Source organism: Perca flavescens, chromosome 4, assembly GCF_004354835.1.
Source record: "Perca flavescens isolate YP-PL-M2 chromosome 4, PFLA_1.0, whole genome shotgun sequence".
Taxonomy (NCBI): domain Eukaryota; kingdom Metazoa; phylum Chordata; class Actinopteri; order Perciformes; family Percidae; genus Perca; species Perca flavescens.
In genome coordinates, this window is record NC_041334.1 from 27742453 (window position 1) to 27881497 (window position 139045).

The 139045-nt window shown below is 40.0% G+C and overlaps 14 protein-coding genes across 35 annotated transcripts in view; 9 read left to right on the top strand and 5 right to left on the bottom strand.

The window, feature by feature from the left end:
• LOC114553812 (histone-lysine N-methyltransferase 2D-like) overlaps positions 1-411 on the top strand; it is a 2205-nt gene extending 1794 nt beyond the window's left edge. The window contains exon 2 of the mRNA XM_028575191.1: positions 1-411. This exon is cut by the window's left edge and continues 758 nt beyond it. Within this exon, the coding sequence (XP_028430992.1) occupies positions 1-258 (258 nt within the window). The 3' untranslated portion in view covers positions 259-411.
• Positions 412-11487: 11076 nt separating this feature from the next.
• Positions 11488-19928, top strand: LOC114553788 (natural resistance-associated macrophage protein 2-like). Its single transcript, XM_028575142.1, has 15 exons — positions 11488-11581; positions 12699-12835; positions 13113-13232; positions 13787-13906; positions 14012-14118; positions 14239-14309; positions 14396-14463; positions 14583-14738; positions 15107-15265; positions 15410-15496; positions 16154-16273; positions 16369-16518; positions 16651-16724; positions 17175-17328; positions 18361-19928. Exons 1-15 carry the CDS (start codon positions 11548-11550, stop codon positions 18466-18468), a joined length of 1665 nt encoding a protein of 554 aa, XP_028430943.1. The 5' UTR covers positions 11488-11547; the 3' UTR covers positions 18469-19928.
• Positions 19929-21946: 2018 nt separating this feature from the next.
• cnpy2 (canopy FGF signaling regulator 2) lies at positions 21947-26284 on the top strand. The gene is made up of 6 exons (XM_028575189.1): positions 21947-22740; positions 22935-23041; positions 23139-23254; positions 23767-23964; positions 24153-24249; positions 24383-26284. The coding sequence occupies exons 2-6, from the start codon at positions 22942-22944 to the stop codon at positions 24424-24426; spliced, it is 555 nt and encodes a 184-aa protein (XP_028430990.1). The 5' UTR covers positions 21947-22740; positions 22935-22941; the 3' UTR covers positions 24427-26284.
• Positions 26285-34458: 8174 nt separating this feature from the next.
• Positions 34459-37017, bottom strand: LOC114553808 (EEF1A lysine methyltransferase 3). Its single transcript, XM_028575183.1, has 3 exons — positions 36397-37017; positions 36183-36294; positions 34459-35651 (listed from the first exon to the last, which is right to left on the bottom strand). The coding sequence occupies exons 1-3, from the start codon at positions 36556-36558 to the stop codon at positions 35254-35256; spliced, it is 672 nt and encodes a 223-aa protein (XP_028430984.1). The 5' UTR covers positions 36559-37017; the 3' UTR covers positions 34459-35253.
• Positions 37018-38395: 1378 nt separating this feature from the next.
• stx16 (syntaxin 16) lies at positions 38396-47147 on the bottom strand. Of its 4 annotated transcripts, none has more exons than XM_028575175.1 (9): positions 46672-47147; positions 44098-44109; positions 43897-44004; positions 43544-43684; positions 42926-43088; positions 42679-42767; positions 41766-41909; positions 41319-41399; positions 38396-39927 (listed from the first exon to the last, which is right to left on the bottom strand). In XM_028575175.1, the coding sequence occupies exons 1-9, from the start codon at positions 46750-46752 to the stop codon at positions 39826-39828; spliced, it is 921 nt and encodes a 306-aa protein (XP_028430976.1). In that variant the 5' UTR covers positions 46753-47147; the 3' UTR covers positions 38396-39825. The 4 variants fall into 4 exon arrangements, with proteins under 4 accessions (XP_028430976.1, XP_028430974.1, XP_028430977.1 ...); XM_028575173.1 differs by having other exon boundaries at positions 46627-47147; XM_028575176.1 differs by lacking the exon at positions 44098-44109.
• Positions 47148-48173: 1026 nt separating this feature from the next.
• Positions 48174-67481, top strand: dgkab (diacylglycerol kinase, alpha b). 2 transcript variants are annotated; one of them, XM_028575126.1, is made up of 25 exons: positions 48174-48401; positions 52378-52459; positions 54293-54369; positions 55008-55149; positions 55605-55679; positions 55842-55891; positions 56930-57004; positions 57231-57347; positions 58629-58746; positions 58973-59061; positions 60031-60105; positions 60460-60570; positions 60661-60759; positions 60865-60915; positions 61586-61659; positions 61826-61900; positions 62154-62239; positions 62322-62411; positions 62520-62680; positions 62840-62904; positions 63015-63105; positions 63221-63401; positions 63562-63682; positions 63928-63988; positions 65787-67481. In XM_028575126.1, exons 2-25 carry the CDS (start codon positions 52387-52389, stop codon positions 65865-65867), a joined length of 2238 nt encoding a protein of 745 aa, XP_028430927.1. In that variant the 5' UTR covers positions 48174-48401; positions 52378-52386; the 3' UTR covers positions 65868-67481. The 2 variants fall into 2 exon arrangements, with proteins under 2 accessions (XP_028430927.1, XP_028430928.1); XM_028575127.1 differs by lacking the exon at positions 60031-60105.
• A 2468-nt stretch (positions 67482-69949) lies between these two features.
• On the top strand, positions 69950-76085 carry LOC114553786 (probable nuclear hormone receptor HR38). Its single transcript, XM_028575140.1, has 7 exons — positions 69950-70103; positions 71704-72536; positions 73059-73188; positions 73414-73577; positions 73746-73948; positions 74063-74241; positions 74346-76085. The coding sequence occupies exons 2-7, from the start codon at positions 71706-71708 to the stop codon at positions 74606-74608; spliced, it is 1770 nt and encodes a 589-aa protein (XP_028430941.1). The 5' UTR covers positions 69950-70103; positions 71704-71705; the 3' UTR covers positions 74609-76085.
• A 12275-nt stretch (positions 76086-88360) lies between these two features.
• On the top strand, positions 88361-91793 carry zgc:113184 (uncharacterized). Of its 5 annotated transcripts, none has more exons than XM_028575185.1 (5): positions 88361-88557; positions 90186-90287; positions 90617-90751; positions 90842-91212; positions 91316-91793. In XM_028575185.1, the coding sequence occupies exons 3-5, from the start codon at positions 90640-90642 to the stop codon at positions 91481-91483; spliced, it is 651 nt and encodes a 216-aa protein (XP_028430986.1). In that variant the 5' UTR covers positions 88361-88557; positions 90186-90287; positions 90617-90639; the 3' UTR covers positions 91484-91793. The 5 variants fall into 5 exon arrangements, with proteins under 5 accessions (XP_028430986.1, XP_028430988.1, XP_028430985.1 ...); XM_028575187.1 differs by having other exon boundaries at positions 90623-90751; XM_028575184.1 differs by having other exon boundaries at positions 90186-90279.
• Positions 91794-94026: 2233 nt separating this feature from the next.
• nab2 (NGFI-A binding protein 2 (EGR1 binding protein 2)) lies at positions 94027-104328 on the bottom strand. 5 transcript variants are annotated; one of them, XM_028575154.1, is made up of 8 exons: positions 104011-104328; positions 101832-101934; positions 100618-101522; positions 100291-100424; positions 98785-98836; positions 98497-98611; positions 98176-98361; positions 94027-95732 (listed from the first exon to the last, which is right to left on the bottom strand). In XM_028575154.1, exons 3-8 carry the CDS (start codon positions 101509-101511, stop codon positions 95635-95637), a joined length of 1479 nt encoding a protein of 492 aa, XP_028430955.1. In that variant the 5' UTR covers positions 101512-101522; positions 101832-101934; positions 104011-104328; the 3' UTR covers positions 94027-95634. The 5 variants fall into 5 exon arrangements, with proteins under 5 accessions (XP_028430955.1, XP_028430953.1, XP_028430952.1 ...); XM_028575152.1 differs by lacking the exon at positions 104011-104328 and adding an exon at positions 102161-102531; XM_028575151.1 differs by lacking the exon at positions 104011-104328 and adding an exon at positions 102149-102531.
• On the top strand, positions 103778-112645 carry dnajc14 (DnaJ (Hsp40) homolog, subfamily C, member 14). Of its 2 annotated transcripts, XM_028575135.1 has the most exons (8): positions 103778-103960; positions 104816-104828; positions 105589-106989; positions 107117-107223; positions 107726-107845; positions 107985-108145; positions 108351-108453; positions 109438-112645. In XM_028575135.1, exons 3-8 carry the CDS (start codon positions 105805-105807, stop codon positions 109661-109663), a joined length of 1902 nt encoding a protein of 633 aa, XP_028430936.1. In that variant the 5' UTR covers positions 103778-103960; positions 104816-104828; positions 105589-105804; the 3' UTR covers positions 109664-112645. The 2 variants fall into 2 exon arrangements, with proteins under 2 accessions (XP_028430936.1, XP_028430935.1); XM_028575134.1 differs by lacking the exon at positions 104816-104828.
• Positions 111337-117883, bottom strand: inpp1 (inositol polyphosphate-1-phosphatase). Its single transcript, XM_028575170.1, has 6 exons — positions 117475-117883; positions 116560-116765; positions 116420-116480; positions 115299-115499; positions 115021-115195; positions 111337-114324 (listed from the first exon to the last, which is right to left on the bottom strand). The coding sequence occupies exons 2-6, from the start codon at positions 116761-116763 to the stop codon at positions 113832-113834; spliced, it is 1134 nt and encodes a 377-aa protein (XP_028430971.1). The 5' UTR covers positions 116764-116765; positions 117475-117883; the 3' UTR covers positions 111337-113831.
• An 821-nt stretch (positions 117884-118704) lies between these two features.
• LOC114553815 (protein S100-B) lies at positions 118705-126412 on the top strand. 3 transcript variants are annotated; one of them, XM_028575196.1, is made up of 4 exons: positions 118705-118738; positions 124918-125010; positions 125170-125313; positions 126218-126412. In XM_028575196.1, the coding sequence occupies exons 2-4, from the start codon at positions 125005-125007 to the stop codon at positions 126368-126370; spliced, it is 303 nt and encodes a 100-aa protein (XP_028430997.1). In that variant the 5' UTR covers positions 118705-118738; positions 124918-125004; the 3' UTR covers positions 126371-126412. The 3 variants fall into 3 exon arrangements, with proteins under 3 accessions (XP_028430997.1, XP_028430999.1, XP_028430998.1); XM_028575198.1 differs by lacking the exon at positions 118705-118738 and adding an exon at positions 121498-121677; XM_028575197.1 differs by lacking the exon at positions 118705-118738 and adding an exon at positions 122334-122365.
• Positions 126413-126684: 272 nt separating this feature from the next.
• On the bottom strand, positions 126685-132650 carry LOC114553794 (acyl-coenzyme A thioesterase 4). 6 transcript variants are annotated; one of them, XM_028575157.1, is made up of 12 exons: positions 132493-132650; positions 132249-132324; positions 129971-130180; positions 129691-129790; positions 128936-129126; positions 128663-128838; positions 128448-128564; positions 128223-128308; positions 127814-127907; positions 127584-127664; positions 127191-127326; positions 126685-127029 (listed from the first exon to the last, which is right to left on the bottom strand). In XM_028575157.1, the coding sequence occupies exons 2-12, from the start codon at positions 132304-132306 to the stop codon at positions 126929-126931; spliced, it is 1350 nt and encodes a 449-aa protein (XP_028430958.1). In that variant the 5' UTR covers positions 132307-132324; positions 132493-132650; the 3' UTR covers positions 126685-126928. The 6 variants fall into 6 exon arrangements, with proteins under 6 accessions (XP_028430958.1, XP_028430960.1, XP_028430961.1 ...); XM_028575159.1 differs by lacking the exon at positions 132249-132324; XM_028575160.1 differs by lacking the exon at positions 129971-130180.
• A 501-nt stretch (positions 132651-133151) lies between these two features.
• Positions 133152-136753, top strand: sys1 (SYS1 golgi trafficking protein). Of its 2 annotated transcripts, none has more exons than XM_028575193.1 (4): positions 133152-133326; positions 134354-134616; positions 134709-134776; positions 135050-136753. In XM_028575193.1, the coding sequence occupies exons 2-4, from the start codon at positions 134455-134457 to the stop codon at positions 135288-135290; spliced, it is 471 nt and encodes a 156-aa protein (XP_028430994.1). In that variant the 5' UTR covers positions 133152-133326; positions 134354-134454; the 3' UTR covers positions 135291-136753. The 2 variants fall into 2 exon arrangements, with proteins under 2 accessions (XP_028430994.1, XP_028430993.1); XM_028575192.1 differs by lacking the exon at positions 133152-133326 and adding an exon at positions 133333-133520.
• The last annotated feature ends 2292 nt before the right edge of the window (positions 136754-139045 follow it).

Here is a 139045-nt window from a genome sequence, read left to right on the forward strand (position 1 = left end):
CCTGAGAGTTCTCGACGTCCTGTTCGCCCGCCAGAAGGGTTTCACCTTCATCGCTGGCCGCCAGAAGGGTCCCGCCTTCGCTGCCGGCCACCAGAGAGTCTTCGCGGCCCTGTCTGCCCTCCAGAATGTCTTCGACGCCCGGCTAAGCTGCCAGCAGGTTTTCGTCCACCGGACCACGTGCCTAGCTGGGACGTCGGTTCTCAAGCCCTCTGTCCTCAGTTCCCTGGGTCCCACTTCCTGGCCCCGTATGACTCTTGAGCCTGCCCTCGCCCTCCGGGGTTGCTTTATTTTGTTCCTCCGTTCAGAAAGGGGAAGGGAGGAAAGAGGGGGAGAAGAGGCGGGAATTGTCAGAGTGATGCTTATGTTAGGAGAGGAAGCTAACTAGCTAGTTACAGCCACCAGCCTTTTTGTTGTTTTGGGCACTCTTCCAACACTGTTAATAGCCTGTGTTCTAGGGTAATAAAACCCAGTCTATCTGGTTAAACTTCAGCCACCGTCTCCTCGTCATTCAGCTAGCTAGCTAGCCGTGCGGCGGAAGCCGCGAGCGCTACAGTATTGTTGGAAAAAACAAGAAGTTACCTTATTTTGATAGTCTTAGTAAAAAAATGCCGCTTATGTGGTTCTTATACAAGAAACTGTTCATATTTTGCTGGTAATCGATAGTATTACTTTAATTCTAATTAAAATTCTGTGAAATTTTTTGTTGCTACTAAGCAAAGTACCACCAAGGACCTTGTGTTAAGTTGTAAACCAGAGGAAGTGGCACTCTGATGGAAACTTTGACTGTTGGGAAAGCTGCTCCAGTCTGCTGCCTCAGTTCGTCAAATACATCACATGGTCCCATAGTCATGTGCTTTTAGAGGAGCTACACTCTCTCACAGAATGTAGTGTTATAAAATGCAGTTCTCTGGCTGGACTGAGGTGTTGTAGGCTATTTCATTTTGTGGGTGGTGTGGTTAGTTTAGTGAATCTGTGTGTGAGAGGAAGGATTCATGAGTTGGAAGTGCCACTCAGGCGCCAGTGGTCAACTCAGCTGGGAAAGAATAACAGTGTTGCACAGTCATGTCTTATGTTCAAGTTGTTTGTTCCTCATGTGAAATGACCTGAAGTTTCTTTGACAATCCAACAAAGGAATACAAAACCAGTCATTTAAGCTTGTTAGTTTAGAGAGCAAAGCGTCACTTACGTGATAATTACTGTTTTACCCTCATTTCTTTCATGCACCTTCAGCAGAGGTGTCAAGTAACGAAGTACAAATACTTTGTTACCTTACTTAAGTATAAATTTTGGGTATCTATACTTTACTGAAGTAATTCTTTTACAGCAGACTTTTTTTACTTACATTTTCACGCAATTATCTGTACTTTCTACTCCTTACATTTTAAAAATAGCATTGTTACTCCTATTTCAGTTCGGCTTGTTTTCATTCCGGCTCGTCATCGTTCAAAAACACACACAAAAAAAACCTATCCAGATAAATCGCTCCATCCGGAGAGAGGGAATTTGATTGTGGTTGGATGAGAAGTATAAACATAGTCATTCCGACACCCTATTGGTTTGTACGCGATCCATATCGCACCTGCACAGGTGCTAATACGGCACCGGTGCCTTAACGACTGTTATCTACCGGACCGAATAGCAACGCTGATTTCGGTGCCTTATTTAGGTGCCACTTAAATGCCTGGCTTCTCTCTGATGCTCCGAAAACGGACGTTAGAGGGAAGTGAAATATCGCTGCACAGGACGCTAGTTAACACTACAGGTGGCAGCAGCTAACGTTAGCCTACTGTTAGCTAGAAGCTGGAGTAAACGCGGTTAAAATACTGCTAAACTGTGTAAAAGTGTGTCTGTATTTCACTGGAGAGGATTGTAACACCAGACTGTAGCTGCGGTTGTCTGAAAAACACAGAAGAGATGTGTCACCTTTTCAGCCCTTCTGAGTTTGCACGTATAATTTTAATATAACATTATAGTCGTCATGGCCTTTAGAAAAATGATTTTTTTGTGGAGGTGGGGTAGTGCACTATAGGCCCTTGTGGGGTGGGCTAAGCTTTTATCCTTAATGGCATTTTTTCCCCCTTACATTACTTTTACTTTTATACTATACCAGAACTTTTACACTTTTACTTGAGTAAAAAGCTTGAGTTGATACTTCAACTTCTACAAAAGTATTTTCAAACCCTAGCTAGTATCTATACTTCTACTTGAGTAATGAATGTGAATACTTTTGACACCTCTGATCTTCAGATTATGTAACTGTTGTTGACTTATTCCAGGGAGGTTGATATTCATCCCTCAAGTTCCCAGGGATCCCTCAGCCTGCCCTGATGAAGGCCGAGCAAGACGGAGACCTCCTCGAAGGTACAGTGGGGCAAAAAAGTATTTAGTCAGCAACCAATTGTGCAAGTACTCCCACTTAAAATGATGAGAGAAGCCTGTAATTTTCCTCATAGGTACACTTCAACTATGAGAGACAAAATGAGAAAAGAAAATCACATTGTAGGATTTTTAATGAATTTATTTGCAAATTATGGTGGAAAATAAGTATTTGGTCAATAACAAAAGTTCATCTCAATACTTTGTTATATACCCTTTGTTGGCAATGACAGAGGTCAAATGTTTTCTGTAAGTCTTCACAAGGTTTTCACACACTGTTGCTGGTATTTTGGCCCATTCCTCCATGCAGATATCCTCTAGAGCAGTGATGTTTTGGGGCTGTCGCTGGGCAACAACTCCCTCCAAAGATTTTCTATGGGGTTGAGATCTGGAGACTGGCTAGGCCACTCTAGGACCTTGAAATGCTTCTTACGAAGCCACTCCTTTGTTGCCCGGGCGGTGTGTTTGGGATCATTGTCATGCTGAAAGACCCAGCCACGTTTCATCTTCAATGCCCTTGCTGATGGAAGGAGGTTTTCACTCAAAATCTCACGATACATGGCCCCATTCATTCTTTCCTTTACACGGATCACATGATGTTTCCACCCCCATGCTTCACAGTAGGTATGGTGTTCTTTGGATGCAAAGCTCAGCATTCTTTCTCCTCCAAACACAACGAGTTGAGTTTTTACCAAAAAGTTCTATTTTGGTTTCATCTGACCATATGATATTCTCCCAATCCTCTTCTGGATCGTCCAAATGCTCTCTAGCAAACTTCAGACGGGCCTGGACATGTACTGGCTTAAGCAGGGGGACATCTCTCACAGGGTGAGATCTTGCGTGGAGCCCCAGATCGAGGGAGATTATCAGTGGTCTTGTATGTCTTCCATTTTCTAATAATTGCTCCCACAGTTGATTTCTTCACACCAAGGTGCTTACCTATTGCAGATTCAGTCTTCCCAGCCTGGTGCAGGTCTACAATTTTGTTTCTGGTGTCCTTTGACAGCTCTTTGGTCTTGGCCCTAGTGGAGTTTGGAGTGTGACTGTTTGAGGTTGTGGACAGGTGTCTTTTATACTGATAACAAGTTCAAACAGGTGCCGTTAATACAGGTAACGAGTGGAGGACAGAGGAGCCTCTTAAAGAAGAAGTTACAGGTCTGTGAGAGCCAGAAATCTTGCTTGTTTGTACAGTACAGGCCAAAAGTTTGGACACACCATCTCATTCAATGTGTTTCCTTTATTTTTGTGACTATTTACATTGTAGATTCTCACTGAAGGCATCAAAACTATGAATGAACACATGGAATTATGTACTTAACAAAAAAGTGTGAAATAACTGAAAACATGTCTTATATTCTAGTTTCTTCAAAGTAGCCACCCTTTGCTCGGATTACTACTTTGCACACTCTTGGCATTCTCTTGATGAGCTTCAAGAGGTAGTCACCTGAAATGGTTTTCCAGCAGTCTTGAAGGAGTTCCCAGAGATGCTTAGCACTTGTTGGCCCTTTTGCCTTCACTCTGCGGTCCAGCTCACCCCAAACCATCTCGATTGCGTTCAGGTCCGGTGACTGTGGAGGCCAGTTCATCTGGCGGAGCACTCCATCACTCTCCTTCTTGGTCAAATAGCCACAGCCTGGAGGTGTGTTTGGGGTCATTGGGCCTCATTCACCAAAAGTTTTCTCTTAAATATGTTCTTAAGAAGGTTCCTAAGAAAAGTCTACGTCGGATTCATGACGTGTTCTTAAACAGCAGATTTGTTCGCGCGCGTGTTCTTGGGATTGATGAATCCTAAGAGTTTTTGTAACTGAAAGCGCGTGCCAGTTGTTCCTAATTAGCATAAGAAAACGCCCCGCAAATTCCCATATAAGGACATGACACTTCCTGTGCACCTCCTGGGAGACAGGTTTTCGGAGATTGTTGGAGCCGCGGTGGAGGAAGTACTGAATCTCAGTACTTAAATAAAAGTACAAATAACAAGAGACATATTTACTTTAGTAAAAGTAGAAGGTGTCCACAACCACAAACAAGGCCTGGCTTTTTTTTTAAAGTTCCTATCCTAACCATGAAACGGAAATATGTTGTTAGAATCAGAATGCGGTTGGTTTTATTCATGGATGTATTTTAAGATGGTTTTATTTTCTTTAACCATGCAAGTAAGCAAATAAAGTGTGTGAAGCAGCGCAAATGGGGAGATGTGAAGAGGTCCAGCCAAATAAATAAGATATGAACACGTCTTACGCAGCCTGGCGGAGGAGTAAACGACGCTGGGGAGAGAAATAGATGTAGCAACTTTGATTTAAAAACGGGAATAATAAAAACAAACGTTTTCATTTTCACTTTTACCGGAGGTTGTATTACCGAGGGTCAGCGGCGCTGCGCCCGGGCTCTGCAGCACCGGAGCCGGCTAGGATCAGCGGTGCCCCATACAGTATCTATGGCAACCCATATATACAGTATCTACGGCAACCAAACTTTACTGGTGAGACAAACGTGTGACGGTCAGGAAGACGTTTTGGCAGGGGGGAAACTGATCAGAAAATGTAACGGAACATTGTAGAAATGTAGTGGAGTAGAAAGTATAGATAATTGCTGCAAAATGTAACAAAGTAAAAGTAGGCTATGCACTATTGAGTCTACTTAAGTAAAGTACAGATACGTGAAAAATGTAGGCCTGCTTAAGTACAGTTAGGATGAATTTGTACTTTGTTACATTCTACCACTGCATTTTGGCCCAATAAATAGCGATCAATCACCAAATAACGCAGGATTTAATCAGTTTAATTGCTGATGTCAATTGCAGTGTTAGTTTTTTTTTTTTGCATAATATGATTTCTTTTTCAACAAATGTTCAGAAATACATTACAGTACAATACTATAATTGTAAACTACTGTAGAATTAAATAAAATGCAGTAAGCAATAATTTGAGCAAATTGTCATCACTCAAATGTTCGTAAGAGTGCTTTTCAGTGTTCGTAGATTTTGTTCTTAGCTAAGAACAAATCCAAGTTAAGAAAACATTAGTGAATGCCAGAATCTTTGTAAAAAGTTCGTAAGAAGGGTTTAAGAACACATTTCTTCGTAAGAACGGTTGGTGAATGAGGCCTGTAAGAGCCAATTAGTGCTCTTGGTATAAATAGGAACCAATCTTTGGTTCCTCAGGTGTAACCGGGAAGCACATACAGTTTTTGACCACGCATACACACACCCACCAACGCCACACAAGCATACACAAGCAGTAATTTGTCTGGAAAACCAACGAATATCTCATGGAAATAAATTGAACCAATGGCGTTAACTGCAAATATGACTTGGACTTTCATTGATCAAAAAGGTAAAAAGTGCGTCAATTACTCTACCCGTAGACGAGCACCTCAGGGGCTTAAAGCTTGGGTTTAGCCTCAACATTCAAGTCAAAAACTTTTTGTTTGGAGACGTGTTGGAGGACGTGGTTTGGAAACGTGTTGGAGGACGTGGTTTGGAAACGTGTTTCCGCACGTTTGGTAAAGGCGACGAGACAGGAGCAGACAGCGGTGTAAGGTGTGGAGTGCTTCGCCACTGCTGTGGCTCATCTGTTAATCGGCTGATCAATACGGAGGAAAGGGGACGGCTGGGCTACAGACACCGCTCATTAGCTGCACTGGGCGCCAGAGATGATCAACGCTATGAGCTTGCGTTGTCCTGTTGAAAAATAAATGATGGTCCAACTAAATGCAAACCGGATGGGATGGCATGTCGCTGCAGGATGCTGTAGTAGCCATGCTGGTTCAGTATGCCTTCAATTTTGAATAAATCCCCAACAGTGTCACCAGCAAAGCACCTCCACACAATCACACCTCCTCCTCCTTGCTTCACGGTGGGAATCAGGCATGTAGAATCCATCCATTCACCTTTTCTGCATCGCACAAAGACACGGCGGTTGGAACCAAAGATCTCAAATTTGGACTCCTCAGACCAAAGCACAGATTTCCACTGGTCTAATGTCCATTACTTGTTTCTTGGCCCAAAAAAATCTCTTTTGCTTGTTGCCTCTCCTTAGCAGTGGTTTCCTAGCAGCTACTTGACCATGAAGGCCTGATTCGCGCAGTCTCCTCTTAATAGTTGTTCTAGCGATGTCTGCTGCTAGAACTCTGTGTGGCATTCATCTGGTCTCTAATCTGAGCTGCTGTTAACTTGGGATTTCTGAGGCTGGTGACTCGGATGAACTTATCCTCAGCAGCAGAGGTGACTCTTGGTCTTCCTTTCCTGGGGAGGTCCTCATGTGAGCCAGTTTCGTTGTAGCACTTGATGATTTTTGCGACTGCACTTGGGGACACATTCAAAGTTTTCTCAATTTTCCGGACTGACTGACCTTTATTTGTTAAAGTAATGATGGCCACTCATTTCTCTTTGCTTAGCTGATTGGTTCTTGCCATAATATGAATTCTAACAGTTGTCCAATAGGGCTGTCGGCTGTGTATCAACCTGACTTCTGCACAACACAACTGATGGTCCCAACCCCATTAATAAGGGAAAAAATTCCACTAATTAACCCTGACAAGGCACACCTGTGAAGTGAAAACTATTTCAGGTGACTACCTCATGAAGCTCATTGAGAGAACACCAAGGGTTTGCAGCGCTATCAAAAAAGCGAAGGGTGGCTACTTTGAAGAATCTAAAATATAAGACATGTTTTCAGTTATTTCACATTTTATTGTTAAGTACATAATTCCATGTGTTCATTCATAGTTTTGATGCCTTCAGTGAGAATCTACAATGTAAATAGTTATGAAAATACAGGAAACGCATTGAATGAGATGGTGTGTCCAAACTTGTGGCCTGTACTGTAGGTGAAAAAATACTTATTTTACCGAGGAATTTACCAATTCATTCATTACAAATCCTACAATGTGATTTTCTGGATTTTTTTTGTGTAAAAAGTGTACCTACTGTATGATGAAAATTACAGGCCTCTCTAATCTTTTTAAGTGGGAGAACTTGCACAATTGGTGGCTGACTAAATACTTTTTTGCCCCACTGTAACTGCTTAAGATAACAGAAACATGACCATCACATTACAGACATACCTGCCATGTTCTCCAATGTTAAACACTCTGGGCATTCGGTTCAGGCTGCAATACACATTCTGTGTCAGTATGCATGTTGAATAGGGGTGGGAATCGATTGGCACCTCACGATTCGATTCCGATTCAGAGGCCAACAATTCGATTCTAAACCGATTATCGATGCATCTCGATGCAACAATCAAAAAATGCTGTAAACTAACAATGCTTTCAAAAATGGAAGTGTTAATAGTTTATTTTCATCAATTATTAAAATGCAGTGAATGAACAGAAGAGAAATCTAAATCAAATCATTTGGTGTGACCACCCTTTGCCTTCAAGACAGCATCAATTCTTCTAGGTACACTTGCACAAAGTTTTTGAAGGAACTCGGCGGGTAGGTTATTCCAAACATCTTGGAGAACTAATCACAGATCTTCTGTGGATGTAGGCTTCCTCAAATCCTTCGGTCTCTTCATGTTATCCCAGACAGACTCGATGATGCGGAGATCAGGGCTCCGTGGGGGCCATGCCATCACTTCCAGGACTTCTTGTTCTTCTTTACTCTAAAAATAGTTCTTACAGTTTTTCTCAGTCACTTTGGCACATTTCTCAGATCAGAATTGAAATTTGCAAATCTACCTGTTCAATCTTCACTTCATTGTGTCACTTGTGCACATCAAAAAAGCAGTTTCTCATTTCTTTGAACATGTTGCAAATACTTTGGTACATCCATGCAAATGATTATGTACAATTCTCTGCTGTTTCCTACATTATCAATTACTTATGTCACATTGATCAAAATGTATTATAATAGGTCTCTGTTGAATAGTCGCACCCCCCACAACATTTAGTCATTAGTTCATAGCATAAGTCTTTACATGCAAAATGGTTGAACAAGTTGTTGACATTTTTTTCTAAATCTGTCCTGAATTGGTAAATTGCTCCCAGGTGAATCTTGACTTTCTCTAACGAAGGTGCATCTCATGAACCATCAAATGGAAAGTATATACGTATATAGCCGGAGTGCAACATAATGTTACAATGAACGTCAGGCGGTGTAGGAAGACTGCACTGTAATTCCTACAGCACTGCATGTACAGTTTTCCCTAAGAAGATGTCCTATGTTCACATTTCAGTTTTTTGTTTTTGTGCTGTGCAGTGTTGTCTTTTTCTTTCTCTATCGCAATGACATGGTCTGTCAACAAATTACAGTAAAAGCGGAAATATGAATCTTTTCCAGTCTCTTGCAATCAAACTCCCACATACACTAAGGTGCAGTGTTGGGAAAGTTCACTTTCTACATGAACTAGTTCAAAGTTCAGTTCACAAATTTTAAAATGAACTAGTTCAGTTCATAGTTCATACTTCAACATTTTGAACTAAGTTCACAGTTCTTTTTTTTCCATATGTTGCAGCAAGGTATTATTTTTCAAAATTATTGCCACAGCCCATATAGAACCACAGACAGCATTATTTTATCAGTTTTAACACTGAAACTACGCGTCCGATTTAATGTTCATATCCAATCAGTTCAATGTGCCGTTTCAGGTTTACTGTGCATGTGACTGAAGTGTGGATTTTCTTTTTGAAAGCCGGAGGGCAAAGTTTGCACAGAAATGTAAGATTTTTCGCATCCTCACCGACCTTTTTTCCCGTTTAAATTATCATACGAAGCCTCCTTGCTGCTTCGTTGCCTCCATGCTGCTTTTTGTTTTGATGACGCATGCGGCTGTGCGACCCTGGTGGCTGGTGTTTCCAGATTGGCTGTTTTTTCCGCTACATATTAATGCCCGTTTACGCTGTTTTTTTAGCCAGGTTTTTGCCTGGAAGGCTCTATAGAAATCTGGCACCCTATAGACCTTTTTCACGGCAGACATGTTGACATGTCATAGTAGGAAAAGCACAGGTGTATTCAAAACCATTAATGATGTCTGCATTCCACTTAGGAGAGACCCTGGTATTGTGCATGACTCACTGAAACAGCTTACTGGGACACTTGATGGAATTGAGCCATTGTTAAGGTTATCAGTTTCAGCGGTGCTTTTCCTACTATGACAAGTCAAAATGTCTGCTGTGAAAAAGGTCCATAGAACGAAGTTAAACTGAGAGAGCGTGCCGTTCACAGACACCAGAATGAACAAGTTCACAGTAACGTTCATCAGGCAGTAATAGGCTCCAATACGTTCAGTTCACATTCGCCCAAAATACGAACAAGTTCATGAACTATCAATGAATGCGTTCAGGCACAACACCGCTAAGGTGTAACCTACAATTTACAATAATAGTCATCAAAACTTTAGTTATAGTTTACATCAGAACATCCCTCCAGAGTACACGGTTATATTGACAATGACTAAGCAATTTGATTGTCTTATCCGTACACAATGATACAAGGACTTGTCATTCTGATGGCACTGATATTTTCATTGACACATATATTTACTTTTGAGAGATGAACTAAGGATTTTGAGCAAGAGACTGGCTTTTGCATGTAATCCATGGTGTTTTGCTATTTCTACGAATTGTTTTGAGAAATGCACTTACTGTTTTGCAAATTTCGAGAATGATTCAAGAAATGTACCAAAGTGCTTCACTGTTGCCTGCAGACACTCATTATTGTACCGCTCTACAGCCCTTTGGCAAACAACCGGCCTTCTGCTACAGCCAAATATTTCAAGTTTTGACTCATCAGTCCAGAGCACCTGCTGCCATTTTTCTGCACCCCAGTTCCTATGTTTTCGTGCATAGTTGAGTCGCTTGGCCTTGTATCTATGTCGGAGGTATGGCTTTTTGGCTCCAACTCTTCAATGAAGACCACTTCTGGCCCGACTTCTCCGGACACAGACAGTAGATGGGTGTACCTGGGTCCCACCGGTTTCTGCCAGTTCTGAGCTGATGGCACTGCTGGACATCTTCCAGTTTTGAAGGGAAATAAGATTGATGTGTTTTTCATCTGCTGCACTAAGTTTCCTTGGCCAACCACTGCGTATACGATCCTCAACGTTGCCTGTTTCTTTGTGCTTTTCAATAGAGCTTAAACAGCACATCTTGAAACACCAGTCTGCTTTAAAATATTTGTCTGGGAGAGACCTTGCTGATGCAGTATAACTACCTATATACTATAATTGGTTGATCATACACCTGACTACAATCCTACAAAATCCCAGACTTTTTGCAAGTACCTGTAAGAATTGATGCTGGTTTGAAGGCAAAGGCTTGTAACACCAAATATTGATGTGATTTAGATTTTTCTTTTGTTCACACACTTGCATTTATATTTTTGAAAGCATTCTGAGTCTACAGCATTTTTTCACACCAGCCTAAGACTTAAGCACAGTACTGTACATTTCCATGCGTGATTTTTAAAAATATACAGTTTGCTACTCAGTTTGCTAATCACTTCCTAGACAAAGCAGCTAGACAAAGCTTAGATTTTGACATATACAGTATTTGTCACACACAGTACAGTTTTAATGAAATATTTTGTCTACTGAGGTTTTTATTTTGTAGTCATTCTATGCTTAAGCCTTAAACATGCTTGTGAAAGTCACCTTTTCTCACAGTGATCTTCCATGTCAGAGGCTCAGTTATGTTTAAAGGTGGATAATTGGCTTCTTAGAACATGAATCATGAGGTGATCAGATGTAATGTGATAAAGTAGATGAACAGCCTATATGTGTTTTGCCTAATTATTTTATGTATGTCTTATTAGATCATGTGTATGTATACAACATTTTATTTAGTTTTCCTTTTGGCCCTTTTTGTGTTTTGTTTTTTTTCTGCACTCTTGCCTAAACTCTAAGTTGTTGTCCATTATCCCATCCTCATTTAAAAAATATACATATTTAACTCAACATATTTACATAAAGGAAGATTTCTTTTCTTCATTCCTTCAAAAATCAAAATGCTTTTAATTTCCCTTGCTTCTTTTGTGAACTTTATCACTGCTTGTGTGTTGCTGTGTGATTCGTTGAAGTGTAAAGGGCAAGTCCCTCTCTTTGCGGGTCATTTATAGAAATGTGATGTTGTGACATCTAATGACAAAAAAGTGATGATTAAGGCAGTGTCGTATAAAAGCTGAGTCACTGTTGGGGAACAGTGGACTTTGCGATCAGCACTGAGTTGGAGATGAAGAGAGGAAAGAATGAAAAGTCCAAACTCAGTGAGTAGTACACATTGTTTACTGGTAGATTTTTAAGTGTGTGAATATTGAATAGTCTTTTGTTTGTAATCCTTTTTCTTTAATTGTGTTCTCATAACAGATGTTGATGAAGTCATTGGTTTTAAGATTTGAATGATGTGGCCCAAATCACAGGTTATTACTGACTGAGCAAATGCATGTAAATTGAACTAAATCACTTATGTAGCAGTTTTGAAAGCGAGGTTAAATTGCTTTTTGCTTATCAGCAGTGAGGTTTTCGTGATGTTTGCTTCTGGTCATTAAACTGGCTCAAATGGCTTAATCTTTAAGTGTATGCAGTAAAGCTCCTTCACACACGTCTCCAATACTCTGACTAAAGATTTAATAGAGCTGTGCTTTGTGCTCTTTCAAGTTATTTAAGAAAGCTAGAAATGTCTGGTTTGGTTTATTTTTATTTGCAGAGCTGTTGCTGTTCTGCATGTATCTGCTGTATCTCTGTTCAAATTTAAAATCTCACTGGTCTCTCTTTAGAAGGCAGCCTAATTTATAAAAGAAAATCCAGTTTAGCGAGATCCCACTTTCTTTCTTTTTATAACGTAAATAAAAATTTTTTGTTTAGCTCAGAAGAAAGTTGTTTTTTTGTGTCTTTTTTTTAAGTGGAGAGTTTGGTTATGGATTTGTTGAAAATAAGCAAAGGTTGCACTTGCAAAAGTGTTAGTCGTGTAGCACAGCAGAGCTCTAGAAATTATTCTTCATTTCAATGAGAAAAATAGTTTTATGGGGCAAATTACAGGTTCTCTTATTAAGTTGTCAATATATTGCAGGTGCCATAATATACAATAAGGTCACTCAAATAATGTTGCAGGGCCAACAGCACATTGTTGCAGTAATTGTGTCACATCCATGAAAATTTCAGCATTGAATGGGTCCATGAAAAGTTATCGTAACTGATCAGAATGTTATCCAGGTAGAAAAAAAAATAGATTTTCCGTAATGGCACCTGCCTTGAGATACAGAAAGTGTGGAATTAATGGAAGACTTATTAGTGTTCCAGCAGTGGATAACTTTTTCTCTGTTTATGTTACTCTTACTCTTCTCTCATCACTAATTTTAGTTTTCTCCTCTTTGGTTTTGTTAGAAGACTCCCCTCAGTGGGATGGAGTCCAGACTAACCAGTACAGCTCCATCTCTCCTCCGGTCTCACCAGTGGCCCAGGATGAACCCTTCTCCACATATTTTGAAGACAAGGTGGCCATTCCCGAGAATGTCAGCCAGGTACTGTCTCACAGCCGCTGTTTCGTGTTAAATAAGCAGCAAAACTGAAGTTTTAAATTTTTGGGAAAGAGACTTCAGATACAGTATTAGGAGACCACTAAGGTCTATAGAAAAGCATTTAAAGAGCACCATGCCATGGGACCTTTAACCCTTGTTGGACAGTTTATTAGAATTTGATAGAATCAAAACACATTTTCTTTTGGAATTGAAACAATACTATATAAATCAAATTACAACATAGGTAATAATGATGAAATTCTGCTGTCCCTCTATTCAGGTGTTCAGTTTCCGTAAGCTCTGGGCCTTCACCGGACCAGGGTTTCTGATGAGCATTGCTTACTTGGATCCAGGGAACATTGAGTCTGACCTGCAGTCTGGAGCTACAGCTGGCTTTAAGGTGATATACAGTATAAAAAACATGTTAATCTAGACATCCAAACAAAACATGGCTGTTCTGCAAGTTTACTTTGCTGGGTAATGGATGTGGGTTTAGGACAAAATGTGAACCATAATACAGTGTCCTTTTGATTGGTATCTATTTTAGCTTTTTTATTTTTTAACTCCATATTTGAGGAAGTGGTTCCACAGGTTTTTGTTGTTCTCTTCACAACGATAAATATCTTCTCCCCTTTTCCCTAAAAGTGTCATTATTTTAATTTGAAGGCAAAATGGCCGTACTACTTTGTCTGTCTTTGAGCACAATGCGCCTTGTTCTCTTAGTGTTTGTGTATAAGAGGAGTGACATATAATGAGCTTGATCAAAATATTTCTCTAAGGAAAGGCATCTCAAAAATGCCAGTTTTGAATGCTAACATGAGCAAGAATTTACACATGAGCTATTATTTAAATTTGGCAGTCTGCCAAAGTAAAACTTCCCATTTAGGAATTATTACATAGTAGGATAGTATTACAAAAGTAGGAAATGCTGATTGTATCCTTCCTTTTTTTTAGATCCTATGGGTGCTCCTTGGAGCCACTGTCATTGGGCTGCTGTTGCAGAGGTTAGCTGCACGCCTCGGGGTCGTCACTGGGATGCACTTGGCTGAAGTCTGCAACCGCCAATATCCCACGGTGAGCATTCCCTACTCTCATTACACATGAACTTCTCTTTTCTTGTTGTACATTAACGTTTTATGCGTGGGACTGTACTTGTGTAAAATCTCTTTTCTTTTTCAGGTTCCTCGGATCATCCTGTGGCTGATGGTGGAGCTGGCAATTATTGGCTCAGACATCCAGGAAGTCATTGGCTGTGCCATAGCTTTCAACCTTCTCTCTGTGGGCAGGTACCTTCTTCACTGCTTGTCCATGAAAAGTGACTGCAAACATTTTTAGTGATTTACAAAGACTCTGTTTCTGATGATGGTGAGGACGGAGTTACTGTAGTTCTTCTCTTTCTCCTCCAGGATTCCACTGTGGGCAGGAGTCCTCATCACCATCACAGACACATTTGTGTTCCTCTTTCTAGACAAATACGGTACGGATACACCATCACTTACTCATCAATCAATGTCTAAAGAAGCTGTGCATCTCCGCGTTGATACAGTTTGTATCTCCTTGTAGGCCTGAGGAAACTTGAAGCTTTCTTTGGCTTCCTCATCACCGTAATGGCTCTGAGCTTTGGTTACGAGGTAATAGGACTTTGCAGTTTCCAATATAATTAAAGTGTTTGTTAACAGCTGACAGAGTTTTTGCCAAGACGTTTATGACACCATGAAATGTTTGACTCTCTTTTTTTGCCTGTCTGTAGTACGTGCTGGTAAGTCCAGACCAAGGGGAGCTGCTGAAGGGGATGTTCTTGCCGTACTGTGCCGGCTGTGGGCTTCCGCAGTTGGAGCAGGCAGTGGGAATCGTAGGCGCCGTCATCATGCCCCACAACATCTACCTGCACTCAGCGCTGGTCAAGGTTAAAAGGCATAATAGAACTTGTCACTGACTCTAGGAGAAGCTGAAGAACTTTTTGACAAACACAGAAACCAGTGAAGACTTTTTTTTCAAGTTTCTAGAGTATTTCTAAATACATGTTTATGTCAAATTGACTCTTGTCAATAATTTTTGATAAACTGATTAGCCGTTCCATCCATATTTTTTATACAATTTACAAAAGTTACAGCATATTTGTCATTGTTTGACACAAAGTATACATTTTGACACACAGTATGAATTATACCCATAAACTCAGCAGTATGAATGCAGTTTTAAAACATTCCTAAAGCAGACTTTGGGTGTTTGATGAAATTTGAGAGTTTTTCTGTTTACTTCCTTATGTGCCAGTCTCGGGACATCGATCGCAGAAATAAGAAAGAAGTAAAGGAAGCCAACAAGTACTACTTCATCGAGTCAACTGTCGCTCTCTTCGTCTCCTTCCTCATCAACGTCTTTGTCGTAGCAGTCTTTGCCCAGGCCTTCTACGGGAAAACCAATATTGAAATGGTGGGTGTACAATATTAAGAATCCACTCCTCTTTACTGCTGCTTTAAACAGTGGAATAATTGTTTTCTGATAAGTGCTGCTGACACGCAGTGTCCAGAGCTTTAAGTTGTGGCTCATAATGTGCGTGTGTGTCCCTGGTTGCAGAATAAGGAGTGCAATGCAACCGGCAGCCCTCACTCAGGTCTCTTCCCTCTCAACAACGGCACACTGGAGGTGGACATCTACAAAGGGGTATGTTTGGTCATCACCACAACAACAATAAATCACAGTTGTATTGACGTTGGAGGACATATTTTAGTAATTCTATACTATATTCATACAACTAGTTATGTCGTATGGAAAAGAGACAAACCTTTTCATGGCAGACATTTGAGCTGTGTCCCAATTCCATGCTACATACTAATTGTATGTAGTATATGTTATATACTAATCTGTATTGTGCTGTTTTTTGCAGTTAGTATACAATAAATCAACATACTTAACCATTTATACTAACAGGAAATTATGCAATATGTGCATGATTGACTGAGGTACTCTGGAAAATTAAGATAACTACCAAAGATGTTTTTACATTCACAGATTTTTTCAAATTAAATAAATGCTATTCAAGTGCATTTCATGTGTGGCACAATAATGTAGAGCCGGATGCCCTTGAGCCTTACTACCATTCGAGCTACATAAAGAATATGTCGATGACATGAGACTTATGTTCTCCTACTATTCTCTGCTGCTCTCATTCTCTCTGTAAAAGACAAATGACGGACAATGAAAAAATAATGAATATTTCATACTGACTTTTACTTCTTGAACAGCTTTCCCCTTCCTTCCTGCATTTCAACCACTGTCGATAGATAATTCATTTCTCTGTGGGTATGTCTGTTTGTTCAGGGAGTGGTCCTGGGCTGTGTCTTTGGGCCTGCAGCCCTCTACATCTGGGCAATAGGGATCCTGGCAGCTGGACAGAGTTCCACCATGACAGGCACTTACTCTGGGCAGTTTGTCATGGAGGTAAATGTGCCTATTGGTTAAATACCTGGAAACGGGTAAACACTAAAACAAAGAAAAGTGTGTGTGCTCATGTTTTTACTTTTGTGTTTGCAAAGGGTTTCCTGAACCTACGATGGTCCCGTTTTGCTCGTGTGTTGCTGACCCGCTCCGTTGCCATCATACCTACACTGCTGGTAGCCATTTTTCAGGATGTTCAGCATCTGACCGGGATGAACGACTTCCTCAACGTGCTTCAAAGCATACTGGTCGGGAAGAATCATTTCTATAACATTATTTCTATAATAAATCTATAACATTAACCTTCTCTTACTCTGTCCTGTTGTGTTTTACACAATACTGTGAAAATATTCACTTTGACTTGACTTTCCATTCAACAGCTACCATTTGCATTGATCCCAATTCTGACCTTTACCAGTCTGACATCCATAATGAACGACTTTGCAAACGGAATGTGAGTGAAAGATATACGTTTCTTTATCATTCATTCCTCAGGATGTGTTTTACGATCAAAGTCCATTCAAGTTGAAACTAAGAAAGTGAAAGACGTGATCTCTTTTGGTTCGACAGCCAGTTGGTGAATTTCTTTGTGTTTAGTTATTCATCGACAAATCAAATGCAACTTGTTTGCTCAATGTGACCTGATTGACTCTGTTCCAGACAAGTTTATTATGAACTACGATGTTTATTGAGCGTTTCACCTTCTTCAGACATGTAGACTGATAATTTAATTTGAAGCTGTTTATGAAAAAACACATCCAAAGTTGTTTTTAGACAGGCCAAGATTGAGTTACACAAACTAGGAATTTCCTCAGTGTTACTGTCAGAAGGACACCAGGAGACTGTTAGTTTGAGAAAAAAACATTATTTCTCAATGGTCTAAATAAACTGCCTGTTTCTTTAGGGTGTGGAAGATTTCCGGAGGTATCGTCATCCTGTTGGTTTGTGCAATCAACATGTACTTTGTGGTGGTTTACGTGATGGCGCTGAACAGTGTGCTGCTCTATGTTTTCGCTGCTCTGCTCTCCATAGCCTATCTGTGCTTTGTAGTCTACCTGGTGAGTAGGATTACTGCAGCACTACATTCATTTCTCAGACACTTTTAGTACATTTTGTAACCTTCTTTTAATGCAGACAATGATTCTCTGACAAAGTATAGTAGTATAAACTTGTTACTAAGTTTAAATTAATCTTATTTACTTCAGTCTGTCTTGCTCTTTAAGATTTTTTTTTACACAAAGATGTGTTTATAGAACATTGCCTACTGACGGGCTTTTAAATATCAATTTTCAAACTAACTTGAATGTTATTTCAATGAATACATGTCTAATCTTTATACTTGAATTTGTTTCAATTGGGAGAACACACACACATACACAAGCACAAACAAAAGCATTTTAAGTAAATCAAAATCAAACTTCATACTTAAGCAACATTGCCTAACATTCTGCTATTTGGTGCCCCTTTAGTTGCAGAGGGCAATTTATACACCGATGTGGTAAATTTGGACAGCTGTACATGTGCATTTGTTACAATTACATTACTTAGGATCAAAAACTAGAGAGTCCACAACTTTGCTAACATAACCAAACATTAAGCAAGTGCAACAACACAAGACGTAGTTAAAACTACTCGCTGGTCCAACAGCAAGATGGCCGGCTCGGCGTCTGTCTTGCAGCCTTTTATTTTCGCAAAGCTTTACCATTCTCCCTGTTACAAGTCAGAGTAGCATCAAAATGATTTTGAAGCTGATGTAAAGGTAAAATAGTGTAATTAGGATATAGTAATCCAGTATTAAAGGCGCTGTTAATCATATTTTTAAACTCAACCTGACCATAACATAATTACAAAAAGATAAATATAAAAACAGTTTTATTAATTGTGATGTATTGGACAGTTTTCTAATGCTTTAAATAGTATTTGTTTGCAGGATGATGATGATGGAGTAAACTTAGATTATATTTTGAAAATGGACTGCGTTTGGTGTATTGAGGTCTTCTGTCTCACTGTTGTTTTAGTTAAAAAAAAAAATATTAAAAACATATTTCATGCATAAGTGTGACTTCTGTCTCCTGTGTTGTTGTCTGCAGGCATGGCACTGTTTGGTTGCCTTGGGGGTTTCCTGCCTGGACTTTGGCAGCAGGGTAAGCAATCGACCTGCTGTGCTCATAGAGGAGCAGTCTGAGTACGACTCCTAGAGCCAAACAGGACAGTAACCACCAGCATTCCTCTTTCCTCTTGGACACACTGAGCCATGTACACAACCAAGACTTTTCTAGATCATGTAGGATCTTGAAAGCACATTTACTGCTAATGGCACATGTTTATTTTGTGTCGGGCTGGGTATCAGAATTTGGTGCTATTTAGGTACCCAAAGAACCAAATTGATAGTAAACCAGCACAGAAAATTCAAGGCCAGTGTTTGATGATTACGAAAACTTCTAGGAAATGTATATACATAATTTGGCAAATCAATTAGTGTTACAATCCTCACAGGCAATATCTATATTCATCTCTGCTTGTAAAGCAGCATACTGTGACATGAGTGGTTTATACAACATGTAACTCTATTGATTAATAACCCAATGATCTATATCTTTAAACCAGATTTTCCATTTTTATAAAATGCTATCTACACTTTAAAAAAGGAAATAGCAGCTTAGCTTGTATTTTCACCACATCTTTGTGAAAGACATTCCCGACAACTGGGTAATACATCACAGTAATAAGATGTAAAACTGGGGTAATAAGGTGATAAGAAGGTAACAGATGTAATAACTAGGAAAGGGTTCGATGATACCATATGTATATCTGGGTAATGGTAATATAGTTATATTAATATTGTAATAACATGATAATAATGGGGTAATATATGTTGTTTTCACAGTATTATAAGCTACTATCAGCGTAATACCTTCCAAATTAGATAAAACTTCTTGAATCTTGAAAATTGGTAATTACCATATTATAATTCATCCACCCTTTATGTTCCATGTATTTCCCTTTTTTTTCAAGGTAATACTTTACAAATGATATGTTTTATCTTGTGACTTCTTACCTGGAAATGCTTCTGGTAGTTTTGTGTGTAGCAACCATGAATCAGCAGTGCAAAATGCAAAACTGCCTGTTTCTATTTTATTACATGGTAATATTAGAATAACAGAGGTGCAGAGATTTCCTGGAAATGCTTCTGGTAGTTTCCAGGTAATCTCTGCACCTCTGTTATTCTAATATTACCATGAAATGTGTCTTGTCCTGTATTCACGTAACCCTGGGCAATCTGACCAGCCGCTAAACACCTTCCACCATCAAGCACTGGAGACTGGGATCGTCATAACTCAGTTTATTTGACTTAGAAAGGGTGAAACTGGGAAATGAAATACAATGACCAATTACTTACATATTGATGAGTCACAAACATTATACAATGACAATTGTAAAAACAATATAACTACACTTCAATGTAATGCGGTAGTATACACAGTAGCAAACATGTAAGATGAAATAAAGATAATACATATATGATGAAGGAAGATAAGTTTGTATCACTGTGCAGTTGATGCAGATGTTGTTTAATCTCTTCTTGACTGAGAGATTAGGTGTTGGATAAATATTTGTTTTTTTTGCTTTCTTCCATGATAAACCTCTACTCCACATATTTTATTTAGTATTGTTTGTCTGTGGGTAAAAGCTTCATAGAAATGCATTGTAATATGTCATATTGCGATACATATGGTTATAGTTTGAAAACTTTGAGACTTATTTATACTGCTATGCAGAGAAGGAAAGTAATTTACGTGATGTGGTAGCTTCAAAATAATGCTGTAGTCATAATTGTTATTTTCATGACAAAGCTGTTTAAAGGAGAACTAAAAACAAAAGTCATAACAAGTAAAGAGGAAGTCAAGATTACTTATGTAGCTCAAAATCACAAGTTTGTCTCAGAGGGATTTACAGTCTGTAATCTATCGTTAAACCCTCGAAAGCAGCAATTCTGTGAATTGTATTTCAAAAATGCTACAGCTCCGAATAAAATAAGGTCAGAACAGATTAATTGAAATATAGAAAATGTTTACGCTAATTCTGGTGCATCTGTTAATTAGGCTACAGTGTGCCTAGCGCTCTGCACTGATTCATTTAAGACTAACTTCAGAAATGTTTTTGTTTTCCTGTCTCAGTGTATGTCTGTTTCTTTCCACTAAGAATAAACTACTATTACTATTAACTGTAGATTTTAAAAGTCCACAGGAAGCTTAAAGGACAATTCCGGCGCAAAACGAACCTAGGGGTTAATAACAGATGTGTACCCACTCTGTCGTTCTCTGGGACATGTTTTCATGCTAATCGAATGTGTTTGGAGCTTGAAAGAAGCTGGCGCGGACCGCTGATTAGCTTACAACGCTTTTATTCGGGGACAGGGAAGTAAAAACAAATCACTATTTATACCACTAAAAGGGCTCAAAATATCACCAAACTTCAACGTTAGCATAATGAGGGTCCCTAAATGTTAACCGAAGCATTGAGAACTTCGTAAGTGTACAGACAGTTTATTAAAAAGATAGATTAGAAAGACAGTAGTTCTCGTATACAGGCGGCCGCCGTCTTTTTATAATAAAATAGTTTTACATTATGGAGGAACACAGCATTAGGTTAATACTTGAAAGTTAGCAAATGATGTTAGGAGGACTCAACATTCAATCAACAGATCTCCGTGCCGGAGAAGTGCATTTGGTCGGAGTATGTTGGTCACACGTGACGCGTAAATGACCTGGCTGTTATAATCTAGCTTCTAGTGAAATCTATTGAAAACATGGCACTGCCCCCAGTTAAACCATATTTCTTATTGATAACTGTGTCATTTGTTGCATGGGAATTACTGTAATTGTTTCATTCATTAGATTCAATTGTACAGTATGATACAGTATTGAGACCGTACTGAAAGTGTTTTTTCCTGATTATTTTTATGACAACATCTGTTGTTTTAAATAATCTGCCATATCTGTTATGTGAATGTTGGTTTTTTTCTTGTTGATTTAAAAAAAGGAAAAATACTTTTAAAATCTTTATTGTTTCCAAATCTATCTATTATTTCTTCTTTTAGTAAAAAAAAATGAGACAAGAATTCATTACTGTATATTGGATCTTATTCATAAAGATCTTAAAGAAAAACACTGCAGAATGAATTACACTCAGCTGCTCCTTATTCTGTATCCCCACTAACAGAATCTATGTTGCTATTTCTTTCTTACTAGAAATTAGTTTAGATACTGCTCATTTTCCCAAATGTGACTAAGTTGACCTAGGTATATAGGTTGTTATTGGCGACCCCTTAAAATCCGGCCTGCTGAATATAAAAAATATAGGTTCTGAAGCCCAAACACCATGTTGCTCTTTTAAGACAGCATATTTGCTTTTCCTACTATGACAGCTGGGGATTTCACCTACATCAGTGTCTGATTTAACAGCACCAATGTTATTGCTGAGGAGCAGTAGGCCTATAGCTACATCGTACATTTTAGACCCCGTATCACAAAATAAGCATGATAGCCTGCAGGTAAGGGGTTTGATAGGGCTCCCAGCGATTAACGTTGGGGCCTACTCATAGACTGTAACGGTCTATGGGCCTACTTCATGAGTAGTGACTGACTTGCACCTATGAGCAGTTTGCTCCTTTTTTGTTAAATCACTTTATAGGTAGTTTTTTCAAGGTTTCACACAAATAGGCTATGCTATCCTTGTTTGTAGTAGGCCTAACGTTAGTAGGCCTAATAGTTTATAGAGGCTGCTTCTAAAGTAGGCCTTAGAAGTTAACTGAACCAAGCATTTTACGAGAGCTAAAGGAAAAATAGCCTACTTTCACCCGCCGCCATAAACGTCATGATGAGAATGGGTAGCCTAAAATTCAGAACGAGACTGGAGGGGGGTGTGGGTGTAACATTAATTATTGTTATTCAGAAACTCAACTGTCTGTCTTGTAAACCCGAAAATACAAATACAAAATCATTAAAATCATCAAGTGATGACGGCAGCTGGCTGCAGCAATTAAAACCCACCGTGAACAGTTTTCAATGTTCCATCAGACTGTGACTACTCCAGGGTCTGCTCTTGAGACTTTGCTCTAATTTTCGGGGCAATTAGGTCAGGATTCGGGATTCCAGGACTGTCCCGAATTTTTTTCTGGTCTGGTCACCCTAATCATGTAGCCTACAATAAACCGGTAAGGTCAACTGAGCCGAGCATGGAGCTGACTCCGAGAGGTTGCCTCAGTAACGTTAAACGGAAGGAACGAAGCCGTTGGCATCTTCCCGGCCACCCGAGGGCGCCGTCTTTCTTTTATAGTCGCGCCTGGAGCGCGCGGCTCCATCCTGTCCAGCAGCTCCGTTGCCTACGTCACCACATTCCACCGAATGCGATGGAACAGCGTGGTGTGAAAGCGTAAGGGTGGTCTCAGAAAACACTGCCAGAAACTTGTAAGTTGAATGAAACTGTAACAAGATGTGTGTTTCTGTGACTGAATTGTTCTCTGGTTGCTGGATGGTGGTCGGACATAAACATTGTTGTAGCTAGCAGTGGCTAAAGAGGTTACCAGGGGCTATAGAGTCACTTGAATGTTTCTTTTGCCGCTTGATGTGTCAGCTTTTGTTGTGGTGAAATCTGTGTTTAGATGCAAGATGAGGGAAGCGGCCGTTCTGCTCACAACACGTGTGGTTCTGTGTCTCCTTCTGAGCTTCAGCCAGGCAGCCAGACAAGGACAAGACATCAGATGTGGAGGTATGTACGTCTGTACTGTAGGTTGCTGCCTCGCTCACTCTCTGTTCAGGACAGAAAATGTCCTAATGCGTGGGTGCTCTCCTTCTGCTCACCGCAGCTTGCAGGGCTCTGGTAGATGAGATGGAGTGGGCCATCTCCCAAATAGATCCAAAGAAAATGATCCAGACGGGATCCTTCAGGATCAACCCGGACGGCAGCCAGTCCATCAGAGAGGTGAGGCTGCTGCACAGCCACGTAGTAATGTGTCAGATCCACTCTGTAGGCTGCACCACTTTACTACTGTAGTGCTGCACATGTTTGTTTGAGCAGCGTTTGGCTTATCAACTGTTTCTCACTGGGATGAGATGCTACTAACCTAACTAAATAGACTTAGGCAACGATTGATTTGATTAATCGTTTAAGTGATTTTCTCTGGTTTCAGCTTCTCAAATTTCTTTGTCTTATATGATGATGAACTGCATACGTTTGGATTTGGGACTATTGGTCGGACAACACAAGACACCTGATGGCATCCCCCTGTACTCTGGGATATTGTCATAAGTGTTAGTGAGAGTAGAGAAACAAAAAATCAGGCGATTAAACACATTGTCACCTTACTGTTTAATGAGCAACAAAACTGGACTGCAAAATAAAGTGTTGTTACCTAATGTATTATTACTACATTTTGTAGCGTAACCTCACATCTTCTTAAATTCAGAGTTTTTCATGACCTTTGATGCCAACAGGTTCCTCTGGCTCGCTCCGAGGGAAACCTCCTTGAGCTGATGGAGAATGTGTGTGAGAGGATGGAGGACTACGGCGAGCACACAGATTCTTCGACAAACAGGAAGTCCTATATTAGGATAAAATCTCGGAGCGGCGAGGCCATGGACCTCTCAGAGGCCACCCTGGATTCAAGAGTTACAGGCAGTTTAAAATTTGCAGTGAGTACAAAGTTCCATTAAATGCACCATCATTTGTTTTAATGGTCTTTCATTTCTATGCTTTTATTGTTAATGATGATAATATATAAGAATATATTTCTTGCAACCCACACCTCAAAATCATGTGACTTATGCTTATGCTGACTTATACTTATGCATCTTGTTTTTTTTTTTTACTTTTTCTCCAGTGTGAAACAATTGTTGAGCAGCATGAAGATGAAGTCATTGAATTCTTCGCTCACGAGACAGATAATGTCAAAGACAAACTCTGTAGCAAGAGGACAGGTGTGTTTTTGACTTGATTTTTTATTTTTATCCTTAGTTTTACGCCCTAGTACACATTTCTGTTATGTTGTTTCACTGCAGCGCCAGCAGCTGTATTTGAATTCATTGTTTTCCTGTCCTGTGTGCTCTGCAGACCTCTGTGACCACGCTCTGAAATTGCAGCACGACGAACTTTGATATCATCCCGCCATGGCTGCCGTCTCTCCTCAGCTGAAATGGAGACGTTGGGTGATGTTTTCAGTTGTCTCTTATCACCGGTTTACGCCATGGCAGTGGTGGAAGATGTACACACATTTATATGTAAGATAATAGAAAATCGACCTGAAAATAAAAGTGTTATTTCTGTGATCTGTGACAATTTAAGGACCAGTTTGCCATTTTTTAGCCGTATCTCTTTGGACCATCTTGTCACTTCTTTATATACTGTAAGTTATTATACTTTTCAATAATCTGTGTTTTATATGGAGGCTCTTGTCTTGCCTTCAAATGCTCTTCATCAGATAAAACTGAAACTGTGAAACTGCAAAAATTAAGTTATACTTCCCAGTATGTATTGAATTATTTACAGGATTAATTGTGTATATAGGTTAAGCATTGTAATTTAAGGCACAAGTACACAGAGATGAGGTTGAAATTTGGTCAAGTGGTCAATATTAATTTAATATTAATTTACATTGATAAAGTCCTTACTAAAGTCAGGAAAAAGTGCATTAGTGTTTTTTATTCACCCATACTTCCCGCTCATCAATGAACACACGTGTCATTTGATGCCAAATTATATTTTCAGTTCTAGCTTTAGTTTTTAATGCTTACCAGTTTTTATGGAACTGTCCAAGATCACAGCATCACAGGAATAACTTTTTTTGGTTAAATATTCTAAGTTCTAGACACATTATGTAAGGTGATACATTAAGATGATTTGAGTGGCTAGCTATGTAATGTTAACCTGACTCCGCCAGATGGATTGCTGGAGCTCGCGAGATCAGGACGGTCTCACGAGGCTAATGTAATGTCACACTCTTAAAAGATTGATCACCATTAGCCCCTTAAGAATTGTTACTGTTGATGTGAAATGTATTACACTTAAGAAAACATGTAAAATGTTGCTGTTTTAGGTGGGTGGGTTGATGTTGGAAATGTCCTCATGAACCGATCAAACATTTTTCACCAAAGAAACTGGCAATTGAAAATCAGATGCAAGTTGCAGCAAACTCAACAAAAGAAAAATTAGGGAAGGAAGTAAAATTCTGCTTTGTGTGTAATTAGGACTTTATGCTTCTTTGTAGCCAATACATTTTAAAACACACCCAAGGATGAAATGTAATGTAATAGTTTATAGCTTCAGGAGCAGGCAAAGGACACCCCTTCTTTCCATTAATCACTACAGAAATCAGATGCAATCGCCTTGAATTATGATAGTTAAAGCATTTTGTTATTACTTTGAAGCATCAAGACTAAAGTTCTGTTTTCTCCAGCCTAGTAAAACTGAACTCCAGTGTAAGCCCACCAGAGTGTGCTGTAGTCCACAAGCTGATTGTTGAGTTAAAGAATCATACTCCGTTAGAAAGTCTTCATGCTGTACTGTCAATGTAGATGAAAAGTATTTTGGTATATATATATATTTTTTAAATTAACTTGCTGTCTCATTTGAACATTCTGATATTTCCTTTTTATATATGCATTTTGTAAGTTCTCTGCATCTGTTTTGTCTTTAATCAATGGAAATATATTTGAGACAAGTTTACCTTCTAAATTCTAAACTATCATAAATCGGTTAATTCACTAAAATATTTATCTTGCTCCATAGATTGATTTAAATAGATATCATCCAAATTATTATAAAAAGCAAAAGTTCTGGTAACAGTCTGATAATAAACATTTAAAATGTTTACATACTGTAGGCAGTTTGTTGCATGTTTACATAACTTTTTCAATGTATTGTTAGACAAATTTCTTTGAGAATGATTTGTATCACTGTTTTAATGCATAAATGGAATTACATTTCACTGAAATTGTCTTTTTATATGATTTCACGTGACAAATCGATAAATAAATTGATTGAGATGAGAGGACACATATAGCCAATACTTTACTACGTAATATTTGTATTTAAAATAATGGACTGCTGAAAAACATGAAAATACTGAAATGTAGGACTTTTCTCAACATATCATCACTAGAAAAAATAAGTTTTTTAGACTCCTTCTGGTTGACAAGGTACATTTAGTAGCTTTTCTGGAGCTTGTATCACACAATCTTCCTCAGCAGATGGAGTTTGTTTATTTTTAAATTTCCTTTTTTCTTAAGGACTTAATGTCATTTTATCTACTTATAATAAAGAACAATGGCTTGATCTTAGCCAGAAATATCACCACACCATGAATCACTCCAAATAATCAAATATTTTATTATATCAACTTTCATAATTTCACAGCCACATATCTACCTTAAATACTCTCTAGAAAAAGCAGATACATAGATTTAAAGAAAGTATGTAAGATCTGCTTTACAAGAATACATTTGTCAAACAGATTTTTTGGATATTTTAGATTTCCCTAATGTCAAATTCCTACATTTCTATAACAACAGTAAATACATCATCACTTACCCATCAAAAATAAAAGCCTAAGATTACACTAAAACTAAAACATACATTCAAAATCTGCCACCAAATGTTATTGAGGAAATTACTTTCATTCCTTATCAGGCACAATACAACTGTAGATGGTACATAGTTGTTAGATGTTCAACTCAACATCAGACTAGCGTTCCTTGTTTATCCAATTATTTTAAAGACATACTTTCAATCATCCCTTCGTCGGAGACTTCGGTGGGCACGGAAACCACCCCTTCCTTTTCTCCTTGCTCTGTTTCTGTCGTTTCCACTGCCTGCATTGTTATATTCGCCACCTCAACCAGGCACTCCTCCCTCTGACTAGACTTATTTGTGACGCTCTCGTCTCCATTGTTATCTCCCTCTTCCTTCGCTGCAGTCTCATCTTTTACTTTAGCAGAGAAGCATCGCTCCCCCTCAGCCTTGCTCTCCGTCCCGGCATCAGGTGGAGATTCCTCAACCTCGTCCTCATCTGCTACAATAACGGTGTCCCCAGAGCCTTGGCTGCAGGTGCTGCTGCATGACAGTGTGTCTTCTTCAGCATGTAAAGGCTCTTCATGGCACGGATCCGCCTGGATTTGTCCCACTTCTACATCCTCAACACTTCCTTCTGCTGAAACATTCTGTTGCCCTGCTCCATCAAAGACTATCCTCTCAGTATGTATGCCCACTATCACATCCAAGTCCTCTACTACACTCTCTGGATCCCACAGCTCACTCACTTCCTCCTCTTCATTCTCAGAGTCAGGCGCTGTATGTTTCCTAATGCGATTAACTGCATCCCACAGGGACTTGGGATACTGGGGGTCTTCTTTGAGGGTTGAGTCAGGGTCAACACTTCCACTTCCCTCTTGCAGAGGAGGAGTTGAAGAGCTGGAAGGCAGCTCTGTGGGTGAATCCGTACAAGAGGAATATGAGAAATGAAGGGATTCTTCACAAGAGTCCAGATGAAGAGGAGGAAGGACAGTTTCTGGGATGCCAGCAGCCGGAGCAGCATCAGGATTTAGAGCTGGGGGAAAGACTGAGTCCATTTCCAAAAGAGTGATGAACTCTGCATCTGACTCGTTTGATGTGTGTCGCCGAGAAGAAAGTTTGGAGGGTGAGAGCACGTCTGGTGATTGAGACACCTCGCATTCTGAATCTGAAGTTGAGGGAGGACAAGAGTTAGAGGGTTCAGTCGGTGGTTCAATGTCCTGCAAAATGTTGATCTCTATTTGAGTTTGAGAGTCTGTAGCGTTTTCTGGGGATAGTGTCTGTTCCATAAGACCTGTAGGCTCCTCATCAGCTTCTATTTGTGATTGCTCCTCATTATCAAATTGTTGCTGCAAAATGTTGACCTCTGTTTGAGTTTGAGAGTCTGTAGCGTTTTCTGGGGATAGTGTCTCTTCCATAAGACCTGTAGGCTCCTCATCAGCTTCTTTTTGTGATTGCTCCTCAGTCATATAACTCTCTTTTAGAAAAGCAACCTCTTCTTGGCCATTATCAAATTGTTGCTGCAAAATGTTGACCTCTGTTTGAGTTTGACTGTCAGTCACGTATTGTTGGGATATTGTCTGTTCCAAAAGACCTGTAGGATCATCATCGGTCATATGACTCTCTTTAACACTAGTAACATCCTCTGCTAGGGCACATTCAAGTTGTTGCTGCATAATATCAACCTCCATGGTATTTTCTTTGGATATTTTAAGAATCTGTTCCATAGTGTGGCCTGTAGGATCTTTATCGGCTTCTTCTGTTTGTTGCTCATCTGTGACATTGCTGTCATTCACACAAGCATCATCATCTGGTTGGCCACTTTCAAATTGTTGCTGTAATAACAGCTCCTCTGTCATATCTTTGGCAGGGTCCTCAAAGGGGTCACTGATCTCTTCGTTTATTAGCTGTGATGTGTCATCCTCTTTTACCTGGTCCTCAACACTGAACACAGCTTCTGCAGTTTGATCTATTAAATCAAGAGGACGTGGGCTTGGGGAATGGTCTGTATGGGGAATGGAGCTCGGGGAAAAGTCATTAGATCCTGGAGGAAGAGGTGATGGGGTGTAAGGCAGAGAGGAGGTTTCAGGGTGAAGAGCTAGGTTTTCTGCGGAATTGAGGGCAGTCAACTCAGGATCAGGACCTTCCTCTATGTTTGATTCTGAAATATGCATGAGAGGGGTAAGCTCAGAGGATGAGATCATGAGAGAAAGAGCAGGGTTCGGCGCTTCACAGTCTGGGGAGGGTGAAAGCGAAGAAGTATAAGAGAGTTTGCTGGGTGGACTGAGACCCTTAGAGGGATGGTGAGAGGAGGTATCATTTTCAATAGGCTGATTTTCTTCCTGCTCAGTTGTACCCTCTTCACTAGCGGGTTTAAGCAGAGGATCCTCAGTCATTTCAATTTCAGGTGAAGGTTTGATGTCAATTTCAAGTTGGGAGTCATTCTCTTCAGACAGATTAGACACCTGAAGTCCTGCAAAATCCTCAGCACCTTCATTTGCCGCCTGATCTTTGGCATCATCGTTCTCTTGCGAACACACAGCCTCCTCAGTTTGGCCAACCTCTAACTGGTTCTGTGACTGTTCCTCTTCTTTTGTGTCCTCTGGGATTTGTTCAACTGCATCATCAACGTTGTTGTCTTTAACTGGAGATGGTTCAACCTCCTGGTCTTCCACACACAAGTCAAGAAGCAACGTTGCATCTTCAGGTTGCTGCATAGTAATGCAGTCATCTAGAGGGATTCCTAAGATCCTTTCAGCACGCTCCTCCAACGTTTCCCTTTCAGAAACTGAAGATGAGGATGTGCAGAAGGAAGAGATTTGACTTTCTCCCTCAGGTGCCTTTTTCTCTATGAGATCTGAGTTTAGTTTGGTTTCAGGCCTTCCATTAATTTGGAAGGGGTTGCTTTCTGAGTTTTGGTCAGTTGTCGCATCCCGATTCAGCTGACTGTTTGATTGGACACATTCAGGAGAGCCGGTCGATTGAATGTCAATTGGACTGTGTTCGGTGTGTAAATAGTGAACATGCTCTTTCTTGGGTGATGGAATCAGCTCCATTTTAACAACAACACAGGTTGTGTCGATAACCAGTAGAACCTTACTGTCTTCAGATTCTGTGTCTGTCTCGGTGTCCAGTCTCCTTACTTCAACATCAATTGGATTAACTTTACTCGAGTCCTCTTGCTTGTGCACACCATCTAATTCTCTTTCCTCACCGTTTGCTTTCAAACATTTGGATGAACTCTTAGTTTCAGCCCTGCTTGTGATACTAGGCTCCCTCCACAAAGGGTATTTAACTGACACCGGTTGCACTGACTCCGCAACTTGTCTCCCACATGTAGAATCAGCATCATTTGTATTTAATTTTTCTGTGACGACACCATCTGTCTCTGCTTTGTTCAATATATTATCCTCAAGCATCTCACTTTCTACGCAGGTTGGTGTCTCCTTCTGTTTGGCTTTGACATTTCTCGCATCAGAAGTATTTGACTGCTCTGTGGATGTTGGCTCTCTGCCATCTACCTCATCTGCAAGTTTGTGTGTTTGATTACTGCCACTACTGTCCCTTAGACCTTTAGAAACGTCTCCTAATTCTGTGTTTTGAATGTTTGTTTGCAAGGTACAAAGTGGCAAAGATGGGGTTTCTGTGGTGCCTGCTATTCGAGACACCAAGCAGAATATGGTCATCCCACCTGTCTTTTTGTTTAACCTAAACTTCCTTCCTTCAATGACTTTTGAGGATGGTTCCTCATTTGTCTTTTTATTCTCAACTGCTTGTAACACTTGTGGTTGTTGAAGAGACACCATACCCTCATACTGTAGGTGTGTTTCCTGGATACTAAAAGGACTGCTTGCATGTAAAGCATCTGATTCCTGTCGTCTGTGCTCTGGGAAGCTTCTTTGATTCCCATCTGATTTTGTAAGCTCCTCCTTTTCTCCTTTTCTGTGATCCTGCAGCTCTACGGAGACATCGTGCTTTCTGGGTGCGGGCTGAGACCAGTAGGCTTGTCTCTTACCTTCTTGCTCCCAACTGGTGTCACAGTGATGCAATACAGGTGAACCTTTATGTGAGTTGTCATAGGGAGGAGGAGCAATATATCCAGGAGGTTGGCTGAACATCCTCCGTTGGTAGCCGGTCTTTTCTTTGATGTCCAACATGTGGCTTGGGTCTGTGGCAGGAGTTTGTGATGAATAATAGGTTGGCGCTTGCTGTCTGCCCCCTCTATCCCACAGTCCTGATTCTCTGATGTTTGCAGATTGTCTGACTTGTTGCAGTGCTACCACTCGAGGATCTGTCCCACTCCTGCTGTCCCTCTCTGGAGCCCTGCTGCTCTCCAACAGCCCCTTAGAAGCTCCCCTCAACTCTGCCTCTATACGTCTCCTCCTTGGAAGTGAATGGCTGTATCGAGCTGCCCAAGCCTCCAGCTCTCGGTAGCTGCTGTCGCTCCTCTTGGCAGAAACATCCCTGTTGTAGCGAACGGGACCACAGGGCTCCCACCTCCTCTGCCACGCCTCCCTCAGAAATCCTCTCTCATATTCCCTCGCTGCTCGCTGAGCTGCTATCCACTCCCTGTCTCTGGCTTCATGCGGCTGATAGTCTCCCAGGTCCTGGTGCTGCTGAACGGGACGGTCTAGAATAAAAGGGAAGTGAGAAGAAGTAGGGGTAGTCAGCTCTTGGTCCATCCAGTTGGTGTACTCCTGTGGTGCCCCTCCTGTTCTTGAGCCTGGTACAGTCCAGTAACTGGACTCCCTGCCTTGATCCTGCTGCTCACCATAGTACAGTGGATAATGGGGTACCTGATGTCTGTCATGGTAGCTGTGGGTGAAATGGTGGAAAATGTGTATGTAAGTAAATAATTTCAGCAATAATAACGTGTTGCTAAAAACCGTGCAGTTTCTCATGATTATAACAGCAGTGTGGAACAGCAATCTATAGAACCTAGGACTACTGTGCAGTAACTGTTTAAGTTTGTCAAGTAGAGAACAAATCAAGTTTAAGTTGGTCAAACAAGCGTAGAAAAAAACAAACTATCATCCAACGATCATACACAAAAGTAATCACAGCACTGAACTCACTTATGTGTACAATTTCGCCCAGGAACAGTACCAAATTTGGAGTATAGAGGGGACTGCCCCTGATTCTCGGGCCAGAACTCCATCTGTTGCTTTCATACACAGATCTGAAACATGGAAAAAAAGGAACATATATTGAACTGTTTCAGTATGTTATATATTTATATTGTTATATATCTTGGAGTGCCTAAAATCTAAAGATTTAATAACAGACAATATTTATGTTTTAATGTTGAATATAACATGTACTAAATAAAAAAGCTAAAATAAAAGTATAAAAGTCTTACCTTCAATTTAGATATTGTTACATAAATGGAGAGATAAGGCACACACATACAACACATACCTTTTTAATTGCTGTTTTCAGATTATTGTCCTTGCTGCTCATGAGGTGATATGAGATCTAATGAAGTCCAACAGGGCAACTTGTTTTGAAAGGACAGTGGTTTTCAGTCCCCCTCCCACTCCACACACACACACACACACACACACACACACACACACACACACACACACACACACACACACACTCACACACACTCACTCCCCTGTCACTGTAGCCCATCCTCCTCTCATCCAGTGAACGTGCCCAGTTTCAAATACCACTGAGGAATTTTTTTAATCACGTTTTGACATCTTTAGCTGCATTATTCCTCATTAAAGTCATACAAAACTAATGTGAAGGAGTCAGATTTGGTTTCTTGCAACATCTATAAAACTAACAGATTTAGTTCAGAAAGAGACGGTCAACTATAACATTTCCCATTGGCTCAAATGGCGCACTGGTCAACATCACCACTTCTTCAATGCACAATTTTCATAACATTTTTACAAAGAATCATGAATGACAACGAAATCCTAGATCGGCACTTTGCATCACACTCGTGTGGGAGGTGCTCGGCGCGATGGCAAGCAGACTCTGCATGGAGATAGGGATCTGTTGTTTTGTTGGCTGAATTGAAGCAGAGGGAGAGACAGGCAGCGGACGTGTTGTCTCCCTTTCTTTGAAACTCTCCAGCGTAACAAACAGGCTTTCCTTCTCTGAACAGAAAGTCTGTACATCAGCAGAGAGCAGGAGAGAGGGGATGAAGTACGTACAGACAGCAGGCTGCAGGGAGGGCAATCTGTTGATGTTGACAGAATAGTTAGGCATGGGATGAACTTTGTTTGGGGTTTTATTTATAGCAATACAAAAAAATATTAAAGACTGCCCCTCCCCCATCATACACATATATATTTATTATTATCACTGTTTTTAATGCATAAATTGAAGAAACTGACAGATTACATTTAAATCTTTTTTTTTCGAGGAATAAACCTCTGTATATGGGTGCCCGCTCTACCAACTGAGCTATCCGGGCACCCAACTGACAGATTACATTTAACCGAAATTGTATTTTTATATGTCACGTGACAAATAAATAAATTGGTTGATTGATAGATAATGAAGATGTTTAATGAGACTCCATCAACTTGTGTGGAGGGAGGACTGGTGTTAATTAAATTTAAAGCCCCTGAAAAGTATTTTAATTTAATAATAGCTTGAAATGTTTTAGTGCCTTTCAAGGGACCCAAGGACGCTTTGCATGAAGGCAAAACAAGTAACAAACAGAATGAACCAAACAAAATAAATGAATGGATTTAGTGGTGGCAAAGTTTGCCGGGAATAACAGCCTGATTGGTGCGTGCATGATGTCACCTTTTTTCAAGAAAATGCGGTATTCAGGACCAAGTCACTCATAGTAAGCAGCTAATTGAGAAACTTGGTTTTCAGGGCCTTTTAAACCCTTTTCAAACCATGCACTGATAACACTGTCAAGCTTGTGTCTGAAACTACATTGTGCCCGATAATGACAACATGGAGTCAACATGAAGATATAGACAAGTGATAAAAGGCAGAACCTGAAATCTCCAGTCAGGTGATCATGAGTAGACCTGCACCGCAGCCTGAAGCTGTAACGGCAGAGCTAATCCCCATCTCAGTGAAAACAAGTCGAGACATGAGAGGCTGAGAACTGACACAAACACAAGTTGAGTATAAAAGTTGTTAACATAAAATCACAATTAGAACTTGTATTTATTTGTGCCATGGTTACTGGTCCCAAGCTGTAATGTGCTCACATCAAGTGCTTTGATGCAAGTGAGAAATAACAAAAAAATATGTACCATTTCTAATCAGTTCCATTAGAATTCTAGTTTTGAGTATTTTTCCCTTGGTAATGAACTACCTACGGTGGCAGCCACCCACTTAACTAGTAGGTAAGGGGACAGATTGTGGGCAAAAAAAAACACACAAAAAGAAGAAAATGTGATTATTTTAGATAGGCAAATCTCTCAACTAAAATCTATTTAAAAAAAAAAAAAAAAAAAAAAAAAAAAATCACACTTTAGACACATTTTGAAGAAAATTGTGAAATCATTAGAATACTTAATTGAGGATATATCACACATTTAATTTTTTTCCACATGTAATATTAAAACATGTATTGTGAAAAGATTAACAGTATTACAGATTTCTCAAGTAACTGTATATAAATAATAGCGATAAATTAAAGTAGCACTTTATGTTGGAGCTATTTAATAGTTAAATATTCACTAATTTATTTTGTTGCGGTTTAGTTTTTATTATACGGTTGAATGTGTTTGATTAGACATCAGTATCATTATTGCGGTTACTTTGAATACCAGTTAGTGCTTTTGTTATTATACCAGGTAGACACCAGGGAGTGATGCCATTGTTCTTTGTTTGTTTGCTTGCCAAAAATTGTGAAATGTACCTCACAAATACTCCATGCTTGCCTGGACAACGTTTTTACTCCCTGTGTAAAATGTATTCCTTCGGTGCCTCAGTGGAATGTTTTTGTCCAAACCAATTGTCAACTAAGTAGACAACAAGTAGTTATTCAACAACATTCCAGTATTTGGTGCATCTCAAACGTCCATATAAACTCAACTCTGACATGACTTCTGAGATTAAACCTAGCACAATTTTTTTTTTTTTTTAAATCTTTAGACTTATAGAATTTATTGACTAAAACATCGGTCAATACAGGGGAAACCCAATGATAGCAAGCTCTCTTCAGTGTTGACAAGGGTACAAATAATTGTAACACGTTGCATTATAAAACACAAAATTGCAGCTTAAAGTTAAAAATGATCTGAAACTCAAATTACTGTCACTTGATAGAAGGCTGACCTCAACATTGGATTATCCATGATTTGTAAAACCCAGCTTTCACAGTTTTTTTTTATTTTTTTTTTTTTTTTTTTAAAAGGCACCAATAAAACAGTCAGAACTGGTCTTAGTGCAGTAACTAAACCAAGTCCCATGCCTGTAGCAGGTTGTCACTGCTCTTTCCTCAAAGATGCCCTGTAGATGTTAATGTTTTGATTGCCATCATAGTGAACAAGCTCCACATTAAATCTGCTTGGCAGACATTCCTCAAAGAAACCTGGAGTCTTATGCTCTTTTCGCATTTTGGATGAGAGATATACCACGGCTCCGTTCTTGCACAAATGGGCTAGTGTCTCCACTAGCAGTGGATAAGTCTCTGGGAGGTAAATTATATCTGCACAGAGCACCAGATCCCAGTCAGAAGAGAAGTTCATGTGGTCCTCACCCCAGGACAGAGGGAGAACGGTGGGAAGGCTGGTAGGCCAACCACTGGATGGCATGTTAGCAGAGATGTTAGCCTGAAGTTGGGGAAGAGCCAAAGGAAGGTCTGTGAGGGTCACGACTCCACCTGTAAAGATACAAAAATGTTATTTCAATATGTTGTTGATGAAACTCTAAACTCGAGAGGCTTTAAACGATGCAATTATATCTTATTTACAGATGGATGCACCATATATAACAGGTAGTGTAACAATATAAAAAATGTTTTTGACAAGCAGCGCCTCTTGTGATGCATATCTGTGGACTGTAAGTGTGGTTAACTGACTGAGCTAAATGACAGTAGCCGAGATGGAAAAGTGGCTGTCTGGTGGTACGGCTGCATAAGCCCATGCATCCGCCGCTATAATGCATCCACGCGCTGTACTATAGTGGCATATACCATCAGCCACATTGTCCATTACGGCGTCACTCCCAAATAAAGGGAGCAAAGAGCCCGGCATAATAAAATAACCTTCCACGTACGTACACAATCAGTCAGGAAAGTTTCATATAAATGCAACCCAAACATTAACGTGAATGTATTCCTCCGCAATACAGAAACCAAGTGAAGGCAGCAACAACAACAACAACAACAACAACAACAACAACAACAACATACCGAGGCGTGCTGCCAAGATACCAACCACACCAGTCCCTGCTCCCAGCTCTATGATGCGCTTTCCTCTCAACTCCACCGACTGCTCCTCGAAGTAACGACACAAGTGTAGCGCCTGTGCACACACAGAAATGCACACCTTTATCGTCAATCAAAGCTCACGCTGATTTAGCTGATATGTTTTCACAACATCAACATAAACCAAGTTGGCTCTTACAGCTTCCCAGACCGCGGCAGCTACGCCGAGGTTGGCACCGAACACCTGTCTTATCTTTAGCTCTTGGCCGACTAAAGTGTATACGGTGTCTTGAGAAAATGTTTCCGCAAACAGACCGTCACCAACAGGGAACGGATCGTCTTCATCGCCTGCACAAGTCATGTTTGGTAAGTTATACAGTCGGTTCACTCGATATAAAAGCAGCTACGTTAACGAGCATGAGCACCAGCCACAGACAGACTTGTTGGTCCCCTTTCAAGTCAAGTAACATTAGCTAGCTAGCTAGCTAACTGTAGCTTAGGGGAATGCAAAAAAGCTTATGCGAGGTCGTCGCGAATTTAGTAGAACTGACTAGTTAATTAGCCATAGTTTTTATTAGGCGGTTCGCTTTAAGCTATCTATGTGACGCTGTCTTTAAGCTAGCTAGCTACCGTTAGCTAACAAGTGTAGGTTACAGTATAGGACAAGTGTTGACAGCTGAATTAGATGGTGTTGTGTTTCGGCTTTTTAATTTTAGCCTGCACTTCCGCAGAGAGGGTTCTGTGAATTATCCTGGTCATGCATTTTATCTGAATGTATTATTTTTCTATTAACTGAAACTTTAATTACAGCTTTCTCAGTGTTGTCAATGTAAGGTTATACGAGGCTTTTGCTTTGAAATGTGACACAAACACACTTAGTTTCCGGGTTAGAGGACCTATCAAAGAAAAGTAAATGGTTTTATCCTTCTTATTAAGTCTATGTTTGCACCACACATCTTAACAGTAGTGTTGAATTTGTTTGAATATATTACCTTAAAAAAATATTTGTAAAGGAGTGATATGATGTTCTGATGACATTTAATACTTGAACTTTGTATATCCCATATTGCTGATGTTATTTGAGGGAGAAAACTACTACTATGACTTCATGTAACGTTAGGGCTGTGCAATTAAAGTAATTGTTAATCGTGATTACGGTTTCGGCTCTTAATGATCACAAAAACAAAACAAAATAATTGTTTAGCACATTACAGTTTGCAAGTAAACTCTTATTTTGTCATGTAGCCTATTCTGAATGTAAAAAATGTAAAAAGGGAAAGCATTAATCACCGTTCAAGGTGTTTGGTCCACTGTTTTTTAAGTTCAATAATTGCAACATCTTTCCAAAAGTCAATGAGTAATGGACCTTTTTCACAGCAGACATTTTGACTTGTCATAGGAAAAGCACAGCTGAAATTGATAACTTAACGATGGCTCAATTCCATCAAGTGTCCCAGTGAGCTGTTTCAGTGAGTCAGCATGAACAATACCAGGGTCTCTCCTAAGTGGAATGCAGCCATCATTAATGGTTTTGAATACACCTGTATACTTTTCCTACGTCTGCCGTGAAAAAGGTCTATTGTGTTAAATAATCATGATTTCAATATTGACCAAAATAATGTGATAAAGTGATAATTCTTTTTTCCATAATCGAGCAGCCCTAACTTCAGGTGCCTCCTTACATTCAAATCAGTGACAATCAGAGTAAGAGTAACATCCCTCAATGTTTGCATCGCAAAACAAATGCATTCTCTTTATTTTCATAGCCAGCATTATTTAGCAACTCAACCCTGTCTGCTCTCAAAACAATACATTGATGTCATGTTGACTCACTTATGAGTTAGGCCTGCAAATAACAATCATTTTCATGGTCAATCTGCAAATTTTTACTTGATTAATCGTTTGGTGTATAAAACGTTGAAAATAGTAAAAATGGGAATCACAGTAGTCTAATGGAATGTCCTCAAATTGCTTATTTTGTCCAAACCAAGTCAAAAACTGAACATTATTTAATTCACGATGTTATAGACGAGCAGCAAATCCTCACATTTGGGAAGCAGAAACCATAACATTTTTGCCAGTTTTGCTTGAAAAGTGATTTGCATGACTAATCAACTAGCAAAATAGTATAGTCAATTACTCAATCTTTTTGGCTATATCTATGCACAAATGGTGCAATTCAAACACACAAAACACCACCATGTTCCAGGTTTATTTAAAAAAACAAGTTGCCGTCTCCTCACCCGTTTTGCTTGGAAATCAAAACTTAGGTAGAGTACCACTAAGACATAACCATTTTTCACACACAACTTCACATCAAGACAAAGATGATTTAATAGGTGTATAAAGTGTAGAGTCCAGTACAGATATGTTAAATAAAGCTCTTCATCATTCCCACTAATCAGTCTTTATAGAACACAAAGACATGTAAAGAAATTCCAACAGAGCCAAGCCGACTAAAATGAAATGCGTCCAATCTGAAAAGAAAATTATAATGCTGTCTTCATGTCTGCTTGTGTTGGACTACACTGCAGTTTTCTCAGTGGAGTGGACAATAACTGTTGGGTTTAGACTACAGATACACTTTACTCAATATACAATAATTCTGCCTGACAAAGAACAACTCTGAGTCTCTTGATTATTTAAAGTTATTAAAAATAAATAATTATTTTCATCGTACAGATGACAGTAGTATTACATCCATAACACAACCACCCTACCCCTTAGGCCTCAATATGTGCAAACTGCAAGTGTTTAAAAAAGGTAGCACTTTAAGCAAGGACCATTTAAAAACATTAACGATTAAGTGTTTTAAAATAAGCACTTCATGACAAGTGCAGCAGGTGTGAATTACAGGATAAATTGGAGGAAGCTCATGGCTGTCAACATCTTCCTCAGGCCAACAATGATCTCGGTATGATTTTTAAATTGCGGAGTAAAAGGATAAAAAACAGGTGGTCCTTAAACCAAAGGAATATTTTTGGTACCGCATTACTATTCTAATCATATCTGGTACTGTCAAAACATTTTCCTTTAGTCTTCCAACGTAAAATACTGAGCATAAATGTAATGTCGAAATGAAAACTAATTTGCAGTGAAATTATATCTACTGCATATTTCTCTTTCACAAGCATTCATTCTTGTCAAATCTTCCTTACAGAAACAACATTTTTGCAATGACTCTGGCAAGAAATGATGCATTGTCGCAAAACAAACGTCAATTCATGCTTTGAGTTCAAGCAGAAAACACTCTGCTTTAGCATTTAAACATTGGTAGTCCATTTTTATACAACACAAATAGTTTTTCTTTTTTTAAGACACATGTCAACATAGTCGGGTTCGACAAACCTCTTCTCACAGAGTCTTGGTGATTTGGGTGCGAGTCACTTGATAAAATAGCCACGGCTCAGACAGACTGTTGATTGTTTCATTCATTAAAATCAACCACAAATATCTCCACACAGCCCAATGTGCACCTGTAAAGGGATGAGGAATTCTTCTTGACGTTTTTGGTGGGAATGAAAGGCAGTCAGCTTTGTTTTCAGTAGAACCGAGACCAACAAGTCCAAGTCCACACAGATGCACCACAAACACCCACACAGAAAACAAAAGCCAGAGGAATGCATAATTAAAACTTTGTTCCAAAAAGAATAATAATTAGAACGATGACTATGATGAAGAGGATCAAAATGACCAGCATCTTTCTGTTCTTCTTCTGATACTGTTCCGCCTGCAAAGAAAATTAAAATCAGTGTCTTATCATCATCATCATGCAACAAATTGAGTTTATACAGATTTAATAACTGTGTAATACTGTAAATAGTTAATATCATAATTGTGTCATTAGCCTGCTGTAAGTTTCCTTTTTTAAGTTCTCTTGTACATTTATTATTAGCTTTCAAACTAAATTGTTATGTATCTAAAAAAAAAAAAAAAAAAAAAAAAATGTTGTTCAGCGGCTTATGCCGAGCCCTGAAGTGGTATGTTCCTCGTTCCTCCTGCATGTACCGCTCAGTCCCTAACGGCAGGGGCCGCTTGAAAGTGGTAGGCCACTGTCCGTCTGTCACACACAGTACCTTGCCCTGATGCATATGCAAAAAGACCTATTTCTTTTACAAATACTGCCATAAAATGTATATTTATATATGTAAATCAGTCCCTCCAGGATTTCGATGTCGCGATCGCGCCAATTCACGCGAATTCAACCAACTAGGCTACTAGTTGGTTGGCTAGAGGCTACTGCTCCGTTCCCTCCGCGACTGACGCTTGCACACACACAAACACAAACAACACACGGTGGATGCAGGAGAAAAAGGAGATGAGACGACACAATGACCTAAATTGAAGACCGCTACGCTCGTTATTGTAAGTGCAATGATAAGTCAAAGTCAGTACTTTATCAAACTGTATGAATGTGAGTCCCAGGCCAGGTTAGGAAATTAACTAACAATGTAAAGATCAACAAGCCAGTGACAGATATGTTCAAATTTGATTCATTCAATAAATTTTTTTGTCTTAAATCCACCAGCCATTTTCATATTATATCAACATTTGCAGCATCCTGAGGTTTTTTTGGTAAGGTTACTAGGAAAACTCAGCCCAGGATAGTTTTATTCTCCCCAAAACATGTTTTATTTTTATTTTTAAAGAACAATACAAAAAAAAAAAAAATCACAACTTATTTGCCACTTTCACTGTCTCCCGCAACTTCATCGCAACAAACATACATTGCAACTTTTATCGCAATTTTTTACAAAAGCTCCCGCGAAATCAGGCATTTTGGACCGCAACAATCTCAAAAAGGCTGCGAAATCCTGGAGGGACTGTTAAATGTATTTACTGGCAACATAGCGCAACACATCTGAATTGGAGGTTTATTGTCAACTTCCCTTACTTATAGCACCATAAATAAAGGAATGTAAAAATAAATTCTCGTCCGTTCTGTTGTTGGGATATGTGTGATGCTTTTAAAATGACAGTGAAGTAATTTCATATCTCCATGCCGATTGTACCCTGAAGCTGAGCTAGCCTAAGCTAACATTGCTAATAGCGGTCTGACTAATCGATAACCGAAATGTAGAGCCAACTGAGTGTATTATTTGTTGGCATGTTTAATAGTACCTTTTGTAACTGTTTCATTCCTTCTTCCGTTTTCACACAAGACTGCTCCACATTGAAGTCAATTCTGTCAAGAACGGTACCCTAGAGGGAGAAGAGGGGATTTTGTTATCAGAGGAAAATAATTTTAGTTGTAAATTCTTTATTTTAAACAAAGGTAATGTTGTAGGTTAACAGTGTTAACAGTTAAATGTTGTTAACAGTTTGGTGTAGCACTGCCACTGACTTCTCATTCAAGCAGTTGATACAAATTCAAATTGTCAATATGTCAGGATGCTTTACATTTTGGAAGTCCTTAGTGCAACTCACTGACAACCCGAGGCTTGTACGTGGAGGGCAGTAACATTTTTCTTTGGTACCCCAGGGACTGGACTCATGCCATAGTTACTAATTCTGTCTATTAAGTCATAGTCATTCTATGTGTAAGCGGGTCAGGACTGTTTCAAATACCTGTTCCACCACCATTCCAGCCAAGTCCCGGAAAATCTCATTCAGATCTGAGATGGACTGCACTATTTGTCGGATTTCCCGCTCTCGTTCTTCCACCATAACGGTGTTCTGTTCAACCAGCATCAACTGGTCGTCTGTGAACCCCTGAAACAAAAGAGAGAATAAAAGTCGGTGATTTTATAGTAACACAATTATCACTCCAAATGCAACAACACATGTAGCCACAGCCTTAGCAGACACTACTCGGGCCAAATTGTAGATCAATTTTCCTTTGTCAAAATTCAAAAGAAAAGAAAAAAACAGATCCACTATGCCACTCAGTAGATTTTAGCATACACCCCTATGGCAAAGGCAAAAAGACATCGATCTGCACGCCAATGTTGCACTTAAAAAGTTGGGCATGGGTTTAAACCATCTTAGCATAATGTTTAGGATTGATTTCTACAATAACTATTAATGATAACACTGTGCCAATGTGTTTAAAAAAAATCAGCTCAGGAGTCTCTTGAATAAGTCTGTTTTTAATAGCATTCAAAATATATTTTAAAATGGCTTAGTAATATTTGGAAAAATTGGTAATTTCTTTTTTTTTGAATTTCACTTCACAGACAGCCGAGATCTTTTCTTTTTATTTTACGGTTTTATTCCACCAGACATATACTTTGTCATTTCCTGTCTTCTAGTGGGGATTAATAAAAAGAGACAAAACGGATACGTACATATGCTAAATTTGTATTTGCATAACACAGTGAAACCTGCATCAATACGTGAGTGTGCACCCAGACTTTTATAATGGATGTTTTTCTTAGTTTTTTTTCTTATCTCATGCTTATATTTTAAAGTGTCTCTGCTTTTATTGTACTGTATACAGGATGCCGGAGCCAAAGAAAATGGTGGTGGAACTAAAAAGCACCTTGTCATATACAGCTAAATCTTCATCCTCTTCCATTAGGGGTCCAGAGTCAAAAAAGTGCTTTGATCTCTCCTCACGATTCTTCATACCTGAAATATAAACCAATGACGTGATGCTTAGGTGGGATGAAAAACAAACAACTTGAGAAAAAAAGAGATATAACATAGGATAAAACCTTGGTAATAGTTACAAATATGTGAGAAATTAGAACACAGGAAACCAATCCCAGCTTTACTGCAGTCCTTACGTTTTAGATAGCCGGACTGTGTGTGCCTGAAATTGGTGGACAGATCCTGCAGGCTCTGTGCTATGGACGAGACCACGTTTCGCAGTAGCTTCTCCTCCTGTTCGGTACAGTGGCCACAACGAGAATGCAGACCTGTCACAGCTCGCTGGCATCGGTGAAACATCTGCAATAAACACAAAATTAGTGAGCAAGGAGAAACAAACTCCAGGTTTCATTTCAAACTCTTCAACATGAAATATTGTCAAATGTGTTCATGTCCACTCCCTCAAACAATCAAGAGGACACACAGTCAATACTATATCATGTTCTTATGACTTTGTGCTCAAGTATAAATATCGCCAAATTAAAAAGGTGTGTATGTTTGTTTTGTTTTTTAGATGGATTTTTTTGGGGCTTTTCCCCCTTTTAATTGATAGGACAGCTAGGGGAGAGAGAGAGGGAAGACATGCAGGAAATTGTCTCAGGTCGGACTCGAACCCTGGACCTCTGCGTCAAGGCATAAGCCTCTCAGTATATCTGCGCCTGCCGTACCCACTGAGCCCTCCCGGCCACGGTGTGTACGGTTTTTATCTAAAAATTGAGCATTAACTCTATTACTACACTAATAATTTACTGTACCTGTGTGATCTCCTGAGTAGTGATTTCTATGGCATGCTCTTCCTCACTACTGTCATCAAGTGTGGGTCGATTCATATGCTTGTCATGAAGTAAGGCCAGATCTTTCATTTTCTGCCGAACCCGTGTGATTTCGTACTGGATCTGGAAGGAAATGCTTAAAGGTTAAAAGCCATGTGACTTTACTTTGTACACAACTTATTGGGGGTCATACGGAAAATGTCAACAATTTAAGATTACAGGATTCCAAATGCGTGCATGTGTGAGCTTTCAGTCTTATACTTAGGGCTACTGTATTTGTATGAGTCAGCTTTATACAGATAGGTTTCTATATTCCTGTTACAAGTTTGTTTCACCTCATTAACCCACTCTACCCATTTGGGGGGCAGTTTCTTGGTGACTCCAATGGCTGCTTCAGGATCCAGACTAAGGCCTGACACCAGGGCCATTCGATCATCAGCCAACTTAAAAACAAAAACAACAAATTATTCTATAAAAACATTGTCAACATTTCATGTCTCTTAAGTAAATCTACCACTAAGGAAAAACAACAGTACCTCATCAAGCTCCTAATGTGATTGGCAGATAGCAGATTGGTCCCATCCAATAGGGAACAAGGAAAAGGAGAGAAAGACAGAAGCAACAGAAAGTGAGCCCCAGAAAAATCAGTGAATACCAAAAAAGCTAAACAATTAATTAATTTGAAATGAGTGATAATTACTGAACTGTACAGCAGATGTACATAAGGTCTAGCTGTTGAAATGAAATCTAATCATTTGTTTGTCCTGAGTTTTTTGTTTGTATGTGCATTGCAACAGTGTCAAAACTGGAGTTTGGATGCAAAAATAAATCATACTTATCTAGAAACAACTTGCAGAATAATTCCACTTTAGACAAATCATATGTAAGAAACAGTGAGAATAAAGAGAAAGAAAAAAAGGTTGAGCCTCAAGATCACCTGAGCTGGCTGAGGCAAAAAGAACTTAATTTTAATTTAAAATCTGAAGGTGCATCTTCCCATGTCAAAAAAAGTAGTTTTTGTTGCTATAGAGCATAATTGCACTACTGTAAAATGAAAAACTGATATTAATGGAGAGTGCAGAGACATTTAAATCAATACATTTTTACAACATATACAATTAAAGTATGATACAGGAACAATAGGAACAAACATACACTGAACAGTCACTGAACACTGAACAGTCTGTGCATCACAAGATATACGTATTACTATAATCAGAATTTTTCATTTAACATTTTACATCTCCATTTGAGCTACATGATACACAATGCGGTCAGACAATAACTGTCCAAAAAGGAGTCAAAGGAGGTCTAGTTAAAGAGTAGATCTTGGTAAGAAGATCTTGAGACTACAGTCTGCAAATACAGATGCTCTTAAAAATACAGCTCTATTCGGGGATCCATAGAGATCTTCACCACACTTTTTAAAATGTACTTTTTAGAAGGTTATTAACAGCTAAGGACCTACTAAGCAACATTATGGAGACCTGTTGGGCAAAAACTACTAAAGCTAATTTCTATTTAATATGTGGAAAGATGATGTACAGAGAGCTGAAGATCCCAAAGGTTCAGAAGCATCAATGAGCCAGGAAAGGCCATCTATCCATAACCAAATTGCTGGACTGGTTCCATTTTAACTGCATCACCTGCTGATGGGGCTCTAGTAGAAATGTAGGTGAATGACTTGAGTAATGAATCAGTAATGTTTTTTGCTCTCTATAGTAGAAATTACAGATAGTGAATAAGCAGTGAATCTGACAAACACAGCAGCTGCACTGTCGGCGGGCTGAATCACTTTGGAGTAACCAGGCCACAGCATCACTATTGGTTTATGCTACTCTGAGCCTGGTCCTGAGGTAAAGCCCAGCACACCGCTCCACACGGTCATACACAGATGCACTAACCGATAGTGTCCGTCCAGGAGAAGTCAGTGTTCACCCTGTTCAGTAGCTAAAATTCAGCAGAATATTTTGGGAAATGCATCCTCAACTGATGGGATATCGCTCAGTGCCTCTGGGTGTACAGGCTAATAAATCCACCTCTATGTGCGGTTAACTGGTTAAAATGTTCACAACTGAGTGTGAATGGTCGCACACACCCTGCACCGGCTTGCTGTTCTTTGTATCCTGCAACTGGCCTCCTCTACTGGAGACGTTAGGTCAACTCCAGCACAAACACAGGAGAGCTGTACACTGTTCATACTCAAGCTTAAAATTTTTTTTAAAAAGTGTTCAGGAACGTGAGGAAACTTTGTGGACTACCTTGTGCTTTAAAAAGTGCAAAGGAATGGACAGTGCACAGGTAGACAATGACAGGATTTGTATATAGGGGTCATTCCTTGAAAAATGACTACATTTCTGCACCGATCCCATAAGCTGGATCCATACCCTGACACTGTGCCTTATCATGTGGATTAGGTATTTGGTCAAATGTATATAATGGCTTCACTAGAGATGCACTCAACTCAAGGATTATTAATATTTCTTAACGATTCACAGTAGTTTTCAGGATACAGCAATATCCCTTGCCTAGGTTTATGACACACGTGTTTAGAAGTACAGGAGAACAACAGCATTCTACTGGAACAAGTTAGTACAGGTTACAGGCAGAATCTAATCTAGACTACATTAAATTACTCTCTACTACTTGCCACAGCACACTTTTTACTAGAGTAGGACCACTATGTGGAAATGCTTTAACTTTCACAAAAACACAATCAATCTAATCTCAATTTTATTTTTCAAACGTAGCTACCATTTTATCTTAGACATGAGGGAATACTTACTAATATTTAGCTACTTTTATTTCCATGGTTTATTGTAGACATTTAGCTATTACGAGCTGAAAAAATAAAATATGCCTGCACATCCCTCTTCAGCCTCCTCCATCATCCCACTGAGCCACATAAATCAATCAATCAGTCTTGAGGTGAATGCGTAGAAATCTTCCTGAGTAATGATTAGCAGCTACTAACACACTGTTGTATCTAGCTAACACAGCTCAGTGACTGGCTGGCTATATGCAAACACACACGGTAAAATGTCAAAACGATGCAGACCACTCACCGCAGCATTGCTACGTGTACTCAGACGGGGGTCGTATGTACTCACTTGCTCAGCCAATATCTGCCGGTTTTGGATTGCATTGTTCCGCATTAACAAGAAGGCATCGGTCAGACGCCTAGTGGCCATGACTGCCTTGTTTGATATCTAAATTAACACTGGACAAAATGCGGATCAGGCGATGATTATTATATTATGTCCACTGCCGCTGACCCACTAGTGCTAACACACCGCTAGCTTTAGCTTTAGCTTTGCCTGCGATGAACGATGAAGTAAACTCGCGGTACAGCGCCTACAGTGGACAGCAAACGACCTTAATTGTATTTATCTTTCAGGCATTTCTAATGCTTAAGTTAAAATGAGGAACATGACCGACTGTTACTTTTCAAAATTATGGATTACGTTAGATTAGTAACGTTATTCCGTTTTAGGCAGCTACGGAAGTAGGAAAACGTAAACACCTGCGCTAATGCTTCTTCTTCTACTACTGATTTTCTGCGGCTCCCAATTGCAACTGGAGTCCGTTTTCGCCGCCTAGCGCCGCGGCGAGGCGACAGCAGTATATTATATATGTTATTATATATTATATGTTCTTACACATTCACCCCTTAATACATCCATGATTCACCCACACATCGCGATTGGACTTTTCAGTGAAGTAGTAGGAAACGTCTTGTATCCAGTAGTTATACTTTCAAAATTACAAATAGTTGGATATTTATAGATTTTTCAATAAGATTTTTCAATAAGAAATAGAAATAGGCTATGTAATTTTTTTTTTAAGCAAAGAATAATATAAGAGTATCAGTTAATGCCAAGCAGACTATTTCCTATACCATCACTAGAACATGTCTGGAGAATATCTTTAAGCATCAAAGTTCATTTTTTTCAAGTTTCATTTTTTAATTTCTATTTTCCTGCCATAACAGCTAGGCCTACAGTGTAGGCCTATACATATATATAGGCCTACATATATTCTATTGCTCTTTTAGTTGGGCACAGGTATTTGGAGCAATGAGCATGGTAGCCTACAGTGTCACTGCCTCAGAAAACCTTTGACCTGCCAACCGGGCCTCCAATTTCAGTTTGTGGGATTTTAACTTCAGTGCTTTCATTTACACTCACTGCATCAGCACATCTTATCTATGATTCATGGACCTCAGCCTCCCTTAAACAAAATGAGCTCACAATTTGATTTTATGGCCCTCTGTATAGGCCTGCTCGTGTAGCCTATCTAGTGTCAGTGAATGTGTCGGCGAAATTTCAGTTTATTTTGAATTGTAAGGAACAGTCTGTGAGCTTTTCTGCAAAGACCCGTGACAACATTATGCGTGTGTGTTTTTTCAGAGCCAATTTATGAGTTCACATTTTCTATTTCATTAATCTACATCTGCTCTTTCATTCACTTTGTTAACGCTGGGAACTAGAGAGCCTAAACCTCACTCTGAGTATGAGGCTTAAAGCCGCAGTATTTAGAAAATGTGTTGACTTGTTGGCAGGGTACAATAAATCAAACAGGTGCGCGTGCCTGTGCGTGGCTACTGCGTTTGTGTATGCGTTCACGCGCGAGGCGGTGCCACTCACTGTAATTATGTCGCTGAGAGCTCCTCCTCCGCCCATTTCTTAATCCCTTATATCCGCTAATACCGTGTCAAACATTTCCCCACTAAAGCCCCAGCTGCCGTCAACCAACATAGGCTATCAAAGTCCCTTTTGTGAATCTCCGAGTTTGGGACAGCTTTTTATTTACCTCCGCTGACGTCTGAGGAGAGAGAAAGGTAAGGAGCCTTTAGAGTTCAGTTTCGGTCTGAACAACACCTATGCAGCACTAGAGAGCATAGTAAAGTAAAAAGTCGTGCCTGTCACTCAGTCAGGTACCCTGGTTTTAAATTATAATCCTGCCTGATAGACACCCCTTTTAAAAATTGGTCTTAATTGAATTTGTGATTTGCTTCGCCAGTTGTAGCTACAGTACGTTGCTGATTAAGCTTGTGCGGTATTACAAAACGTTTATTGTGGCCCACAGTTTCCTATCCCACAACTTGTGCAGAGAATATAGGTTGATACATGTAGCAGCACAGTCAATCTCTACAGGCATGGTGTTTAATTAATGATGACACTTAATTATCCATCGTCGGAGCCAAGGCTGAAACTCTGCAACAAAAAGCCTCTTATCAGTTGCGGATCTAGAAAATTTTACACAGGGTGGCAAAGAGGTCTTTGGCAGGGTAGCATGGGAAGACCGTAGAATCCCCATATGAGTGGCAAATAGAATGATCTAATAATTCATTAAAAGTTTCTCTATCATAGCATTTGTTTTACCTTTATGTGATTATAATCACTGATTAAAAAGACACACTTGAAAATCTTTACATATATAATCCTATACAGCAGAAAATAGCCAATAACTGAAAAAAACTAGTGCTGTCAAATGATTAAAATATTTAATCGCGATTAATCACATTAATGTCATAGTTAACTCTCAATAAATCGCAATTAATCGCACATTTTTTATCTATTCTAAATGTCCCTTGATTTCTTTTTGTCCCATTTCTTTTTTCCTCATTTTAATGCTCTTATCAACATGGAAAAGTGGATCGGCTTGCTTTGTACTTTTGTCGCCTGGCTTTGACGAGGGGGCGGAGAATTCGCATCAGCTGTGTGCTTGGCCATCAAGTGGTATTTCAGACTGGACGTGCTGCGATGATAGCTCAGTTCACAACGAAAAAACACACAGATCACTTTGCTCTTGTCAGTGGAACCATATGGCAACTTTTTAAAAGTCAACTTTCCATTCAGAATCTTATTGGCATCCATTTTAGCGTCTCGCGCTCGCCATCCACTCAAAACGTAACGTTAGCCTGCTACTCTTTGGCCGGCTCGCAAGCCCAAACAAGTGTGTGCGGCGTGCCTGTTGTTTTGTTTCCGGTCTAGCTAGATTCAGTGTGGTGTTGTAGTTTTCTAATGTTACTAGTTACTAGTATGTGAAAAACACTACAAATGGGTTTGCGTTAATGTCGTTAATAACTCATTTAACTGACAGCACTAGAAAAAACATGTAATTTTACTATGGCCACATGACATGTTATGCTACTGTACTGCAGTGTATATGGAAGGAGAATAAAAACATACCAAGTCAACCTGTTCTCACTCCGAACTCGTAAAATATGGACGTTTGGACAGTGGCTGTCAGCGTCTGAAGCGACATTCTTCTTTTTCCTCTTCTCTTTCACTTATTTCTAATATCTCCTTCTGTAGCCTTCTCCTGCTCTGACCCTCATGGTCTCTCCTGTTAACTGCCTTCTTCTTTATTTCCCTCCTTCTCTTCCTCCTGTGCACTTCTCCGAATTTTCTTTGACTTCAGCTAATCTCTCCAACTACTCTGGCCTGCAAGAGTCAAGATGTGAAAGGCTCTGGTTATCCTTGTATTACATTATAGGCCTACTGTAGGGTCATGTAGCTAATAAGTATAACAAATATAAAACAGTTACTGTATGTTTAGACTACTTAATCCTATTGTACTTGTTATGTTCCTAGTTTGACAGTAAAGGATGTAACATGGTTTAATTTGTGCAGCCTCCTTGCCATGATATGTGAGAGTAAGGGGATTTTATAGTAATGTTACTGCTTAGCTAATCAAGTAAAAATGATTCCTAGTGATCTCCTCACTGTGTAGTGTGTTGTAACGTAACGCCACCGAAATGGCCATCCTCTGTAAACGTTATGGATTCAAACGTGCCATTTTTTAAGCTGTTCTTATCTTTACTAAAATCAAAACTAATCAGAAGGCAAAAGGCGCTTACAAATCATAAGGGAGCAGTTTCACTTTTGGCTAACATTAATTAATGGACGCGCTGTTATTGCTGATGCTGAATCACCTTTAGCATACATTACATTTATTACATATTAAACTTTAAGTTATATTGGTGTGTTTAAACTTTATCAGGGGAATCTGAATTCACCTTCAGATGCTCTGGGACATCTTAAGGTGCTGACACACCAACCCGATTATCGGACAGTCTGGCGAGGTCGGTGACCCGAGTCTGTTTGGTGTGTTCCGTGCCGTCGGAGGAGCCGTCGGCGTTCATTTGGGCTGATTTGACTTGTTGAATCGGCCAGCGGGCAGTCGGACTCAATGACCAATTACCGGAAATGACAAGCGGGATGAGCGTGACGAACGGCTCTCAAAATCTGACGAAAATCTTTTAAACTGACCTTTGTCGATTTGAAATGAAGACAGATTCAGCAACTGCACGGCCTATTTCTCGCTTAAAATGTTTTCAGAAACACTTTTTGCTGAACTATTTTCGTAAAATACAAGATCGTATTCCGAGCGAGCCGCCATTATGGTCTGGTTTTGAAATTTGGGAGAAGCCAGACCTACGTGACGCGTTCGTCCAATCAGCTGCCGGTTTACATTTTTTTGGGGCGACAATACAGATTAGCGCCGCCTGCTGTTATGGAGACGTATTACGTCTTGCACACGTGCAGAACGTACGCTCAAGTCGGCGTTGCTTCGGTATGTTCAGAGGCACTTTTTTGACCAACTCGGGGAGACTGATCAGTCCGACTGCCTTTTCTGCCTTTTCGCTCCAGTCTTTGCTGGGATGCAGGGCCACCGCAGCAGACTCGCTGTGTGTGAGCCAGAGTGTGTAAACGCCGCTCTGCACGTTTCACTTTTGGTCAAGTTTATTGTTTAACTAAATGCTTTGAAAAGCTTGTGGACATAGTGGCGGTTTGTTTTTACAGTTTTAGAACACCAAAGCCCCTGCTCCTACGTTATTACTTATAACTCCCTGTTGGCAAATCCTCCTCTTATCAGAGCTTGTCACAAACCTTTGACTCATTTCCATGTTTCCAAAGGTGTCAACTACAATCTGCATAATTACATTTCTTAACTCATCAAGTGTGTGGTACAGTAGCTCTAATTGTCATCTGTGATTCCTCGGATTCCTCAGCTAGAAGGGAAGCCCCAGACTGTCTAAATATCTGGAACCAGAAACTGTGGTTGATCAGTGGGTCCTAAAGAGGGGAGTGTTTGTTGTATTTAAAGAATGAAGGAAAACCAGTTTATGTACATGCACACAGTGGATGACCTAATGCCTATTATATGAAAGACTACACCCCCATGGTTCGGCAGCTTTTCTTGCAGTTTTTTTTAGTTTAGTTTATTTTGAACATGTTAAAAAAATAAAAATTAAGGGTGCCTGGGTAGCTCACCTGGTAGAGCGTGCACTCATATACGCTTAGTCCCTGACGCAGTGGCCACGGATTCAACTCCGACTTGTGGCCCTTTGCTGCATGTCATTTCCCCGCTCTCTCTCCCCTTCCAAGTCTAAGCTGCTCTGTCAGAAAGAAAGGCCTAAAATGCCAAAAAAATAAATAATTCAAATTTAAAAAATAAAAGATAAATAATGTACATTTCAGCACAGGCAAGAAAAACAACAAAAACAAGGTCCACAGCAAACATATCTTCCAAAATTATTGGAAATGATTCAAATAAGGATTCCCCTTTTGTTGTCCTACCCCCTTTTCCTATTTTTGTTCTTTCGTTAAATACAAAACAATTTGATGCTTTACTTATTTATATATGTATACATACACATACATGTACAGTACATCTTCCCACCTACTCGCACATATAGACATGCCTACACATAGACACACATGCATACATACTGTACATGCATATACACATAACATACAGTTAACACTTCATCCTGTTGTTGTTCCCCTCTCTGTCATCGTCTTCAGCTGATCGGCATGGCCTCCTCTGACGATACAGAGGGGTCCTTGACTCCTGTGGATTTTATCCAGCTGCAGCATTACATGGAATGTAAGTTTTAAATTTTCACTTAACTTTTTTTCAACAATTATTATTATTATATCCACTTATGACTGAATATGTGTATATAAAGAATAATAATAATTTGCAGAGGTGGAATGCAACTAAGTATGTGAACTCAAGTATGCCGTACTTTTCCATTTTATATTACTTTACACTTCTACTCAACTACATTTCTGAGGGAAATATTGTACTTTTGACTGCACATTTATCTGACAGACAAAAGTTGCTTTGCAGATTAAGATTTTAAATACAACACATGTTATCAGCTCATAAAGTCACAAACACATTGTTACAGATTACACCTCCCATATTTACATAATTTAATTGAAATAAGTTCCAGCTAGACCAACTAAAACAGTAGAACACTACTTCACGTTACTGCATCAGTAACAATTGTCAAATCATTTACCGAAATGTATAACAATCACAGCTTTTTTTACTTTACGTCTGTAATTTTTTAATGCAAGACTTTTACATGTAATAGTATTTTTTGCAGTGGTGGAATGTAACAAAGTACATTGACTCAAGTACTGTACTTGATACAAACTTGATGTACTTTAGTCTTTTTTATTTCATACCATTTTCTACTTGTACTCTACTACAATTATTCAAAATTTTAGTTTCTAGTTACTTTAAAAATTAAGATTTTTGCATTTTTTTGTTTGTTTTTGAAACATATTAAGAGCTTATAAAATATGATATTTTGGTACAAATGAAACTCCACAGTATATACAAGTACGGCTGGTGTGCTATTGGCTGACTGCTGTTTTTACAGTGTGATGTTAGTACGTTTACTTAAGAGAAAAGATCAGAATACTTTCACCACTGTAGAGGGAAAAACAAAGTCAAGAAGAGAGTGTAACTTTGAAGACAAGCTCACACACTTAAATCAATCAGAATACTTATTCTTCAGTTCATGTCCAGCACAGGAGAGTATGGGAGGAAAATGCTGAAACATCTATGCATGTAACTCCTGTGTGCTAAATATATAGAAACTGAGAGACTGGATTTAAAAGCACATTCTGATTGATGTGGGTGTGCAGACTTTTCTTATACCCTTATGGATCACTGACTTACTTTAATGTGTTTCCAGCTACTCTCAAACTTGAGAATCTCTCCTTTGCTCCCCCAGTTTTCACAGAAAGTGAAAGCACCAGTAATCAATAAGCGTCGGACATCTAATAAATGTCTGAGGAAGTTATTCAATACAAAATTGCTCCACATAGACCCTCTGAGGGTCATTCAGCATCAACACAAAAACACAAACAACAACTCCAGGCTGTAAGTGCATGCTTTTCGAGCTAATGCAGAACTGCATAGACCTGTTGACAGGAAACAAAAAGTGGTACGGGGCTAAAAACATTCTGCTATACACTCCGAAGCTTTGAAAGAAATGAAATGAGTGTGTACTTTAGGCTTTTAGTGTCAAGGTCGGGGGGGGGGATAATGGATGAAAGGATAATTACACCCTCTGGACCTCAGAAAGAACATCTGTTTTACCTCTGACAGCATGTCCCAGATTTAATGTAGGATACACACACCGTACGTCCATGTCCACAATTAGTGATGATCTCACATTTTTTTCCAGTTTTAGCATTTAGGAGCCATGTAATTATTATGCTCTCAATTTTAACAACTTTTAATTAATCAACTTTAGATTTTCTTATTATTCATGTACGGAACAGACAGATAGCACAGATTCATATCAGAAAAATGTTAATGGCATTAAATATAATTATTTTTCTCCTGTCCTTTTTGATTTGTTAAATTTTGTAAATAAAAGTTACTCACTTTTTGACCTTTCTGATGTTCTCTTTGCAGACAGCAGTTTGAGGGTGAAAGATGTGATCAAGGAGTTTCACCCTGGGGGTCGGCTGGCCCAGCACAGCAATGGAGAGGTATGTCATGATTTTTATCCTTAACGTGCTCATATTATGTTTGTCTCTGTAGTAAAGGCTGGACTACAATAGAGCTGTTTGGAGCAGTTTGTGAACAGTGTTTTCTGTTGGAGATGGTAAGTCCCTTTGGGGTGGACTTTGGGCTTTTTCACTCTGTAAACCTATAACATGCACAAAAAAATATATAACACAATAAAGGAAAGGGAAAAAGCCAAAAAGCATAATATGAGCACTTAAATACATTTTGTATGACGTTTCCCAAAAATAACAATTTAATTTGTTATCAACTATAGGGAAAACAGGAATTTCTTCAAAAGAAAATCTTCAATTAAAATCGATTTTATATTGTATTCTACATACAGTATATGTCGATTTATCTGCTTGACTGTAGATAAATTCACATTTTTTGTGCTCTTGGTTGTGCTAGCCGTTATATGACATTTATTAATTTGAAGTGAATCAATTGAACATTGTCTTTTTTCCTGTTGTTATTATTAAATAGTCTTCTCTCAGAAATTGTTAGAAAATTGTCTACAAATTACATTTGTGGTAAAATAAAGCATTACAATAAATGTAAATGTTAACACATTATTGTTCTGACCTTGAGTCTCAACAATGAGATACATTTCTCTCCACAGTGCGTCGATGCAGTGGGTTTCTGTCTCTTTCTCAAGACCTACCTAGAAGTGGATGACTTCCCTGCAGATTTCTGCCAACGCCTTTTTCGGTATTTTCAACATGTGGAGCATGGGTCCACAAAGAGCCCTCTGCCCAAAGGAGGTAAATCATTTTGAAAGCCCGACCTTTTTTTATAGGACAGCATGGAGCCGGTGCTAAGAGGAAAAGCTTTACAGTCATGCTCAGCTCTGAGTGTGGTTGTGAATGCACCACATAACATGCTGAAAATAATCAAAGAAAGAAAGAATGATACGAAGAGTATTTCCTTTTGGACACTTTGTCCAATGCCCACTTCTTTTATTGTCTTCTTTTTTTTTTTTTTTTTTTATTGTCTTGTAGTGCTGCGTCATTTGAATGAAGCTGTAGGTGTGGAGTAGCTTTGGAGATTAGTGCACCTGTTCCATTAACAGACCTTTAATAAAATATTTGCATAATAGTTTTATTCCTGCAGTTGTACATTTTCATCGGGAACTGAAAAAACCCTGTTGTTTTAGACCTCAGGAATGTAATAAATGTTTCCAGTTTGGTCCAAAGGTTCAGTATTTCTTTATCTTCAGGTGGGGTCTTTCTTCGTGATGTGTCCTGTTACTTCTCAGTGCTGGAGGAAGGACAGCCACGGGAGAAGCTTGAATGTTGGTTTCATCTTTCTTTTGAACTTGTGACATATTTATTATAGTGCAAATGCATTTAATGTAATTTTTTACCACTGATGAATGATTAAGATTCATGATTTGGAAGATGAAAGGTGAAAAAAACAATGGTTGGATCACTGACTGACTTTGTTTTGTTTCCAGTTACTTTCAAACTTTATGATAAAGACTGCAACCAACTCCTGGACAGCTCAGTAAGTTACTCAGAATCACTGACAAGTTGTTCTAACTGCTCTGTGTTTATGATGCGTGTCTAAATTAACAAAATATTTGGGATGCTTTTTTATTCACTTACAAGATTTGACATGTGTACATTTCTTGTTTGCAATTAGTTCGGCAAAATCTAACGTTGGTCTTGGACCCCATAACTAACACCTACCCCCCCCTAAACAGTAAAGTTATTGGGGGTTCTCAATAAGTAAGCTGATTATTCTCTCTATATATGTAAGTTGAAGGAGCAGCACAGCAAATGCCTCGGACAGTGAACATCCAGCTTATGTGTATCTTGCTGGTGCGACAGCCAGCAACATGGATACAATATGAGCCCACAAATTAGTCCAAACAGTAAATAAAGGCTTATTAATACATTCAACCTCTACAGTGCTGCTCCGCCGCTGCATATTTGAAAAGCGTCCAATAAACAGTCCAATAATCCTAAACCAGTCCATTTGCAGAATCAATATCCTTATTTATACAAAGGCCAAAAAAATGTAAACACTGTAGCCACCTTCAAAAAAACAAACCAAATTGTGGCTAATTCGGGAACATTCTTGCTCTCATATTTAGTTTTTAGACTGTGCTCTCTCTCTCTCTCTCTACTTTCTTTCCTTTTTCATTTCATTCCATTTTATTTCATCTTTGTCTTATTTTTAATAATGTTAATCTGTATTTTTACTTTTCACGAAAAGCCCTACTAGGGACAAGTGTTGTGAATTAGCTAAAAAATCTGTCCCTATCTAAATAAACCTATAATAATAATAATAATAATTTTATTATTATTATATCATCACTAAACAAACAAGTAATAATCAAATAATAAGACCCAACTGCAATTTGACTACATTTAATTTACAAGAATTTGAATTTTGTGTAGTTGTATACTTACTTAGATTGAGTGGCTGGTTTTGGATGTACAGCACATGGCAAAGGTGTCAGGCGTTAGAGAGTATTTTGCACGTTGATTAAGATGAATATGGTTACTGTGAATATAAACCCTGTTGTCTCTCCATCAGGAGGTGGATCGTATAATCACCCAGATGATGCGAGCTGCTGATTACCTGGGCTGGGACGTGACTGAACTCAGACCAGTATGAGTCTCATTTTGATGTCATTTTCATTTTAAAGCTGATTTTAATTCTGTAATTGAATTATTTCTGAATTTTGAGAAAAAAGTCTACATAAGGGATGGTAGTAGGATGATTTGTTTTACATCAAAATAACAGCTTAATTACAGCAGATGATAGATGTAAAAGGAAGTTTACTAAGCAGGAGTTAGACGAAAAATAACAAGCAGCTGTTTTTGTATGTGGACAGGTGCTCAAAGACATGATGACAGCGATCGATGTGGATGGCAGTGGGACTGTCACTCTGGAGGAATGGGTGAAGGGAGGCATGACCAACGTGCCTTTACTTGTTCTGCTTGGACTGAAGGTGACAGAACAAAAACATTTGACGACGCCACATACAATACTTACATTTTCCCACAACATTCCCTGTTTTGTTAATGTTGCTAGGAATAAGCCAACTCCAAATGGTAACTTTTTTTGGTCAATTTTAGTGTAGAATCGCATTGCCAGACCTTCCTCCACAGCGCTGCGGAGGAGGGTCTGGCTAGTCCCATAGACAATATAAAAGAATGGACCAACCAATCCCATTGCTCTGGACGGAGACCAGTGAAGGATATTAGAAGCACTTTTCCGGTGAGCGCTGAGCGTTACTGAGCAGCCTCCAACTGACAGAGACAACGTAAATGTGACGTGAGCAACGTGTCTGAAAGTTGTAAGTCTTCTGGTAGCTGTGACAAGAGAAATCTCAATCATTCCCAATCTTACAGAGACGGAGAGCGTAGGTATATGTAAGGAGATAACATAAGCACAGGCTAATTATTGCTAACTAACATGCTAGTTAACATTAGTAATTAAACCTAAACAGCTCATGTAAGTCAAAACTGCCTGCGAGCTTCTCCTGTACTATACGGTAATTCCTCTACTGTGCGACAGTAAGTCTCGTGGTTATGACCCAACCGTTAGCCTATTTTTATAAAAGCGTCTGCTACGGAGCCATAACGTGAGGTACAAGGTAATGGAGCCTTTTATACATTGTTGTGTTTCTTAAGAAATAAACAATGGACAAATAGAGTCTTTAAACGCTTCAGATGTAAAGTTATTCACTATCAAGTGACGTCAAAATGAATGCTAGTCAGTGGAATGCTAACAAGAGGTGATCGCTTCGTAGCATCAAAATGGCACCATATGAGGTTTGAGTTCTGAAGCGAAGCTTACCCCCATGGCTAGTCCACGGTAGTCTGGTTTATTGACATTTCTTTAAACCAATCACAATCTCCATGGGCGAACAGCCTCGGGACGGAAGTTGTTTTGGTGGAACATGTACTTTCAAAGGTTGTTTTAGTTGTGCAACAGAAAACTTAGATTGGACAGATGGTCTAGCTAGCTGTCTGGATTTACCCTGCAGAGATCTGAGGAGCAGTTAACCGTAGTCCTCATAAATCCACCGTAGTTTAAAATTACAACATAAAGAAAGTGGAAGGTAACGGACGTCCGGCGGAAAAAAAGAAGGACATATGGCTGAATGTTCGACGGCACCGGAGCAATTCTGGAAGTGGAACGTCGTGGATATAGACTAATTTTAGTTTGATCAACTATGGTTCCTGTTCTCTTTTATTTAGTCCCTTTGTCTTCCCCTCACCCGCAGATGACAGAAAGGGATGGACAGCATATTTGGAGGATGAAGCACTTTAACAGGCCGACCTACTGCAATGTGTGTCAGAGCATGCTGCTCGGCCTCGGGAAGCAGGGACTCTGCTGCACCTGTAAGCGCTCACAGCCACCATCAGGGGGCAGCCACGCACCTCACACACTCACACAGTACAAATGAAGTGGAGGAGTCACACCTTTTCTAGTTCACTTGTACTGTATTATTTGTCTATATATATATATATATATATATATATATTGCTATAGAATCCTATAAGTTTTAGCGGCGGAAGCTTTATATTGACCTCAGTCACCTCTGTAATATTTGTTCTTCTTCCTCAGGTTGCAAGTACACCGTCCACAGTCAGTGTGCCAACAAGAATCCCGAACCCTGCGCTCGTACTTTTGTTAAATCTAAATCGACGATTGGTGTAAGGACACACACAACTACCCCACTCACTTTGGAATTATTTTTGTTTTTCAAACTTACAGTTACATTTACACGAGCATTTGAGTTGTAAGTGAAAGGATAAGTCCGGTGATAATCTATATTTTTGTTATTGTCTACAAATCGTATGAAAACCAATCAAAAAACAAAACCAACAATGCATTAGATCGTCTCTCAATATTTTTTCCAACTTCCCTACTCTGTCTGTGGCATCTGGCCCCGATCCAATTTGTTTCTACTGTTAAACAAGTCACAAATATATAGTTAAAAAAAACGGCAAACAGTTTGCAAATGTCACACAAAAAGGAGTAAATAGTGCATTTGTTGGGGACTATTTTCAGCTGCAGATTGATATACATTTGGTGTATGTGGGATTGACTCAAAATAAACTACAGTGTGCATGTAAATCGTAATGAAGGAACATGTCAACCAGTGCAACAGTGTGTTTTGGGACAACAATGAAGCTTTACTTCTATGGAAATGAAATCAGGCTGTGGATAAACAGACAATACTTGCTGATTAATTCATGTTGGTTTTGGTCATTTCATGAGATTTGCTGACAATGACAAAATATCTCTTAGTCTTTTGTCTCTTTTTATTTTTTAAACCAAATCTGTAAAAAAGAAAAACTAGTAAATGGACCTTGAGTTTTTGTTGTTATTGTTGTTGTCAATCTACTGTTGTCAAGGTCAATAATGAACTGAAGGCTCACATTTGTCATGTGAATATATCCCTGTCAGTTCTCTTTTTACTGACCAAAAACCAAACGGCAGCAACAGTAAACACATTACCGACAGGGAACACCAAAGTGCATTAGTCGGTAGTAAGTGCAGCCCATCCATGTTTTTAAGTGCAGATTACAGCCGGCACAGTCTGCTCTGCCCATCTGCTAAATGTCCTGATTTTGCTCAAATATGGACAATGATGTGTTCACTGTCTTGTTCCGGTGTAGTGTCGCAACCACAACTCACAATCTGTGATGGATCGCAACAGTGAACTGGCCAAGTTTCGTCAGCTGCTTCCGGAGGTTTGATGTGCATGTGTGCTTTATATTTGATCTGTTGTCAATGGTTATCCAATCATTCATAAATCTAAATTTAACTTCCACCGCTGCTTTAAGAAGGGTGTGATCTGTTCGGATTATTTTAAATTGAACTATAACACAATTTTTCCTGCAGCCATTCAGAGCTTGGGTTGGGTTTGGCACCACTGTAGTGAACATGAACGTTGGTCCTGGAGCAGAAGTTGGATCTAAGTAGTTAGAAATGGACAAGGAACTAACAGTCATGGTTCTGCTTCCATTGATCAAACTGTCCATCTTATTAAAAAGTGAATTACACCTTTTCCTCAACCTCTCCTTTTCTACTCCTCTGTGTCTCAGGTAGCAGCTCACGACTGGATCAGAGCTGACTGTAACTCCTCCAAGTGTCAGGTCTGCCACAAGAAGATCAAAACTGTAGCGGGGAAGCGTTGTGTGTGGTGCCAGGAGATGGTGAGGAGTGTGTGCGTGGTTGGACATTAATGAATGAATTAGGGAGGATCTCTTTTTTTCTATGTTCACTGAGTCTTGTCTCCTTTTAAGCGTCATGATGAGTGTCTTTTGTCTGGCTTGTCGTCCTGTGATTGTGGGCCACTTAGAGATCATATACTGCCTCCGTGGGCCATATACGCTGTCTCAAAGGTAACATGAACAGCACCATATATTTGGCTTTAGCAGATTTAGATTTTTAGGATTATTGTCAGTTAATTGTCTGTGTGTTGTTTCATTGTCCTATGTTTCCTGCAGGAGGAGGACACTAGCTTGTTAAACGTCACACCTGATGGCCACATCCTGCAGGTCTGCTGTTGTCACATATTCCTACATACTCTCATTCCTTTTCCAACTGTACACTCATGTGTTTTTTCTGTGAGGCCTATTTCAAGTTGTCTGCTCAAACTACCATCTTCATATCATTGCTTTTGGAAGAGGTAATTTTAGTGATTTGTCATGCTATTTTCACAAGATTTTCATGTTAAAAAAGAATGTGCCAGTGTCTTTGTAATCTGATTGGTTCTGTTCAGTGTGTTGGATGAAGTCCTGGACAAATACGCCTGTCGTGGTTATGTCCGCTTCAGCTGAGACAAGCCCACCGATCCAAAATATATCTAAATACACTGCTTCACTGTGTCAGTTATTCCTAAAATCTAAAAATATCTACCATGGCAATTACTATATATCATCATAATGTTTGAATATTAAAGAAATCAAACTTTTTTAGTGCGAGACAAGACACTAAGAAGTTATGGTTACCAAGACTATTTTCCTTAAAAACCCAAAATCTTCATTATTCGACAGCAGCAGAAGTTTGAATGACACTGCTTCAAAAGTTATTATATACAATCTGTACAGTAACCTGACTCACAGCATGTGTCCATGTATCCTTACATATCATGTACTACTGTATGCGTTTTTCAGGTGAGACACATATAATCCATCGGATCTTAATCTGTCATGTATTCTTCTTCAGATTGTCCCGATTCCAGACACCCACCCTCTGCTGGTGTTTGTGAACCCAAAAAGTGGAGGAAAGCAGGGTCAACGGTAAGCAGCTTAAAGTCTTGATATGTTTGTGTAACTTTATTTCACTCCTAGTGTAAAATAAATCTAAAGTGTATTCATTTTTAGGTCACTTAGAATATCAATGTGGTCCCTGTCACTTCCTGGATGTGTCAATTTGTGTGTGTGTGCGTCTCAATGTGTTTCACAGAGTGCTCAGGAAGTTTCAGTACCTGCTGAACCCACGTCAAGTGTACAACCTTTCCAACGGAGGTCCTGCACCAGGGTACAGTAAACTTTCACTGCTATACCTGCACACAATAGGCGATTTCTAACACCCCCTCTTCTAACTATATAGTTTAGAGAATATTATAGATCCGAGACGAAAGTGACAGAAGGGCGGGAATCAGAGAAAAAAAGTTGCGATTACAAATAGCACCCACAGACAGCATAGTAAGGCTACTGATATTTCAGATATTTCCCCTACTGACTGTACACATTTGACTTTCTCCACATTAATGTTGTCTTTGTTTCCTCAGACTACACTTCTTCCGCAACCTGCGTGAGTACAGGATCTTGGTGTGTGGAGGAGACGGCACCGTTGGGTGGCTACTGGATGCTATAGGTACTGTGGCTCCTTTCGTGGGTTTCTGAGAGGTAATTAAGATAACCATCCCTAAGGCTAAATAATATACCTGTGATTTCAGACAAAGAAAACCTGCAGGTGCGTCCTCCAGTAGCTGTCCTGCCTCTGGGCACCGGGAATGACCTAGCTCGCTGTCTTCGCTGGGGAGGAGGTAAAACCATCAGCACGTTAACTCTACATTACACCATCACTGAGGTATTTGCACCGACTTTGGAGCGATGGGTTGACTTCTTCTGCTTCTTCTGTAATCCTGCGAAAGGCTACGATGGGTCAGACTTGAGAGAGATCCTGAAGGAGATCGAAGCTAGCCAGTTGGTTCTCATGGACCGCTGGAGCATCCAGGTGATACCAGACGACCCCCAAGAGGCAGGAGACCCTGTGCCCTTCCAGATCATTAACAACTACTTCTCTATTGGAGTGGTGAGTCACTGCCTCAGCTGGAAAGAATGATAACATCACACTTGATTATAGATGGATTTCTTTAACCAAAAAAACTAAGTGCAAAAAAAACATTTCTTACAATTTCTTATTGACGTACACAGAAACATGAATACATTATTCAAAATATGACTTTGACAGGATGCCTCTATCGCTCATCGCTTCCACTCCATGAGAGAGAAACACCCCCAGAGATTCAACAGCAGGTGAGGATTCACACTAACTGTAAACAAAGGGTGTTTTCTGATGAAAAGTGTAACAGAGCTCTTTTTTTAAATCAATAAAGGTGAAGTTGTTATTTTCTATTGTTTTTAAGAATGAAGAACAAACTTTGGTATTTTGAGTTTGCGACTACTGAGACCATATCTGCGTCTTGCAAGAAGCTGAAGGAGTGTCTAACGATTGAGGTTAGAATATCTGATATAGTCATGTAGCTGTTGTGCCCAAAGTAATTATTTGTAATTCACATAATTGCTTTTTTTTCAGTTGCGTAAACAAGTTGTTGTTTTTTGCCTTCACCAGTGCTGTGGGAGGACACTGGACCTGAGCAGCATGTCTCTGGAGGGCATAGCTGTCCTCAACATACCCAGCATGCACGGAGGCTCCAACCTTTGGGGCGAGTCCAAGAAGCCTGATTGTGTGCCAGAGGTGAAGCACAGTGAGGTTATCACTGACCCTGACCTTTTAAAAACAATCTCTCAAGGTCTGTACTTTCATAAATTACCACATTTGTATGTGTCCGAATATTGTCAGTTAGCCCTCCTTGCGTGTGGATCCCGTCAAGCTGGTTGTTTTTAAAGGTGATTTAATCTTTTAGACACTTTGTTTTTTTCTGTGTGTGTGTGTGGTTCGTTACTCCGCAGATATGAGTGATGAGCGTTTGGAAGTGGTGGGGCTGGAAGGAGCCATAGAGATGGGACAGATCTACAGTGGACTGAAGAGAGCCGGGCACAGACTGGCACAGACTTACCAAATTACCATCAGGTTGTTTACTTTTACCTACAGGTGGATCATGACAATAATAAGACGACAACAACAACAACAACAACAAGAAGGATGTACCTTATGTGGTTATTGTTTTGGATTGCATTTTATTGTCAGGTGTTCCTGGTATTTTATTTCTCTCTATGCAGTCTGATGCAAACAGACACACATTTGACACAATGTTCAGGTACAGTATAAATAGTACAGTATATTTAAATCTCACTTTCTCTCCTCCCTGTGTGCAGGACAATCAAAGCCCTACCCATGCAAATTGATGGGGAGCCCTGGATGCAGCCTCCATGTACTGTAAGTGTTATTAACCAATTTAATTCAGTGCCAAAAGTCAAGACGAAATAACAAAGTTATTTCTATGGTCAAGACTTATATTAGATTTGATAAAGCCAGTGGTTACAGCATCGTAGTGTACAACATAGTTCAATTCATCCATAGATTTATTTGGTTACTGTGGCAGAGACACGTTGCCACTACAGCACAAACACAGTTAGTATTCACCTTGATTATGTTTATCTGTATGAGCTGGTTGAAGCTAAATTTCATCTGTGAGGGATCAGGGATGTCATACTGTAAAATCTGCAAGTGTTTGAGAGTTATCTTTTTGTACATTATATTACATTCATTTTATCCAAAGTGACTTACAGTTATTGTACCAATACATTGTGTGCAATTTGCTCATGTGGACATGGGAAGCTTAAGGCTTGATCCACTAACCTTGTGATTCATAGCAAATTACCAACTGAGTCTCCATCACTCTGTTATTCACAGTTCATAGCGTCTTGATATTAACAACAATGTCATTGCAATACAATTCGATAGCACCACAAACTGCACATTGACCCCCCTCTACTATCTCTGCTATCTACTTTTCAAGGGAATTGTTGTGACAGGACGGTTGTGATTAGTTTAAAGAATTACAAACAAGAACAAGCCAAGGCGTTTTTTTCACCTATCCCAAAATATATACAGTAAGTGGTGTAGCCAGACCATATACTGATATCTGGGAAATATCTGGAAATGAGATGGAGACTGAACAAATGCTGAGTACAGTGAGTTCAGACTAATGCAGCTTTATTCACACAACAAACATACTTTCATGAAAGAGAGAACAGTTGACATGCATCAAATGTATATGCCAAGGTTTCTCTCCTAGAAAGGAAGATAACCATGTGTACACCCTCCTAAGAGCATGTACCCATAGTGTCTCTACGAACATCCGAATAACTCCTCCTTTATACTTTTTTGTCTCACACGCTTCAAGCTATCTATTTCAGCGCAACAGTTTACTCTTAAACTACACCTTTTATGCCTTTTAAACTCTTTTTGTGCTTACACAGCATGAGATATCTATTTCAGTTGGAACAGTTTACTCTTAAACTACACCTTTTATGGCACGTGCTCCTTATAGATTCCCACATTCCTGGCTCCAATTCCTCTGTGTGAAAGTTGTACCCAAACTCATAATAGATTCTACACATTCCTGTGGGTGAAGGTTGTCCCCAGACTAACCTTCTTGTGTAGTACCCTACATACAAGATATAAAATACACTTGAAACATGTAGGCTGAAATATCCAACCTATCATATACCAGCGCTGGTACAGCCCTGTGAGGATAGGTCTAGCGATGCCAGACTATAACCTTCATGAAGAAGGGAGGATTTATTGCAGGACTGTTATATTAGACTGCATTATAAACTGGCAACTGAGTGTTTGGAGCCCTTTCACCCCGTTATACTCACTGATCATGCAGGTGACTTCATTTACAGTGAGGAAGAATTCAGTTCTCAGGGCTGAGGGTGGATATTGGAACTTGGCCAAAAAGAGCTAAAATAACACAGGAAGTGATGTATCTTCAAAGTAAAAGTACATTTTGTAAATGTTTGGATAAATGGAACAATTTTAATTTAATTTGATTACAGACAGAATATTTGTTTCACTAGACAATTTGGAAGGTTTGTTTTCTTCTATTTTATCAAGGTTTCTTAAGGCATCTTATACATTTCACTGAGCTGATCAGATATTATGCATCACTTAAAAGGAATTTGAATACAAATAATGAAACCAAAATTGTTTTATTTATTTATTATAGATCCACATAACTCACAAGAACCAAGCTAAAATGCTGATGGCTGCACCAACAAAACCAACTGGCTTCTTTAACCTCAAGTAAATTAACGCGTCCACTACATCCTCCAATCTGCTGAGTCACAACAGAACATCTATATTATCTTGAATGACGCAGGATGAGTATTTGAAAGAGAGCGTCCATCGCTGAGTGTGTAACTGTGTGTTTCTATTATTAAGTATTATTGTGTATGTCTTTTGCACTTTAATCCCTGATATAATTCTAAATAATTTCAAAGTACAGACAGTTTGCACTCAGGCAGAGACCACACTGACAGGCCAAATCAAAAGTGCAAATTGCACTACTCAGTCTGATCACTGCTATTGTGTGCCAACTTAAATGCAATGCATCCCTTTGTTTTCTGTAAATAAAATAGCAGAGCATCTTCTACGGTAGACTGATACAGAATATATTTGCTTATTGTGTATGTTGTGAGAGCTTTTTTGTGCTTTATCAAATTTACAGTAGTGTTTCATCTGAGTTTCATCTGTACTTCCTAATGCAGCTGGTGATAAACTTGCTTTTGCCTTCAGAAGCTCACAGCAGCTCACCCTTGTTCAACAACACTATCCTACCTGTCTGTTCTTGTGTCTTTTACTGTCAGTTTTCATCCAACTAAAAGAAAAATGTATAATGTAATAACGTCAGTGTTTTTTTTTACTGTCTCTTAGATAGGTGGAGAATTATTTGAGAAACACTTGACTGAATATAAATGTGGCGACATAAAGATTTGATCCACAGTTATAACTGAGTCCTGAAAGCGCTGGGCAGGGGGGTTTGATAGAGATTTCCCAAATTTTCCAAGTTCAGTGTAAAAAAACGCATTCCATTGAATTTAATACATTAAGGTGCACTGGACAAGAGTTGCGTTAGTTTTCTAGATGTTGTTGTCCTGTAACTTTGCTGACAATTTATGTATTTGCATCATCTTTGTAACAAGATTCTCCCATTGCTTATGCTTCTTAAAACAGTCAAACAATATAGAGAAACCTTCAGAAATCTAATGAAGTCAGATATTTCCCACCTAATAATCTATTTTGTGACTGGAGAAATGTTGGGTGAAAATGCTGATGTTAAGATTGTGTTTCAGTGATGTGCATTATGTGTCTTCAACCTTCTGGAGTCAGTCTTATGTTGGATTTTCAGTGTATGAATATACATGTAACATGCTTTTATTATTATTATTGTATTATCTTGTCTTAATTTTAAATTTTGTAGTTGTCCTGCATGTGTTTCGACAATATTGCATATTCAGTTTCAGTGAGGCTCATATGGCATTGAATTGTTCTCAGAAAGAATTACAATATGTTGCCCCCATTACAAGTCACTTTGTTATATACTTTCTGACCTATTTATATTTGTGGAAATATCACTGTTAGTTGCAGCTGAATAATACGCTCTCAATGGTTTGGTTACACTGGAATTATGGAGACTACCATAAGGTGCTAGTGTTTATTATGAGGATACAGAAAATGTTCAACGAAATCTTAAACTTTTAAAGGACAAAAGGCAGCATATTCAAATGTTAACATGGCCACATGACTTGCATACTGCTTATAATGTAAAGTAGAACAATACAAAAATGTGCCTGTAAAAACATCTTTAACACATGTAGGGCACTCCTAATGCTTATCTGCCATAAAGAAAGTTTATCAACAAGTACTGACTTGTGTATTTATTTGAAGTATTGTGTGTATGCAGTGTTACTCTGCATGCAGACCACTTATTGAAATCGAAAGTTGCTTAAATCTCCCTAATGCCAAAGCATGGCAACATACAGTTTGGAGTATTCATTTTAAAAGTAAAAAAAAAATCTAAATAAATCTAATTTATAAAAGAAAGTCCTGCATTTAGTTGACACTTTTCAGGAGGAAACATGAGTGATTGCAGTAATAAAAGTTCATATTGAGTCAAAAGTCTCTCTCTGCTGTTTTTGAGCTTTCAATTATACTAGTGCAGCGCCCGTTGAAAATGTGCCTGTTTGGAACGGGCCGATTGTTTGGCTTGTGGTAATGCTGCTTGTAGATTTCATCAAAACCAAATTGTACCCCAAAATTACTTACAGAAGGACCACAAACCACTTCATATGCAACTCCCCTGTATAGCCTACTACTAACTTACTGATTTACCTGCCAGGGAACGTTGCACATTCAGAATGTATTCACAAAATATCACAATGAAAATGTGGAGTAACCAGACATTAGCCTCATGGACTCATGGCAGTGCGCTACCCACTCGGCCCGTTATGAGAGCTAATCGGCACATATCTGTATTAATCAACCGTGTGTGTGTGTGTGTGCAAAGAGAGAGCGAGAGAGAGAGAGAGAGACGGTGTTGTCTCTTGTAGGATCTTTAACAATTAGTGGCTTGACAGCTCTGAGATTTTCTCGCATTGCACAGCGCCGTGAAGGAATAATCTCCGAGATTAGCCTACTTTATATATTCTGCCTCTGGTTAGAAGTGATGAATGTAGGCTACAGCTCACAGCAACTTAATGCTATATAGTGTCTGGCTTTTGTTTGATATTCAGTGTTGGCAAATGGCTTTTTGTTGAGTTTCCTCTTAGCGAAAGAATAGACACGGAAAAGTGTAGCATCTTTTTTTCGCCAACCTTATTCCACACAACGGTTGCGATGTTCCTTTCAGCTATCCGCCCGTGCTCCAGGAAAGTGAAGAGAAGTAAGTTTGGTGTATCCAGCAATCATGTAGCTAACATTGGAAGCAGGAAAAGAGTCAAAGGCAGTAACACCCCCCTCCCCCCACTGTTGTAAAGCGTTCTGCATGTGGCGTCTGCGTGTGGCGTGCAGGTTACCTTCCCACCAAATGTGCCCCCAAACATGGACAACAATGTGACTCAAAAACAGTGTCTGGTAGCCTGCCTATAAGTGGCATTACGCTTGGTCTGCCACTTGTTGTCTGTAGCTGGTTGTGCTTTGCATGTGCGGGATTCTGCATTTCTAATCAAAACGTCAAACTTGGCACCGCACTTACTCGTGCCCGTAGCAAGACACCTGTCAAGTTTGAAATCCATCGGACTAACGGTTCGAGAGATATGCGCATAACACACACACACACACACACACACACACACACACACACACACACACACACACACACACACACAGACAGACAGACAGACAGACAGACAGACAGACAGACAGACAGACAGACGTTCATTCATATAGATAGATGCTGTAGATGTTAACATTTACATTCATTTGATTTGATTAATGAGTCCATATTTTTTGATCATGTGGTATGAGGGAAAGCTCCACAGGAGTTACTAAATACAGCATTTAGGACTACATGTACGAGAAGTCCTTGGACATTTGTCCACAATCCCATGCCAATTAGACAAACTCCATTTGCTGATGAAGATGATATGATTTAAGAACAGCTAATGGACCTCGAGGACTCAAATGTAAATAAGCTTACTATGGAGATCCAAAGTGTTAAATAGCAAACAAATAAAACATTATGGAATGAATAATCATATGAACTAAAAGAAGAAGAAAAACATATAGGTCATATGACGTAACAGATTTTAATGCAGGTAAGTTATAGCCTATATAATTCCAGCAGTTTTTATTTCAGAATGTCCTTTTAAATAGAAACTGCTTGGGTCTCCATACATTTTAAAAAGTATAAAATCATCAGTTAAGTGTTTTGCTGAATATATTGTGTGCTCGTTGTACCTTTTCCTCCAAGAGTTTAGTTGATAGATGGGAGAGGGTAGGGAATTTCCTTTTTTATGAAAAAACCCTACAGGTGCTTCCTGGTCTGTCGGATTCACACACACCTCCTTGTTGTAAACGTGTATAACATCTACATTTCCACTCATAAAACGTCTGCACCTCCAAACTACGCCTATTTTTAGCATTTTTCATCCAGTAATAGCCCCACGTGAGCGACGCTGTCTGTTTATTTTTAGAACCATAGACAGTAGAACGCACACTCCCCCGGCTCTTGCGTCAATGGAATCCCGTGTGTGCGTCACACGGAAGAACGTCTGTGTCAAACTCGACCCGGATTGGCTCACGACCCGGAAAGTTCCGCCGCCCTGTTCACCATGTTTGGGCATTGACCCGCCTTTTTTTGTCGACGCAGCCAAAATAAAACGAGTGTATGGAGCCTCCTGCGTTGGTCTGACCCAGTATGTGTGTGTGTGAGAGTGTGTTTGAATGAGTGTGTGTGCTGACAGCAGCTGACAAAGGTGACATTCAGTTTCACTCGTTTGGAATAAATGAAAAGCTTTAAAATCCGGATATTTACATGAACCAGGTAAGTGAAAGTGAACTGTTTGTTTGCATGTATTAAGGCTATTTATTCAGGGGGCCACATTCATGCTGATATTAAATGCCTACCTGTATGCTTAATTATAACTACTTCCATAATAATATAAGCTTATAGAACAAGGCTGACTGGACTACCCTTATACTCAAATAATGTTTAAAGATGCCATATGTGCCTCAGCCTCCCTCTTTGGTAGCAATCACAGCTAAACACTCAGTTGCAAGTTTGTTAGGTAGGCTACACCTAGCTAAACCTAATGCAGTCTAATACAACATCACTGCAACAAATCTTTCCTTCATAGTTATAATGTTAAGTTTTGTTAGAAGCATTTTAGAGATGTGTTGATTCAACTATACTACCTTTTGGGTGGATTACAAACAACACCGTACCAGCAGAACAAACCACAACCTCCAAAATGACCATGAAGATGAAACAACAATTTCAACCAAAACTGAGCATTAGTTTTATCTAGGTGCTCCTAATACAGCTGAGCATCTGAGTGTAATCTTATTATTATGGAAAGAGCAATTCTTGTTACATGATAAAATGTTGTTAAAATAGAGTATATTTTTTCATTAGTGATTCCTGCTAGTAGTACTACTACTGCTGCTACTGTACTGTTCAGTAGTTTCCGAAGAGTTTTATCAGCTGTCTCATCTACATTCTCAAATTAATAGGTCAGAGCGTATGTCAGTATCTTGATGAATTAACATGATTTTACATGTAAGTTTTATGTGTGGGTCTATTACTGTTGCTATATGAGAAGAAGTAACGAGTAGGGTATATTTATAGGGTATCAAATACATGTTGGACACTTGAGCAGCATGTTCTCCCCATAAGTCAAGCTTAAGTTTACAAATATAATTTAACAATCAGGTTTAAGTTTGAAAACTTTACAGAGTGAGGAAGTACGCATTTGTTGGTACACACCCATCCCCCCCCCACGCCTACCTTTCCCATTTAAGCTGGCATGCTGGCATTCAGCCCACCCTGAAATACAATCTGCAACACTCCCTAGTACAGTCCTTGTGAAAGAGGGTTGCCCTGCCACTGAAGGAGATTTTCAAAGCAATAACAGCCAGTAACATTATATCTGAATGCCCAACTGGACCACCCTCTGCATTTTATAAAGAGGACAGATTGGCCCTGAAGCTATAAAAATGGCATGCAGGGGAAATGAAACCGTGTGCGTTCAAGGTGTAAATGTAGGCTACTGTTTGGATGGTTGCAGAGTGGGGACTAAAAAATGCTGACCTAGATGATTTATGCATGATCTAATTTACTGGGATGCCTGAACTCCATTGCATGTATAACAACATGTTCAGACAGACACCTCCTTATCAGCCCTCATTATCCCCACTGATTTAACTTCTTTGGAAAAAAGTAAGCATAAAAAGTCACACTTTTAAGTACAACTTTGGAATTTGAATGTGTGACAATCGCCTTCAACACTTTTTCATACATAGAAACTTTTTTTGAATTACAAAAAAAACTTTCTTTGATGTAATGACACATACATGTAAACAATATTTTATGGACAAACATTGGAGTTTTCATCAGTAGTAATTTTTGCTGTGCTCTGTCCTAGCGATGCCCTGTGTACAAACCCTGTATGCATCCCTGCCGCATGAGACCTACTTCAGCTCTGAGTTCTTGAATCCTGACCTCAGTGCCAAACTGGTGATGGACATCAGTGGCCAAAAGGACCAGCTGTCTACATCTTCATTGCCCAGCATCAACACTTTAGTGGGAAATGGCTATGTGGGAGAGTTTGACGCTTATTCCTGCAAGATATCCACCGCTCCTTCCGCCGCTACAGTTTCATTTAGCCACGCCGCGGTAGCTGAAAGCTCCTGCTCTCAGATGCAGAACCAAGCCTTCAAACTGGATGATCTTCAGGTGTATGGCTGTTACCCAGGTTCCTTTGCACTGAGCTGCCTTGATGAAAAATCATGTGGCTCTGACTACTACGGCAGCCCAATTTATGCCGCTGCTTCTCCTCCATCATCTGGCTTTCAGGCCCAGTCTGCACCTGTCTGGGATTCCCCTTTCAGCCCCTACCCCTCAGCCCCCCCCTCCTCTGTGGCTGATAAGGCCTCTATGGCCCAGCAGCTCTCCTTTTTCACCTTTAGCACCACACCAGAGCAGCACTCTCCCCTGGGGCAGCATCAGGATGCTCAGCCGGGCCACGACGACCCTTTCTTCATGCCTCCTCAGCAGCATGTCTCTCCACTTCATTGTCCACCCATTTCCCTGGAGCACGTACCCCTGGAAAGCCCCAGGATAGTGGAGGGGGCCATGACGTCTCCAAAAACCCAGAATCCAGGATCCAGTGAGGGCCGCTGTGCAGTTTGTGGTGACAATGCATCCTGTCAGCACTATGGAGTCCGCACCTGTGAGGGTTGTAAAGGTTTCTTCAAGGTAAATAGCTGGACAGTATTTTGCAGGTTTATTCTACGGAGTCTGATAATTTGGCTGGGACGACATATCGGCTGATTATAGCTTTTTGCATATATCAGCGTATATGTCGAGCGATAAGCAACTATAAGATGCATTACAGAAGTGCCAAAGATTTGGGTAGTTTAGAAACAGTGACACCATACAAAATTTGTCACCCAGAGAGCATTGACAAGTTTATTTTTTCAACTGTACAATGTAGCATAGCAAGGAAGTACATATCTTGGTCACAAGACATATTTAAGGCATCATTATTAAAAGTCTGTCCTTATGTTATCATGCGTTTGTGTAAAAAAGCAATTATTGGATTTTTTTGAACTCTCAAATATTGATATCGGTATCAGCCTCAAAAATCCAGTATTGGTCGGACTATATTACTGAGTTACAAAAGATAGTATGCAGATTTCTTTTGGCGTTTGTCATTTACATTGTAATGTGTGCAGCATTACAAACCCATATTAATGTAATTTTCTCTCTGTTTGACAGCGAACTGTACAGAAAAATGCAAAGTATGTGTGCCTTGCCAATAAAGACTGTCCTGTGGACAAGAGGAGGAGAAACCGCTGCCAGTTCTGCCGTTTCCAGAAATGTCTTGCAGTGGGAATGGTCAAAGAAGGTAATGCAATGTCAGACTCCCTTTCAGTGACTCATGTATGACAACCAGAAACCGTTGTTTGTAATGACAGACATATGAAACCAGAGCCTTGTAGTGCCATCTGCAGAAAAAGAGAGACTGAAACTGATACAGCGGTTGTTTTTCAAATTGCGGGGTGCAGTGACGACCATGTAAGAGTCACAAACATGTGCTTCAAGTGTTCCTCTTTCTTTGTCCCTCTCTTAGTTGTTCGCACAGACAGCCTTAAAGGTCGCCGGGGTCGTCTTCCCTCCAAACCCAAGACTGTGGCCGAGTCTTCATCCACAACCCACAGTGTCAACACCATAGCCTCTCTTGTCAGGGCTCATTTAGACTCAAACCCAACCATTGGAAAGCTCGACTACTCCAAGGTAAATCTCAAGAATTGCAGCGTGTTCAGAGCATTTTGGTACCAATCAGATTGCTTACAATTACCTCAACACAGGATATAGAATGAAAGCGTAGACAGTGAACAGCTCAGTGATGGTATCTGCAGTTCTTTTCAGTAGCATTAACCCTTCCCTTCTCTTCCTCCTCAGTACGAGGAGACAGTGGACAACCTGAAAGAAAAGGAGGATGCTGGTGATATTCAGCAGTTTTATGATTTGCTGACTGGTGCTTTGGATGTAATAAGGAGCTGGGCTGAAACCATCCCAGGATTCACAGAATTCTGCACAGAGGACCAGGAGCTGCTCCTTGAATCAGGCTTTGTTGAACTCTTCATTCTGCGACTCGCATACAGGTCAGCTTCTTTTATAGTAAAAAAAAGAAAAAAAGCCACGTTAACTAATATTTTACTAGACTAATGTGCACCTTTTCAATATGCTGACTCTACTATTGGTTTGAAACTGTGCAGGTCAAATCCTGAGAAGAACAAGCTGATCTTCTGTAACGGTTTGGTCCTCCACCGACTGCAGTGCATTCGCAGTTTTGGTGACTGGATTGACTCCATCATGGATTTCTCCCAGAGCCTTCACCGCATGAACTTAGATGTCTCCTTGTTTGCCTGCCTTGCAGCGTTAGTTATCATCACCGGTGAGAGCTTCTGTTTGCCTTTCATTACAGTGAATCTCACTGCATTTGAATTTCATGTTTATATTCAGGACTGTATTTCTCATGAGACCATCTTCTGCATCTAGATCGCCATGGCCTCAAAGAGCCCAAACGGGTCGAGGACTTTCAGACTCATCTCATCACTTGTTTAAGGGAACACATGAGCGGAAACGGATCGGAACCAAGTCGCTCCCAGTCCAGCTATCTTTCTCGTCTTCTGGGCAAACTCCCCGAATTGAGGACTCTGTGCACACAGGGCCTACAGCGCATCTTCTACCTGAAACTGGAGGACCTGGTTCCCCCTCCACCAATAGTGGAGAAAATCTTTATGGATACTCTGCTGTTCTGAAAAAAACACAAACATAAATGATAGACACAAAGCCCCTAATGAGAGGTTTTATGATTGAACTCTACTGGTGAACATCCTTCTATCACATTGACTTGTGTGCTGAAAATGTCTGGCATTGTTCAAGAGACCATTATTTTTCTAACATTAAGTTTAAAAACTGAATATGTTACCTGTGTGAATACCGCATAAAGATGTCACAGACAGAGTGGAAATACTATTAACAGTTCAGGACACAGTTTATATATATATATATATGTTTGTGTGCATTTGTAAAATGACTTTATTGCTGTGCTGGATGTGTGAATGTTGTCCTGCTATGCAGCTATTAAGACATGGATATTTGGCTAGACGCAATCCCATGGTTACATACTCAGCTTTTCTTATAAACAAAAGAAACACACTAATCTCTTAAAAAGCGTGATTTGCTTTTTAATCCAAGCTGAGATAGTCCTACTTTTCAAAAGGGAAATTTTAATATTTTCTTTGTATCACAAAAGATAGTTTTAGTCGCAATCATGCTCCTGTGGAAGGTCTTGGACCAAAGTTTACTCTTATTTTGATACTGCCACTTACAAACCTTATTGCCTTATGCTAATCAAAATGTTCTGCTATAACTCCTCCCTGCCATTTTGCAACACCTTGTAAAGGCTGATGCTGGCAGGGTTCCTGTTGAACCGCATGTTCCTGTAACAACATAAGTTGTACTTTTAAGAACAAAAATGGACTTGCTGAATGGAAATACAAAGTGCCTTTTATAAAGCCTCACTCCTTGAATCATAATAAGTAACACTAAGCGAGTTTTCATTCCAAATATCACATAGCCGTATTTATTACAGATGTGAAATAATCTTTTACACCATCAAATTTATTTTTGTATTTGATATGAAGTGCCTGAGGCATGCGATTGTCAATACCCTTTGACAAAAACATTTCAGGGTCTGCTTCTATCCACAATTACAACAATTACAACAATACAGTATACCCTGATTTGTTTTTACCCAAAACTACTTGAAAATACACATGCACAAGCAGACATTTCATGTTTGGCATCAACTGGTTACTTGTCTTTGGCAGCAAATCTGTTACCCTACATGTGTTCGTAAAATCTTCCACATTATTTCTTTGAGTTGTGCAGTTTATTTTGTATTTTCATCTCAAAATGAGCTAAATAAATATCTTAAGGAATCACAGTGAAATGTGATGAAAAGATGAGCAGCTATGAGCACTTCAAACAGTATTCAAACAATATGAAGAACACTTCTTTCTCCTACTGTATGTGTTTTGGTTGCAACATGTGTGGACTTTGAAAATACTGCCAGGGCTTTCGTAAAATAGTGCAGAAGTGTTAAAAGACACCACTGGTTGCCTTTATTTAAATGTTAGGGAATGGAGTGATATATTTCCTGTATGCCTTGTTGCCTTTGCCATATTGTAGTTTCTATGCTCTCTGAATATATCTTTATTTTCTTCTGGTTTCTATTGGGGAAGATGAGTATTTACTATAAGTGCCAATTTCTCTATATGTTTGTTTCAATTAATTATGGTATAAAACTCACAGGTTGTATATATAAAATGGTTAAAGAATAAGGCAGGCGATATTCTAGATTTTGTTGTCAACAAATTAGTTTCGCTTTGCCAGACCCGCCTCCAAAGCGTGCTGGAGGAGGGTCTGGCTACTCCACATAGCATTCGGCGATAGGAGGAAAACGTGCTCTGGTTTATTGGCATTTCTTTAAACCAATCACAATCATTTTGGGCAGTGCTAAGCACTGGAGAAAAGCTGTGGCGCCGCTGCAAAATAGGCTCGGAAGGAACTTGTTTTGGTGGAACGTGTATGTTTAAAAGTTGTTTTAGTCATGCAACAGAAAACTCAAATTGGACAGCTAGTCTAGCTAGCTGTCTGGATTTACCCTGCAGAGATCTGAGGAGCAGTTAACCATAGTCCTCATAAATCTACCGGAGTTTAAAATGCCAACACAAAGGAAGCCCAAAGCAACGGATGTCCGGCCTAAAGGAGTGAAATCCGACTGATTTTCCGGCGGCAACGGAGCAACCCCCGGAAGTGGAACGTCAACGATATACAGTAGACTATCAACAAATTGACCAAAAAAAACAAAATCAACAATGTGTTATGTGTCCATCTCTCAATACTTTCCAACTTCCCTACTCTGTCTCTGGCTCTCAGCCCCAAGCCCACTGGTTCTTGCTGAAGAAGATGTACATCTTTTTTAAAAACAGGTCACTAATATAGACTTTCCTTTTTTTTTTAAAAGCTAAATAATTTCCTCAAACAGCGGGGCACTGTAGCTTTTGGCAAATGTTACTCCAACAAGTAAATTATTTTCAGCTGTGGATTTGTGCTAGTGAGTATTTGCAGCAGCAGAACTGTGTTTGTGGGACTGCAGTGCCCAGATTCATCGTAATGAATGAACATGTCACTCAGTGTAACAATGTGGCTCATTGATTTTGTACAAACATTCATTCCTCCCATAAGATTAATCCTCACGACTTTGGCGACCCCCTGCCTTTTCTTTTAGCGCCACTAGGAGGTTGACACTCTGACTGAAATGTCTTAACATCTAATGGGTGTATTGCCATGCAATCTGGTACAGCATTCATGCTCGCCCCCTTCAGGATGAATTGAAATAACGTTGGTAATCCCCTGACTTTTCATCTAGCGCCATCACCAGTTCAAAATTTGTATTTGTCCAATACTTTGCTAAATACCCAAAGAACTAAAGACGTTCCCATCAGCATGTGTTTAATGCTAACTAACAAATGTTTGCATGCTAACACGCTGAATTAAGATGGTGAACATTGGAAACATCAGAATGTTAGCATAAGCATTGTCATCATGCTAACATGCTGACACTGTGCACAGGCTACGTTCTCTTAATACATCCATGGGCAAAACGTGAGTTATATAAATTCATCGATGTTTTTGGTTTTTATATGATTTGTTGACAGAAAAAAAGAAAAAGAAATCACCAGACCTATTCTTTAAGAAGAATTTTTCAGTCAGATGGTGCAGTGCGGGCATTATTTAACACAGCACTCACTATGCTGCAGCTTGTTACATATTAATGTTGTGATGAAAAGTGACCAAAAGTAGTCCTTCATCTCATTTTGACTAAGTCTGTTGTTTTGTCACACATGGTGTTGATGTTGGCAACATCCCTGACCAAAGGGAAGACGACACCGTGCCACTCTCAGCCAGAGCAGAGTGCAACAGCACAGCATTCAGCCTCTCAACACCCGATCCTACTGTACACCACGTTCCGGTCATCTGGATTTTGGTGTTGGCAGACAGAGCGGAAAAAAGGGACAAGAGTAGAAAAAAGGAGTAGGCAATATGAAAGCTAGCTTGCATTGAGGTGTTCATTATGTTACAAAATGGCAAGCATGCTGCCCAAGTCAGATGTAATGGGAACAGCAGACGAGTACAGTTTCATAAGAAGGATTTAGATGAATACGGCAGCTTTTTTTAAATCAGAACTATCTACTGTGTTAATCCCTTTTGACTTTTCATACTTTATGGTCACGTATCCATGACAAGTCAGACATGTTGCCTCTTCACAAACTCAAAATACATCCCACTGTCTATATTTGTCATGTTTAAACTCACAGTGTTTCTTCACACCAAGTCATAGTACCTTTCCAAAAGTGGAAAGGTACTATCTGAAGCTGCCATTTGACCCTTAACTTTTGACCTGTGCCCTGACATGCAACACTCTGCATGGCTCACTTGTCATGGTGATTTGTTGCAAGAACATGCTGAACCCCACTTGCTTCTGCACCACCTCCTACTGTACAGGTTTGATAATGTGTCATTTGTGAAATATTTGCTGTTTTTTATTTAGGGCAGATGTATTTTTTTGGCAGAATTTTCTTGACAATTTTAGCTTTCTAACCAGGATGTAACTAAGTACATTTACTCAAGTACTGTACTGCTGTGGTATGTGAAGGCGATGTTGGGAGAGCATAATGTTCAAAGTAAGCCTTAATACATGGAACGAGTTGGCTTATTCTCTTCACACATTTTCGGTTTTCTTAGTGGGGCTGTAGCTCAATCAAGCCCTGTCGCCGCCCATGCATGTAGGGCAGCCTATATTGCACTGCACCGTGTTTTCTCCACTGGAAATCACTTTGTCCCATTTTCTTGCACGTTGAGCCAACGTGGATGGCACTTGATCATGTTTTTTTTTTACCATAGGTGCATCCAAGAGGGTCCTTTTGCTGCATTTTTTCCAAACATGGGGGCACTAGGAGGTGCCAATACATTCAGTAGAAATATTTCACAGAAAAGGTGAAAACTTTGACCTGGTGGGGCTAGAGGAAAAGTCAGGGGATCATTAACTTATTCCTCTGAGGATGATGAATGTGTGTACAAAATTTAATGTCAATATATACAATAGTTGTTCAGATATTTTGGTATAAACTAAAGTGGTGGACCAACCAACTAACTGTTGTATAGTAAAACAATATGAATACAGATTCAGCAACTGCAATGTTTATTTCTCTCATAAAATGTTTTCAAAAACACATTTCAGTGAACTATTTCTGTAAATTTTGAGACAGTTTCCCAACGAGCCGCCATGTTGGTCCATTTTGAAATATGGGAGCAGACATCACGAGTAAAGTGTTCATACAATCAGGTGTGGCCATTGCGGTTGTGGGAGGATGTAGCCTGTTTCCTTTGCTTGTCAGTGGTCATTGAAGAGAAATTGATAACTGGTACGTGTCCACTGTGGTGTTTTTTTGACAGCAGTGATTGCCCCGCTTCCTAGCATTGGTGGGCTTGGTGGGCTTGCCACTAGCAGTTGTCAATTTCGCTTTAATGACACTGGCTACAGCCTCGCAAAACTGCAATGGCTGTATCTAATTGGACAAACACTTCTCTTGTGGGTTGTCTGCTCCCGTATTTCAAAACAGAGAACCGCGGGGACCCCTGGTTAGCTCACCTGGTAGAGCAGGCGCCCATATGTAGAGGTTTATTACTCGACGCAGAGGTCACAGGTTCGTGCATCCTGCATCCCTTTGCTGCATGTTGTTCTCCCCTTTCATGTCTTAGCTGTCCTATCCAAATAAAGGCTTAAAAATGCCCAAAAAATAATCTTAAAAAAAAACAGACTAACATTGTGGCTCATTTGGAAAACTTTCTCTTAGTTTACAAAAATAGTTCACCGAAATAATTTATGGGAGAAATAGGCTATGTAGTTGGGGAATCAGTCTTCATTTTAGATCGACAATGATCAATTTTAAAGATTTTTGTGTGTTTTCGAGAGGCGGTGAGTCGAGCTGGACACCCCTGATTTGCATAAAGTAGTCCGGACCTCAACTTTATGCAAATGAGGAGCAGGAACTCGACGCCCCACTTCTTGAAAATCGCCACGCTACCAGAATGCATTGCCCAGCTGCTCACATAGACAATGAATGAGTAGCGTGGAAATTACACTTGCCAGTGGACCCAAAGGCTACCATAAGTGGTAAGCCCATCAAGCTTACAAATGCTGAAAAGCAGAGTGATCCCTCCCGTCAAACAATGCCACTGTGGACTCGTACCATTAAGCACATAATACAGTCCGTGACGTAAATGTCGTCATCAGAGGGTATATACGTAAGCTCTGTGCGGATGTCTGCATGCAGCTAATTTTTTGTGACGCGTAGACACTTCACTACATTTGCAGAACGAGTCCTCCAAGCTGATAGTATAAACAGACTTAGTTTGAACCTGTAGGATCCGCAGCTGTCCATATACACGTCTGTTCGGGAGTATAATCAAGCCTTTAATGTTGTGTACAGCACCTTTAAGTCATCAAAATTGTAGATATTGGCCTGTCACAAAGATGTGTGTGTTTGTGTGTCTGTGTGTGTGTGTCTGTGTGTGTGTGTGTGTGCATGAACAGTTGATTGCTGGAGAGGATATTGTTCCAGCGGGAGGAAAGCTAATAGGTTTGTTTGTGAGGATGCTGCACCTGTCGTTTGTTGATGGATTGAGCTGTAAATAGCTTTGTGATGCTGTTTAGCGCTCATTGGGTGCTTCTGTATTTCCCTCTGTTTTCTTCTTTACTGTTCTTCCTCTTCTGTACGCTTTTATGCACAGGTGCACATAACATTCTGCAGATTTTTATCCTATTTATTTTCCTGAACATATCCCTCACTATGCTTCAGAAAAAGACAACACTGAAGGTGTCTTAAGAGAAGTTGGCATGATGATTTTATTCCAGTGATGACCACAGAATCTCACATGTTCATACAAACAAACATTCATTTGTACACATGTGTACACACTGTACATACATGCAACAGTACTTTTATGTATGTGGGTGTGCTGTTGAGTTTGGAAAACCCTCTGTGAGTCTATTTATAGCAGGCTATTGTTGAGCCCCTAGAAACCTCTGTAATTGGATCTTGTCTCTGCAAGGGAGTCCGGTGATAAATTAGTTGGCAGACGTCATTGCTCATGCCATCACTGTGATAACTGTACGCCCCACATCACTGTCTTAAACTCTTAGTCTCCTCAGGATTAAATTCATAAGTGAATGGCGAGCTGGCTGAATTATCATTCTGAAGTGTAAGAAAGGAAAGGACGGTGGAAACCTAGTAACTCAGTCTGTCTTACTGTCTTTGTTGTGTCCTTGGGTATTAACTGGTCTTTCAGTACTGCACTTCAAAGACGTATAAAATGCTTCAAAGCTAGTAACCCTAAAATTATAATTTTGCTGTTATTATGATAGATTTAAGATTACACCAGTAAACAGTTTGGCTTTTTGCCTAAAAGTATTATACTAAATATTTTATTATGTTTTGTATACAATGTGTTCAAAGAGTTTAAGTCTCTTTTATTCTGTTTGCCTTGAGTTTTTCCTTTCATTATTACTGTATAAAACGAGAAAAAAGGTGTTTGGAGCAACACAGGTAAAAGAAAAAGACTGAAACATTGACTGCAAACAGATCACAGACAGTTTTATTTTACAAACAATAAACTTTATAACTCTACACCTTTAAAACCTTAACTAACCTTAACTATAAAGATGTGAATATACTACTGAAGAAGCACAGTTAGCAATACAAGTGTGTGTGTGTGTGTGTGTGTGTGTGTGTGTGTGTGGTGTGTGTGTGTGTGTGTGAGTGTGTGCGTGCGTGAGTGTGTGAGTGTGTGTGTGTGTGTGTGTGTGTGTGTGTGTGTGTGTGTGTGTGTGTGTGTGTGTGTGTGTGTGTGTGTGTGTGTGCGTGTGTGCGCGTGCATATGTCAGCCGCAGAATATGAGAATGTTACAATTATAAAACAAGATTGACAGGACAGATAGTGTTGCACTGGCAGATGACAGTTCCTGGCTGCGTGCTTGAGAAGTTATTCACAGACACCCACACCCACACACACACACACACACACACACACACACACACACACACACACACACAGCCCCAACACAGGGATCAGGTGCAAGGGGATGGCAAAGAAGGGGGCTGGTGGACAGGGTGAAGTGTATGTGTGTGTGTGTGTGTGTGTGTGTGTGTGTCTGTGCATGCATGCGTGCGTGCGTGTGTGCGTGTGTGTGTGTGCATGTGTGTGTTGAGGGATGGGTTCAAGGTCAGAGGAAACACATGGTGCAAACCAGAAACTAGCATAGGCTGTTGGTATAAGGTACAACATATATATTTAAATAACTGCCTCAATCAACAAGTCACACTCTGACTGCTAAAAATGTTTTTACATAAAGCCTCTTTAACTGTAATTTATAACCATTACGAGAAATAACATTTCTTGAACAGTTTTGGATACTTCTCCTTGAGAGCTTTGGAAAGGATAAAGCATCACACATGAGGAAACATGAGGAGCTGTTAAAAATAGGAATTAACATATAGGCTTTCACACATTGTAAAGAAGGAGTATGAGGGTTATTTACTTTTGTACGATACATTTGTGGCAGCATATTACTGTACGAGAGTGCAAGTTTTAACATGTCAAGTTGTTTGTTTGCATGCATAACTGTATGATCACATATACTCTTTAGTATGTATGTCATGTTGTGGGGGTGTGACAAAGAATTAAACTGATGGGCAGCAATGTACTTATAGTGGACTTAACGGTAAAACGCAATGAAGTACAGTAAAAAAAAAATTTTTACCCTTTACTTATGGCAGTTAGAAGGTTACCCCAACAGAAAATCTGTTGTCCATCTGACAAAAACTGCTTTAGAGATATACATACTACAAACACCTGGTATTACTGCCTTGTTAATGCTGTTTAATTAAAGAGCAAAAAGGAGAGAACCATGAACACTTTATATCACAGACCGCATAATTTGTTCTTACTGTGTAATTACAAGAATGGTAAATAATTGGTTTGGATTGGCTATGTTTAATCCATCTACATTCATCTAAAATACCTAGTTGTTATTGTGTTGTTGTCCATAGTGTTTTTTTCTTTTACAGTAAATGTAAGTACCTGTAAGCAGGAGCGATTCTAGGATCCAACCTTTAGGGGGGCTTAGCCCCTAATGAGAATGTGACATGGATACAGTGCCTTGCAAAAGTGTTAACCCTCCCTGCTAAATCAATAATTTAATTATCTGATCATCTCTGAGCTAGCTACTGAACAACAATGTCAGCTAACGTTTTTTGACACTATTAAAGAGACACGCCGACTTATTGGGACTTTAGCTTATTCACCGTATCCCCCAGAGTTAGATAAGTCCATACATACCCTTCTCATCTCCGTGCATGTCGTAACTCTGTCTGGCGCACCCACCGCTAGCCTAGCTTAGCCCAGATCCTGGAGGTAACCGGCTCCATCTAGCCTACTGCTCCCAATAAGTGACAAAATAACGCCAACATTTTCCTAATTACGCGTTGTGATTTGTATAGTCACAGCAGGTACAAATAACAAGGTCACATGAGACACAGCCATCTTCTAACCGTATACATACGCACAACCGGCGCAACGTCATAGAATGTCTCTGAACAGATTCACGCCCACTTTTAGGGGAAAACAATCCCGCGTTCCCCATAGACGACAACAGCATCACGACAGAGGAAATGTAAATCACTCCAAACTTTTACTTTAAACAAACCGTTTTGAATTAATAACTATGCTGAAAGGTTGCTGAGTAGTTTGTTGCACCAGCAATACATCCAAAAACCCCTGTCTTCGATTTGTCCTCTTGCCATGACCTAAAATAGATCCTGATAGATGAGCTTTGGCTCCAGGCTATAGACCGCGCTGTCACATCAGGAGAGAAACAGATGTTGTGTAGCGGGTTAATCAAGACTTTCACACCTATATATGAGGCTCATAAGAAACGTGAATATTGTCAGTCAGTGTGGTAAATGATGCTGGTGACAGTTACTACTGATGGATAGCTGACGTTAGCTTTAGTGGGAAGGGAACAGTTTAGCAGCATCAGACTGTCATCTCCAACTAGATCTCAGCTTACAGATCGAACAGTTGGTTATTATTAACAGGTTGATTAATTACAGACGACACTCAGCCTAACCTTTAGCCTTTTAGCGAAGTACCCGTATGTGCCGGTTGTGCGCATACTGGGAACTATATTCTCAGAAGGCGAAGCACTGCTACTTCTGCTACTTGGCCGGAGTGATTTGCTTGCAGCACCTGAGAAGCCCCGTGGTGAGGAGCAGAGGGTAACAACGGTGCTTTTTAATTCTGACTTTATAAGTCACAATAACAACCAATTTGACACAATATTCTAACATTCAGCAATTTTAGTTGCTTACATTTCAATTTGGGTTCTAATCTGCGCCAGGAAATAACAAACTTCTTCTCTGGGGACCACCAATGATAAACTTCACAAGCGCACTCCTGCTCTCCCTCTGTCAAACCTGTCTCAAGCCCTTTGAACCTGTAATTGTTTGTCACTAACAGACCAGTCCGCAACTCTAACTTGAAGCACCAAAATTGATTGAAAAAAAAAGTTTTTTAGAATTTTTAGGGGGGCTAAGATGAAATTTAGGGGGGGGCTAAAATCGCCCATGCCTGTAAGAACCTGTAAGTATTTCATTGGTATTTGATTTATACAACAAAATGCAAAACGCAAGCTGGATTATAAAGTGTTACCCCTAATCAATGCAGCTCTGACTTAGCGTTACACTGTACCAGGTCAGCAAGCAGATGCTATGCTATACACAAGAAACTAACAATAAGAAAGCAAATACTGCATATTAGCAGCTGTTTCTTCAGCCAAAAATTAGGCAATGGCACAAATGGATCCTTTTGAGCAGAAGAGACTTGACAAAGACACAACTCAGTATCAGAGAGATGAAGGCTGCCCATCACTCTCACAGAGTTACATAACCAGCCTGAAGCAAAGGGAGCTAGCACCCCTCTGATCACAAGGTGGCTCTGAGCTTAGCTTTCAGGGGTTGACATTGAGGGCTAAAACTGCTGCTCCTTCTAAGTGTTTGGATGGCCTTCAAGGCAGTCTGCCACCCACAGGACTCTGTTGACTTAATGCTGGTCTATTTTTAAATCAATATCGGCTACAGTCAACACATGACTGAACATCTAAAATGTCACACATGCACATACATTGAATGGGACAGGACTCAACATGACTGAACATTTTTCGTGGAGAGCTCTTGTCACAGTAGCTGCTGATTTAATTATCTCCTACTTCATGGACTGACATGAAATTTGGTACTCACATTGGTTACCACATCCCCAGAATTAATAACTTTGGTGATCCCTTAACTTTTCTAGTGCCATCATCAGGCCAACATTTTAATTTGTCCTGCAAAACTAATGACTGTACCAACCATTGTGAAGATCGTCAGTTGCGGATCTAAACCATTTCAAATAGAGGGGCCAGGCTGGGGCCACATGCAAATGTGTCATGAGTCTTAATATTACAGGCGCACTAGTGGCTACCCTTGTCCCACCCACTGGAAATGAGTTGATGCAAAGCTAATTAATTATCACAACACAAAACAAAACTTTCTGTATTTCTTTATTTTCTTTTTTAAATATCTATTTCTTTCGCTATGTTTACAAAATGGTGTCATCCAGCAACATTCACTTGTGAGTGATGCGTTTTACGTCACAGCTGAGAAATGAAACAACAGCGTTTAGCTTTGGAGATGAAGAGGACTGCTTCAGTTTATAATAATGTTGTAGGTCAGGGTACTAAGTTCCAGAGGTGTCAATTCCAGGTCCAGAAAGTAAAAGTCCTGCCATGTGTTTATTCCACCAATGAACTCAGCCAGCTGATTTTACTAATTAGCAGCTGATTTCACTAATTAGTAGTGAAATCAGCTGGCTGAGTTCATTGGTGGAATAAACACATGGCAGGACTTTTACTTTCTGGACCTGGAATTGACACCTCTGCTAAGTTCTAAACATACTATTTCGCATTTATATTGCATTAAAATTACAAGAAAATGACCTCTTCTGAAGAGTCCATGTTTTTTTTAATCCTTCATGTCCTCCTTGATTTTAAAGCTACATTGTGTAAGAATTTCTCCCATCTAGCAGTGAAATTGTATGTGACCATATGACAACCAACTGAATATTACTTTCTAGCCCCTCCCATTCCGAGCGCGTTGTAACTCCTACGGTGGCCGTATTATTCCAAGAAGTATGACTTCGTCCATGAGTGTTCCTTCCAGTGTAATAATAGTTTTACGTTATTTTGGTACCATTTCATTGCTAACATCAGCTATCAGGTTCTAAACATATGCAATCTAATGTTAGAAAAGTATCAGTGCTATTGTTATTCTGTATATTGTACAAGATTAATAGTGTAAGGCAATGTTTACAGCTTAGGAGAGAAGCAACGGAGGTTTGTGTTTTTAATATATTTCTCTGGGCAGTATGAACAATGTCAATGAAACCGAAATTAGCTCTTAGTATCTCCATTGTTTACACAAGTCTGTGTTACAACTGCACATTACGTGAGTTGTCTGCCAGGGAAATCACGACACATACGATTACGTTTATGTTACAAGGTAGACAATCCTTTTTCATCATTGACGCGAGGAAAAGTATCCTAGACGTCGTTCTAACGTTATGCACAACCATAGTTGTGCATAACGTTAGCCAAGCAACTATAAAACTTTGAATTTACACAAATAGGCTAAATTACCTATCGAGAAGAAAGCAGGCAACTTCGGCGTCCCTTTAAAAATCCTTGCTCCTTCCATCTTGGAAAAGTGTTAAGAATTTTCTAAAAGACGCGTTCTTTGATTTCTGGAGGAGAAAGGAGAGGCTTGGGTCGAATTGATAGTTAACTAAAAGGTTTAATAAAACAACATGAAAACGACAGTCAAAACACAAATGTTACACTGCAGCTGACAGCGGACTGATCTCATGCTTCTCCTCGCGGAGTCACAGAAGAACAGTCCTGTGACATGACAAACAAATACACTGTAAACAGCGGACTACAAAACCTTGTGCCCTTGTCGGGTCCCAGGCTTGTAGTCCTGAGACATTCCCCGGATTACACATTTATTCCCCTCCACCTGGGTGGTTCTTCAAATTAAATCTTTCCCTATTGGTCAGATGTCTCTCAAAAGAAAACGTGTACGTTCCCAATCAGTGTCTTGAGGCTACACCCGGTCACAGGATCTTACCGAGACGGTGTCAATTGTTTCCAATCTACAGCAATACTCGTTCTTTGTCTTAATCAACCAACTTTGGCTCTTAAAGTTGTTTAAACAATAAGTATTTTAGAGCTTCTAACTTTATGCTAAATAACAGACATGACCTAATTAATTCTTTAGAAGATAAGTTTGTGTGAGCCAGACCAATGCTAATCAGTGTAGTTATTTGATTAGATCTAGCAAGTACATTGTTTTCAAAACATAAGCCGTGTTTTAACTTCAACAAAAGCCACTCCAATATTAACTTTGGTCTTGTTGCTTTGTCGCGTTGTCGTTTTAATTCTCTTTTTAACTTCCTTGGCGACTCCGTTACATGTCCTTGAGGATAGGCGTGATCCTCCTTCTTCAACAGGCTTTCAAATCTGCCGGCAGTCGCGAGTAATCTCCCCCTGGCATTCGTCACGGTGCCACTAAGTGTAAAAGCACAAAAGGTGGAGGTATGTCCCTCTTTGGCTAATGTATTTTAAAGGTCCCATGACATGGTGCTCTTTGGATGCTTTTATATAGACCTTAGTGGTCCCCTAATACTGTATCTGAAGAGGGGGGGCAAGGTGAAGGGTGGGGGTGTTGCCTTGACCAACTGCCACTTTGCTCGTTTGAAAGCCATGATGTCTCTCTCTCTCATGGGTGGACCAAATTCTCTGGGCGGGCAAAGCAGAGAAAGGGGAGGTAACCTTGCTCCTTATGACCTCATAAGGAGCAAGATTCCAGATCGGCCCATCTGAGCTTTCATTTTCTCAAAGGCAGAGCAGGATACCCAGGGCTCGGTTTACACCTATCGCCATTTCTAGCCACTGGGGGACCATAGACAGGCTGGGGGAACTCATATTAATGTTAAAAAACATTTTTGGTGATGTGAACTGTCCGTGCTCATCCAATGTTACATCCTCACAACACAAACTTTCAATCCAAAGTCTTTTGTTGAGATATCTTTTGCATGTCCACAAAGCAATATTTCCATAGAAATACAATTATTTTTATAGGCTATAAAAATAAAATAATTCTAATTCTATGGGTATTTCTTTTCTTAGGATGGTAAAGGCATGACCCGCCCTAATCTACCTCTGATTGTCTTATCCTAGTATTCATGCATAAACCTAACCAATCCATCCAACGAAGACAACCAGTAGACTAGTCAATCAGTGGCAGCTGACGACGGGTCATGCTTACGCCATCCTTGGAAACACAAATTTGCGGCCAGCTTAACCCGAGAAAAGGTTGTGCCTTTTAGTTTGAAGGAAACAGGAAGTATTGTTTTGGCAGGTTTGTTTGAATTAGACGCAGGTGAACTCGTGTTTTGGTTCGGGATACTCTTATAGGCTACTTAAAGTAAGTACATTTTAATATTTTCATATATGATTTACAGAGGAAACCGTACTTGCATTATTTAAGTTTCACAGCTGGAAAGGAAAAGAAGCCGAAAGCAAAACGAATTTCAGTTTGAGTTCCGCATTTTTTCAGTGAAACTGAGCAAACATTACAGAGACAATTACACAATAAGGATTAATCTAAGGTCGGATATAGCAATATAGAGCCTACACAGTTAAACGTTTCGAAGCTGATTCTGTATGCCTACTATTGTTCAAACATATATAATAAACAAAATAAGTTAAGGAATGTAGCACACCCATGGCCATGAGTGTTGGAAAAAAGGAAGGAAACTAAAGAGACACTTCCATAAGGGTCACTCTGTAAAGCATTACTGAGAAGAAGCCTGTCGGGCAGCTCTCGAGGCAGCTGATGATGGATGCATTTTTGATTTGCATCTTTGTGTGAGACCAAAGAATAAAAAAACAAAACAATTGCTGATAGGCTACTTGACATGCCTGTTCTGCATGCCGTGTAACTTGGACAGCACGCATGAAACATCTTCTGTCTTCTTCTAACATTCCTCATTAAAGTCATTTTAATCAGGAGAGAGAAGTGAATGAAGTAAAGATAAATGTTTATTATAACAGATGATTTGTTTAAATCTTGGCGCTTAATTAGACTCTACAGGGAGATTTGTAATCGAGGAGCGTCGTCTGCCCTGTGCAGCAGCAAGACAACCCCCCCCCCTCCATGGAGTCCAACCACATTGGTGATCTTGGTGGTGGCTGATGACTGCGGTGGAGGGGCGACGATTTTCACTGAAATTCCATCTTACAGCAACAGAGAGGAGAACAGATTTAAATAGTACAGCCACGGACGCACCAAGTGCATAACAGCAGCATGAATGTAGGCTACTGTGGTAGAAAGAGAAACATATTTAAGCTGAGGCAGCAGCAGGTACCTAGATAATGAGTAAGGTAATAGGTAAGCGTGTGTTGCTGAGCTTTTGGATAGATGAGATTGAATGCGGATACATGAGAAATAAAACTACAGGCCTAAGCATGCAAAAGGATAGTCTTCCTGACTAGGCCTACGGCCTGTGGCTCTGAACACGCCTGATATTGTCTGATCTCGGAAGTTCAGCACGGTCGGTCCTGGTTAGACGGGAGACTGCCTTGGGAATAGCTTCTGTTGTGATTTGACATTATAAATAAAATTGAATTGACTCAACTTATATTAAAGCTTCATTCAAAAACAAAGGATTGACACTGTGGAACAATGTGAGGGTAAAACCATTGACAGTCAAACATTTTAAAATATTACAAAATAGCACAGAACAAAAATAGAGCCTGGCTCTTTTCTCTTTAGTCTATGCTAAAATATTGCAGACTCTCATTTACCGTACTGAGTGATGGTGATGTTCCTTTTTATACTACAGTGGTTTCACTTCCCTGTTTTCAACAGCTACTTCCTTATGTTAACATTTTCCAACACACCAAGTGTTTTCCATTAGCCTACCTAAGGAGTAACAGACTTGTCATACAGTCACTGTAATTGGTAAGGCTTCATCTGTTGGACACAAATGTGTTGTTGTGGTGCTCCGTAAATGGGCTACATTTACATACTGAGACTGTCTGTCTGATCAGGAAACCTGCTGGAGATGGAGGAGGCTGAACACAGCTGTAAGGAATGACGAGGAGTCTTGAATTCTTGGAGCAGCGACAGATGAGTTTATGAGGGGTACGTAGGTCAGTACTGATATACAATACAGTGTAGTGTATGTTAGAGGTAGGATTTTAAAATCTCTTTGCTATTTAGTGACCCCTCATACCCTTTATCCATTCAGGGTACGAGGGGTCACTAAATTGTTTAATTCTTACAAGCAAAATAAGATGGCCATCATGGCAAATATTTCCTTAGCGTTGTCATTTTTACCATGTTAGCATGCTCACATTAGCATTTAGCTCAAAGCTCCACTGTACCGGAGTACTAGCTCAGCTGTAGAGTCTTATGTTCCTGTCACCCATCGGTATAAAATGTGTGTATATTAGATTCATGTATTTTTTCTATTTGCTAGCTGCAGATCCCTGAGCTAGTGAGATGGAGGAAGCGTACAGTGAACTGTACCAGCAGTTTCTTTGCCTAAGGTCACTTTGCCTGAGACAGGCAGCTCTGCTACATCATCTCACTACGGCTTTGAAGCAGCAGCAAGGTCCATAAATGAAACCTATTGTAATTCCAATGCTCATAAGCATGTATCAGTCATGATTCACTTAACACATCTAAAACTCTCTGTCTGTAGGTGCCATTGTTCCTAACGGAGAGTTGAGTGATATGATGTCTATCCCCATCCAGTATACCAAAGAAACCCCTGTATATCTCCATGGAAGGCCTCAACCACTAACAGTCACAGCACGCAACCCTGAAGCACAGTGTGGCGTTGATCACCTCTCTAGAAATGCTGGGACTTTTTCTGACCTCCTCGCTGAAGATATGTCTAAGCTCTTTGTGGATGTGCCTCGTCAGGGAATGGAAGACGGGACGTTGGAGCAAATGGTTGCGCCCCCTTTAAGCCTTGACTCCACAAGATGTCAAGGAGCCTCTTCTGATGTGTCCAATACTCCGGGACGAGCAGATCATCGTAGAGGTGACAGGACAAAGCTCGCAGGGAGTGTAGGTGTCTTTTCTGGTGGACAGGGTTTCTCAAATCAGTCCTTAGATTTTACCATGTTCTCCCTCAAAAAACTCCATGTCTTTTCCTCTCTGTTTGTGTCAGACCAGCAGTCCCTCCCTGGTTGGAGACTTCCTGAGTCAGTCTGGTGGGTTGCTGATGTCAGACGTGGCACTGCAGTCTCAAGTTTGTGACTTCTGCCAGGCAGCTTTCCCCGGAGACACAACCACCAGAGGAGAGTTCCTACGACATCTTTACACCCACGTCACCTAGACTTAACTGGTGTGGAGCAGGTGTAACTCTGTTTGAAATTGAACTGCTTGTCATATGGTTAACCGTTTGTCTATATGGTCCACTGTGCAGATGCTGTTGTGTGATCATTTTCTGTCTCTGAGATATAAAATGAAAGGTAGAAAACTTCCTATGCTTTAATTGTACTAGTCCAGTGTTCAAAACATGCCTGTTCGGGACGGGCCGATTGCTTGGCCTGTGGTATTGCTGCTTGCAGCTTTCTACTTATAATACACCTGCTATGACATAGTTGCGTCACATACCCAAGTCTACTCACGGTCAAAAACAACGGGTTCATGGGAAAAAAACATCAAGAGCAGACTTTACTATAGGCAAGCTAGGCAACTGCCTAGGAGCCCAAGGTAAAGGAGCCCCAAACAGCTATAGATTTATTATGATGTTTAGGTATGAAAAATATAGAATTATGTTACTATTCTAACTCATTGTACCCTGAAATAACTTACATAAGGCCCTAAAGCACTTAAAAATATGCAACTCAATTGTAAACTACTGTGTACTTCTACTTAAGAGGAAAACATTGTACTACTACTAGGGCTATTAATCGATTTAAAATATTTAATTGCATGCTTGTCCATGGTTAACTCATTAATCACACATTTATTATCTGTTCTGTACTTTAAAAGGGATATTTTTCAAGTTTTGAATGCTCTTATCAACATGGGACCAGACAAATATGCTTGCTTTATGCAAATGTTAATTATTGCAACTAGGGGTGCACGATTCAGAAAATGTCACGATTCGATTAAATATCAATTTTCAGGCTTGAGATTCAATTAAAAATCAATTTTCGATTCAAAAATGATTCTCGCTTCAAAAACATTATGAAATGGTTGAAATGGGTTCAGTATTTACTTCCCAGTGAATATTGCAACTTTGTGTAACTCTAACTTTGTTTGCCTTGCATGGTTTTAGATCCAATTTACAAATTTCATTATTTAATGCCTGTATCTTATAAGGAAAATCTTTAGCGACAATAATAGCTATTTCCGAATGAATGTATATACATAAAATATTCAGATCATGGAAGTATGGCTCTTGGATGATCTCTGCATATCACTCTAACCAAAGTTACTTATTAGGTCTGCTTTAATTATGACAAGCTTGGATAAGCAAAACAATATTGATTAATTAAATCATTCAGTTTATTATTGAAAACCTTTCCTTACAAGCTTTTTGGTATTTGCACAGTCAAACAGACTTTGCAGACAAACCCAGTAAACCCTAATAAACATTGCCCACGTTTGCATGTAGTGGAGAAATGTAATGCTAATCTAATCTAACAAAAACTGAATGTAGTGAAATTTGAATGCAGATAAATAGACTTCCTAATTTCATTTATAGTCTTCCTGACGGTTTTTAAATGTTTGCTGTCAAGCATTAAACTGATGAGCTGTCTGCTGCTCAGCTCTGTGTTACCAAGGAATGAGCATGGGCTAAGAATAGACTCAAAGATTTAACTCCCTAATTTCTGGTGCTGACAGCTGACTGATGACGACGGCTCCCTTTATCTGCTGCCACGTTGAGTGCTCTCATAATCACAGCGAAGATAAACAACTTGGATATAATTGCTCTTGTGTAATCAAAAAGATAAAGGCAACTTTTTATAGAAACGTCATGACCTCAGGTGTCTTTGAAATTGTTCCAATGATGGAGAAAGTGTAATTCAATTACAAGATTCAATAGCTATAGCCATGCACATTCTTATAGTTGCTAATTAGCAATAAACACAACATTTAGCTGAGGCGGATGGGAATCTCATTAGCTTTGCAGGTATTTGGCCATAACCCAAAGCATTGGATAATTAGACATGTTGACCTGATGGCAGCACTAGATTAAAAGTCATGAGATCTATCTTTTTCAAAAATCATCCTCTGGAAACCATGAATGTAGCTAATTTCACGGCAGTCCATCCTGCAGTTGTTCAAGATATTTGAATAAAAAAAACAGAAATGTCAACCTCACGCTAAAGGAAAAGTCAATGGATCACCAGAGTCAGTAGAATCGTCCTATGAGGATCATGAATGTAATACAATTTCATCGTAATCTAAATAATTAATTAAATAATTGTTGAGATAAAAGTGGTGGATCGACCGATCAGTAAAAAAGCTTAATTGTAATGATCAGTGCTAGCCTGGGTAAACCCTGACGAACTTCCGGCAAATTTGAGTTTTGCTCTGCAAGTCAGTTACAGCTGAGAAGGGTCTGGTGTCAACCAGGCTAGATCAGTGCAACACGTTGTATGCGAACCTTTATGATTTTGTGTTTCACATACACTAATTGTATACAGTAACAGTAATAAACTAAACTGTCTTTATCTTCTCTGTCTGAAAATTGTGTGTTTGTGGATGAGCGCTGATAACATTACTGGTACAGGTGAGTCATGCCGGCATTGAGGCTCAGTGCAGAGCGTCAGTGAAACAAACAAGACGACAGCAGAGGTGTTGCTGGATCAGATCTGCCGAGAAAAAAATATTCTTTGTGGAAAGCAATGCAACACACTGTGGTTTTAGGCAATAAAATAACATTTATTGAGATGTAACAAAATAAATAATCTGTTTTGCAACATAATAAACTGAGGTTACTAATGCTCAAGAGACAGGCAGGTGTAACTGATGCACAGCAAGCTACCTCACTGACATACTGTGGTTAAGTATACAAAAATGCATTTTCAACACGAGCCTTGTCATTACATGAAGTCTGAAAACATTTTAACAATTTTAAACAGATAGACTTACAGAACTTGTAGGAGCTGCTGTATCAAGAGTCAAGCACCATGAGACTTCTTTCTGTAAACCTCTGCATGTGTTTTTTTTTCTTTTTCTAAAGCCTAGAAAGTACAGAAAGATTAGTCCCCCTAATTAACTATGAGTCTCAAAAGACAGAAGAGGGAAACTGACATAAGGTTCACCTAATTAAGACTACAGAAATCATCCCCAAAACACGCTGCCATATCTTTTCGCTACACCTAAATAAAATCGCATTAAAAAATCTACACTTATCACCACCACTTATCATTTTCTAAAAGTTCTGTGATAACTGTTTTTTAAATTATCTAAATATATAGTTTTGAATGCAGTCTCGCGATGAGAGGGAAGAGCAGCTGATGACAGCGAGCATCCTCCCTGCTGAAGAGCCCTGGAGCAAGACCCTATAGCTGACTTTGAAAACCTGATGTGTAGAGAGTGGCAACTGAAAAGTTAACTGTGGACTGGAAATCAAAAAAGCATCAGTGTTCTTAACATCATGTTTAGAAAAGGTGTTCTCAGTACATTTTGCACATAATTAAAGATAATGAAAAGCCTGATGTATCATTTTTTTACAAAACACCACATCAGCCGCTTGTGCAAAATATTACAGAAAGATGTGAGGGAGGGGATGATGAAGACCTGCGGCTCTATATCTCATAAACTTAAGCATGCCTGCAGATGATGCAGCAAAGGACAAAAGGCCTCTGAGCCTGGCGGCGTTTTGTCTGTACGCTCTGGGAAATCTAGATTAACGTGCATACCTCCTATACTTTATTTATCTTCATCTTTGAATCCTAAAGAATACACTGACTTCAAAACATCAATTTTTTTCCTGAGGGTGAGGAGCTGCTGAGAATGTCATCATACTGTTTTTAGATTGTAACTTCCTGAAAATGTAGATAAAAGTCTTCCTATTGAAACCAAATGTCCTTTACATAACTACAGTATGATACTGGAGTAAGATGAGAGAGACAATTTCCAAAGTTACAGTGCCCCCTGCTGTGTCGAGCCCATTTCTTCTAAAACAGGTGGCACTCTCAACACACAGCATTTCTCACAATAAACTGACTTAATTTAACAAAATATCAGGCTTGTCCTGATAAAATCAGTACATTTTACACTATCAGCTAAAATCTGCATTGAATTCAAAACATTTTTGATCCACAATGTCATTGTTCAGATGTCACTGCAGGTTTATGATGTCAGTCGCTGGTAAATTCAGATAATTACTGTATTGATTTTGAACTCGATAAGAGTCTTCTCCTCATCAGATCAGTCAGTGTCAGTAGCAGCCTGTGTTGCAGACTCTGAGCGGAGTTTAGTGGCAGGCCTGAGGACAAGTTCCCTGACAAAAGCTGAGCATTTTCATTTCCCACGATGATTAGAGTCGTCTTTGGTGATGCAAGGGCTGCTGCTCCTGCACACTGTTATCGAGCTCCGCCTCTCAACTTTACTGTCATGGTCTGTGGAGAGAGGTAAAGTTTAAGATAAGAACTGATATGAAAATTCACTTAAAGAACAAATACTAGAGAACAAATTAAAAGTATATAAAGAGCACTAAAAGCAATTCTAGACTGAAGCAAAGTGGCATTTAGGCCATGAATGTATTTACTTAGTCTGTAACATCTACTATAAATCTCCTGTGTGCTGTGTCAGTCAACTGGGAAATTAAAAGGAAATAAAATACGTCTCAGCTTTATGTGTTTTTGCATAACGCTTTTGCAAGATGAACAGCACATAGTTGTACAATGACTGAACAGCCAGTTATTATAATACTGAGGCAAAGGATAAATATAAGTTAGGAGTCACAGTAATCAAGATGCAACCAGTGTTTTGAGACCTTTGAATAATAGTTTGGGGAATTCAGAGAGAAACTCTCCCACGTGCAGTGAAGTCATCATGGTTTGTACTGTATTACCAACCCAAGTTGCTGAATAACAAAGTCTCCAGTATTATAAGTTTAATTAGTTTGGGGCTGGTGATACGGTAGTGATGCAGTCAACAAATTAAGTGAACAAGACACACAAATAAAGCAAGCCAAGTTGCTGTTCATTGTGTATTCATATTGAAACAATTAACTCTGATGTGCATTCATTAGCTTGCAAGAGAAGGGGAGAATGTAAATAGCACTAAAAGTGTTTCCCAAGTTAATGAATATTCATTTATGGATTTGCTCAATAAGAAAACCTCTGGGTCCATGTGATTTAACATTTAACAACAAGCAGTAATGTAATAAGTATGAAGAATTTAATTTGTGATGACACAAATTTAATAGCACATATTCCGCATAACATCGGTGGAAAAATACATGTGGTTTTGATTTGAATTCATGACGTAAATCTTAAAATGACGTATGAGAAATGATATCCTGACGATAAGACGGAAGATGAGTTATGGAAGAAAACAGTGACGTTGAGAGGAAGTGCAAGAAAGTTCTGATTAATGAGAGAAACAGACGAAGGAAACTTGGATGAGTGAGAAGACAAAAAACCAAGACAGAGTGAGAGAGATCGATGTCAGAGACGAAACATATGCCATTTTTTTTTTAATTTCCGCAGTCCTTTTGGTAGAAGTAGAAGATGTATAAAAAAGACTGTGCCATTTCCCTGCCCACAGGTTTTATTTTTATACACTGTCGCTTGGTGAGTCAATGCAACGCCCCTCCAATTACCTCCCACTACTTCGCCCCCACGCCCCATCCATCCCGCCCTTCAGCCCACGCACCTAACACACTCTGACGTCAGTCGCTGCTGAGAGGGGGGGTCCGATTCTACCGCCCACAGAGTACTTCCTATCCCCCCCCCCCTTCCCTCCCTCCCTCCCCGCCCCCTCATGTCTTTGCTGGCTTACTTCTCCTTGCTTCATCTCTTCGACTGGCTATCACAGCCCAGAACCACTAACTTGCCCAGATCACTTGCTTTTTTTCTTTCCTGTGAGAAGCTGTGATGCATCAGAAAAAAAAAAGCTACAGTAACAGGGTATTAAAGAAGTGCTACAACAGTGTAACACCCTCCTCCTCCTCTCCCCCCTCCTTCTCTCACTCTTTTCCTCTCTATATATCGCTCTACACCTCCTTCTGTTTCCCTTTCTAACTTTCATCCCTTCTGATTTACAGTCTGGTGAAGTTCAGCTGTGCATGGTGGGAGGCGTCACCTCAGAGAGATTGTGACTCACTACAGTTCAAGCTGTAGAGCTATGAAATATTCATTGTTAGGAAAGGTTAGGAAAGTTCTGTCTGTCATTTTCAATTGAACCCCAACATCAACTTGCTCTCTTTCAATTCCCCTCAAATTCCAACTTTAAGAAATAGATTGATATTTTGGAAATAAGCTTGATTGCTTTGCAGTTTATTTCTTTCCTGCTGAAAATTAAAGATTGATACCACTCTCATGTCTGTACTTTTAATTTGCAACGCGAGCAGCTGGTTAGCTTGGCTTAGCATGAAGATTGGAAATGGGGAAACAGCTGGCCTGGCTGGTAACAAAATCTACCTGTAAAGCTCACTATTGTTGTTATATGTTAGTTATTTACTCTCTACAAAAACAAGAGTAAAAAACTTCTTCCTTCTTGGAAATAACTTAGCACATAAACCCCCGTAAAACGGCAAATTGCGATGTATTACAATTTGTTTTTTGCACACATTAAAGAAACAAGGTAATGCATGTTAATTTGTGAAACCAGTCTTCGTGCTAAGCTAAGCGGCTGTAGCCTGATATTTACCGCTCAAATATAAAAGTAGTATCAATCTTCTCAACGAACTCTCTGCCAGAAAAGAAAAGTAAGTGCATTTCCCAAAATGTCAAACTATTCTTTTACCTGAACAGAGTTGGACAACATTGCATAATAGACTTTTATTCTGTGTCCATTATTAAGCACATATTGTTAAGTCATTATTGGAAAAGTCACCTGTAGAGTGATTTTGTTCTGACCCTAGGCTGAGCTTGCCAGCCCGATCATGTGACACCATCCGAGCCAATCGCAACCCTTCATCCATTAGCGTTTGCTGTATGAGATGGCGACTCCAGTTGGCAGGGTTGGATGTGTCAGTGTGGGGACGGGGGGATGGAGACTGGTTGCACTGTGAGCCGATGTCTAACAGGACAGACAGATTTGAGTGTAAATGGCTTCAAATGCTAAATTCTTATAGAAACAGACAGAATGTCTGGAGTAGACATCATCTGAAGACCAGTTCACAGCTCAGACAAAAATAAAATAAAAAATCTTTACCATGCGATACACTGTCGAAGCTTTCTGCAGATAAGCTGTCATCATCTGCCCTCTGCGTCAAACCCTCTGAGCCTTCCACTCCGAGAAATGATGGCACACTCTCAGGCATGATGACCTAAAACATATCACTGTTAATTTAGTGCTAATGGCCCACTTCAAACTACTGATAAGTGACCTGAACTTTGGCTACGTTTACACACAAGGTTGTGTGTTAGAATCACACATTCATCGATAATAAGTCACACTGAATATTGTTTACTGGCAGCAGCGCCCCTCTAAAAAACTCACCTCATGTCTCGCTCTCTTCTGGCACAGTACACTATTCTCGTCAGTATTTGTCCTGCAGGAGGAAAACAGTCGAGCCAATTGAACATTAAAGTTCGTTCTTGACCTCGGGAACAAATAATTTGACAAAAATAAATTTCGACTTAAGGTCCACTTTAGGGTCATTTTTGCAGAGCTTTCAACTGCAATGTCTTTCTTAGCATATTGGAAGTTGTAGGCTTAGAAAAAAGCCAGTAATGATTCAAGACCTTCTTTTGTCAAATCAAGCCCGTGTTTTTGTATAAGATACAGCAAGAGACAAAAAGTCCCGCTGAATACAACTTAAAGGTGCTCTAAGCAATGTCACGCGTTTTTTAGGCTGCAATGTTTTTTTGTCACATACAGCAAACATCTCCTCACTATCCGCTGGCTGCCTGTCCCCTGAACACACTGTAAAAAAACATGGTCTCTGTAGACAGCCCAGGCTCCACAAACGCCAACAAAAACAAACTGTGCCAACCAGCACCACCAAACACAACATAACAGTGTTCCAGCCAATAACAGACAAGAAGGATTTGGGGGTGGGGGTTGGGGGGGTTAGTGCGCAGAAGCACGGAAGGGAGGGGGAGGGGACGGGATGAGGAGGAGGGAGGGGCGAGCTAGCCTCTGTTTTGTTTGACAATACTTCGAACGTCAACAAGAAGTGCCGTCACCCAACATCGCTTAGAACACCTTTAATAATTCAACTTGTGAAATGACCTGGAACATAAGTTTAACTGCACTTTTCCGATAAACTATCTATTCATCAGAATTATTTCTATGCAAATATATTTTTGTCTGTATGTTGTAAATATTTGAATGCCATGTGGTAATGAGCACAAGGGGAACGTTTGTCATAGCATTCATGTGTTTGGTCTTTATCTTTTGACAAAGGAAATATAAACAAATTAAATATCTGGAATTAAGACACTGTTAAAAAAAAGGGCATTTCACACACTAAATCTAATATATTATAATAATTTCATTAGTGCTTTGTTGTTACGTTCTGCCATTAAGTCATTATGAGGAAAAACTGCTAAAACAAACTTCTGGTATTTACTTTCATAGCTTGAAGATTATATTATTGTTTTGTGCAAGTTAACAAACACAGAGAGGATTCATGTATTCCTGTGTGGCTCCAAAGTTAGCTCATTATACTAACACTACAGAGGTTGGAGTTTAATTCCCACTGTGGTCTGAACCAGGTTCATTGAGAAAATGCATGCAGTGGTGGGAAGATGAATCATAAGTGTTTTTTTTGTCCAGCTAGTGATTGTATTTATTCCACATGTGATGCTACTCTACCTTGAATGTATTTTAAGAATTGCCATGTTGCTGTGCATGGGGCTGGACTTAAATCAAGACTATTTTTCTGATTCTCTAACAGATTTGTTTCTTGAGATAGAGGAGCAATCAAGTTATGTTAATCCAGTTATGTTGTTGACTGGTTGCTGGTGAACAGATCACTCTTCTTTAGGCAGCGCCCCATACCTTGCATGCTTTAGTGTGGAGGTGTAGGCACATTTTCTCGCCACCTGCCGAGCCAAAGAAAAGAGCTCCACCCGTCTCAGCAAAAGGGCATTGTCGCGCATACAGAACTGGGCTGCAGCTTCATTGATGATCAACTGAGGAGGAAAAGCACTAAGTGAAAAAGGGACAGCCACTGAAAATATTATGCAGACAATAACACAATCACATTTTTACATCTTACAGCTGCCCTCTGGATTACAATGTGAACTTTAGTAACAGACTATTGTATGAAACATGACGTGATACATTCAAACGCTTCACCAGTGTTCTTGTCTTTGGTGCTTTTACCTCATGATGTGTGAGCTGCTTCCCCTCTCTCCTCTTGGAGTCAAAGCGTCCATAGATGAGACTGTACTTTCGGATCTCTTCTTCTTTGCTTACATCTTGGGACCCCATTTTGAAGATGTGTCCCACAGTCTTTGCCATCTTCTTGTTCATCCTAAGCAGAGTCTTCCACTCTGCAGGATCGGACCTGGGCAAGGTCCTGAGGAGCCTCTCCACGCTCTCCACCACAGCCCTTGCCGTCTCCCCATCCAGCTGTCCTCCGGGCCAGGCTGACAGGGCCGACGAGCCAAGAGAAACAGAGGGGCTAGGAGATGTGGAGGGACCTGGAGGACATGTTGACAGCAGAGGTGGGCTGGGGGGCTCCTCGTCTACTCCAGATGCCCCATCAGGCTCTGGGCTGAGCCAGTGTGGGTCCATGGGGGACAGTTTTTCCCTGTAGTGTGTGTCTGGTGGCTGTGGGGAGGCCTGGGAGCAAGGGCTTCTTGGACTCCCACTGTGCATTGGAGTAAGACACGCCCGATCTTCCCTTTCACACGGTGACTCCGGCTGCCCGTTGCTCAAAGACTTCCTGGGCCCGCCTGCTGATCCACCAGTGCCAGTCCCCTCCACTTTGAACAGTGGGATGCCCCCGAGAGGAACGTTAGAGACGGGCTGGCTGAAAAGGGCAGGGTTCGCTGCCCAGTCTCGGAGGGCTTTCTGGAGCCTACGCACATGCAGTGGCTTGGTGGCCATGCCAACTAGTGCCATGATCTCCAGAAACTCCTCCTCTGCTGCCTCACAGAGCTGCTGCACATCGTCACCACCCTGCTGGATGAAGGTTTCATAATAGGCCAGCAGGTTGGCCCTCTGCAGCACCCGATAGAGCTGCAACTCCCCAAGTGTGCGTGGCAGAGACATGGCACACAGCTCTGGAAAGTTTAGGCAGGAGAAAGGAAAGACATGAACCTGTAGGTGGAGAAATCCTGTACAAGTTATTTATTATGTTATTTATTATTATTAAATTAGGCCTATTTATTGTTAATGTCATCTGGACTGCATTTAGTACATGTTCCAAACTCTTCTATCTTTATGAAGCATTAATTTAAAAAAGAAAAAGATGAATATAGGAACTTTATGCATGCTTTGGAAAAGAATAGTTTCCTCCATATGCAAATTATTTTCACCTTGTAGCGCTTATGACTGATGATGATGGTGAAGTACACATAAACCTCTCTTACCTTCTTCTGGTCAGGTAGACGGATGTGCAGAGACGGGAAAAACGGTAAGGTGTGTCTCCAAACCACCGATGTCGCAGGTCGGTAGGCTACTACCGGAGTGAAACTGATAAAGAAATACAAACTAATTCCGGATGATCAATCAAACAAAAGCACGTTACATTTAGATCAGACTAAAGTAGAAACACTTGGATTATTGGCTCCTGCTAAAATAAAACCACCGACTGGAGGCAATTAAGTAGCGTATCCCTGAGCCAGATGTTCGCAGAAAACTCCTTGCTCAAATACACATCGCAGTTGTTATCCTATTCGTTGCTTACCCGGTTACCTACAGTATATTGCCGAAAGCTTTCCCGGCTCAGATTGGCGTAGTAAATCCCCTTTGAGTATCGTACGTCGTCTGAAATCTCTGGCAGAAATCTTCCTCCGGCGCAGCGTATTGGTTGCTGGCTGCCCTGTCTGTGTGGGCTGGAGAATGACGGGGGCGGACTGCAGCACGCCATCTGACCGAAAAAGAGCCTTCCTCTCCCGGTAGAGAGGCGGCTTTCAAATTGGAGATGTGGGTGGTGGTGGTGGGAGCTTGAAATTAACCCTCTGCGTCTTTGAGATTTTTTTTTTAATGCAGAAGCCGGGTGGGGGTTCCCAGAGTTTCGCAATGTGAAAGACCCCCAACAAGCAGCAGTGACTTATAGCCTATTTAGAGAACAATAGCCTTAAAAGATTGGACAGGGGTGGATTTTTTACTGGGCAGTTTTTAGGAAGTGACCATGGTCGTTAATTATTATGAAAGTAGCTACAGGTGAAACACATTTGCTCCCTCCACTACTTTCTTTTTAATGCTGGTATTTCTTTGCACATTTAAAGGCCTAATTCGCCCAAATAGCCTAGCCTATATCACCAACAATATCGATGAATCTCACATGTTTAATATCTCTAAGCTTCTGCCATAGGCTACATCCAGGATCACCATCTGCAAATATTACTGTTCCACGGTGTTTTATATCAATGTAAGCCATTGTGTTGCCCTATAAGCCTACTAAATGGTGTAACTTTGGTTTAAGAAAGAAATTTGAATCCCATTTCCTGCACATTATGATGATACAAAAACCATCATATAATTAGGATGATCGTAATTATAGATTATTCCAGAAAAAAATAGTACTAAACTATTTATAAGAAAAATATGTCTTACTTTGATTAAAATAGGGGCAGATCACCTAGACTTATAAATAAAATAATATGAAACGAATTTGAAAGCACAAACGGGATTTTGTGGGAAAACTGGGAAGTCGAAATTACGCCCTAGGGCCTATAGGCTACTGCACTGTTGATACCTGAATCATATCATCCTGCACCTTTAATTCATATATTTTCTACATTATATTCCTATGGGTTTACAGCAGGGCTCATTATGAAAATAACCATCATGCTATTTGCCTAAGGTGCCACAACACAACATGAACGTAGTATCCTAAAAATAGACCATATATGTTCATTGAATACTTTTATTGTCTGTTATTTATAAGGAGGTATTTACAGCTTACAGTGTATGTGTATGTTGTGTTGGTCTGCTTGCAAAATCCTTTTCTTATGGGACAATAATTTGATTGACTGATTCATGTCAGGATTTAGTTTTGGCAGGTAGTAGTGGTCAGGCTGAGTGGGAAGTCAAATATATGAACTGAAGAAATTGTCATAATCTTTGCCTTCAAAGGAGATGCATTGAGTTCAGCAAATATTTGGACATTGGATGTGTAGTTTTTTTTTTTTTTTTACAATATATTAAAAGGGTAAAGGGCTGTGGTAAACGGTATAGCTTATTTAACAGGATGGATAGAGTGAACTAAGATTATACTATACTATTTATCAAGGAAAATCTATTTAAATAAATTAAAGGTTTATTGTTAATTATCAGCTATACCAACAAATAATGGCTGGCAGTAGTGGTTTTCTGAGTTGTTTGCCAACCGTCAGCAAACCACGCAGAAGAAGAAAAAGGGGGGGGAGGAGGAGGAGGAAGAAGAAACGGGAAGAAAGTAGGGAAAGGAGCAGGAGAAGAAGAAGTGGCTTAAAAAAACAACACGGACACTTGGCTGTCTGTTAACAAACAAGGTTACACAATTATACGAGAGGTATATATGACATCTAGTTTGTTTTAATGTAAAATAATTTGCCTTCTTACTGGGCTCGTCCGGTGTCCAAAACATGCCTTAGCTTTCTCGTCAAAGCCCACAGGAAGGGAAACAGGCGTCCGTATTAGCTAGTCCACTTCACTGCTGTTATTAGCTAACCGTTATTATCGTTAGTTGCTCGGTTGGCTGTTTGCTAGCTAAATACGTTAATGACGGGTTGCTGCTGTGCTGTCGTTTAATCTTCCGCAGATAACTTATTTAGTCGAAATGTTGTCAGGTTAGCCAGCCAGAGGCAAGCTAATTTTAGCCCCTGTGGGTCTGTCTGTCCTCTTGTTGGCTGGCTGCTTCTTCATGCTAACACTCTGGCTGTCTGCTAACATTAGCCGCCTTTAAAATATATGGTCATGATGTTATCGAAGTTAAATTAATATCAAAAGAGTCTGTCAGACAAGATTGACCGGTTTATAATAGCTAGCTGTTTTTATCGGTGCCAAACGTTTGTTCGTTTAGCTAGCTAGTTTCTAGAAACACCGTGTTCCTCTTTTGACTTAATTAACAAACAACATAATTAATATAACGTCAGTTAACTGAATGTAATCTGTGTTGCACTATTTTACGTGTAAAAAGCTAATTTTGAGTTTCTTGATTTATGTTCACTTCTGCAACGATTGGACAGCAAGTAGCTAGCTACATCAACGTTACATGTAACGTTGAGATACTTGGCTACATGACTCAGTCGTTCTTAGTTTATTTGTTCAGGACAAGCTCCAAAACCGTGTTGTTATACAGTCATGGTGACCTCTGTGGTCGTGGCAAAACATTTAACTCCACTTTATCTCCTCTTCATACTGGTAGCAGCAGGTGTAAGGTAAAAAAAAACTAATCATTGATTTATTTCCATGATCGATTTATCTGTCAGTTGTTTTTTTTAAATGTTAAGCCTGTAGCATGTCAGAAGATAGTGAAAATGCATATCAAAGTTGACCAGAGCACAAGGTGTCTTGTTTTGTTTGACCAACAGTTCAAGCCCAAATATATTTAGTACACAATGAGATAAAACAGAAAATCATCACATTTGAGAAGTTGGAACCAGTGAATGTTTGATAAGTACCTTCAATGATTAATTCAATTGATTATTTTTGGCAGTTCATTTTTTGTTGATCAACCATTCAGTTAGTTGATTAGTTGTTTCAGCTCTGCTGCTCTATAGGGTGTGGAGTATGGATAACATCTTTTATTGTGGTATGTGTAATTTCATATCGTTAGATTCATATGCACTGAAATACAGTATTTAAAAAAAATAATAATTTAAGAAACAGTCAAGGTTCTAAAAAACACAGATGTCAGTGTAAGATATTGATGCAAAGCCCGGACTTACAGTATCATCAATGGTCTAATACACCCAGAGATGTTAAAAGAGTAGCCACCGTGGTTTAAACAATACGACAAAGTCTCTGATGGTGGAAAAATGTTTATCATCATAGTGGCCACCCCTTCGTTTTAGTTTTTTGAAAAGTTTAAAAACTTGCATTTTAATATAAATGACTACTGATAGAAGCATATTTCTCACTTAATTCTGCTTATCCACAATGTGGGTGTACGTTGAACTGTGTGTTGTTGCTTTTCAGATAACAACCGGATGCATGATGTGAGGTGTGTAAAAACCTTTTGACACCTGGAAGTGGATGTTGATATGGTGGACCTGAGATTGACCCTCAGGAGCCCCCAGTCTCACTTTTATAATGAGAGCCTGGGGAAAATGTTGCCACAGATTATGGATCTAGGATATCATCTTCCATGAGATTCCAATTTCACAGCGCTTCAATCATACAGCTGTAAACAACATGGAGAGAGAAGCAGCTGAGAAGGAAATGGATTGGGTTACTGACACTGATGAGGACATCCCTGATGGTGATCCCAACTTAGTGGCTGAGGCTAGTCAGTGGGAGGCCAGGCCCACTGATGATGAATGTGAGCGGGACAAAACAGCCAAATCTCAGGACACCCCACATCCAGCCACTTCACCAGCCTCTGGTGCTGGCGAAGCAGAGTATTGTGGATCTACAGAGGCCAAAGAGTTTGAGCATGACACTGCAGAGCATGAGAACTCGCATGTTATAAATCAAGAAGAGGATGAAGCTGCGAAGGAGCAGCACATGAACGGGGAGTCTGGTTGGAGGAACGTGGGACCTGGGCGGAGATGCAGATTCAGGAGCAGTGGGTCAGTTTCAGAGCAGAGCAGTCAAAGTGCTTTTTCCTCCCTTCAAAAAGGCAATGTTATGTCAAGTGGTGGTCGGCACAAGCAGACCCGCAGACGTAACCACCACCACCATCAGCAGAACCGAGGCCGCAGGCGGACAGGCAACCAGCTCGTCCTAGCTTTCAAGGAGATGCTGTCAGAGTCTCTGAGCTTTTGGTGCATCTCCTGCGTCCACATGATGATTGAGATTATTGTCACATTAACTCACAATTGTGGAGTTGGTGTGGAGGCTGGAGGGGTGAAACTTTACAACTTTGGGCATCAGCTCCTGGTGAAGATCACAGATACAGCAGGAATGAAGGCGGATGCTAGTCGGATTCTGAAATGGACGAAATGCGCAGGAGCAGACCTGGTGGATAAAATTGTTCGGTTAGTAAAGTGGGTGAAGACAGCTGCCTTATCTTTTTTGAGACTTTTCTGTGCTTTGGTTATTCTCGGTTCCCAGTGGGCAAAGGGTGCGTTGGTTCGCCTTGGAGGAGAGAAGGGAAAACGCTATTGGACAACTTTTCAGGAGTCAAGGTTTTGGAAGAGGGTGGTGTCCCTGCTGGAGACGGTCCGAAGCAGGTTCAGGAGGCATGGCCACGTACCACCGTCCAGCCCTGACTCTCCCGGCAGGGCAGGGAGAAGCCAGCCAGGCCAGGAGCTGGAGAGACTGCTGGCCTTGGCTGAGGTACCAGAGGACGAGCTCGACCCCTTTACAGTGCTGGGTGTGGAGGTGCATGCCACTGAGGCTGAACTGAAGAAGGCCTACAGACAGCTGGCTGTCCAGGTGTGTGTGAAGTGCCTGTGTCTGGGTGAAAAATACAGCTATTGCATTAATGACTAACAAATTGTATCGGAGGCAGAGTTTTTCTCCTTTACTCATATGACCTTTTCCTCTGTCCCTTCTTCTTCAGGTCCATCCAGACAAAAATAAACACCCCCGTGCTGGAGAGGCGTTCAAAGTACTGAGGGCTGCATGGGATATTGTCAGTAACCCAGAGACGCGACGAGAGTACGAGTTGTGAGTACACGGAAAAAAGTGGTTCTCACAGGACATATAATTCAAAAGCAAAATACAACTCAAAGTATGTTAAAAATACATTTATTTCGTAGTCTGTTTTTAAAAGAATCTTTTTTTTCCATTACATTAATACAACAATCAGTTTTTTCTGCAGTTGTAAAGTTCTATCATCCGTTTATTAGAATTGAATATTCTAACTTTTTATTTATTTTTCTCATACTCCTTTTGTTAACGACAGTAGAGTGAACAAGCCCCTCAGTGGACACTGTCCTTGCATTATTTGCACAAAATTCAAGTTGCCTAAATGGAGATATATATATATATATATATAAAAATAGTGATAGTAAATAGAGATTGACTGCAACTATCCATGGTCTGTTGTTGTAAGACAAACAGTGTTTTTTCTGAAGTAATTAAATTGTACAGTGATTTAGAGTGAAGTTGACTCCTTAGGCCTGTTATGTTCATGTATCACCAACCGGTCTGTATCCTTCCCATGCAGGAAGCGTATGGCAGCAACCGAGCTCTCAAAGTCCATGAACGAGTTTCTCACTAAACTGCAGGATGACCTGAAGGAAGCCATGAACACCATGATGTGTACCAAGTGTGAAGGCAAACACAAGTACGTCGCTAATATCAACGGAATCAGTGTCAAACATTTCCTCAGACTGGAGTTAAGCGTTATGTATTGCACACAACCGAATCACGTCTTATGTAGTAGTACAGTTGGGGTTTCCTTCGTGACCTTTGTGTCTGTGCAGGCGGTTCGAGATGGATCGTGAACCTGCTGAGGCCCGGTTCTGTGCCGAGTGCAACCGCTGCCATAGTGCTGAGGAGGGGGACCTGTGGGCCGAGTCCAGCATGTTGGGCCTACGTATCACATACTTTGCATGTATGGATGGCAAAGTGTATGATATTACAGGTGAATGTCAGCTTTTTCTGAAGATTATCTGCTCCCCTCATCAGTAACTGAACAGTAATACGTTGTGTAGTTTGCATGAGCTCATATGTTATCAGACTCCAGCCCACTTCAGCGCTTGGCTTCGCGGGTCATAGAAAAGCTTCAGAGCAAAGTTTTACAGTATTTAAATGTATATGGAAGCTGCTGTCATGCTGTCATGTTTCAGAGTGGGCAGGTTGCCAAAGAATCGGCATTTCTCCTGACACGCACCGTGTGCCCTATCACATCTCTTTTGGTTCAAAGAACAACAGCAACTCCACACGACACAGGTACGTCCCTTCAAGGGTTTGTTGTGGCTTCATGGTGCTAAATCATCTGCTATTTCCTCCTCCTCCTCCTCCTCCTCCTTTATTCAGGCCTCAAGTTAGCCTCATCACTGATTTTAGCAGATAGTTTCAGGAGTTCTCCTTTTAGAAACGGGGTGCTATGAGTGTTGCAGTATATGATATCTCAACTGCTAAAACAAAATTAGGACACAGTTAACAGTTTAACCAGACAACTCTTATACAACTTAAAAAATGAGTTAAAACATGGAAATATAACAACTTCATTTTTTCAATCTTCTTTCATTTGTTTTTCGGTCTCTGCTGACCACTTTACACTGTCTGTGATTAATGCATTTCCCAGAATCCTAATGTGTGTGTTGTGGTGCATTGTTGTGACAATGACGTAAATAAAAAATAAACCTATACTGCATTTTTAATCATTTTTAATATACTTTATGTTCAAATAGATTATCACCCCAACGCTAATGCTTTTTACAATTGGACATCATTTATTCTGCTCATGCTGTTGCCACATGACCATCTATAAAAGCCAAAAAAACATCACTTAAAGGTGCTGTAGGTAGGATTGTGAAGATCCAGGATTTGGCCAAAAAATTTGAACATCGACAACTTCTCAGTCCCTCCTCCCCCTTTCTGCTTAAGCCCAAACTGTCTCCTAGGCCCCTCCCCCCACAAGGGGGAATGAATGCGTTTGCATGAGCAGTGATTGAAATACAGTTAGACCTCCCCGGCCCTGATTGGTGCATCTGAACAGGGAGCGGTGGATTTTTGCAAATCGCACTACAGGCTGGAGGTGGTGCCAGAGGAGCCAGATTTTTTATTTATTTTTATTACCTGCGTCAAGTAGTTCTACTTGATCATAGGGTCAGTTTCAGCAAATATGACAGAAGGTTAGTTTTATAAGTCTTACCTACTGCACCTTTTAAGGCTCAAACGATCTCTGAACTTTCAAACTTTTGATTTCAGGACACCGTCAGAGCACGCCCCAAGTCCGACCAACCCTGCAGATTTGCAGGACTTCTTCAACCGCATCTTCAAGGGAGGACCTCCTAACGACATGGCTGCCAACGGGGGATTCTTCGCCTCAGGTCCCCCCCATCAGCAGCCCCCTGGTGCCGGAGCGCCCCCGTTCTCCCCCCCCGAGCCAGACAGGTTTCTACGGGCCGGGGGGTCAGCGGCCAGAGTCCAGTGAGACATGGGCTGAAAGTGGCAAACCCCCCCGAAGGAGGAAGAAGGTCCGCAAACCCTTCCAGAGGTGAAGTCCGTTGACCTCTCAGCGTATCAACATAGCAACACAGGGACACAATAAATAACGGCCATGTTTGTCTCTCGGCTCCCCGTCGGCCCGCCAGGATCTGAACTCGAGATAATTCCTGTGGTTAAGGTCCGATGAGCCAGAGGTGTGTGAGAGAAAGACGGGATCATTAAGAGGAGCCTGTTTACTAAACAAGTATTGAAGGAGGGTTGAAGAGGTGATGGTGCTTTACCTCTCATTTCACCTTGTTGTTCTGTTGGTCTTCAAGACGACTGTAGCCTTGGCATTGAAATCCTTATCGGGATGCTGTAATGAAACGTTTTCCTTTTCATAATTTCCTGCCAAATCCTGCAAAGCATGATTTATTCACCTGTGTTTTAACACTTTTTTTTTTTTCACTTTTTTGTTTTTAATGTTTTTTATAAGGTTAAGTTTAAGATGTTGGTTCCAGACAGAGTGACACTTGAAGAGAGAGGATCCACATAATTAACATGAAGAAGATAATGATCTGGGCGACTTCACTGCGTCAGTGTTTACTCGTGTTAGATCTGCACCTCGCCCACCGTATTTCAAGAATGATTTAAAACCAGTTGAACCCAAAACCTCTGAACTGCTAGAAGTGCACTCAAAGTTCAGTTTCAGTGGTTAGAGAAACCAAACACATCCTTTCAAAGTTATTACTATATGAAGAGTTGGCCATTTGTGCAGAATTAGTGCATTTGTTAACCTCTGTTTTCAAAAGCCACTGAGCCAGAGAGGAGACGGTCAAGATGTAAAATCTGGACCAGAATAAGTGAAGATGATGAAGAGTGTTTTTGTTCTGAGATCAGCCGTTTCAAACATGTTAAATCTGCCTGCTGTTAGTTTCAGTTCCAGATTGACGTTATTATTAGGGTTTAAAATCTAACAGCAGGAATGAGAAACTTTGATAAATTCTCAAAACTTTGAAATGTGACGCATTGACATTTTGAAATACTGATCTTTTTCTTCGCCAGGGAGGAATTGCTGTTTTGATGTCCACATACAATTGATCTACTCTGCTCCCTGTTGATTGAACATTAAAACGGTGGTCACAGTTAAACTCATTTACAAAGCGTAACAGCCGTTTGAGTGATTTTAGATCATAAAGTGTGCTAATTTACATATACTGAAGCAAGCCTGACCTGCACGAAAACTCGAATGCTGTCAAATCAACATTGTTACTTTTAATTTGTTCATTACCGACTGAAAATGGCACGCGTTTGCAATATGTTAGTTTCATATAGTTGATTTGCGTAGTCGTTCATGCTGCTACTGAAAAGAAAACCATTTTGATCAGGGTCTCACTTGTTGTAGAGTACCATTTTATGCCAGCAAAGATGTTTCGGAGCATGTTAAGCCGTGCCTTCTCCATCACTGATCTGTCATGACTGTCACCAATTAAAGAAACAAATCATCGGACTCTTAAAGTTTTGCAGATATAAACTTTATATATATATTCTGGTTAATACTTCCACCTGGACGTGGTTCAGCTTTCAAAATGTCAAAGTCACAGAAACTCTAAAGCTAAACAACGGACTCCCCTGTGTTACTACTGTACAGTATGTAACAACATGAAGGGGTCAGAAAAAAGAGAATTGGTTGTATTTGGGATTTTGTTTCTTGACATGGTTCTTGCATAGAAATAATTTAATGTTCTACATAAGTTAAGAAAACAGCTGTTTACAGTGAGTGGAGTGAAATGGCATTTGATAAAGGCTATTTTTTTTATATTGACGGTTGATGAAAAGTACCACGTTCAATGTTTTTTTTTTTTGTGTGTTAATTTGCACACCCACAACAGTAATAACATCAGAGGGATCTTGAACAGTCATCAGCGATTCAGCCTAACCAGACTCCTGCAGCTGCAGCTGTGTAGGAGGTGTAGCTCGCTAAGATAACGGCTCATTTGCAATTAAGATTATTTTTTGGTAGAAACTGAATGTTAAATGAGTGAGAAAAATGTTAATGGAAAAAAAAAACACATTTAAGTCCACGTCCGTCACTCTGGGAAACCCAAGTATCAGAACTATCTTCTGGCATTGTACTTCATAATGCAGGTTTGTCTGGTAGCTTGAAAAGATGAACCTTTGATGCAAATGTTTGAGCTCAGTGAAGCAGGTCATTAAGTTTGCCATGTTTGTTTTTAATCCGTCAAAATAGCTTTTCTGTTGTACGCATTTGACCAGTTTTCCAGACACGGTTTGAGTTGTCAACTAAAAGGGCCCTTTTAAATGAAACCAACTGAAAATGTAAAAATAATTCTGGATTTATTTTCATTCTGGTGAAAAACCATTTGATAGTATAAAGAAAGGTTTGGACAGAACTATGAGGCCTTAACATATTTTTTTTCAACTGGGCAGGATTCAGATCGTTAACTGTGTGATAATCAGAAAGAAAACTAAAATTGACTTTGATCAAATATTTCATTCACAAATTAGGTTAATTTGATTTTCTTTTTTTCCCAACGTGCAATTTCTCATCTTACATACTTATTTAGGCCTTTTATTATCTACGCTTTTTTCTTCAGATCATCAAATATCTGATTCAGCCCTGTCTGGAAAACTGGATTAGCAGCTATACCCACGTTGAGCAGAGTGCTTTGTTTTCCCACACGTCCACCTTGACTTGAGAATGTTCTGTGCTGTACGTTAAGGTAGCAGGTTGAAGTCCAAGAGGTCAATGAAAGAATGAACACTTCAGATTTCTTTTTCCTTCTCCAGCTTTTAACAGAATATGCAGAAGTATTGCAAAAAAAAAAAATAAGACAATCATCAGGGTTTTTTTCTTTGAGGGAATTATGAGGCGAGTTCCCTGGCTGGCAAAACAGTTTTAAAATATCACTGTTGGCTTTCTTTCCCCCGCTTTCTCTGGTTTTCAAAATAAAGAGGATTTCCTATATGCACATTGCTTTTTCTGTTTTATGCTCAGTAGGCCCATACATACATGATTTCTAAGCTATTCAACAATGAATATCAAAAGTTATACCATTTTAAACACACACAGTGACAATGAAAGTAAGGGTACATGTGTCATTACAAACATCTTAATAAGAATCTGTTTCAGTCCTTTAGAGGAGCAGGTTAGCCCACAGAGATCCCATCCTTCAATATTTCATTTAGTTGTAAACCCACACTGAAAAGGGTTTTGTGTCCGTTTTACCTCACATGGCTTTTCCATTCTCTGACCTTATTAACTAATGGTGTTATGGCCATGGAGCGAGGACAGGACACATCAATCCCTCTGCTCCTTAAAAGGAGTGGTTTCAGAGAAGTGCAGATTCCTGCACACGGCTTGATTTGAGTCTCATTTAACTTATAACCTTTTACAGGTTAGGTAGTGTAGAAAAATTGCAATATCATTGTTTATAACTGCAATTTAGACTTAAGTCCAAGAAAAACCCTTACGATCAGCCAGAAGCTTGTGATGCCACATTACCTTTTCTCTGGCAGTCCTCAGCTGTCCAGCAGTGAGCGCTGTTCCTTCATGCAACATGTAGACAAACACAGCTTAGCTACGTTTAATAAGTGCTCATCAGGCCTGAGCTCGACCAAATTCCCAAATAATGCTTGCTTACTTTGTTTTAGCTGCGAGGAGGAAATATTGAATCTTCGCAGCTCTACAGCTAGTCCCTCATACAAGTTAACGGTACAACTGACCGAGAAACATTGTCGTGATTGTCGGAACTTTCTGCGGTGTATCGCAAGTCGCACACATCTGGTATGATGTACGTAGATCAGTGGTTCCCAAACTATTTCTGTCACTCCACCCTTTGACCTTCACTCCCTGACACATCAATAGTTTGAATTTTCATCAACTGGTAACAATACTGGCAACATAAACTCTCTCTTTTCCAAACCAAAAGACGAGACCAGTTTTTGAAAACAGCATTTTGCCCAGAACGGATGTTCATCTCATAATATACACTTGCAAATATATGATTAAAAATAAGACATTATTTATATTTAAAATAGTTCATCCTGTAACCCCATCCTTCGCTCGCTCTACTAATATAAAAAACATGAATATGAGCATATGCAACAATAATTGCTTCAGCTTGTGCCGATTACATCCGCTGCTCTTTCAACTACAGCTTGCCTTTCAGAGGAGCGATGATGCTGCGAAGCTGAGAACAGTCTCGATAAGCCACCAGGCCGCCATGGTTAGCCCAGCGGTCTGCTCCTCTACCTCCAGGGTACGGCTGGTGATAGGTCAGTTCTGTGTGCTGATCCGGTGCTCCAGGGCTGGACTGTAGACACTTAGTCAGGTCCACCACTCCCCCTCCGAGGGCTCGGAGCAGGGCGTGAGGAGCGCAGGAGTCCCACTTAAAGGTGCTGCCCTCTGAGAGGACGTAAACATCCGCCAGGCCCTGAATGACACACAGGATCTTGTAGCCGGCTCCGGAGGCGTACATCAGCTTGTCAGGGCCGCACAGAGAGGTCAGGGCTTCCTTTACCACCTGCTTCTCATTGGAGCTCAGCACCACAGACAGCCCCCCTCCAGGTGCATCTTTGGGCCGGGGCACTGAGCTGGCATTCAGGCCGCCACAGGACACCCCCCAGAAATGCTTCCCCCTCCAGCTGTGAACGCAAATAATTAGTGGCAGGTTGAGAATACTTTACTAAATGCTAGTCGCCATGTGTCTGTCTGCCATTCGGTGCAAAGCAGGTAGAGCTGCCTGCTGCATCGGAGAGAGTGAACCAAAGCAATAAAGTTACGGACTGGACAGCTAAAAAAAATAAGCTGAAAGTCACTATAAAGCTCCGTAAAGCCGAAGGGAGCTGCAGATTCAGGTGATATTCTCTGCAAGTTCATCACTACAAGCAACTCCTTTCACATTTGATACGTTGTTATTATAGAAATATTGATTGTAGCTGCCTTAAAAAGGTAAAAGCTGGCCATGCAATCAATTTTTATAATACTTTGCTACATAGTTCTTCACAAAGTTGAGGAGTTTCATTAGATAGTAAGTCACCTTATCATCTAAACACGCCCCACAGTTTTCTGATTGATTGGACATGTAGTCGGGAGTATCTGGTCAGGCTCAAACTGGAAAAAACTGCGCTCACAATATGAGTTGTGGCCTTGTGAGGCAAAGAACAAGAGATCTAGAGATGAAGACAGAGAATGTGAAAGGTACATACAGTACAGATACACAAAAGACTTGTGTGACTTGTCCGCGTGTCTTTGTAATATTTTGCCCCCTTGTGTTTGATAATGGGGAGGACAAAACATTGTAGAAGAGGACACATTGTAGATTTTGTTTTCCATCTTACCCTCCACCTGCTGGATCTTTGTAGTAGAACGGCTGGTTGATGACACCCATGACGGGCTCGCCGGTGCTCCGGAGATAAACCCCGATTAGGACCAAAGCACAGTGCAGGCCTGAAGGAGACAGGCGGCCCTCCTCCAGCACCTCCTCTCGGCCCTCTATGTACTGGCTGGTGGCATCTTCAATGAAAAACAAACAAACAGTTCTCAGCGAGGCTCCGCTTTCTGCAGTGTTTTCTGGATAGATTTACTGCATCACACAGAAAAACCTATCGTCGTTCACCTATGGGGTCGATCCAAATGCCAAGCTCAGAGAGGCTGAGGGGCACCGTCAGACCGTCTGTGTTGGCGTCGATGGTTGCTGGGTCTTGGTGGATGGCTCGAGCCAGCAGAGACGCCGCTGTGTGATCGCCGTCCAGCACCGTGGCCAGCAGCGCCGCGGTCTCCTTCTCTGTGCCGCACACTGTGACCGTCACGCGCTCTCCTGTCGACACGGAGTCAGCGAGGCTTCATTTGATTACTTTACGACAAATGACTTTAAATATTTACACAGTGCAATGTGCGGTGAGCTTAAATATTTGGACAGTGAGACATTAATGTGTTGGCCTTATGTTTTGATTATTTTTGATGAAATATGTTTCAGTCACTGTGAGGTTCAAGTGCAGATCATTAAGTCAAGTGTATTTTTAGTCCTAGTATTTAGTCCACCAATAAGAAGGTTGAGTGATAATTATTATTATACAGCACTTAATCGTATATCATATTTGAACTGATAATCACCAGCTTATTTTAGTCATTACCAGGTTCTCTGTTTCAATTTATCACTCTTCAGCACTCAGCTGCATCCCAACACTTTGCCGTAAATGCCTAAAAGTCAGTATGAAGCACGTGGTTTGGATTAGAGGTTCAACATTTCCTGTCAGAAGCCAAAAAAAAAAAAAAAAACTTCAGGCCGTTAGTTGCAGCCCTAATATCAACTAATTGAAGGCAACACCAAAGACCAAAGTCCAACTGACATGCCCTGGCTGGGACTCAGGGCAGGTGCCCACTTTGCCCAGTTGATAATCCAATATTGTTGCCACACAGCTTCAACACCGAGATGTATGACTTCCATTTTACATTTCATAGTGTTTTCGAAAGAAATATTAAAGTTGCTTAAGAGCCTTTGCAGAAAACGGTTGCAGGAGCAGAAGGATTCAGCGCTAGCTTGATAATATTCCATTGCATGACCCTAACTGACCCTAAACACATGCTAGACCATCTGGGGATTTTTCTTGAATAGAATCCTAATCTGTCCAAAAACAGTGATTTGGGCAAAATGCTTTAACCTTAAAGTCATTAAAATCCAAAGTTAACAAGAGAACATAAACATGTAGTGTGTTAAGTGCAATATCAAGTCATTACCAAGCCCATTTTCAAACTTGTTGGACTCCTCTCCATGAATGTAGCTAGCCATCTCAGGGAACTGAGAAAAGAACAGACATGGTTACAATTCAACTCCAGTTGATTCCGACAGCCCATACTTTAGTCCAGACTTCTCGTACCTGAGCACCAACATCATGCCGGATCATCTCCTGGATCACCACGTCCGCAAGCGTCTTGAAGTCCTGAACAAACTTCTTGTTCTTGTCATCTCCGGTCTTCTCTTGTACCAGGAGCTGAAAGAGGGGAGCCTCCTGCCTGCACACCCGAGCCACATTGGCAGCTTTCTCAGCCACCCGGAGCAGCAGCCTCAGGAGATCAGCCATGCCTGAACAGAAGGAAAAGACAAGAGGGTTTAGTCAACGTAGAGACATAAACTGTGCGTTTCAGAGAGAAAGAGAGGAAGCAGGTCACACTTGCACATACCAAGCTAATTATAGCCTCAAAATGAAAACAGGGCATTTATGAAAAAAAGTGCGTGAGGGAGGAAAGGGGCTTCAGGTCTTTGCATGTGATTTAAACCAGCTCTGCTGAAGTCATATGCCTAACAGATATGCAGCTCACATCTTCTCCAAAAACACTTCAGTAATCCCAATTTCTAAATAATTATTTAGAAAGTATGGAGAACTTAACAAAAATGTACATCCTCTTAAAGTAAAAATACTGGGAGAAAAAAAAATACAAAAAGCACAATACGGTGTGTAGAAAGTGACTACTGAGTGCCACCTAAACACTGTTAAGGGCTATTAGTAGTGTCAGAGAAATAATACAGTAGCAATATGTTCTCTGGGGATGAAAAAAAAAAAAAAAAAAAAAGGCCTCACATTTTTTTTGTCAATGAAGTTGTTTGGACTTGTAACTGCACCAACATTACTCCAGTCAGCTAACTTTATTACTGCTCTTCACATCCCAGTGAAAATGTTTGGTAGGGTTTAGCTAAGTAATTATGAGGTGAGATAAAGATAATGTAGCAAAGGCATTTAAAACGCCAGAGGAAGAAGAAAAAAAAAAAAACACTGAAATGATTAAAACCTTACCAAAGCCCAGGTTTCACACCGCTTAATTTTCCTCTCGTCTGTAGCTCTCGGTATCTGTGTTTTTCCTGTCTGCCCTACAGTCAACCAAACGCAGATAATTTAGGTGACAGGAATGTGAGAGATTCAGTAAAACAGTGGTATTAACGCGCCTAGTTAACACCATAGACAGTATATAAGAAGGTTAACACTGGTGTCTGTCTGCGGCTCTGGTTTCTTTAGCTAGCTACGTCAGTGCGAGTTTCCTCTCGAAGGAAGGGCGAGCGGTCTTGGTCCAACAACCAAAAGGTAAAGCCAGAAGCGTAATCGTGCACGGAGAACATTTTAAAGGCGTAGACAACAGGAAACGTAGCCGCGGTGCGTTCAAATACAAATGTGAAATTCAAGCTTCCGAGTCAGGAAATAATTGTCAATAACGTCCGGGTTCTCTTAATACATCCATGGTAGATCCTAAATAGGACCTGCTAAAATGGTCGATGTAGTTTTACCAGAGTAAGCCAATCAGGATCCGATCTATCATCTATCTTGTTTGTGTTATCTGCAGGACAACGAACGGGAAAGGACACGGATAAGGTGTTTTTTTTTTATACATGGGCCTATTTATTTATGAATAATTTGAAACATATTATGTCTGTGTATGTTTCTTGGCAGAGGCATTTTGTCCACAATAAACAGTTTATTATCATTGAAATATGTTCAGTGAACCAAAGTCCCCTACATCAGACGTCAGTTGTCAACAACGCGTCACCAACTGGGAAACTCGAGGTGTTTCCATGGATGTATTTTAAAGGTCCAATATGTAATATTTGTACTGTAATAAATCCAAAAATGACACCAATGCCTCATCAGATATTAAGGAAACATGTTAAACTGAAATACTATCTTTTCTGACAACAATGCTAATTTCAGTATTTTTTCTTTTTGAAATTTACATTCCGTGACGGAATTTATGTTTATGTTTTGATCTGTGTGTTGTTATCTATGGTCCAGTTTGACAGGCAGGCCGGGTTGCCAGATATACCTGTAAAAACGTAAACCCAGCGCGCTACAGCTGTAACGTTAGTACAGCCATGAAAGCAGCAAACAAACGAACAGGATCAACAGAGATAGATTCTACATGACATATAAAAAAGAAAACAGCATGTTTCTAACAGTTGCGTGACCAGAGACGTAACAACCCCCTGGTAAATATTGGAGATGTATTTGAAAGATGGAGACAGCTTAGAGCCCAAAAGGACGCAGAGTTGGCTTATTTTCTCCTGAACAGGTAAGCATTAGCTCCACGCTAATTTATCACAGCTACTAGGGATGGGCATTTTTTGTCATTTCAACATTTGTGTACTCACATTGAATTATATAGCTAGAGTAACCGAGTTGGTTACTCGCAAAAACAATTGAGACATAGCCAGTAAAGTGATCCCGACTGGTCCTGGCTAACGCCGCCATGCTAACCCTGCTAACTGTTAACGTTACCGGGAGGACCAGGCAAGCAGCCCATGGCTGTTTACAGCGTGTAGCCTCTTCAGCGGCTGGAGCCGACAATGGCGAGTTATTTTAAGCCACGAGAGGGGGGCTGTAAATCGGAAAGAGAGGACTGTGAGTTTGCAGTGTGTTTAGCGATTGTTGCCGTAATTCTAAGCCAATGAAGTGTGTTCCGTCGGCAAGGTAGTGGTATTTTTAGCGTTTCGTATTGTAATTCTAAGCCGAGGAAGTGTGCCTGACTGGCGTGTGGAGAGGACAGTGAGGTTGTTGTGTTTTTAGCGGTTCATACTGTAATTTTAAGCCGAAAAAGTGTCTGTTAGTTGGTTACAGAGCTCCGCGTGAGCACGGGCTTTTATGACTGTCAATATAGCCAGCATCTAACGTTAGCTACTACTGTGCTGTGCTGTGTCTGGCTGGAGACTAATGTCTGGCTGTGCTGTGAGACTAGCATCTAACGTTAGCTACTCCGCTGTGCTGTGGAGTAACGTCTGGCTATGTGAGAAAAGCGTCCAGCTACATTGTTGTGAATGCTGCGGTCTCAGCCTGGCAACCTCCGTGAACTTCGAGTCTGGGCAGGAGGGGGCGGGGGAGACGACTCTCCCGTATTTTGAATTGGTAGTGCAGTAACTATTTTAACCGCTAGCTGCCAGTATTACACACAATATTACATATTGCACCTTTAAGAGAACGGGTGTATCTCAATGGTTAGCAAAATCCAGAGTGATAGAGAAAGACATATCTATTATATACATATATATCTATATCTCTATGGCTCTGGTAAAATCTATCCCGAGTTTCCCACCTCTGATTCCCACAGGAAGTGACGTGAATGATGACGTTTTCACTCGGACATTTTTTTCTTTCGATGTCCATGAACGCAGCACGGTTATAATAGGCTCGTTCGAGATGAGCCAGATCTGCGCAGAATCGATCACCGGCGATCGCCGCCCAATGCATGCCGGTTAGATTCTTGTCCGACTTGATCCATAGATCCCGACTTGCTCTGACGTCATGCACACGTGGGCAACGATAATCTCACGAGACCAAGGCGGCCGCAGTTCTGAGACGCAGGTAGCGCAGTTGTTTTTCACCAACTGCAAGAGCCAGGCGGACTATACCCCATGGGATCATCACCCTGCTTAGAGATAAGACAGATCTGGATCAATTTAATATATCTCTCTCCAGCAATATTTCAATAAATTGTCTATCTTTCCTAGACAGAAAAGTCAACAACAAAGTAATACAAAAACTTCTATGTGCAAAATCTATCTCTTCCTCCAGATACAAATGGGCCCCCTTATATGAAAATATTAACTGGAATAGAGCATGGAGTAACCCACATAGGTTTTTAATTACAAACAAAGTAAAAGAAATATCATTTAAAATTCTTCACCTTTTTTACCCCTGTAACAAGATTATCTCTAAATTTATCCCTACCGTAGACGAAAAATGCAGCTTTTGCTTTATGGAAACAGAAACAATAGACCATTTATTCTATAGCTGTTCACATAGCTCTTCTCTGTGGAATGATATACAAGGTTTCATTAATGGACAACTTGGCTCAAACATACATTTATCTAATTTTGATATCTTGTTTTACTTTTCTGACTCCAACTCCTCTGTACAATATATAGTCAACTTAATAATTTTGCTTGGAAAATTCTTTATTCATAAATCGAAATTTATGAAAAATAAACCTCTTTTCAATGTCTTTAAACTTGACTTAAAAAATTATATAGATTGTATTTCTGGATTAGAGGGTAAATCAGCATCAAAATGTATGCAATGCTTATCTGATTTAACTTTATAATTAATTTAACTGATATTTAATGTATGATACTCTGGCTATGTACCTTTTTGTTATTTTTTTCTTTTTTTTTTTTCTTTTTTTTCTTTCTTATGTTTCTTATCTTTTATGAAAACATGCTCTGTAACGAAATGAGATGTGTTCGACAAATCCAATCTATTTGTTTTGACAAATTGTAACAGAAATATTTTGCATTAAAATAAAAATTTAAAAAAAAAAAAAAAAAAAAAAAGAGCCAGGCGGACGCAGGTGGACCTACTGCATGCTGGGAAACGCCGGCCTCTCAGCTGATCGAACAGCTGATTGGTTCAGAATCGACTTAACATGATGACGTTTTATGTAAACTTTTTTATTGATTTTGAATTGGAAGGATTTTAACTGCGATTTGTCTGATTTAAAAGCTTATTATGTACAGAACACATGTTGTGAGGCTGATAGTTATGTTTAGCAGACAGAGAGACTAAATCTGTTCAGATTACAGATCATCTACAGTCTGTTGATAATTAAAAACAGCAACAGATCACATGTAGAGAATTTTGACAGCTACTCTGTCATAATAAAATCAACTGGAGACTGTGTAGGAGCTGATATATGGGTCTGATAACATTTTATTAAATCGGAATCGAACCACAGTGTTTGTGTCACTTCCTGTTCAGCCTGAATGCTGCTGGAATCAGCTGGAAAACTGTCCGACTTGAGAGCGAGCGGACTTTTGTCACCGCCCCCCGGCTGCTGCCGCCTGCTCTCGTCTACTTTACAGGCGAGGCGCAGTTCATCTCCAACGAGCTTACTACTTCCATGGCCTGTACTACTATGGCGAGTGGATAGTGCCACGGATAACCTACCGAAGGAGACTGTCGTGTGACTCTAACGTGTGGATTGACTACACCGTCGCCAGTGTACATCGTAGTTGATAAGTACGCCGCCACACCTAGCGTCGTCGCCAGACGTGCCCCCCCCAAAAAAAATTGATTGAGTGAATTCAAGTTCAATATACAGTAAGACTATAGCCTATAGGTTTAAATGTATTTCAATTCATTCAATATATGTTCCAGGCCCTTTAGCCATTATACAAGTTACTCTAAAAGTAGCCTACTGACAGTATACAAATAATACGATGAATTAAAGGTCCAATATGTAATATTTGTACTGTAATAAATCCAAAAATGACACCAATGCCTCATCAGATATTAAGGAAACATGTTAAACTTAAATACTATCTTTTCTGACAACAATGCTAATTTCAGTATTTTTTCTTTTTGAAATTTACATTCCGTGACGGAATTTATGTTTATGTTTTGATGTGTGTGTTGTTATCAACGGCCCAGTTTGACAGGCAGGCCGGGTTGCCAGATATACCTGTAAAAACGTAAACCCAGCACGCTACAGCTGTAACGGTAGTACAGCCATGAAAGCAGCAAACAAACGAACAGGATCAACGGAGATAGATTCTACATGACATAAAAAAATGAAAACAGCATGTTTCTAACAGTTGCGTGACCAGAGACGTAACAACCCCCTGGTAAATAATGGAGATGTATTTGAAAGATGGAGACAGCTTGGATCCCAAAAGGACGCAGAGTTGGCTTATTTTCTACTGAACAGGTAAGCATTAGCTTCAGGCTAATTTATCACAGCTACTAGGGACGGGCGTATTTTGTCATTTCAACATTTGTGTACTCACATTGAATTATATAGCTGGAGTAACCGAGTTGGTTACTCGCAAAAACAATTGAGACATAGCCAGTAAAGTGATCCCGACTGGTCCTGGCTAACGCCGCCATGCTAACCCTGCTAACTGTTAAGGGGCAGCCCATGGCTGTTTACAGCGTGTAGCCTCTTCAGCGGCTGGAGCCGACAACGGTGAGTTATTTTAAGCCACGAGAGGGGGGCTGTAAATCGGAAAGAGGGGACTGTGAGTTTGCAGTGTGTTTAGCGATTGTTGCCGTAATTCTAAGCCAATGAAGTGTGTTCCGTCGGCAAGGTAGTGGTATTTTTAGCGTTTCGTATTGTAATTCTAAGCCGAGGAAGTGTGCCTGACTGGCGTGTGGAGAGGACAGTGAGGTTGTTGTGTTTTTAGCAGTTCATACTGTAATTTTAAGCCGAAAAAGTGTGTCTGTCAGTTGGTTACAGAGCTCCGAGCGTTTTATGACTGTCAATATAGCCAGCATCTAACGGCTTTGCTGACTGTCAATATAGCCAGCATCTAACGTTAGCTACTCGGCTGTGCTGTGGAGTAATGTCTGGCTATGTGAGACTAGCATCTACCGTTAGCTACTCCGCTGTGCTGTGGAGTAATGTCTGGCTATGTGAGAAAAGCGTCCAGCTACATTGTTGTGAATGCTGCGGTCTCAGCCTGGCAACCTCCGTGAACTTCGAGTCTGGGCAGGAGGGGGCGGGGGAGACGACTCTCCCGTATTTTGAATTGGTAGTGCAGTAACTATTTTAACCGCTAGCTGCCAGTATTACACACAATATTACATATTGCACCTTTAAATTGTAGTATCTCATCAGCTTATGTGACCTGCCCACTGTTGGAAGAATGCGTAACTCTAACATTGATTGAACATCGGCGCCATCTACTGGATCATTGGCACTAATTGCCTTACTGTTTATAAGCTTAATATATCTATTTACATGTAACTTTATGTACGTATGTGTATGTATGCATGTATACACTTTATTATATACAACTTATATATGTAGCCTACATAGTAGTGAAACCTTCATGTTTAACGTTACCTTGTTTATCTTTGTTTTTAGCCATAACGTTATGTCTGTTTCTGTGTTGAAAGCAACACCTAGCCAGACTCAAATTCCCTTGTGTTTACACTTACATGGCCAATAAAGCAGTTTCTGATAATTTGATGGAAATTCTAAACATACACCGTTGCCACGTCGCCGCCGGAAAATGTTTGTACATGCACTCGCCGCCTAGTCGCCGCTGGTCTCTCGTCTGCAATTCCTATTAAATCAATTCCAAAATTCCACACGGTTTGGCGACGACGGGGAGGGTAACCTGCTCCTTCTCCTTGTTATCCTTTGAATGACACAATCCACTCGCCATAGTACTTCCAAAGAAATTCTTTGCCTATAGCCGCACACGCCGAGCCCCGTAGCAATGACGTCACTCACACCACGCCCATGGCGTCAAATATATCTTTAGACTAAACAACAACTATTATATCGACATAAACTCCATCTGTCATCTTATGTAGAAGTGTAAGTTTTTGCTTTTGTTGGTAAAGTATGTGAGCAGACAATACAAACATATTTATTCACATATGTCTTTTTAATCTATATTCCATCAATACATTCAAACAGTTGATTTATTGTATTAGTAGTCAAGTACACTGCTACTGAATGCAATAGATCAGGATTATTTTATAACATGTAAAATGGAATATTGTTGTTGTTGTTTGTGGACATTGTGGACCGTATATTTGGGCAGTTCCTTTTCCCCATTTGCCCTTGCACTCCTAGATCTCCTGTTGTTGTCTTTCATCCAAGGATACATTATTTTCCCCTCTTGCCTCTGCTCTATACATACATGAGCAGTTGCTGTGGCTCTTCTCTGTGTGTAATATCAGAGAGCCAAAGTTCCCAGAAACTAGAAGGGTGGTGACTTATCGTAGGGAAATATATCACTACAAATGAAATAACTATACCAATTAAGCCCCAGTAATCTTACAGACACTGTCATGCAGCCTAAATTTGCAGTTTGTATTTCTGCAGATACTTTAAGAATGGCATTGTGTTCATGTTTGACAGCGCATCCAGCTTTGGCTGTTCCAATGTAACAACCACATAATGATAGTGATATGGTGTTCTAAAGATATCTTAAAAAGTGCAGCCACTGCTCAACAAAAGCCATCCTCAGTATCTCTCATGTGAAACCTTAAACCACAAACACCATCAGCACTGTTAGAGGAATATTATATACAGTATTTGCTCTCTGAAACCTAAATAATATCAATGTACTTGTTTTGTGTACACACACACACACACACACACACACACACACACAGCACAGCACAGCAAAATGATACATTTAACAACAAATGTTTTTTGGTCAAGCTCTGACCACTGATATCCATTAGTTGTGCATTACGTAGTGCATATCAGATGAAACCCCCCCCTCTGGTTGATCAATACAGTTTAGTGTCCACAGTAAACTGGGTGAGGCAGTCGACACAAGCCATCAGTGGTATAGGATCCTTAACATCACAAAGGAATTTTATCAAATGGAGGTAAGAAAGACTAAATGTTTCAATGAATAAATGTTTTTTATTGTTATAAATTTAAAATATTCCTAGATGATAATAATGTTATAAGTAAAAAAAAATATCGGTCCGGTGGGGGTAATACATGATTGCGTATTGGGATTTGATTTAAACTGTTTGTTGCAGGCCTCAAAGAAGGATATGTCAGACCTGGAGGAGGGCATGGTCACTATTATCAAAGTTTTCCACAAATACTCGGGTCACAAGTGCAAGCTGAAGAAAGCAGAGCTTAAAGAGCTTATCAACAATGAAATGAGTGAATTCATAATGGTAAGTTATGGAAGTAAAAGTGTCAAAATTGGCATGTTTATGGCAGCATCTGTAAGTAGTACAAGGCTTGTAAAAAAACATTAAAGATAATAGACTCTTAACAAGCATGTGAACAGTTACAATGTGTGTTGTTGTAAATTAGATACTCAAGATATGTTGACCGGTGAAATGTAGCTAAGTAGGCCACATTTACTCAAGTACTGTGCTTAAAGAGATATTTTGCTGATTAAAATCTAGCTCTGTGTCATTTTTGTGTGGGCAGTATGTTTAGATAAACAGTATTTGGATTCCCTCGTTAGCGCCAGTGCACAGACCTTGGCTGCTCTGCGGAAAGCTCCCTGCCCTTGTCCCACGTAGAGAATCCAAACACCGTTTATGTAAACACACTGCCCACACAAAGATGACACAGACCTGGATTAAAATTCAATTTTGAGGTACTTGTACTTTAGTTAAGTATTCTCATTTTCTGCTACTTTATACATCTACTTCACTACATTTTGGAAGCTAATATTTTACTTTTCACTGCACTGGATTTATTTGATAGCTTTAGGTACTTTGCAGATTCAGATTAATAATAGAAAATGTAAAGTAACTAATACATTATGATGTGTTATTATAGGTTAAGCCTCAGATACTTACTGAGCTTAACGCTAACATAGCATGTACACGTTACAGTTTCTGCTATGCTGACCAGCTTAGTCTAAAATATGACAAATGAACAGAGGATTAACGAACAACATTACTGTATCACCAGCTTCAGGACAAAAGTTGAATTCCATCCAACAATTTTGGTTTCTGCTGTGTAATGAGCATGTTGACCTCATGGTGTCACTAGCGTAGCTATATACTTCTAGTCTTGCTAAATAAATGAAATTGCCTTTCTTTCAATTTTCCTGCTGAACAGAAAATTCATGAGAACGAAACTCTGGATAAGCTCGTTGCAGACCTCGACCAGAACGGAGACCTGGAGATTGACTTCAAAGAGTTCATCACCCTCATCGCCATGGTTACCTCAGCATGCAGTGAACTCTTCATCCCAAACTACCATAATGATTAGTTAGCATGTATAACTACTTATTACTTATTAAACATCTGAAGATCACAGAAACAAGAGTGTCTGAATTTTTTTAAATGGGGCTGAGTGATTTGTGTACATAAACAAGTTGTCTGAGAAGATTTAGACCAAATTGGATGGCGAACCAAATCATAGCTAGCTTAGCTATGTTCCATAACACATGTAACATTATCTTCCCTGATGTTTTTTATCCAGCATATTTTTATCAGCCGAGATCCGCTGCTCGTGTGAGTAACGTTACATCCCAGAACAAAACACACAGCCATCGTAACGTCTTATACTTCAACAGTTTTTTGACAAACGGAGACTTTATTGATTTGCAACATTATCTTTTAAACTGATGAACATCATATGTGTAATCCATTGCTCAATTCAGATGGGATCAAAAACATTCTTTGTCTCTCCCCATTCACTATACCCTACACAACTGTTTATGAAATAGGTCCCATGGTGATCCACCGGAAGGGGAGGGACTTGCCTCTCTAAATCGTACAACTGCAGAGCGGCACCTTCAGACCTGCATTTTTTTTAATCAACAGTTCACCGTCTCAGATTACGTTCCATGAAATCCAGGATCTTCTTCCAGGCATCTTCCTGGGCAGCAGCGTGGGGTGCGGGGTGACCTCCCCACAGGGTGACCACTGCAGGAGAAACAAAAACGGGGGAAGCATCACGATTATTATTACTTTTCATAATAAGTTACTTATTCTACAATGACCAGTCTCACATTAAAAACGTAATTACAACAAGCATAAAATAGGATTTGGCTTAATGAAAAATGCAATTTTGGGACAGCGCTCACGTTTCTCTGGTTTGACGCTCCACAGGGAAGCTCTTGAATTTGGTGTGTAAGGCGGTTCAATCAGGTGACCGGCACCGGGGTACGACAAACAGGTGAGCAACTGGGATTTACCTGCAGCCATCAGGGTCTCCTCAATCTGATGACCAATAACACAGCACTATAACAACAACAACCAATAACCTTACAGTGAGCCTATAAAAAAGTGCATACAAGAGCATTAAAGTGAATATCACAGTGAATACATTTAAAAATCTGTTTCATTTCCAGCTTAAGTGAATGCCTTTTTGAAGGAGTGTGAGGACTGCTCAAATGTTTGACTTAACAAATACACATATAACAAAATACTATCCAATATGGTTTCACTAACTGAAAAAAATTAATGAGACAGTTTACCAGGTTGGCACTCTCTATACTTGAAGCGCTCAGGTCATCTTCACCCACTATGTACATTAATGGACAGTTGAGGTGCTCTATCTGCAAAAACACAAGATGTCATTCTGGAGAGTGAGTTTCTCTTATTGATACAAAATATAATGGATATTGATTTGATATTTTATAAACATGAGTGTGTACAGTGTACATGTGTGTTGTGATGGGTTCGGGGGGGGCTTTCAAATCTTCACCTTCACTTTGCTCTCAGCCAAAAGGTTTGCAGGCAAGGAGACGTCTTTGAAACTGACGTGGCCTTGATCATTATATGTCCAATACTTCTTTTCACTAAATAGGACAAGTTAACAGAGAAAATCACAACTTGTGTTATTTTTGGAGACATTGTTGAAAACAACCTCTGTGATACACATTTCTGCTTCTCAAATTTATAAAGTCTGGGTTAAATACCAGAAAATCTATTTTAGTAGATCTCAATCGATTAGGCAATTAAATTAACAATGCCTTAAAACTAAAACTAGTACTATAGACATAAGAATCACACTTGATACTAGACCAAATCACATCAGATAGATTCCTGCAATAATCCCACAGTAATATCTTGACAATAATATCTTACAATTTGCGTCTTAAATTACCATTTACCTTTCAAAGTGTTCAGTCTTGCCATCTGGATCGGAGAATTTGACGGTACTTCCTACTGGGCCATTGACACAAATCAAACAGGCTGGCTGGAGGCAAGAACATTAATAATTGTTGAAAGTCAATGTAAACTTACCAAACTTAAATAAAACTTCTATTGCTTTGAGCTATGTATTGATCAAACTGTATATTCAGAATGGATGACAGGGAAAGGCCTTTCGGACATACTTTGACAACAGCCTTAGTGGCAATTCGAAGAGTCAGGTAGACTCCAAAGGAGAGACCTATGATCCCAACTCTGTCGGCACACACCTGATGATGATCTTGGAGTAGGCGGAATGCTGACTGTCAAAACAAACACATTGGGTATTTTTATGGAATTACAAAATAATCAAAGTAAATGTGATACATGATGCAGAAAGAAGAAATGCATCTCATCTTACTTCGAAATATGAATCCCCAACATTGATACGGTCTGGTGAGCCAGGCAAATCTTTGTGCCCTATGTAGGCAAGGGACAAGCTAGCATAGCCCCTGGATGCTAAAAGGGCGGAGCGGTACTCTACCAGTCCTCCACCCATTCCCCACAGGTCCAACATGGCTGGAAATGGGCCTGGTCCTGCAGGAAATCAAAACAGTAGGTGCTGTTCAAAGGACACAGTCTGTCCAGGACAGTCTTACAATTTGTGAGTGAATGCTTCAAATCTTGTGCTCACCTGGCGGTAAAAACAAAGTCCCCACAACTCCATCCTGACGAATCGCTGTTCTCAGTACGCCGGGTGCCATGTACCAGCGCTCAGTAATAACTGCAGCCAGCTCAGTGCTTTGCCTCTCACTCGGTGAAACATGGCCCTCGAGTAAGGACAAATGCATTACATATGGAGTCTCTACGTTTTTTTTCCTCAGCCTGTAAGAAAGAATCCATTTCAGTCAAGAAATTCTCATCAACCATTTACCAATTATTGCAAAATTACAAGTATTTGAGTTTGGCAGTGTGGCTCTTCTCCTTTAATACTCAAGAGCAAGTCTCTGTGACTATGACATAAACTTAAATAAGACATAATTAGATGGACATGAGCTGATATTTAGTTGCTATCCCCTTTTATTAGAATGACCCTAAATTCTAAGATGGGTGTGATTGCAGGAGGCAGTTGCATTTGTGGGAAGCAGTCAGTAGTTGCAGCAGCTAGGTAGGCTGTAATAATAGAATGAATGAGAGCCACATCTGTTTTTATGGACCAACTAATTTTTTGAGTTAGGTTGCGGTCATATATTATTGGAAGGTGTGTGGAAAATATGACTTTAAAATTACCACTGTGCCCTGCCTGAACAACTGCGAGGCACCATTATTAATAAGGTTCATGTAGAGTTGTTAGGATTTGAAACAAGTGTATAAGACAACACACAGTTGGGTTTGATCCCACAAACTATTTTTTCTTAAACTCTCAGTGAGCTTGTTCTCATCACCTGCCTCAAACTTTCTCTTGCACCAGGAGCCGGCTGCAGTCCCCAGAAGAGTCCCATCGGCTCACAGCCCAAATATGAACCCCTGACTGAATGATCCTTGGTCACTATTGAGGAGACAGAAAGACAGAGACGAGAGAAGATTACCAACTGCCTGCATTAAAGCCTAAGTGGTTACAATAATTTCAAAATGAACAAGTTAAAATATTACATTTGTGGTAATTCTAAAAGAATTACATATAATCCAATATGCAATATACTGTACTGCGAAACTCGGTGTGACTCACAGTTGACAGTGCCATCTGCATTTGTGTTATAATGGGCAAATGCCTCCCATAGATCACCATCATCACTGTGCATTTGTGCACACACTGTGATAGGACACTCTGGGGGCAGGAAAGATCCTTTAATGCTGATTTGTTCATCTATGAGGGCACGAACAGGAGCGGCTGTTAATACGGGGGCTTGTCTAAAGCTGCTCTTCCACCGAACTCCAACTGCGGGTAGAAAAAAGAAATACTCCTTTAAAGTATTCCAAACAAACTCTAAGAGGTATTGCACATCATAGTGTATTTTAAATGCTGTAATCAATGCAAGTATCAGAGGGCTGATAATGATCCAACAGACCTTGATGTGGAGAAATGTTAACATTTGCATGCATTTAGCTGATGATTTTGTCCACACCAAATCAATTTACATAATTGCCCACATACACACCCATCAGGAGCAATATAGGTTCATTGTCAACATGTGAACAGAGAAGCTGGGAATCAAACCACTAACCCTACAGTTAATGGCCAACCTTGACTTGACATACTCACCCTCCTTTACTGCTGTACAGTATGTTTCTGCATGTACATAACTTTAGCCAATGAGGAGACACGTGTGCCAGATTGATTTCACTGACTTGAGTGCAGTAGTTTATAAGAGATGACAGGAATTATTTTCTAGACAAGCACTTCAGTCTAAATATTATTCCTAAAAATAACTTTTGTATGATTTCTAGAAAATGTTTTGTGATTGTTTTACACTAAACACGTAACAAAAGCGGCTTTAGGGAAATTATTATTTATTAAATTATCTCAGATGTTTACATACATCACAATCAGACCTTTATGTAAAAGCAGCAATGGTAGACCTGGTCCTATATATGGCCTGATGATAACAATAAGTAAATTTCACTGCTCAACTCAAACACAAGTTCTCCAGTAACCCCTAAAACACAATAAAAACATTATTCTTACCCACAGCACGATGCAAACAAGCAAGGTTCCTGTGTACACCGATGCATGGTTTCGTCATTTTTATGAGTTGTCGTATTGTCATAATAGCACATGAGCTCTGACCATAAGGTGTTTCTGTCTAACCCTATACAAAATAATTGAGTAACTTTAGAGGACAAACACAATTCATGAACATGCCTATTTAGTGAAATAAGGTTCTTCTTCCCAGTCAACAAATGTACAAAGTTAAATATTAAACGTGGAGGTGGTGCTCAAAGTTCGATGTGCGTCAGATTTATCTCGCAAGCGCAATAAAATATGCTCCACGAGCAAATTATATAATTTTACACGCTCAGATATCACTCTTCATGCCCCAATTCAACAATTGAGCGTACAGGCAGCTGCAGACGTAAAAATAAACATAGAGAGAGGGAAAGAAGGCGCGTGTGTTTTATACATAAATCTATAATCTGACGCCACAGTTGCACACCATTCCGAGGAAATATGTCATTCAACCCGGACAGCTTTTTAGCACAAAATTCCTTGTTCGATACGATCTCTTACCATGGTTCGATAAAACAGCGTTGTTGCAATTGCCATCTAGTGTACTGGGCTCAGGGGCGCCGCCAGGAATTTTGGGCCCCATGACAAAAAATCTAATTGGGCCCCCTCTGCGCAGCTGTTGTCACCACACCTCTAGGACATAACTGTCCCATCAAAAGCTTTACAGAACTCTAATTAAAGGCTTGCAACTGTCTTGCTTCTGGTAGTTCAATACTAGTACTAGCACAATATTAACTGCTGCTGATTTGTACATGCATGCAAGTCTAGTATGTAGTTCACTATTTGATGCAAGATTAAAAGCAACCATAAAAAATGTGCTGAAGGCCATCTTTTACAGTCTCAATGTATTTTTATTGTAAAATTTGACAAAATGGAAAATTACCTTAACAAAATTATTATTATTATTCATAATTATTATAATTATTAAGGAAAGATTTAAAAAAAAGAAACAAACAAACTTAAATATATATTAACTTTTCAATCAAAATAAATTAACATCATCCTCTCAAAACAATGGAAACAGCAGATTTTTTAACTTAGCTGCACATATATGCCAAAAAGAAAATAAAGTGGACATGTAAAATGGAATTTCCACACCAGGGTTATTATAGTGACACAAATCGAGAAAAAAAAGGTTTTGAGGTTTGGAATATGGTCATAACAAACTAACAGTACCAGTGACATCAAATTAAAAGGTATGAATAAGAACAAAGGACTCCTGGAAACCCAAACTTTTCTCTCAAATAACAGGCATGTCATTGAACCCAATGTTGCTCACCTTCTTCACTGGGACAGGGAGGGGCTGTTAGGGGGAGACTGGGCTGCTGCTGACTCATATGTTGTTAAGTCTAAGGCTAAGAGGGAGAGGGACAATGATTTAATATGAATATCTTGCTAAACGTTTCCCTGCACTGATTACATGGTGATTAAATGTAGGCTAACACTAGTCTGTAGCTAGCTAGCTTATTTCACTATGGACATTAGGCCAACAGGTTAATACCACTCACAGACAGGCTACCCACCTTTCTTGGTGAAAAACTGGGTTACAGTTTGACACCCTTTCCTTTGTCTTTCCTCTGTCTCTCTCTTTCCTTTTTTGAAAACCAGATTTTGATTTAAAGTTACTCGGCAACATTGTGGTCACTGTTAGTAGTTCTGGCGCATCTCTTGACAGCAACTAAACACCGTTGTCACTGAGTGCGCAGGACCAAACCATTTAATGCAGATACAGAGGGGTGGTCGGTCAATATGGATGTTTACTTTTTGGTCAATGGGGATATTTAACTTTTACTGCCAAAAACAAGTAAAAACAAAGAGATCATTAATTGTATTATTATATTTGAAATATATATACTGAATGATGATGGTTTAATAATTTTATATTAGTTTTTACTTATTTTTTGGGGCCCCTGTCAGTCATGGGCCCTTGGAATTGTCCTAACTGACTGGGCTTTCCGAAGTTAATTGAGAGTAATTGGGGCATGATCTGATATTGGAATGCATTGCCTTTCTCTTATGTCGCCATAACTTAAATGTATTTTTTTTTTTTGGTCTGTGGTTTGTGGTTTTATTTAATTTCTTTATTACAAACCATAGACTGTTATACGGTCTATGTTACAAACTGTATTAATTTGAAAGTATTGTTACATCCTCCGGAAGATAAAATGGAAAGGATTTCAAAATAAACTATGCACTTACATAAAAAGAAGAAGAAAAAAAAACATCGAGTGCATCGTGGACAGAATAAACGTAGCTAGCTATCATATAGGCAGTTGTGAGATTTTATGTCTCAGTTGTTTGCAGGAAACTAATTTCACAAGGAACTCCGTACACATGTTGTTAGTGATACATCTATGGTATTTTCCTTTGAAAATAAATTGTTAGCTGTTAAGTTTTTTTTCCGGATACTCCGCCGTGACTTCCGTGTTGTTAACAAGCTAGCTGAGATTAGCAGGCCCGGTTAATTAACAGTAGAGTTTAGAAAACAGTGAGCAACCGAAGCCATTGTCGTTAATACGACACCCTGAAACATTTCTTGTTCAGTACTCAGGTCTGTATCAGATGTCTATGTGTTATGTTAAAGCTGTTCATAAAGAAAACAACAACCATGCTAACATGGTGTAACTTGTTGGTCATCTTTCGTTTTGTTGCACCGTTAGACGAGAAAGATACTTCAGTGTTGGTGTTGTTTCCACCCACAGTTACATTTCTGTCTTAACTAGGCTTTTACTTTTCTTTGACCTGGATGTCACAGCGGGCTTGGAGTCGTTTAGTCACCCGCGAAACGGTGCTAACAGACTGCCATTTGTTAACGTAGCTAAGCGTTTGCTAATCGTTGAGTTTGTGCTGGTGGACAGCTAGCTGTGCTCGGTTAGCCCGCTCTTGATGAAGATTTTCGTGAACATTGAACGGGCCATATATCTTTATACAGTCTGCTGAAAGGACCATTCACTCCCCTATAATGTTATCACACGTTATTGGAATTGCTCAATATTTAACTTTTTTTTTTTTTTGTAGCCCTCAGTGGTAGCTATGAGATCCGAGCTAAACCATCCACTAGTAGATGTTAACATACAGAGGTTGATGTTTGCGTTAATGTTATTTGGTTAATTCATTACAGCTTTTCTGTCATCTGTCTTCATGTCGATTCATTTTACTTACTTAGCTGTATTCTGTATTAAATTTGATATACATATATTGTTTGTTTATTCCATATTCTTATTATTCTACCTCTGTTTTGTACATAACTTTGCACTGTTTCCTAACTACCTCCTACAGTTATATTCCTATTTCTTCGTAATAAAGCTGTTGGGCTAAGATTTAAAACTCAAGATGTGAACTATTTTCAAGCAATTTATTAAATGTCTCTCCTTTGTGTTTCAGATTTTGAGAGCACACGCAGGTCACACTGGATGGCCCAGCTGCTAACAGTTGGGGCCAGCTGTCAACAACCTTTGAGCCTGTACGTGTAACATCAGTCCGCAATGGCCAGTCATTTCCGTAGCTACATCTGGGACCCGGTCCTCATAGTGAGTCAGATTGTGTTGATGCAGTGCATCTACTACAGCTTCTTGGGCCTGTGGTTAGCTGGAGTGGACAGTCTGGTGCAATCTAGTCGGTCACTGGACCAGATCTTCAGCTATGAAGTAAGTTCTAAGATATCCGCCAGCTGTGTGACGTATGTTTGTGGCACATTTGTAGACTGCTGAAAATTGTAATCTTTTCTCTGCTTTGGCAGGTTCTTGGTTTTGCAACAATGCAGGGCAGGCTTATAATGATGGCATTCATCTTGAACTCTCTTACTTGGTAAGTCATTTCTATAATTTTTTCTCTGTATCCAAAGAGATGAGAGCTGTGACATCTCTTGCTCAAATGCTGTTCAAACATCTCGCAGCTGCACAACTGAAGGATTTCCACCAGTAGGACTATACATATTTATTTACATGAAAATCAAATATAATTTCTATAGTTTTGGTGCGTGTAAAACTTTGCAGTTGCATCTTTGTATCCACAAAAATCTTATCTGAAACATAAATGAGCATGGCTGATAACATAACTTTTCTGTCATTGTTCCTGCAGCGCCCTCGGTCTGTGGCTCTTCATCCGTCGGGGGAAACAGTGTCTGGACTTCACAGTCACCGTGCACTTCTTCCATATGATCGGCTGCTGGATATATAATGCTCATCTTCCAGCTGCCCTGTCCTGGTGGCTCGTCAATATAGCCTGCATGGCGTTGATGGCTGTAATCGGGGAGTACCTGTGCATGCGAACTGAGCTCAGGGCCATTCCAGTCAATAGCGGACCTAAATCTAACCTGTGAATTGTCGTTGACACCACGCTGAAATTCTGTGGACAGTGAACCCCTGAGGAACTTGCTCAGAGAAGGCTTTTTACTGCTTGCAAAAGAAATGGAGTATTTACCTCCAGCAGCGTAGATGTTGGATTGTCATCCATCTCCGCTTCAAGTGATACACCAGATGAACTGATCTATTTATTCATAGCTGTCTGCTAAATGTTGGACAGTATTAACTCTGTAGCATATAAGATACATGTGTTATTGCTTATAAAAACAGACATCAGTTTACACCTTTCTCTGAACCTAATGACTTTACATTTTATTCTAATTAATTGCATTTTGTTTTCATTTTAAGTACATTAGCATGAGCACCTCATTCTGTAATTTTAAGATTTGCAATATTTTTTCTTTTTTCTGGGTATGTGCACGTCTTCAAATGACAAATTGAAACTTCAGAGCAAATACAAACGGTCTTAAAAAGCAGCAGAAGAGTAACCACAGTGACATTTTCCTCTCCTTGTGTTGGTATAATCACAAGCCTGCTGGGTTGGCAAACAAACCTAGACCATCATGTTACAGGATATTTTGTTTTTAAAATATAAATGTCCCAGTTGCACCTCACTACAATTTAGAGATGTCAATGTGCAAAATGACCTATTGCAGCTTTTATCACATTTTCTTACAGCTCATCTTAAAGTTTAATGTTTGTTAGAGTTCAGTGTTCAAACTGGTATACTATAGTTTTCTGAGACAATAATTGATCATTGTGTAAATCAAAATGTAGGAAAAAGTTTCTGCTTTATAATCTCTCAACACATTATTCATTAGTATAAAGTCAGGCTTATTTTTAGCTTTCTGGATTAAGTTTGCACATTCAGTCTCACAAGGCCTTCCTTGTCAAACTTGTACCGCATTTTGCACAGCTAGTGCTGTTTGTTTCCGTGTCTTTATGACATGATGTATTATGCAGACATGGTGTCCACTTTGGGGACAGTCTGTCAGCCACCAGCTGTGTTCTGACAGCAGACTTTATCTCTCTTTCTGAAAACACTATTACTGTTTGTGGATCTGTTACTTGAGTATTACAGGTCTTTTAACACATACTTGTATATCTTTTTATTCTGTGTGGTGACTGTCAGATTGAAGCTCTGATGCTTTGAAAGTGTGGACTATGCAGTGTCTTGTTTTGAAATCTGGATTTTTAAATCATAAGCATACATCATACATCATTATGCTGCAGGGGTTGATATTTAAAAGTTGTACAATAGTTGGAAAATGCACCTATTTGCTTTCTTGCTGAGAGTTAAATGAGAAGATCAGTATCACTGTCGTATCTGTCCGTTAAATATGAAGCTACAGCCAGCAAGTGGTTTGCACAGCTAGGACAGGAAACTTGAAAAAGCTAGCCTGTTGTCCAAAGGTAAATAAACTAAACCCAGAACACGTTTTATCTCGTTTGATTAAAAGTAAAGTGTAAAAAATGAAAAGTTGTTTTGTTTTTTGGATGATTTAACATGTTAAGGAGCTGTATAGTTGCTGGTAGGCATATTTTATCACCTTTCAGAGCCAGGCTAGCTGTTCCCCCATTTACAGTCTTTATGGTAAACTAAGCTAACTGGCTGTAGCTTCATATTTATCACACCGTGGTATTAATCCTCTCATCTAATTCTTGATAAGAAAGCAAATGAGCGTATATCCCAAGTTCTGTTCAAGCCCATGACTACTCTTTCTAAGCCAGTGTCACCGACTATTTAATTCTTTCTCTCAACGTTTGCTCTGAGACCTTTGTATTCTTTAACATAAACGTTAGCTTTTATAATGTATTTAAATACAAAGAACTTGAGCGATTGACCTAATGACGTAATTTAATTCTCAGACTCGTTTCTAGTCCAGAAACATCACAAGCAAGGTGTCATATTTTTTCCTCTAAATTATGGTACAATGCCAGTACTTGTGTGCATATGCTGTTTAATAAAATGCTACCAGTTCATATGGAAACTTGTAAATCTCAGTCAGGAAACTGTAGGTGAAGAAATAATTGGCCATTATACTTCAGAAGTCAAAGATAGGACTTTTAATGAGGGGCACACCACAAGCGTGTCTTCAGATCTCTGAACGTTTTCCACCCCGGAGCCCTGATCCCTCATTTTGTCCCACTTCTGTTAGGTGTCCAGGTGGAAAGAAGCAGATGGGAAAGCACTAACGAGTTCAAAAAACACTGGTTGCGGTCCTCATTACCAACACTTTGCTTCAGGGAGAGCTAAAAACAGAAACTCTGTAGTAAGTGAGTCGTACAGCAGAGGACTTACTGCATCGATTAAAGGCTCCACTATTTTACCACTTTGTGTTTCTGTGTCTTTGCTATCCATTATTTTGCTGAAGGTAATGCACTCCACACTGTGTTTTAAACATGGAGCTTTATTATTACAAACACGTTACTTTGCCATGTATTGCTTTATACAGTCTTGTAAATAGTGTGCTTTTCGATCCGTAAACTAGAAACAAAACATGGATACTGAGCTTGTTTTTACATTAAGAAGTTCTTTCCATGTTTCAACTCTCATTAGGGTTCATAATGCTTATGATAACGATCCTTTTCATGCTTTCTTCAACAGCATACAAAGGGATAAGAGTCCTCTCTTTACAAAAAAAGAGACCGTACATATTGCTCATGCTTTGAGGACATCACAACTGTTTTTGGATTCTCAACACCAGACACACAATGGATGACATAATGCGGTCACTCGTTAGACAGGAAATAAATAGAAACAACGAGAACAAACATGCTAGTGGAGGTGGAGGTGGGTGGGTAATGAATCTGCATAAAAAAGGATCCTGATACACTGAGGAGCTATAACCTAACGTCATGCACAGATCGATACCAATGTCCAAGTTAACATCAACAGACTGTTTTTTGTTGTTTTAAATGTTTTCTTGCACTGTGGCAGCTAATTACATCACAACGGTTTGACTGCATTTATACAAACTCACTAGAGATTAAAATCTGCGTTTTGGTCTCTAACATACAAACTCTTAAATAAAGGAATAGTTCCACTAATTCAGAAATACGTGTATCAGTATTTGCTTTCTTGCCGAGTAGTGGATGTGTCTGCACACTAAATATAAAGCTCCAGCCAGGAGCCAGTTAGCTTGGCTTAGCTAAAAGACAAGGAAACTGGTGGGAAACAGCTATCTTAGCTTTGTCGAAAGGTAACAAAATCTGCCTAAAGATCACAAATTAACATGTTATTTGTTTAATCCATACAAAAGTTGTGGTTTTACCGCAAGTGATGTGTCAAACTATTTCATGGCCATAGGAGCTGTGTGCTAAGCTAAGCTAACTGGCTGCTGGCAGTATCTTCATATTTAGTGTACAGACATGAGAGCGGTACAGATCTCATCCTCCAATTCCCAAAATGTTGAACCATTCCTTTTACTATCAGACTGCCCATTATTCTGAAGAACTGTCAATAAAATCGTCATGCATTTGGTTCAAAGAGATGACGGAAAATATTCAGCAAATCATCCATATTTTGATACTGCCTATGAGGACCATCAGCATTAAAGGAAATGTGCAAATCGTGACACCATTTTAAACAGACAAACAAACAAACCAAACAAATTGATGCTTTCGCTCATTCATGTTCAGTTTGCTCTGAATCTAGGTGACCACTGCTGTAACATTAAAAACATATTTCCCTCTGGGAAGGAAACTTTACCTAGATACTAATTTCATAATGATTAAAATAGCATTACAATTAGTGATATCTCTCATGGCT

Excerpts from the sequence above, each read along its gene's own strand:
- sys1 (XM_028575193.1), top strand. The coding sequence starts at position 134,455 with ATGGCCAGTCATTTCCGTAGCTACATCTGGGACCCGGTCCTCATAGTG. Across the intron at positions 134,617-134,708 it reads ACCAGATCTTCAGCTATGAA|GTTCTTGGTTTTGCAACAAT; the intron begins GTAAGTTCTAAG and ends CTGCTTTGGCAG. Across the intron at positions 134,777-135,049 it reads ATCTTGAACTCTCTTACTTG|CGCCCTCGGTCTGTGGCTCT; the intron begins GTAAGTCATTTC and ends TTGTTCCTGCAG.
- dnajc14 (XM_028575135.1), top strand. The coding sequence starts at position 105,805 with ATGGAGAGAGAAGCAGCTGAGAAGGAAATGGATTGGGTTACTGACACT. Across the intron at positions 107,846-107,984 it reads AAGTGTGAAGGCAAACACAA|GCGGTTCGAGATGGATCGTG; the intron begins GTACGTCGCTAA and ends GTGTCTGTGCAG. Across the intron at positions 108,454-109,437 it reads AGCAACTCCACACGACACAG|GACACCGTCAGAGCACGCCC; the intron begins GTACGTCCCTTC and ends TTTTGATTTCAG.
- stx16 (XM_028575173.1), bottom strand. The coding sequence starts at position 46,752 with ATGGCCACTAGGCGTCTGACCGATGCCTTCTTGTTAATGCGGAACAAT. Across the intron at positions 42,768-42,925 it reads ACAGTCCGGCTATCTAAAAC|GTATGAAGAATCGTGAGGAG; the intron begins GTAAGGACTGCA and ends TTTATATTTCAG. Across the intron at positions 39,928-41,318 it reads GAATGAAACAGTTACAAAAG|GCGGAACAGTATCAGAAGAA; the intron begins GTACTATTAAAC and ends TTTTCTTTGCAG.
- LOC114553786 (XM_028575140.1), top strand. The coding sequence starts at position 71,706 with ATGCCCTGTGTACAAACCCTGTATGCATCCCTGCCGCATGAGACCTAC. Across the intron at positions 73,189-73,413 it reads AGTGGGAATGGTCAAAGAAG|TTGTTCGCACAGACAGCCTT; the intron begins GTAATGCAATGT and ends TCCCTCTCTTAG. Across the intron at positions 74,242-74,345 it reads AGCGTTAGTTATCATCACCG|ATCGCCATGGCCTCAAAGAG; the intron begins GTGAGAGCTTCT and ends TTCTGCATCTAG.
- dgkab (XM_028575126.1), top strand. The coding sequence starts at position 52,387 with ATGGCCTCCTCTGACGATACAGAGGGGTCCTTGACTCCTGTGGATTTT. Across the intron at positions 54,370-55,007 it reads CCCAGCACAGCAATGGAGAG|TGCGTCGATGCAGTGGGTTT; the intron begins GTATGTCATGAT and ends TTCTCTCCACAG. Across the intron at positions 63,989-65,786 it reads GGATGCAGCCTCCATGTACT|ATCCACATAACTCACAAGAA; the intron begins GTAAGTGTTATT and ends TATTTATTATAG.
- LOC114553788 (XM_028575142.1), top strand. The coding sequence starts at position 11,548 with ATGAAGAGAGGAAAGAATGAAAAGTCCAAACTCA. Across the intron at positions 13,233-13,786 it reads GAGCTACAGCTGGCTTTAAG|ATCCTATGGGTGCTCCTTGG; the intron begins GTGATATACAGT and ends CCTTTTTTTTAG. Across the intron at positions 16,519-16,650 it reads ACGTGCTTCAAAGCATACTG|CTACCATTTGCATTGATCCC; the intron begins GTCGGGAAGAAT and ends TCCATTCAACAG.
- zgc:113184 (XM_028575185.1), top strand. The coding sequence starts at position 90,640 with ATGGAGGAAGCGTACAGTGAACTGTACCAGCAGTTTCTTTGCCTAAGG. Across the intron at positions 90,752-90,841 it reads GGCTTTGAAGCAGCAGCAAG|GTGCCATTGTTCCTAACGGA; the intron begins GTCCATAAATGA and ends CTCTGTCTGTAG. Across the intron at positions 91,213-91,315 it reads GGACAAAGCTCGCAGGGAGT|ACCAGCAGTCCCTCCCTGGT; the intron begins GTAGGTGTCTTT and ends TGTTTGTGTCAG.
- inpp1 (XM_028575170.1), bottom strand. The coding sequence starts at position 116,763 with ATGGCTGATCTCCTGAGGCTGCTGCTCCGGGTGGCTGAGAAAGCTGCC. Across the intron at positions 116,481-116,559 it reads GGCATGATGTTGGTGCTCAG|TTCCCTGAGATGGCTAGCTA; the intron begins GTACGAGAAGTC and ends TTCTTTTCTCAG. Across the intron at positions 115,196-115,298 it reads CATTTGGATCGACCCCATAG|ATGCCACCAGCCAGTACATA; the intron begins GTGAACGACGAT and ends TTTTCATTGAAG.
- nab2 (XM_028575154.1), bottom strand. The coding sequence starts at position 101,511 with ATGTCTCTGCCACGCACACTTGGGGAGTTGCAGCTCTATCGGGTGCTG. Across the intron at positions 98,837-100,290 it reads TCCACACTAAAGCATGCAAG|GACAAATACTGACGAGAATA; the intron begins GTATGGGGCGCT and ends TTCCTCCTGCAG. Across the intron at positions 95,733-98,175 it reads AGAACAAAATCACTCTACAG|ACCATGACAGTAAAGTTGAG; the intron begins GTGACTTTTCCA and ends CTCTCTCCACAG.
- cnpy2 (XM_028575189.1), top strand. The coding sequence starts at position 22,942 with ATGAGGGAAGCGGCCGTTCTGCTCACAACACGTGTGGTTCTGTGTCTC. Across the intron at positions 23,042-23,138 it reads ACAAGACATCAGATGTGGAG|CTTGCAGGGCTCTGGTAGAT; the intron begins GTATGTACGTCT and ends TGCTCACCGCAG. Across the intron at positions 24,250-24,382 it reads ACTCTGTAGCAAGAGGACAG|ACCTCTGTGACCACGCTCTG; the intron begins GTGTGTTTTTGA and ends TGTGCTCTGCAG.
- LOC114553794 (XM_028575155.1), bottom strand. The coding sequence starts at position 131,552 with ATGGGGCCCAAAATTCCTGGCGGCGCCCCTGAGCCCAGTACACTAGAT. Across the intron at positions 129,127-129,690 it reads GGTGCAAGAGAAAGTTTGAG|GCTGAGGAAAAAAAACGTAG; the intron begins GCAGGTGATGAG and ends TCTTTCTTACAG. Across the intron at positions 127,665-127,813 it reads TGGCTGAGAGCAAAGTGAAG|ATAGAGCACCTCAACTGTCC; the intron begins GTGAAGATTTGA and ends GTGTTTTTGCAG.
- LOC114553808 (XM_028575183.1), bottom strand. The coding sequence starts at position 36,558 with ATGACTTGTGCAGGCGATGAAGACGATCCGTTCCCTGTTGGTGACGGT. Across the intron at positions 36,295-36,396 it reads CTGCCGCGGTCTGGGAAGCT|GCGCTACACTTGTGTCGTTA; the intron begins GTAAGAGCCAAC and ends GTGTGTGCACAG. Across the intron at positions 35,652-36,182 it reads TATCTTGGCAGCACGCCTCG|GTGGAGTCGTGACCCTCACA; the intron begins GTATGTTGTTGT and ends GTATCTTTACAG.
- LOC114553815 (XM_028575196.1), top strand. Across the intron at positions 125,314-126,217 it reads AAATGAGTGAATTCATAATG|AAAATTCATGAGAACGAAAC; the intron begins GTAAGTTATGGA and ends CCTGCTGAACAG.